This window comes from Myotis nattereri (genome assembly GCF_964212035.1).
Source record: "Myotis nattereri genome assembly, chromosome: 4".
Lineage (NCBI taxonomy): Eukaryota > Metazoa > Chordata > Mammalia > Chiroptera > Vespertilionidae > Myotis > Myotis nattereri.
The window spans coordinates 81,649,230-81,779,806 of NC_138079.1; the positions used below are offsets into that span (position 1 = coordinate 81,649,230).

At 51.6% G+C, this 130,577-nt stretch overlaps 5 protein-coding genes and 1 pseudogene across 11 annotated transcripts; 1 reads left to right on the forward strand and 5 right to left on the reverse strand.

Annotated features, from left to right (window-relative positions):
• Positions 1-15,109: 15,109 nt before the first annotated feature.
• On the reverse strand, positions 15,110-19,672 carry LOC308518667 (uroplakin-3b-like protein 1; the record flags this gene model as incomplete). Its single annotated transcript, XM_081090401.1, has 6 exons — positions 15,110-15,218; positions 16,504-16,624; positions 16,851-16,927; positions 17,454-17,673; positions 17,963-18,115; positions 19,591-19,672. 6 exons carry the CDS (start codon positions 19,670-19,672, stop codon positions 15,110-15,112), a joined length of 762 nt encoding a protein of 253 aa, XP_080946527.1.
• A 4,425-nt stretch (positions 19,673-24,097) lies between these two features.
• Positions 24,098-38,862, reverse strand: UPK3B (uroplakin 3B). Of its 2 annotated transcripts, XM_081090612.1 has the most exons (6): positions 38,692-38,862; positions 38,383-38,532; positions 37,871-38,099; positions 36,487-36,566; positions 35,607-35,736; positions 33,700-35,158 (listed from the first exon to the last, which is right to left on the reverse strand). In XM_081090612.1, exons 1-6 carry the CDS (start codon positions 38,774-38,776, stop codon positions 34,999-35,001), a joined length of 834 nt encoding a protein of 277 aa, XP_080946738.1. In that variant the 5' UTR covers positions 38,777-38,862; the 3' UTR covers positions 33,700-34,998. The 2 variants fall into 2 exon arrangements, with proteins under 2 accessions (XP_080946739.1, XP_080946738.1); XM_081090613.1 differs by lacking the exons at positions 33,700-35,158; positions 35,607-35,736 and adding an exon at positions 24,098-24,610 and having other exon boundaries at positions 38,692-38,811.
• A 2,332-nt stretch (positions 38,863-41,194) lies between these two features.
• On the reverse strand, positions 41,195-79,896 carry DTX2 (deltex E3 ubiquitin ligase 2). Of its 4 annotated transcripts, XM_081090323.1 has the most exons (11): positions 79,763-79,896; positions 78,423-78,587; positions 68,383-68,738; positions 65,406-66,042; positions 56,647-56,747; positions 50,541-50,681; positions 47,737-47,810; positions 46,269-46,427; positions 45,453-45,614; positions 43,919-44,008; positions 41,195-42,801 (listed from the first exon to the last, which is right to left on the reverse strand). In XM_081090323.1, exons 3-11 carry the CDS (start codon positions 68,648-68,650, stop codon positions 42,574-42,576), a joined length of 1,860 nt encoding a protein of 619 aa, XP_080946449.1. In that variant the 5' UTR covers positions 68,651-68,738; positions 78,423-78,587; positions 79,763-79,896; the 3' UTR covers positions 41,195-42,573. The 4 variants fall into 4 exon arrangements, with proteins under 4 accessions (XP_080946449.1, XP_080946450.1, XP_080946452.1 ...); XM_081090324.1 differs by lacking the exon at positions 78,423-78,587 and having other exon boundaries at positions 79,763-79,877; XM_081090326.1 differs by lacking the exons at positions 50,541-50,681; positions 78,423-78,587.
• Positions 79,897-87,659: 7,763 nt separating this feature from the next.
• ZP3 (zona pellucida glycoprotein 3) lies at positions 87,660-96,898 on the reverse strand (the record flags this gene model as incomplete). The annotated part of the gene is made up of 8 exons (XM_081088840.1): positions 87,660-87,859; positions 88,313-88,440; positions 88,581-88,672; positions 91,601-91,718; positions 91,815-91,992; positions 92,073-92,172; positions 94,546-94,668; positions 96,614-96,898. 8 exons carry the CDS (start codon positions 96,896-96,898, stop codon positions 87,660-87,662), a joined length of 1,224 nt encoding a protein of 407 aa, XP_080944966.1.
• A 3,305-nt stretch (positions 96,899-100,203) lies between these two features.
• LOC308518015 (peptidyl-prolyl cis-trans isomerase A-like) lies at positions 100,204-100,690 on the reverse strand (annotated as a pseudogene). Its single transcript has one exon. The product of its transcript is annotated as a peptidyl-prolyl cis-trans isomerase A-like (transcript).
• Positions 100,691-113,855: 13,165 nt separating this feature from the next.
• Positions 113,856-122,388, forward strand: SSC4D (scavenger receptor cysteine rich family member with 4 domains; the record flags this gene model as incomplete). Of its 2 annotated transcripts, XM_081090237.1 has the most annotated exons (11): positions 113,856-114,021; positions 115,440-115,475; positions 115,723-116,028; positions 116,729-116,806; positions 117,598-117,912; positions 119,224-119,301; positions 119,893-119,967; positions 120,083-120,394; positions 121,212-121,289; positions 121,927-122,239; positions 122,301-122,388. In XM_081090237.1, 11 exons carry the CDS (start codon positions 113,856-113,858, stop codon positions 122,386-122,388), a joined length of 1,845 nt encoding a protein of 614 aa, XP_080946363.1. The 2 variants fall into 2 exon arrangements, with proteins under 2 accessions (XP_080946363.1, XP_080946364.1); XM_081090238.1 differs by lacking the exon at positions 122,301-122,388 and having other exon boundaries at positions 113,859-114,021; positions 121,927-122,243.
• Between the last annotated feature and the right edge of the window lie 8,189 nt (positions 122,389-130,577).

Below are 130,577 nucleotides of genomic sequence, written 5' to 3' on the forward strand. Positions count from 1 at the left end.
GGGGGGTCCCTCAGCCCATCTTGCACCCTATTGCAGTCTGGGAGCCCTTGAGGGATGTCCGCCACCACTGCTGCACTCGCCAGCTTCTCGCTGAGCGGCGCTCCCCCTATGGGAATGCACTGACCACCAGGGGGCAGCTCCTGCATTGAGCATCTGCCCCTGGTGGTCAGTGTGTGTTATCAACTGGTCATTCAACCATTCAGTGGATTTGCACATTAGCCTTTTATTATATAGGACTAAAGGCCGATGCATGAAAATTCGTGCACTCGGGGGGTCCCTCAGCCCAGTCTGCACCCTCTAGCAGTCCGGGACCCCTCGGGGGATGTCCACCAGCCAGCTTAGGAGCAGGGAGCAGGCCTAAGCTGCAGTCAGACATCCTTAGTGCTGCCAAGGAGGCTGGAGAGGCTCCTGCCACCGCTGCTGCACTCACAGCCCTCAGCCCGGCTTGTGGTTGAGCGGAACTCCTGCTGTGGAAGCGCACTGACCACCAGGGGACAGCTCCTGCATTGAGTGTCTGCCCCCTGGTGGTCAGTGCATGTCATAGCGACCAGTAGTTCCTCCATTAGGGTCAATTTGCATATTACCCTTTTATTACATAGGGTTACTGTATAGGATAGTAGCTTACTGGTTGCACTTACGGTTTCACTTATTTTATCTTGGAGAGCGGTGCATGTCTATACGTAAAAAGTACCCTCGCCCATCCAGTGCGACTCAGTGATTGAGCATCGACCCATGCACCTAGAGGTCACTGGTTCAATTCCCAGTCAAGGCACATGCCCAGGTTGCGGGCTCAATCCCAAGCAGGGGGTGTGCAGGAGGCAGCTGATTAATGGTGAGGTTTCTCCCTCATCCATGTTTCTATCTTTCTCTCATTCTCCCTTCTCTCTCTAAAAATCAATTAAAAAAAGAAAAACATTTAAAATAATTCCTTCCTGCTCTTTGCCACTTGCCAAGTTTTCCATCATGTGGACATACCATCATCTTTGTTTGTTTTTTTTTTAAAGATTTTTAAATTGATTTTTAGAGAGAGAGGGAGAGAGAGAGAAATATTGATGTGAGAGAGAAACATTGATGTGAGAGCGAAACATGGATCAGCTGCCTCCTGCACACCCCCTACCAGGGATCATGGCAGCCTGGGCATGTGCCCTGACTGGGAATTCAACCAGCAACCTTTCAGTGCACGAGACTACACCCAACCAACTGAGCCACACCAGCCAGAGCGGTACCATCATCTCTTGATGGGTTCCCTGTTAGTGGATGAGTAGGTTGTTGTCATCATTTGCTTCCACCAAACAATACAGCTCACACAACATTTTGCACGTAAGTGAGGGCAGGCGAAGGATAAATTCCAGGAAATGGAATCCCTGGGCCAGAAGATGTGTGGGAGGGACTTCTGTAGAATTTGCCAAATTTCCTGCTGCAGGATTGTACGCAGCCACCGACATACAGGCATGTGCCAGCACCCCCTCCCCCCCATGTCCTCACCAATCTGTGATCATCATCCAAGCAATGGGAAAATAAAGGTTGCTCAGGGTACTTAGGGCGATTTTTTAGTTGTTTTATCAGAGCCATTATCAGTCATTCTGGGTTACTGAGATTTGCCCCTCTGCCTTGTTGTCCTTTAGGTATGTTCTTCTCTCACCTCCTACCTTTGGGTTTGGGCCAGGCCACCAGGGGACTAAGACAGTTTTTAGCTTCTGTAGATTGAGAGCTCACTCCGCCCACTGTGGACTAATAATGAGGCAGGCGGTGGGTAGGGAGGGCCCCTGCGAAAGTCTAGTGTGTTCAGGTGTTGCTGCAGGCTTATCCCTTCACCTGTCCTGGAGACACACTCCCCACGGCCAAGCCAGGGAAGCCCAGACGGGCTTTCTTTTGTCTGCTTCAGGATGCAGTTCTTGCTTATCTCCCGTGCTGGGGAGCTTACCTCCTCCAAAGGCAACTCTGTCTATCTCCTAACTATCCCAGCTGTGACCAAGGCCTGGGCTCCCACATCATTTTGCACATAAGTTCGCTCTCCCACTGAACTTCCAGAGTGGCTCTTGGAGCCTAAACCAAAGGACCATGGCTGCTCTTCCAAAGCCTTCAGCCTACTCAGCTCCAAGCTCCATGTCCCTTCCGCCTGCCTTGCCATGAGTTTAGACCCCACACTGACTGGGTCGTCGTCCCCTAGGGAGCCTCTACTTTGTCATGTTCCCTTCTGGAGTGTAGTAGCTTCCAGAGTGTGGTGGGGGCTGGGCCTCCCTGCTGTGCTCTGCGCTGTACAGAGCAGATATGAACAGATCAAACCCTGTCTTCTTCTGGGCACTAGTCCTTCAATGATACCCACAATCCCCTTAGCTTTGTTGGGTCACACTTCCCTGTTTCCGGTTCTAAAAAAACAGAAACCAGCTCCAACTAATTTAAACAGAAAGAGGTTCATTAGAAGGCTATCGAGATTCTCTGGTCGGGCCAAAGAGCCAGCCCAAAGGCCACACCCGGCCACAAACAATGCCCCAAATCATATGCCTGAAGTGGCTTGGTGCCAGCCCTGGCCACAGACCCCTCACCTCACACCAGCACTGGACACCAGGTGCTGCCTACAACCGCTGGCAGCTGCACGGCCTCATCACGGGAGGCTGGGACAGCCTCGCCAGTTCTGTGGGGGTCTCCCTCGGTGATCAGGTGGAGGAAAGGGAGGAGACCTGGCAGAGGAAAGGGGTTCAGGTGCTGGGCATTCCAGAGGGACCGTCTTCACTGCAGGGTCTTGAATTTCACCACGTTGCACCCCAGTTGACATTTGTTTAGCACCCACTGGCGCCTCCTGGACCCCAGGAGCCCACGTAGTTTTCTCGGTTGGTTCTCATGACAACCTGCGAGGCAGGTGCTGTCACCCCGTTTCCCCGAGAGTCCTGGGATGTGCCCAGCCTCCTGCACCGAACTCCACTTTAGAAGGAAGGGAGGCTGCCGGTGGGTCTCAGGCTGCTGCCCCACCTCATCCCCGTGACACCTGGGGTCCTTACCTCCGCATTGCTCATCCCTGGCCCCGTGGCCTGGAAGCACAGCCTCTAAACACGGGGATTCCTGGGGCAGAACAGAGTCAACACAGAGGATTCAGCCAGGAGGCGAGCCAAGCGTCCAGCACGTTCCCAGAAACCAGCCTCTGGGGAGGGGGTGAGTCAGAGGGCAGGTCTGGAGGGGAGCTCAGCCCTGGCTCCACCATCGGCCTAGAAGACCCTCCATTTGTTGGCGGGCGGGGGGGGTGGGGGGGGAGAGCGTAAACAGAAGGGATCCCTTTGCTCAGCAGACTTTTCTATCTCCTCACTCATTCATTCAGTCATCTGCTTATGTATTCTGCATTCATTGAGTACCTGCTGTGTGCCAGGCACTGGGGATCCAGAGAAAAACTCACTATGGTTCCTGCCCTCAAGGGGTTCGTAGTTGAAGGGAAGAGATGGAGGTAGCAGGGTGTTTAAGTGCCAGAGCAGAGAAATGAGTGAGGAATATAGAGAGAGTGAGGAATGTAAAGGAGAGAGAGAGCCAGTGACATTTGAGCGCGATGGGGCACATGTGCATGAGGTGGCCGAGGTGGGAGCCGCCTGGGCAAAGTGTGCAGGTGTGATGAAGGTGTCTTTGGCCCTCGCCAAGAGGGAGGTGTCAAAAGCTTGTGGACCATGAGACTGTAAAAACAGATAGGAACCCGCAGTGAAGGACCTTGACTGCCAGGAAAGAGCTCGGATGTTTTCCTGCACAGGGTTCGGACAGCGGAGTGACATGGATGGACTCGGGTGCTGGGAATGCAGTGACTTGGCATTTTGAAGCGTTAGCATATGGGTCTCCTTCCCACCCTGAACATCCTGTGCCCCTCACCCATGTGGTCAGGTGAATGGAATATCCCTTTCCGTATAATATTTTTGGGGACCCACAAATATGTTTTCACTTCTTTTAGAATCAGACAGAAAAATGAGTATAATAGTAATGAATGCTGAATTAGTAATGAATTGTAGTTGTAAAATATAAATTTAGTGTCTTGATTCACACTAATCAAAAGTGCCTGGGGCTCATGAAAATCGTGACGCTCCCGGCACAGGACAGGAGCAGGTCTTGAGTTGCAACATGTGCTGAACTTCACAGCAGGTCAGTGACGCAGAAAGAAAGTCGTGTTTGAGTTGCAGAGTCTGGGTCTCAGCATGAGGAGCTTGGGAAGGACCAGTTACCTCCCGCTCCAGCCTCCACTGGGGCGGGGAAGAGCCTCAGACAAGAGGGAGTCCCCTAGGTACTACCCCAGGAAGGGGTCAGATGCCATATTGCCTGGGATGAGAAATGAAGATTCAATCAAGATTACATTGAATGTTCCCACCATGAATCCTGGCCACCATGAATCATGCTGCAATGAACATAGGGGTGCATATGTCTTTGGGAATACATGGTTTCTAGTTTTTCTGGTATATACTCATGAGAGGAATTGCTGGGTCATATGGTAGCTCTATTCTTTTTAAAAATATATATTTTTATTGATTTCAGAGAGAGAGATAGAAACATCAATGATGAGAGAGAATCATTGATTGGCTGCCTCCTGCACGCCCCACCGTGGGGATTGAGCCCTCAACTCGGGCATATGCCCTAACCGGGAATCGAATCGTGACCTCCTGGTTCATAGGTCAACACTGAACCATTGAGCCACTTTGACTGGACCTATGAGTTCTTTATATCTTTTGGAAATTAAACCTTTGTCAGAACAACTGCTTGCAAGTATTATCTCCTATCTGGTTGGCTGTCTCTTTGTTTTGCTGTCAGCTTCTCTTGCTGTGCAGGAAACCATCAAAGTGTCCTGCGATAGAGGACTGGATAGAGGAGATGTGGTACATACACACAGTGGAATGTATGTATTATTAACTATAGTCACCATAAGAAAGGATGAAATAGCCCCATTTGCAACAACATGGATGGACCTTGAGAACATTATGCTAAGTGAAAGAAGTCAGTCCGGAAAAGCTAAGAACCACATGATTTCACTCATGTGGGATGTAAAACTGAAACTCCTGAACACAAACAGCAGTGTGGTGGTTGCCAGAGGGAAGGGGGTGGAGGAAGCAGGGGGCCCTCATATCTGGTGACAGGAGAAGATTTGACTTTGAATGGTGGACACATGGTGCAATATACAGATCTTGTAACATAGGAACCCACACCTGAAATCTATATGTTCATGTTGATCAATGTCACGCCAATAACTTTAAATAAATAAATAAATATTACACTGAATGATAGAAAAATAAAGTTTTACTCTGGGAACTCCTGAACTTGTACACTGTAGGCCTTGCCCATCAGCCTGAGCTCCACTCCACACCCCAATAAACATTTAAAGATGCACCACGGCTGGTGGGGAGAGGGTGAAATGGGTGATGGGGGTCAAAAGTTACAAACTTCCAGCCCGGCCAGCCTGGCTGGCTCAGTGGTTGAGCGTTGACCTATGAACCAGGAGGTCACAGTTTGATTCCCAATCGGGGCATATACCTGGGTTGCAGGCTCAATCCCCAGTGTGGGGCATGCAGGAGGCCAATCAATGATTCTCTGTCATCATTGATGTTTCCCTCTCTCTCTCCCTCTCCCTTCCTCTCTAAAATCAATTAAAAAAAATTTTTTTTAAAAAGGTTTAAAAGTTATAAACTTTCAGCTAAAAGGTAAGTTAAGTCCTGGAGATGTGATGTACATCATGGTGACTATAGTTAATAATACTGTAATGTATATTTGAAAGTTGCTAAGAGAGTAGATCTTAAAAGTTCTCATCATGCCGAAACCGGTTTGGCTCAGTGGATAGAGCGTCGGCCTGCGGACTGAAGGGTCCCAGGTTCGATTCCGGTCAAGGGCATGTACCTGGGTTGCGGGCACATCCCCAGTGGGAGATGTGCAGGAGGCAGCTGATCGATGTTTCTCTCTCATCGATGTTTCTAACTCTCTATCTCTCTCTCCCTTCCTCTCTGTAAAAAATCAATAAAATATATATTTAAAAAAAAAAAAAAGTTCTCATCACAAGAAAAAAAAAGTGACAATATGAGGTCATGGACATTAACTAAACTTGCGGTAATCATTTCACAATATATGCATATACTGAATTATGTTGTGCACCTGAAACTAATGCAACGTTATGTATTAATTATATCTCAATAGAAGTAGAAATAAATAAACATGCACTCATATTAGGTTCCTCAACAGATTAAAAATAGAATTATAAATCCCACTTCTGAGTATATATGCAAAACAGCATCTCAAAGAGATATTTGCATACTCGTGTTCATTGTAGCATTTTTCACAGTTGCCAAGAGGTAGAATGGGTGAAGAACACACATATATATAATAGACTACTACAGCTTTAAAAAAGAAGGAAATCCGGTTCCCGCTACATTAACCTTGAGGACATCATGCTGATGAAATAAGCTGTTCACAAAAAGACAAATGCTGCCCGATACCACTTATATGTGATACCTAGAGTAACAAAACTCAGAGAAATAGGAAGTAGAATGGTGGTTGCCAGGGTTCTAGCCTGAGGGAGGGAGAATGGAGAATTGTTATTTAATGGGCAGAGGGTTTCGGTTTTGCAAGATGAGAAAGTTCTGGAGATCTGTTGCACAAAAGATCTGTATATTGCACCATGTGTCAACTGTACAGTTGAAAATGGTTAAGACGATAAATTTTATATTATGTATTTTTTAATCCCCCCAAATACAAATATATCCCAATTTTATATGGTTGTTTTTTGGTTTTTTTTGGCTGTAAAAATATTTGAAGAGATTTTTATAACGTAGCTTTTGAAGCTGGTTGAGGACAAGCAACTAGTTTGATTTACTGCTGGCCTTGATTTCTCTGCAAACATCACGCATTCTTGGGAACTTGGGGATTCTTACCGAGTGAGAAAATGTGACCTACAAATTGTTTTCATGCCCAGTGACACGCTGTAAAATACTAAATCTCACAGTGGAGGAAGCCGACACGGTGCTACATTTAGGAGATATTTAAGTAAACAGCGACTATTTTTAAACATGTTGTGGTTTTAATATTTTGGATCCAATGCTTCCCTCCTCAGGGATTTTACTGAGCTGGAAGCCCCGTGCCCAGGGGCCCTCCGGGGGGAACCTGTCCCTGCCCAGAGGAAAGGCCTCCTCATGCCATCCTCCCACCCCTCCCTGTCAGACGGTGGCTGCCCGTGCCTGTCCTGCCAGTGCCAAGCCTCGATGGCAGCTCCCACACAAAGGTCAGAGGGGCCCAGCTATGAACCTGCAAATGCTGGGCTCAGAAGCCTGCACTAAACCCAAGGCCACAGGGCGCCCTGCAGGCTCCAGGCTGAGTGACAGCAGTGTGCCAAGAAGTCTGGACTCAGCAATTGTGAGAAGCCTGGAGGGGGCAGGCTGAGAGGCATTCTGTGCTCAGCTGCCCCCCGCCCTGCCAATCCTGACACCCCTACCTGTCCCATTTAGACAGATAGGATTGAATACAGCTTTAAAACCGAGGCCCACAGTGAAGAGATGAAGAGGGCGAGCCCTTGAACCAGCCCCCCGAGTTCAAATCCTGGCTCCTCTATTACAATAGAGCCTGCTGTGTGACTGCAAGCAAGTAACTCAGTCTCTCGGGGCCTCAGCTGCTTCATCTGTAAAGTGGGGCGATGGTGGCTGCATCACCCCCACCCCGAGTGGCTGTGAATGGAGCATGCTGACGTCACCAGACCTCAGAAGGCGCACGCACATGCTGAGCCTCTCCGGCTCGAAGGGGAGAGGATGTACGTGTGCCAGACAGGGGACCGGGCCTGGGGCCAGGGCAGCTGCCGCTGGAACATAAACCTGTCGTGCCTTCTGGCGCCACAGCCTCCCTGCTCCAGCTCCAGGCAGAACCCGGCTGGGGTGACAGGAACCAGAGCCTCGGGGTGAAAGTTGGAGCCACAGGGGGTGGGAGGGGGCACAGGAGGTGGAAGTGGCTCCTGGTCCCCAGCCTCACTCGTGCTCAGACAGCTCCTGTACGCCCTTCACATCCAACAGCCCCCCTGGCAGGGCTCCCACAGCTTCTGGTGCGAAAGATGCCAACCATCCTCCGAGCCTGTGGGGAAATGGTGCTGGTAGACCTGCCTGGCGCAGGGTGGCCAGAAACCTTCAGGTTGTAAACATCGCAGTGTCGCTGAGGTGCAATAAAGCGAGTAGGCCCGTGTGTTCCTCTGTGCCAGGCTTCTCCTCCTCAGCATAAGGGCGGCCAGGACATCCCCACGTGACTGTGACTGTAGGCAGCAACGGTCCAGCCGCCTTCATTGCTGAATGTGTTCTGCAGTGTGGATGCAGTTCCCGCCCCCGTTTGCTGGCCCCTTCATCCTGAGTGGGCATCTGTGCTGTGTCCAGTTTGGGGCTGTTGGGAATCAGGCTGCTGACGTTCTTGAGTGTGAGTCGTCCGGTGGACACTCTCAGGGGAACCATGAGCAGAACTGCTGGGCCCTTGGCTGAGTCCTAAGCAGGTCGATTCTTACCCCCCTCCCCCAGCGTTTCACACCTGCCCCCATCTCACCAGTGGGCCCCCCAGGTCGCCTCCACTTCCCTCCAGGAGCCCAGGAGCGGAAACTCCAGATTCCTCAGCCTCGTTTGGCAGAGCAAGGCGGCCATCCTGACCTCGCGCCTGCGGCTCCTGTGGGCCAGGCCCCCCTCTCCCAGCTGAAGGGCCAACGGGGTTGGAACAAGGAGACGCAGCACTCTCTTCCTGGAGGCTGAGGTCTGCTCTCCTGGCCTTCAGGACTGTCACCTGGGGTATGTCCCGGTGTCCTAGCCCAGTGGTCGGCAAACCGCGGCTCGCGAGCCACATGCGGTTCTTTGGCCCCTTGAGTGTGGCTCTTCCACAAAATACCACGTGCGGGCGCGCACGTACAGTGCGATTGAAACTTCGTGGCCCATGCGCAGATGTCGGTTTTCGGCCTGGGTGAGTCTATTTTGAGGAAGTGGCGTTAGAAGAAGTGGGGGGTGTCGGTCGGTCGGGCAACGGGGGACGCAGCGCAGGGGAGGCGCCAAATATCAACAGTGCTTAAACTATATAGGTAGGTTAATAACAATGTACCTACCTATATGGTTTAAGTTTAAAAAATTTGGCTCTCAAAAGAAATTTCAATCGTTGTACTGTTGATATTTGGCTCTGTTGACTAATGCGTTTGCCGACCACTGTCCTAGCCACCTTCCCTCATGGGACAGGGACAGCTCAAAGCCCAGGAGGACAAGGGCAGACAGGACCCACAGAAAGGGGGAGGGGAATGGCCCATAGACAAAGGCCTCCCTCTGGGGACTGAGCCTGGAGGTGTCTGCTCAAGGAAGTCTCTGAGCACAGGGGCAGCTTTTGACTTCTTAGGGCCTCAGCTTGGGCCTGGTGTCCCTTCAGGGTCCATGTGGGACTCAGAACCTGTACTTCCCCTCACTCTGGCCAACGGAGCCCTACGCTCAAAGCAGGCCACCTGGGGACAACCAAGGCCACCTCGGCCACACCGCCCCAAACAGCCCAGGCTGGAGCGGTCCACAGTGGGAAGGAAAGGGGTCTCCTGCCCTGTCATACAGAGAAGGCCTCCCTCCGCTCAATGTCGGGGGCATCCTCAGACACTTACCTGGGTGGGGGCTGTGGCCCTGGGGCAGTGGGCAGTCAGCTCCGGGACCATCGGGCTCTCGCCCACCACGCCCTTGGCCCTCAGCCCAGACCCAGGTTCCGCTCTTCCCAGAAGTTCATCCCCCTGAATGGGGTTCCGTGCGTTGCCCTCATTAACCTTCTGAACCTTCCCGAAAGGAGTGGAAACGCCCTGCCTCATCCTCCCACAGAGGAAGCTGGGGGTGGGAGTGGGGGATGGTGAGGGGGCCACCCTGGCTTCTGCCCAGATCAGGGACAGGGGTCAGAGAACTGGGCACCCCTGCAGTCCCCTCCCCTCCAGCCCTGCCCCTCCAGCCAAGCTCTGAGGCCCCTCCTTGACCCCCTGCTGGCATGTATCAAGCCTCTATTTTTTCATCTGTAAATGAGGCTAATCATGGGATTGCCCAAGGATTTGGGGGTTCACACATGTGAATTGTCCAGGCCAGGGCCTGGTGTCCAGTAAGCGATGTGCAGGGGTCAGCCCCTCCTCTGAGTCACCATGTCCTTCTGTGTGTGGCCTTCTCTGGGTTGGGTTGAGAGTGACCAGGGAGGCTGACAAGGGGGGTCTGAGTCCCCTGCCTCTGTTTCTGCTGCTCTCCTCCACCTGTCTCTCTCAGTTCCTTCACACACACACCCGCCCCCAGGAGCAGATGGGATAGGAGATAGTCTTGGGGTCCTTGAGACACCCAGGGGACAAGTTGCAGTGCAAGGGGCCACAGGTGGCCACAAGAGGTGACATATGAGCCGGGTGTGAAGGACCAGGAGGATTTGGGCTCCAGAAAAGGGATGGAATGTGGGGCAAAAAGAACACGTGTGAGCCCTTGGGCCATCACCCCAATGACACGGGGCCTGGCTCTGGGCAGCTCAAACCTCCCAGCGAGCAGGAATTCCAGACGCCGTAACACCATGTCCCCAGCATCCTGCAAGTCCCTAGGGGGGCCCAGAAATATCCTGCATGTTGGCCTGAAATGTCCCCCAGGGAGGTGCCTCCCAACGGGGTGGCTCTCTCGGATCAGGCCCCTTGCATCTTTGTGCCCTGAGGTAGCAACATCCCCCAGGGAGCTGATGGGGTCAGACCCAGAAGCAGCCCACCCCCCAGACTCCAGGGCCAGCTGATTCCTTCCTCTCTGGGGCCTCAGAGCCCCTCCTGCCTGCCTGGCTCCCAGCACCACCGGGACCTTCAGGCCCCTCTGTGTGAGCCAGCATTCCCAGGAGAGCCCCAGGGCCCATGCCAAAGAAGGGGTGCAAATACACATGTGTGGGGAGCAGAGCTGCCTAATTTCCTGCAACAGTTCCCTTGGCCACGTAGGCTCCTGCTGTAGGGGGCACAGGGGTGTCTGGGGAAGGGGCCAGGGCATGGAGACAGCACAGCAGGACTGGAGGCTGCAAAGGGCACTGGGGGGCCGGGCCAGCAGGAGAGGGGCCTGGGGTGACCCCCTCTGTATCTACCAGTTTGGGGTGATGGGTTGTGAATGGTCCCGCCCCTGACATACATTCTCTTCCTTTCTTCTTCTTTCTGCTCTATTTTTGCCCCTTTTCCCTACTGAGCCCAAACCTGGAACCAGCCTTCTGATTTCATTTTGTGTTAATTGGAAAACGGCTGTGCCCAGCTCTGGGCCAGCTCAGACGGCTTCCCCCCCGGAAGTGAGTTCTCATGGCCTGTCCGAGTTAAAAATAGAGGCAGGAGACGGTGAGAAACAGGCAAAGAAACGGAAGAGAAGGGGGCACAGCCAGGAAGACAGAGAGGGGCAGAGAGAGGCAGCGGGGGCTGCAGCAGGTCCCCCCCCCCCATGCACGTGTCCATGTATCAGGAGGATATCAGGTGACATGTGCCCACTGGACGTCCCTTCATGACTCAAGACCATTGTCACTGAGCCTGTTTTCCCGGGTGTGCTCCCCTGAGAGCCGGAGGGCTGAGTGGGTTGTTGCAGCCACACCTTGTGGTCAGTGTCACTCACCAGCTCATGCTCCAGGCCCCCAGAAGAGCCCAGAGAAGCAAGCCCAGGCGTGGCTGGAGTCCCCGTGGGAATTCGGGGGTGGGGAGAATCCCACCCATTCCATGCTGGCCTCCCCCAGCCCGAGGTTGGGTTCTGGACTCAACACGGGCAGGTCCCAAGAAAGTGGTTTAAGTCTTTGTGGGCAGGCTGTGTCTATCACATGTCCCCAGTGGGAGCGTGTGGTCAGGGAGACAGGCTCATGGAGGTCTTCTCCAGCACTCAGCCCGGCGGCTGGAGGACCACAGAACCAGGAGGTGCCGGCCGGGGCAGCTCTAGGTTTGGCTGTGGGGAGGATGGTGGCCTGAGGGGTCTCTGGGACATCCGGTCAGAGGCAGCCAGGATCCCTGTCCTCTAACACTCTGGGATCAGCTCCTGCAGAGTCCCCTCCCCGGCCTCGGGCAGCCCTCTGTCCGGGACAGGCCTGTGTGGTCATCTGTCTACCCCTCTCCAGTCTGGAGACCACAAGGGAAGGGTCTGATGCCACAGGACCGGCACAAAGACAGCCCAGGTCCCTGTGATACAATAAGAAACACCATAGTCCCCCCTTATTCACAGTTACCCGCAGTCAACCGTGGCCCAAATGTATGAAATGGAAAATTCCAGAAATAAACAACTTATACGTTTTAAACTGTGCCTCGTTCTGAGTAGCATTATTAAGTCCCTGCTTGGGACATGACTCATCCTTTGTCCAGCGTGTCCTCCCTGCTTCTGCTCCTCACTCCTTCACCACTTCGCCATCTCACTTATCAGAGCGACCGTCCTGTTTGATTATTAGTCATCATTGTTAATCTTTTACTGTGCCTAGTTATAAATTAAATTTTATCATAAGTAAGTATGTATATGGAGCATAGTGTACATAGGATTCGGTACTACCTGAGTTTTCAGGCATCCGGTAGGAGTCTTGGAGCATATCCCCTGTGGATAAGGGGGGGCTACCCATGTATTTGGCCTTTGTCGCTGGGTCCTGGCACAGAGGTCCTAAAGCCCGGGGAGTGCTGAGCCGTAGGGGTGAGAGGAGCACCTCTGTTGTTCATAATGAGCCCTGCCTGAGGTTAATGGGGGGAGCCCTAGGTAGCTGTAGGATGCAGGCTGGTCACCAGAGGAACCAACCATGGGATTAGGGGGTTGGAACTCTCAGCCCCACCCTCACCCCAATAATGTCCAGGGAGGGGAGAGGGGTTGGAGAATGAGTTGTCACCAATGGCCAATGCTTTAATCAATCATGCCTGGTAGTGGAACCTCCATAAGAAAAACAGACAGTGGGGTTCAGCGAGCTTCTAGGCCGGAGAACAGGGAGGTGCTGGGAGGGTGGCACCCTCCAAGAGGGCACGAAGCTCTGCTTACCCCTTCACACCCAGCTGCGTGCATCTCTCCTGTGACGCTATTCCAAGCTGTATCCTCTGTCATAAACGGTAATACTCAGTAAACTGTTTGTCCTGAGTTCTGCGAGCGTTCCAGCAAATTACCAAAACTGAGGAGGTGGCCATGGGAATCCCCAATTTCTAACCAAGTTGGACGGAAGTGTGCGTTCCCCGGGCACGCACTGCTTGCCACTGGTGTCTGAAGAGGGGGCGGTCGTGTGGGGCTGAGCCCTTTAACTGCAGGGTCTGCACTGACTCCAGGCAGTTAGTGTCAGAGTGAGTTTAATTGTAGGACACTCGGTTGGTGTCCGGAGAGTTGGAGAACGGGTTGGTGTGAAAGACCCCACACATTTGGTGCCGCAGTGCCCTCGAAGTTCCTTCTGGCCCTTCTCTGTCCCGCTATGGGCCCAGGAGGCTGGGACATGGGCCATGGGCCACACCGTCCAGACCCCTCTGCCCTCTTGCTTCTGGTCAGGTGCGGTCAGTGGAGGCCCCAGCTTGCCATCAGAAGGCAGGAGAGAGGCAGGGTATTTACTCACCAGCTCCTTCAGTGGCTGCGCCCCTCACCCTACAGCCCCAGCTGCTGCCAGGTGGACCCTGCCCATGGCTCCTAGTCACTGGCTGGGAAACACCACCCCCTCCCCTCACATCAGCCTTCAGGTTCAGGCTTAGGGCCCCATCAGCGCCTTAGGCCACCCTCTCCTGTTGGTTCCCTAACGCTGCCCACACCTTTGTAAACTCTCTCAATTGCCCTGCTAGAGGCATGCCATCTGTTTCCTGCCAGGGCCAACCCACACAAGGCAGGTTTGTGGCATGCAAGGCCTTAGGGTCACCTAGTTCAACCTTCACTTTTAGCAGCAAGGGCCACTGAGGCCCAGAGAGGGTGAGTGATCTGTCCAGGGTCATCAGCCCTGGGAGTGGGGCTCATGGTTGCTCTGGAAAGGCTGTGGAAAGACAGGACAAGCTGGAAGTCGGTTTGCTTCCTCCCCTGCCTGCCTCTCCCAGCCGGGTGCCCCCAGGGCCAAGTGAGCGTTTCCTGCCCAGAGGAGCAGGATGTGTCTGCGCCGGCTAATAAACCAATTAGGGCCATGTGCGCCTCCCAGAGATAGGCCGCTGCCAGCCAGCCAGGGCCCTCCTTCCCGATCCCCTGCCCCAATGGGTGAGGCCCTCCACCTGGCATGGGTGCCTCCTGATGTTCCCCACCCCACCCCACCCTCTAGCTGCCCCCAACCTGCCCACCCGGCAGTCCCCAGCTGCTCCCAGGCCTTGGCACATGTTGTTGCTCTTGGCTGGGCACCCTTCCCGTGCCCACCTGGGACAGTGCTGCCCCTTCCCCAAGGCCACACCTGCTTAGGAAGCCTCCTCTGAGCCTCCGTGCCTGTGCTCCCTCCATCCTTGTGCGCGGCAATAACCCTCTCTCCTGCTTCACAAGGAGGGCAGAACCTTGCTCGAGTCACCTCCAGCCCTCAGGGCCCATCCATGGGGAGCTGATCATGGAAATGCCGGGCGCCTGGATTGGGTTCAGGGCTGGAGTCTGCTGTGGGCTGAGCCCAGGCTTCTCTAGGAGCTGAGTTTCACAGGTAGTTCCTGCCCCCAGGCCCAGAGTCAGCACAGGGCTGGGCGATGCTTAGACGCTGCAGCTCTTGTACAGGAATTGGAGAAAGGGGAGGTGAAGGGCCCTCAGTCCTCCAGCCAGGAGGCGAGGCCAGTGGGAGAGAGGGGCCACAAGAGGATGCTGGGGGCGAGGGCAGCAAGTGTCAAACATGCAGAGCAGGGGCAGCCCATTCACCTCCTTGGTTTGGACTCACCTCGGCCCAGTGGGCAGTGTGATCATCCCCATTTTACAGATCCCTACCGGGACACTGAGGCCAGAAGAGGGGCTTGCTCTGCCCTAGATGGCTTAGCTGGCCTAGGACCCTGGGCCTCAGCCCTGGCACTATATCCTCCTAAGACCCCCAGCACCAAGGATCTGGGGGCGGCGGGTTGGGAAACATCCAGGTATACAATGTCACAGCTGTACAGGGGGGTGCCAGGGACATTTATTTCTGAGGTCTAGAAGCTGCAGGGCTTGCTCCCAGCCCGGGCTCTGCAGCCTGGACCAGGGAGGAGGTTGAGGGATAGATGGGAACCCCCTGGAGCCGCTCAGGAGTCCCCCACAGCTGGACGGCTGAACATGTGGTGGGGGTTATATCTTCTCATGAACGCCAACTCCCCTGGTCCTGAAATGGGGGTGCTCCCACAGGTGTCATAGCTTGGGTGGGGACAGGGAGGAGAGAAGGAGAGAGAATGATGGACACAGGGCCTGAGGTCCCCTGACCATTGCCTGGACTAGAGCTTGGAGTCCTAGGCATAGGAGCCCTGGAGACACCGAGGCTCCACCGGCCAGGCTGGATTAACCAAAGGAAAGCAGGCTCTTCCCCTACACGTCACAGAGCCAGCCCTCCCTCCCTGGCCTTTGTCATCACCCAGCCCCCACGCCCTCCTCTTCCACTCCCCACGCCCCAGGATGCCTGTCTCCCCTAATAAAAACCCACCACTGGCTTCCTCTGGCCTTCAGGACACAGCCATTCCCTTGCCTGGCCCCAGCACTGCCCCCTCTCTCTCCTCCCCAAAGCCTACTCAGGGATAGGTTTCCCCTTTCCTCTAGGGCAGTGGTCGGCAAACTCATTAGTCAACAGAGCCAAATATCAACAGTACTTCTTCAAAATAGACTCGCCCGGGCTGAAAACTGACTTCTGCGCACAGGCCACGAAGTTTCAATCGCACTGTACGTGCGCCCGCACATGGTATTTTGTGGAAGAGCCACACTCAAGGGGCCGAAGAGCCGCATGTGGCTCGCGAGCCAAGGTTTGCCGACCACGGCTCTAGGGCAGTGGTTCTCAACCTCGGCTGCACATTAGAATCACCTGGGAATCTTTTTAAAACCCTGATTTCTGGGCCTCATCCTCCGGAAATTCTGTTTCTTTGTTATGGGGTGGGGCCACAAATTTAGTAACAAAGAAACAATTTCCAGAGGATGAGGCCCAGAAATCAGGATTTTAAAAGGATTCCCAGGTGATTCTAATATGCAGCCGAGGTTGAGAACCACTGCTCTAGGGCCATGTGGACACCCCCTCTCCACCAGGCCCCCATCTGAACTCTGAATGGAAGGCTTGAGGCAAAGATTAGCACGTGGCCTATAAGCAATTCACCTGGGCGGCTCCCAGCTGGAGTCTGCGGCCTGCCCCCATTCCCAATCCTAGTTATTGCCACCAGGGGGCAGTGGTGCCCACTTGGAAATTGTGACCCGCTTGGGCAGGTAGCAGGGAGAGACAAGGGAGGGAGAGGTTAAGGGGTTCTGGAATCTTGGGGATTCCTTGCTCAATGATTGCTACCCATGTTTGGCCTTCAGGGAAAGCCACTCCAGCAAGCCTAGCGAGGGGGACCTGGGCTGCGGGCCTGGGCCAGGGGCTTTTACGGAAGAATCGAGGGAGGGGAAGGGGATGAGGGTGGTCCAGGTCAGGGACCTCACCGCTCCCGGTGCCCTGCCCACTTACCAGGTGTAGATGAGCAGGCCAAGGAGGGCTGTGAGGAGGACCGCCAGCAGCACTGACAGGACGGCAATGATGACCACTGTGCCCGCGCTCCGGAGCCCTGGGGTAGCCTGGAGTGCCTCGGCTGAGGGGCATGAGGGGACCACACAGGCAGGCAGGGAGGGAAGAGATATGATCTGACCTGAGAAGGGGGGCCTGGAACAGCCTCCAGATCAACCACCCACACCCAGGTTGGGGGAGGGCTGCCTGCCGACAGCGTAACAGTAAAGGCGGCTCTGACCGACGGGCTGGCCCACACCCAGTCCTCGGGCGGGATCGCCCTAGTGTGTGAGCTCTCATCTGGCCCATACCTTGCTGCAGACAGGTGTCGCTGGACCAGTCTGTCTCAGCCACGGGTCCTCTGTCACTCATCACCAGGAACTTCACTCTGAACGGAATACCCAGCATCGGGGGTGAGGGTCCCTGGGTCCTGAGCTTTTGGGCCCTTGGTGCCTCTCAGTCTGCCCCCTTGACTCCCAGGGCCTGGTGGGTGGGGGAGGGGGACTAAGGCTTAAACACAGCCTTGGACTCCAGTGCCAGCTGTGACATTTCCCAGCTGTGTGGCCTTGTGTGCCCCCCTCACCCGCTCTGGGCCTCAGTATCCACACTTGGGAAATGTGTGTGGAGTGGACTAGATCCCCCAGCACGGAGCATCCGTGAATCAAGCCCTGAGTGAGGGGAGATGGCTTGAGGGACCAGTCCCTCCCGGGGGCACCCCCTGCCTGGATGGGGAGACTCCACCTGTGGGATCCAAATTGCCAATAGGGGCAGGGGCTCAAGTCAGGGGCCCTCTGCTCAAGAAAGACAGGAGAAGTCACCCAGGCCTCCTCCCATTTGCAGAACTAGGGCAGGGAACCCAGGCACCAGCTGGGAGCTGCCCCGGCTCAGGTTTGGGCACAGGCAGAGCTGCTCACCGGTAGGGCCCTGGGCCTGGCAGGGGGTGGTTGCAGCCCCTTGTGGTTGGGGAGCAGCCAGTGTCATTGCCCACACGGAGGACCTGGAGCTGGTTGCCAGGCTGGCTACCCGGATAGAGTGCCCGGTTGGCCATCAGCGTGAGGTAGTAGCCCTTCTGGGCGAAGTCGGCAGGGACTGGGCTGTCCTCCACCCTCTGTGGGGCGATGAAGTTCTGGGAGGCTGAGGATGGCATTCAGGTCAGACGGTGGGTAATGATGGCTCTGGCGGGAGGGGTTGGCCCACCCCTAGGCCTCAGGAGCCTGCAGGTCCCCAGGCCTCGTGCTTGACCTCATCTGGCTCCATATGGCATGGGGGCCACATGGGCAGGGCTGCAGCACATCCCACCAGGCCAGACAGCCCCTGGCCACATCCCCGGTGGGCACCTTCCACCCCTTCCACCTCTGCTGCTCCTCCAACGCCCCTGTCCATCTCTCAGAGGGAAAACCAGGCCCGCCCCAGCGGCACCCACCATTGCTGTGGGCCACCACCAGCCAGATGGGGTCAAAGTCGGAGATGTTGAGGCGACTGAACTGGCCTCGCGGCTGCTCCAGCGTGAAGGTGGACTGCGTGCGTGTCCCCGCGAGAGTGGCACTTGAGAGCTGGGGCACATAGCTGATGCGCTCTGGGGCCGGTGGGGTCAGAGAAGAGGCTCAGCCAGGAAACCAGGCTCCCACGGCCCAGACTGAGGGGGAGGACAGGAGCCAGGGAGCCCAGATCTGAGGGGAGAGGCACGGCCCCGCCCTGGGGGTCCTAGTCTGAGAGAGACTGAGGGCTTTTCCTGGGAGCTTTGTTCAGGCTTTCGTCTGTGCCCACAAGTCCAGCCCTGGCCCTGCCTGGGAGCCTAGGAGGGACGGGCTCTGGGCGGCCACGGGAGGCCCGTCTGGCCCTGCCCTACCTCGGGTCTCTGTGTGACGGACAGAGTCCAGGGAAGGGGACAGGAGGCCCCTGCTCCCAGCTACAGGAAGTTCTTCTGGGGAAGGGACTGTAGGCTTTGTTAGGGTTACACTGAGATCGGAGGAAGCCTGAACCCTCTGGTGCCCAGTGACCTCGAGTTCCCTCCAGCTCCACCCACATGGTCCAGATTGCTTTGCTTGATGAGAGAAATGAATGGCTGGGGTGCAGGGAGAGGGGGAGGGAACAGTGACAGAGGAAATTCCACGCCAAGACCTCAGGCCTGGATGTGAGCCACCAAGAAGGGGGCTGTGTCCTGGCTCAGAGCCTAGCACACCCTCTCCTCCCCACCCAGTGCTCTGCCACTGCCCACCTCGCCCTCAGGCACCTTCCCTCTGGAACTGGACCCCTCTCGGCCCCTCACAGCCTCATCCCGGAAAAGCAGGGATGGCTGAGAAGGACGAGAAGCCTGGGCTCCATGCCCAGCCCAGCCCTGCTGCTGGGGGAGCTCAGCGCCCCTAACTTCTCCCCGCGCCCCCTGAGAGCAGTGCTCCTCCTCTTCTGCCCCAAATCCCAGAGAGCCGCAGAGAAATGAGTGAGCTTCTGTGCATGTCTCCAGGGCCCTCTCGCCCGCTTTGGGTTCAATTCAGGTCAGTTAAGTTCATTTCCATTCCATTCCAGTTCACTCCCAGGGTTCAGAGCTAGCGCCCTCCTTCCTCTGAGCTCCCAGCTCTGTCTCAGGCCCAGTGCGCAGTGCACACAGCAAGGACCTCATGCTCCCTTTAATGAGGGAACCGGGGACAGAGGCGGCGGGGAGGCTGCGTCTCTAAGCCCCTCTGGCTTAAGAGCTCACAGTGACCAATGCCTGCTGCCCCCATCCGAGAGCTTCCTTGGGGCTGTCCTTGGAGGCCTCTTTTAACTTTGGTCAGGACAGGAAGGGGGGCGAGGGAGGGGAGAAGGGGGACCATTTGGTGAGAATTGGGGTGCAGGCTCAGGGTGCACAGAGGTGAAACCCAGAGAGAGAGGAAGCATGCTCACTCCCCTAGGTTGGTGTGGGGGACAGGGTCTGCCTTGTGACCTCTTTGGTGGGCTGTCTCTCCTGACCCACCCAAGACCCAGTCCCCAGCCGTGAGGCATGGGAGCTGAGGTCTGTGCTGGAGCCCGAGGCACAGTGGGCACCCCTGCCCCACCTCCCCTCTCACTCACCCAGGCCTGTCCCCAGCGGCAGGCAGACCAGCAGCAGCAACGGTGGCATCAGCAGCCCAGACTGTCCCCGCCTGAGCCCCATGGCCCGCCAAGTCCAGCTGTTTGTCAGAGGGTCTGTCTGCAGTGTCCAGAGCTCCGAGCTCCTGGGCTGGGCTTGGGGAGGCTGCTTCTGGCACCTCCTGCTGCCCCTCCCAGGTGCCCCCTCCTCCCAAACAACTGGTTGGACAGGTTTTGGGGCAGAATCTGCTGGCCCCATGGACTTGGCATTGCCAGGGAGGGGTCTGACGAGAACAATCAGCTGCTGCTGCCAAGACAAGCCTGGACACCCTCACCCCAAATCCAGGAGGGCCCGGGAGGGGCGGTGGAGTGAGGAGCAGCCGGGTCCACCAGCCGTGACAGTCCTGCCACACCCTGTGAAGTCTTCTCATCCTAATAGCCCCCAACCGGCAGCGAGAGCTCTCACAGCCTCCTGTGCAGAAAGGGGTCCCCTCATTTTCTACATGAAGCATAGAGAGGGGAAGGAGGTGTGTCCAAGATCACCCAGCCAGCCAGGCAGAGCTCGAACTGGAGGATCACACCCAGATGCAAGCTCACAGGGGGCTCCCTGACATCACCCTCCCTCCCTCCTCATCCCGATGACCTGCCCTCTCTCCAGCTGTGGCCACTGCCCAGGCCGGACAACACAGAAGATTACTGAATAGGGCCCAGGGCGGGTGGGAAGGGCATGGACTGACCCCATCTCACCTGGACAGGAGCAGCCGCCCCACATGGGTTTCCTGCCTCGGGCACCAGCCCCTCTCAGCCGGGTGTCTGCACCTGGCCAGAGGTACCCTCCCCAAACGCAATCTCCTTTTAGGAATAGTAAAATAAATAAATAACCATTATAAATATTTTCTAACTATTATAATGCATTTACACTCTCTTTAACTCTTTTTATTGTTTTCAGAGAGAAAGGGAGAGGGGAAGAGAGGTAAAAACATCAATGATGAGAATCATTGATCAGCTGCCTCCTGCATGTCCCCCACAACCCAGACATGTGCCCTGACTGGGAGTTGAACCGTGACCCCCTGGTTCATTAGGTTGATGCTCAACCACTGAGCCAGGTGGGCTGGGCTGCACTGTCTAACCGTGTACCAGTGTATTGTCACATCAAGCGCACCCCTTTGCACGCCTGTGCCTCCTCCTGCTGAAAGCTCCCTGAAGGCGGAACCTGGCCCTCACTCCGGAGGGCGGAGGGCAGCAGAGTGGGGTGGGCTCCCAGCATCTTACACGCGCCCCCCCCACCCCCCAGAGAGCAGCCGTCTCAGCACAATGGCAGTGACACTGCTGGGTTTCAGATGCAGGTGGTCCTGCAATCAGCGCTTAGAGGGCACGGAGGTGGCACAGGCAGAATTGTAAGCAAACATGTTGGCCTTGGAGAGAGAGCATGACCAGGCTGCTCTGTCCAGACGCAGAAGAGAGGGGGACACGAGTGGGTCCGACTGGGGCCCAGCCAGCAAGTCCCAGTCAGACCCAGCCCTGCGAAGGCTTTCTTTACCCCCCAGCTTTTCACTGTAGAAATGACCACATCTCTGTCGTACAGAAGTACATCGTACAATGAATGCCGGAATAGATAACCTCTACCCAGATCCAACGGGTGTTAACGTTTTGCTATCTTTGCTCTGGACCCCTCCCTCCCAGACAGACAGATTCACTATATATATATATATATATATATATATATATATATATATATATATATATATGCTGTGCTACTCTCTGTACATGTGTGGGAGGCAGTTAGACAGGCGTGAGCAGAGTCGGAACCATAAGCCAGGTTCGGAAGGTCACCAGGGAGAAAGCCCCAGGGGACGTTTCCTCCCCCGGCATTTTGCTGGGCCTGCGGTTGGGACCCTCCCCGGCCTTTCCTCCCTTGGCCTGTCCTAGTCATGGGGTGGAAACGGCCTCCCGGTCCCTTGCGCAGCCAGGCCCGTGAGCATTAAGCCCTCAGGACAAAGAGGTTCTGACCCCCATCTAAAGGTTTTGGAAGCAGAGCCTGGGGTCTGTTGACCACAGAGACAGAGTTTTGGTCAAACCAGAGATAACATTTGGCCTCAGTTGTGTTTCAGCTCCAGGCCCAGAAAAGCAGCAGAACCTGGGCTGACATCAGGACCAGCTGCAACGACTAATGACCCCGCGCACTGGTGCCGGCCAATCAGTGGAAACCACGACCCTGAGGAGACACCTGGAGAGATGACCCTATTCTATCATGATCCTCCCTGAGACCTCCAGATAAGAGCCCTCAAGATGAAGGACTCAGCTGCCCCCCCCCCACCCCCCGCCCACACACACACCTTCTCCTCTCCCCAGGTGTGTTTCTTTGCTTTTCTTTCTCCTAAGTTCCAAGAGCCCTCCTTTTGCCGCTGTAACTTGCATCCGGAGCTCACACAGCCTAGCTCTCACTTCTTTCATGGCTTGCTCCTTCTGCCGGACTTTCTTTTCTTTTCTTAAACATGTTTTTATTGATTTCAGGAAGGCAGAGGGAGAGAGAGATAGAAACATCCATGATGAGAGAGAATCATTGATCAGCTGCCCCCTGCACGCCCTCTACTGGGGATGGAGCACGAACCCTGGGCATGTGCCCTGACCAGGAATCAAACCGGGAGCTCCTGGTTCATGGTTGATGCTCAATCACTGAGCCACACCAGCTTGGGCATACCTCTGTGACTTTCTAAATCAGGGGTCCTCAAACTTTTTAAACAGGGGGCCAGTTCACTGTCCCTCAGACCGTTGGAGGGCCGCACTATAGTTTAAAAAAAAGCTATGAACAAATTCCTATGCACACTGCACACATCTTATCTTGAAGTAAAAAACCAAAACGGGAACAAATATAATATTTGTATTTGCATGTGGCCCGCGGGCCGTAGTTTGAGGACCCCTGTATCTAAATCAATTTTCACTTGTACTTGAGACTTGGCTCTGAATTCTCAAGGACAGAGGCCACACCTGTGTTCAGTGCTAACATCTACCGGTCTGTGTACACACGGGCGTGGATTGTGGATGGAAAGGGGCCACATGCTAACCAGGGGTGGGCAAACTTTTTGACTCGAGGGCCACAATGGGTTCTTAAACTGGACCGGAGGGCCGGAACAAAAGCATGGATGGAGTGTTTGTGTGAACTCATATAAATTCAAAGTAAACATCATTACACAAAAGGGTACGGTCTTTTTTTTTTTTTAGTTTTATTCATTTCAAACGGGCCGGATGCGGCCCGCTGGCCGTAGTTTGCCCACGGCTGTGCTAACCTGACTAACTCAGGGAAGGCCTCCATGGCGGTCTTGCCAACTCAGAGACCTAAAGTAACCACAAAGGATGGTCTGAAATTAAACTTTAACTAAAAGCAGTTGTGGTGGGTAGGCATGTCCTAGGCCAGTATCTTCCCTGACAAAGGTTAATCTTCTTTATTTTTATTTTTTTTAGTTTTAGTTTTGTTTTGGTATATATATTTCAGAGAGGAAAAGAGAGGGAGAAAAAGATAGAAACATCAATAATGAGAGAAAATTATTGATTGGCTGCCTCCTGCATGCCCCCAACTGGGAACTGAGCTGGTAACCTGGGCATGTGCCCTTGACTAGAATCGAACCCAGGACCTTTCCGTCCACAGGCCGACGGTCTATCCACTGAGCAAAACTGGCTAGGGCAAAGGCCAATCTTTACCTTAACTGAGCCTACTGTCTTTTTGCATTTACAATATCAATATTGTTGGTGAAAGGGTGAATCAAGATACAGGGCTCTACTTTAGTAGGGGCTAATAAAAGAAAGCTCATTCTGGCCTAAGCCTTGCACAACATGCTCCCCTTAAGTGGTTATTTTACAGAAATTCCTGAAGACCATAACCCCTGCACAGCCCCCTGAGAAAGGACGTCTGGCGCCAGCAGGACAAAGGGCGACTGAGGTCCTGATACGTGTGTCAGGCCGAAGCCCCGTCTGCAGCCTCCCTGAGCATAAAGAGCCTGCTCCCTCCCCAGTTCGCTGATGGCTCTTTCTGAGTCAGGCCACCTACGCCCAGGTGACAGGATTAATTATCATTTTGATTACACTGAGCCTTGAGTCCGTTCTGTGTGACCCTGGCCCAACCCGGAACCTTTCAGTTGGAATTTCACAGTAATTTTCCTTTTTCCAGACCCCTCAAAGCACAGGCACCGCTCTTCAGAGACCACAGATCCTCTCATTGTTATCGAGTTAATTGTTGACTGTTAACTATCCCGCACCCACCTGAGTAAAAGAAGTCCGTGTCCATCATTTTACTTTTATCCAATCCCGGAGGTTTCTCCACTTTGCTTTCTCCCGCCTCCCTAATCTGTCACCAATGGAGTTCATGTCACCCACTAGCATCTCCTCTTTTGATTGTAATGTATAAAACAAGGTGGAAAACCACCATCCTCCGGAGCATTATCTTAATTTGTTGAGATTCTGCTTCCCGGACATTGTTGACAGTTTGGCTCAAATAAACTCACAAAAATTCTTTACAGGGTTGAATGTTTCTTACGTTAACATTACATGCAGGATGTATGCTTACATAATAGCTTTTTTGTTGTTTTGTTTTAGAAAGAACACAGGATTGTATTGTTCCCATGTCAGAGGCAGGTCTTTGCAGGACGGGGGAGTGCGTTTTGACAGCCGGGAGCAAGCCCCTACTTGCCAGCGGTGAGTGGGTTCCGCAGGACCAGTGGCCGAATCCCCACAGGAACGTCTTGGGATGTAGCGGTCCTTGCTGACTGGCTGGGACTCCTTCTTGCCCTTGCCACGCTTGGGGACCTCGGTCCACGTCCCCGTCACATTCCCCAGCGCCATGCTGCAGTGCCTGCCAAGGCCTTCACCCGGCCGGAGCTGCTTCTTGTTGCACCGGTGCTGTTCTTGACTGCCTGCGTGGGCACGGAGAGTGGGCCCGTGGCAAACTCTTCCTCCTCCTTCTCTGTAGCTCCTCCGGGGTCACCGCACTCTTGGGCTTGTCCTCCGCATTGCGTCGGCCCCTGAAGAGCTACAATAGGTTTTATATATTACTTTTTAAAAAATCCTCAACCTCGGAGTGAGGATATTTTTTCCATTGATTTTTAGAGAGTGGAAGGGAGGGGGGAGCAGAAGAAAGAGAGAGAGAGAGAGAGAGAGAGAGAGAGAGAGAAAGAGAGAGAGGGGAACATCGATGTGATGTGAGAGAGACACATCAATTGGCTGCCAAGGATTGAACCTGCAACCGAGATATGTGCCCTTGACCAGAAATTGAACCCGTGATCCTTTGGTCCGAGGGCTGACGCTCTAACCCAGTGGTTCTCAACCTTCTGGCCCTTTAAGTACAGTTCCTCATGTTGTGACCCAACCATAAAATTATTTTCGTTGCTACTTCATAACTGTAATGTTGCTACTGTTATGAATCGTAATGTAAATATCTGATGTGCAGGATGATCTTAGGCGACCCCTGTGAAAGGGTCGTTCGACCGCCAAAGGGATCGCGACCCACAGGTTGAGAACCGCTGCTTAACCGCTGAGAAAACCAGCCAAAACTATAGTACATATTTGTATGTAATAATATTAATACATATTCCCTGCTGTGCCCCCTCTTCCTGCTCCTGATGTCCCCAGCCCAGTGGGTCCCAGTGTGCCGGGGGTGGGCCCAAGATGCTCAAAGAGGCCAAGGTGGTGGGGAGCATGCGGAGCCCTGGGAATATAGTCTGTTTCTAAGGACCTTCCTTGCTGTGTAACTTAGGGTGACTCATGGGACAGGGTGGGGCTCCCACTCACCCCTCACATAGAGCAGCCAGCAAAAGGCTCCCAAAGCCCAGCCCTGTGTCACCAAACAAGGCCCAGACTCCTGACAGCCGTCACGCCCTGTCCTCAGGAGGCGCCCAGGGAGGTGGAGCAGGGCTCTTCCTCACCCTTCCCCAGCACAGAGAGGCCCCAGACCTGTGGCCTCGGACTTTGGGTAGAGAGGGGAACTGCAGTGACCCAGTCCCTTCCTCCTCCACTAGCTTGGCCTTGGGGCCCCTCCCCAGACCCTGACAGAGACCCATTTGTGCTAATATCAAGGGGGAAAGACCTACAGTTCATCCACTCTGCCCCGGGCCTGACTCTTTCTCCTGCCTGGGGGTCTGGCCCCTTCCCAGTGTGTTTGTACACTCCTCTCGACGGGCAGCTCACCACCTCCCCAGTCTAGTTAAGGTCTCATCCACATGGAATCAGAAACCAGAAAATCTCTTAATAGGTGAAATCTTACAACTTCAGGGCCATGAAACAGGCAACCCTGGCTGGTTCCTGATTCACCGAGCCTGGAGCCAGATCCTTCCTGTTCTGGGCTTGCATCTCCCACTCTGGACACTGGGCAGCTGGAGGTCAGGACACTGAAAGCTTTTCAGCTGTTCCATTTAGTTCAACTGCTCAGCGAGGGTCTGCTGTGCCCCAGGACCGCTGTACACAGCGGGCATGAGCTTCGGCAGGGCAGAAGCTCTAGAGGAGAAGTGGGGGTTGGGAAAAGGGCAGGCACTTTATCCATTTAGTCCTCTAGCACAGCGGTTCTCAACCTGTGGGTCGCGACCCCTTTGGGGGTCGAACGACCCTTTCACAGGGGTTGCCTAAGACCATGGGAAAACACATATATAATTACATATTGTTTTTGTGATGAATCACTATGCTTTAATTATGTTCAATTTGTAACAATGAAAATACATCCTGCATATTAGATATTTACATGACGATTCATAACAGTAGCAAAATTACAGTTATGAAGTAGCAATGAACATAATTTTATGGTTGGGGGTCACCACAACATGAGGAGCTGTATTAAAGGGTCGCGGCATTAGGAAGGTTGAGAACCACTGCTCTAGCACGTCATCATAGAGCCCCTGTTCTGTGCCAGGCTCTGGGGTACCCCCGGGAAAATAAACCAAGTCTGACATCCTGGTGGGGAGGGACAGGCAGTAAATAAACAAATACAGGTATAACAGAAAGTCTGGGAGTGACACGGCTGCAAGGAAACAAAAGCTCGGAGGTTAGAGTTACAGAAGAGGGGCTGTTTTAGGCAGGGAGGTCGTGGGACCCTCACAAGGTGACATATAAACATAACCTGGATGAACCAGAAGAGGGCGAATCATGAGACCCCTTGAGAGAGTACTCTCCTGGCAGAGGGATCATCAGGGGCAAAGGCCTGGGGTCAGTAGTCTGTTGCTGTGTCACAGATGCCTCCAAAGCTCGGAGGATTTAAACAGCAGCCGTATAATCATATAACAATTCTGTAGGAGGGCTGGGCTCAGCCGGGTGGTTCTTCTGCTCTGTGTGGCATCAGCTGGAGTCACTCGTGTGGCGATGGCCAGCTGGGAGCTCAGCTTCATTCACACGTCTTGAGGGACTGGAACAACTGACCACGGGCTGGGCCTCTCCTCTGTCCCCTCCCCTCCCCTTTATCTTCCCTCTCCCGCACCTCTCTCTCCTTTCCTCTTTTTCTCTCCATGAAGTTGCTCATTATTTGGTGATCCAGTCTAACCTTCTTTACATGGCAGCAAGATCCTCAAGAGGGCAAAAGTGGAAACTGACAGGCCTCTCAAGGGCTCGGCCTGAACACTGTACAGCATCAGTGCAGCCCTGTTCTAGGACCGGAGCAAGCCAGAGGCCAGCCCAGGGTCAAAGGGAGGGGAGGGGATGTCACGTGGAGGGAAATGCAACATCCACACAGGGATGGCGGAAATGCCAGTGCCGGGATGGAACAATCCATCATGGGCCTGTGTGGCCACCCTGCAAGAAGCTGGGGGGTGTTCATGGGAGACCCTGTCCCCCAAGGCCCAACTCAGGTCACCTCCCTACTCTGCTCATCTCTCCCTGCCGCTCACTCCAGCGAAGGCCTCCTAAAACCCCGTCTGCCCCACCTCACTGGGACATCTCGGCATTGCTCAACTCCTCCGCTGGTATGCAGGGCCTTCCACGCCTTGCCCCGGGCCATGTCTCCCCGCTTTTGACGTCCCCAGCTCCACACCTCCCTCTTCCCGGCCACCTGAGCCCCTCGACACACCTGTTGTGCTCAGACACCACCTCCTTCAGGAAGTCCCCCGTGTGCCCCCACCCCATATTTGATGCCTCCCCCAACCCTAACCCTAATCCTAATCTTAACCCTAACGCTAAACTTGTCTTGTTGCCCCCATCACAGGTCCCCTCCCCCTGAAGTGTACTTTCTGTGCCCAGTTTTATCTGCACCCCAGCTGTGGCCAGCAGAGGACCCCACATGGAAGAGGCGCCCATAGATGTCTGATGACCTGAGCCCACTCTCAGCTTCCCACCCTTCCTGCCCATCCCCCCACCCTTAGACCCCATGTCCATCCCATCTGCCCTGGGAACTCCCACTGCCCTGGTCCCTTGGAGTCAGGGCTCAGACAGGGACAGGGCTCCATGCACAGGGCTGAGAAAGCAGAGCTGCGCCTGGAGTTCTCATGAATTACTCCTGGGGGCTTTGGGCCTCCTCCACCAGGAGCAGGGAGGGGTGGAGGTGGGAGGGAGAGGCCAGGGTGACTAATGGGACATTCTTCTCGGTCCCTTAGAGGGAGAAGTCAAGGAGAAGAATGGTTGTCAAGGGCAACACATTCTTTCCCGTGGCTGTGGGTAACTCTGGCCTGCGCCACCCACAGGGAGTGGGGTTTCGGGGAGCTGGGGCTGGAGTGTCTGGGCCGAAGGAGCCTTGAGATCTTCCCTCACTTTACAGAGGGAAAGCTGAGGCCGGGAGGTGAGCAGGGCTCACAGCAAATGAGGCATAAAGTGGGAACCCTGGGCTCCTGTCTCAGTCCTGGGGCCATCTCCAGGGGCCAGGGACATCCAGGCTGAGGCCTGCGTGTGAGACAGCAGAGGTGGGCCAGGATGGCTCGCAGTGGCTTCTGGCATCTCTAGCTGCAGGGAAGAGAGAGAGAGCAGCCCAAAAAGCTGGGCCAAGGGTCCAGTGTGAGCAGGGTCAGGGCCAGGGCCAGAGAGCAGGCAGGCTCCAGCCTACACTCGTCCAAGTCCGTTCTGAAGGCCTTAACCTGCCCAGGCCCTTTCTTACCCCTGAGCCTCTGTACAAGCTGTTCCTGCTGCCTGCAAAGCCCGGCCCTCTGCCTGCCTGTGGGCTCTCAAACATCTCACCGCCGACCACCTGCTCTGTGCCTGGCACCCCCATTACCACTCATGCCCATGACACCACAGTGGCGCGTGGATGGCTCTGATTGGGCTGCCATAGCAAAATGCCATCGGCCGGGCGGCTGATACAACAGAAATTTATTTCTCATAGTTCTGGAGGCTGGAGGTCCACGTTCAAGGTGTCGGCAGGGTTGGCTTCTCCTGAGGCCCCTTTCCTTGGCTTGCAGACAGCTATCGTCTGGCCCGCTCTTCACTAGGGGCCTCTGTGCTTGGCCCCTGGTGTCTCTGTGTCCTAATCCCTTCTTGTAAGAGATTGGGTTGTTGTCTTAGGGCCCACCCCAAAGGTCTAAATTTACTTACCTCTCTAAAGGCCCCATCTCAAATAGAGTCACATTCTGAGAGGGGATTATGGCTTCAACGTAGGCATTTTGAAGAACACGATTTGGTCTATAACAGGGGGTGTACCTTCTAGTGAGCGGGACACTTTCTGAGAACAGGGACGGGACCTGACCCTCTGCGTGGCCTGTGGGTCTCTGGGCCAGGTCTTAGGCCTGTTGTCCTGCCCACAGTGGGTGTCCAGCAACTGCCCCCTCCCCCTGACTCCACCCCATTCCTCTCTCTCCCCCGCCTCTGGGCAGGGGTGAGGTGGGCAGGCTGAAGAGTGCGCAGTGAGTTGTAGCTGTGTCCCTTTGCTCCTGTTTCATGCAGGTCCCCCCTGAGAAGGTGGAGCCTGCCCGCCCTCCACCACAGGCCCACCTGGCAGAGATAGGAGGGGCTCCAGGAGCCCAAGGAGGCCGTGGGCTGGGCCAGGAGCTGGATTCGCTCCCTCTGTGCCCAGCTTCCTCCTGTGGGCAGTGGTGAGGGGCTGAGCTCTGCAGAGGGTCCTGGTGTCACCATGCTGGGAGGGACTGGGAAGCTCTGAGGTGGCAGCAACCAATGGTCAAAGTGACAGCTTTTGTCTTCCTCTGAAATAACAAAAAATACCTCAAAGGAAAATATAAAAACATTCACTGAGCATCTACATGTCAGACCTTCCAACTCCCTCCTCTTGCGGCCACTCACAGCAGCCCCGGGTTCCAACAATCATGGCCACCACTGTGCAGACACCACACTGAGGCTCCAGGTGGGGCGTGCACGCCCCAGGGCTGACCCCTAGAGAGGCCCCCCTCTCTCCCTCACTGGGCCCAGTCACAAACCCCAGCAAGGCTCTGAATGCCCAGCATTTAATGACATGCTTTTATTCTAGTGGAACCTGCTGGCCAACGTAAGTTCCCCATGCTCCTAGATGGGGAAGATGGTTGCCATTCTTTCTACTTCCCAGCTCCTGCCACGCCCCCCTTATGTAGGAGACACTTTCCCGCCGCACATGTCCCCAGAGCCAGCACTGGCCATGTGATACCTTTGTGAGAATCACAAAAAGGCGTCCCTTCTCAGAGCAGACTCGGCCCCTCATCCACACCGGCACCCTCCTGCACGGCCCATCTCTCACTGCAGCAGTCAGAGTGCGTGACTTTCCAGCCTCCGATGCAGCCAGGGTGCCCACCAGTCATGCACCCACACCAGACAAGGAAGTGGGTGCCATGGCCAGTGCAGCGGCCACCATGCCCAGCTCCCAGGGGTGACAGAGCTGAACACTCCCAGGGTGGGACCAGGAAACGCAGCTTCGTGTGGTCTCCAGGCCCTGCTCTTGGAGCCTTCAGGAGCTCCCCGATCTCCTCCCGAAAGTTCCTTTCCCACCCAACTCTCCTATTTGCAGCTGAGAATACAAGGGGTGGGGGTGGAGGAGGGGTTTGGGCCCCTGAGGAGACTGAGCCCCTGTGATAGTTGTCCTGTGTCCTGGGTGGAAGAGACCCTACTTTGCCAGAGGCTGGACACTAGGTTGCAGTCCTACCCAGTAATAAGGATTAAGAAACAATTCAGCCAAGTGAGAGGAGCAGCGAGTGACAGAGCCCACGACAGCAACGCCAGGGCTCCTGTTCCTTCTCCCCCCAAATTGTGCTCAGTGACACGAGCCAGTCACAAAGGATCACATGTTATGTGGTTCTATTTCTATGGCATGCCCAGAAAGCAGGTGAGGAGTTACCAGGGACCGGACTAAGGGAGGTTGGAGAGGAGTGGGGAGTGACTGTTTAATGGGTACAGGGTTCCTCTGGGGTGATGAAAATGTTCTAAAGTTGACAGTGGTACAACTCCGAATTGTACACTTTAAGTAGGCATATTGTATAGTGTTTGATATCTCGATGAAGCTGACATTTTAAAAAGAGTGTAAAGTGCCTTTGATAAAACAGTCAGTCAACAGTTATTTGTTAAGCACCTGCTGGGCACTGTGCTGGCTCTGGGCGCACCCTGGTGAGCAGACCAGATCTGGTCGGTCCCTTCCCTCCTGAAGTTCACAGTTTACTGGGGAAGATGGAAAAGCTCACCGTTTTACATGTCTGATTGCAAATGGAAAATGTGCTGCGGAGAAAAGGAACACAGTGTAGGAGAGCTGAGGGATCAGGAAGGGCTTCCCTGAGGGAGGGAATGGGCCAGAGGGAAGGGAGTGAAGTGGAGGAGTGTTCTACATCGAGAGAAAAGCACGTGCAAAGGCCCTGTGGCCTGTGTGGCTGGAATGTAGGGGATAAGGGATGGATCATGGGACCCCACGACTGAACTGTTGAATCCAGATTCTGTGCTTACAGTAGGAAGTCTCTGAGAGCTGTGAGCAATGGGGTGACACCTTCAGGCTTATAATCTGGTCCCTCAGGATGCTGGGAGGAGGATGGGGGTGGGGAGTAGCAACACTGGTGTGGGGAGACCAGCAAAGGGCAGCTACTGACATCCCAGCGAGAGACAAGCTGCCGCGTTTCCACCTGCTGTCATTCTGATCCCTTTGATTTCAGGTCTGATGAGTCACCTGTGAGTCATCACACCCACAATGATTGCTGTGTTTTCCTTTTTAACAATGAACTTGTTTTTAACCACTGAGCCATTATGTTACGGGCCAATGGATTCCCCAAATACAGCCCTGGGGAGAATTTTAAATGCCATTTAACAAAAGAGTCTCCAAAACTCCATTTAATAAAAGATTCTGCACAACCGGCTGTCTGTCGGCTGTCGTGGTGCACGCTGCTTGGGGCCGTCATGAACTGGCCCAGGAAGGGCTGGGTTCGGCTGATGACCCTCTCGAGCGTGACTCTGGGCAGAGGGCCTGGCGCAGCCGCCCAGGGCTCAGCGTGACAGTGACAGTGTGGCCATGTGCAGCCCGCCGCCCCTCGCTGTGTGGATTCTGTGACACCCTGGCATGCTTGCCAGCACAACCCTGGGGCAGAACCCCCACAGTTATGCGGGCTCACAGGGTGGCCTCCTGCTGACCAGGGTAGGCTTCCATTTTTGTAAAATATTAACAATTTGTTGACGTGCTGTGGACTCACCCACCTGCTAAGACGAGATCCCAGGACTCCCTTTGCTGGGGATCTGCTGAGGCAAGTTAGGGTGATACCACCACATACAGACTTCCATTTTGTATTCACACCCATCCTCATGTCAGAAACACAGGCCTAGCCTTCTCCTTCTGCCTCATCTCCCACACCTAAGTCCCCAGTTCCTCCACCACCTCCTGAATATTTCTGAACTCACCTCTTCCTCTCCAACCCCCTTTGTCTGCCCTGGCTCAGGGCCCCAGGACCTGCTGCCCCCCTGCCCCCAGCACTATCTATACCACCAAAGGGCAACATGGTCTCCTTTCTCCTTTCCTGTCTACTTGACTAATTTCCACTTACCTCTCAAGACTCAACTCAAGGGCACATGCCCGGGTTGCGGGCTCGATCCCCAGTGGGGAGCATGCAGGAGCCAGCTGATCAGTGATTCTCTTTCATCATTGATGTTTCTCTCTCTCTCTCTAACCCTCTCCCTTCCCTTTCTGAAATCAATAAAAAATAAAATATAAAATAAGAAAAGAAAGACTCAGCTCAGAAATCACCACCAGGAGCCCCATGACCCTCGGGTGGGGTCAGCTGCCTCCCTGGGCTGTCCAGCTCGTCACCGTCTTCTCCAGTGTGTTGCAATGTCTGTTTGGAGCCTGTCTCTCTGCTCAAGCCCCCGGCAGCCAGATGGGGTGAGAGCGGCTCCTCAGAGGGTGGGGTGGGGGCTGTTCAGGAAGGAGGGGCGTCCTAGGTGTGCTCAGCCTGTCACGGGCTGTGCCTGGGACCAGCGCAGACGCTGGCACTCGGAACAAGCCGCAAGTGACCCCGCGACTTGGAAGAGCCCGGAGCACGTCCTGCGCCTGGCCAATCCCCCTGCCCGAGGGTTTGCTCATGGTTCCACTCAGCAAACACCAGCAGACCCTCTCCCTCCCCACCGCGCCCTCCTGGCGGGCCCCAAGCTGGGCATCCGGGGCCTCAGGAGCCTCCTCATCTGGAGTTGGAACCAGGTCTGGACAGGACAGTGTGAGATAGACTCTGCCAGGGGCAGCTGGTGAGGGGAAGGTGGGGGCATGTTGAACCCTCCTCCAATTCCAGGTCAGGAGGGACCTGGGCTTCAAAGTAGTAGAATTTCCAAGGAGGTTGCGCTAAGGGGCTGGCTCCCAGGAGCAGATGCTACACAGGACACGGGGCTTGAGCTCTTGGCTGCATCTGACTGCTTTGTCTGCGCCTGGAGGGAGTTGTGTGCCTGGAGGGGTGCAGGCAGGATAGGGGTGCAGGCAGGAGAGGGGAAAGACCACCTGGAGCCAGGAGTGCATGGGATTTGAAAGCAAAGCCTCCCCTGAAGTGTCTGCCACAGAAATGGCTTAGCAGCTGGTTCCTGGCCCTGCAACACATGGGTGGGTTTTCCTGGGCCTGTCAGGAGATGGGGGCACCCCAAAGCACAGTTAGGTCTAGCGATCAAGGGGACAGGGTCAGGGCAGCCCTGGGCTGGTGGCAGTGGGGCTGGACAGAGCACGGCCAGGCTGGACCCCAGGCATACATGCTCCTCTTCTGAAATCAGCACAGGCAGCACGCAGCTGGGAAAGCCAGACAGCATTTATTCACCTCGAAAGAGAGGGCACCTGTGCCCGCAGGCCCCCACAGGGCACCGCAGTCAGTCTAGTGTGGCCAGGGTATGTGGAGTCAGGTGGCAGTGGACAGAGCACAACGGGCAAGTCACTGAGCCTCGGTTTCTCCATCTAGGGCTGTGTGGATTGGAAAGCACGCAGTGGGCCCTCAAGCGGGAGCGTGGCTGCTCACCCCTCTGGCTCGGTGGAGATGGGGCCTGGAGCCCTGACCTCCAGAGAGCCTGCTGGGGCTCCAGGCCGGAGCCCTCCGCCTGCGGGGCTGTGCGGCAACAGCTGCGGTGCACTGGCGCCCTCGTGTGGCCATGGCGGGTACCGCCAGGTTTGTGGGCCAATGGACGCGCAGGGAGGACGCGGGGCGGACGCGGGGCGGGGTGGGGGGGGGGGGGGCGAGTAATGAAGCCTGTCCTCCAGCGAGGGCTGGTCATGGAACCCACAGAACCATTGGGGTGATCGTCTGGGGGAGTGTGAGCCCCAGGTACGTGACAATCTGCGGGCGTGACCGCCTCCCAACAGTAACAGGTCACACCTGGACATGAGGGCATCCGAGGTCGGGAGCAATGAGTGAGCTCCCCGAGATTTGCCTGAGGCCCCCAGTCTTGAACACTGTGCATGGCATGCAGCAGGCACGCAGCAATGTTTGTGGCGTGAGAGTGCATGGAGCAGCGTGTGAGCCCTCTGTGTGTGCAAGGGGGTTGGAAGTGCTGGCCCAAATCAGTGGCCAGAGGGTCATACATGCACCCATACCCCGTCTGACCTTCCAGCCACCCCCAGGAAGGGCCTGTGCCCAGGGACAATGAAGGGGCCTCTGGGGACTTCACTGCAGCCCCAGACACTGGCAGGTGGGACAGAGGGACAGGGAGGCTCAGGCCTCACGGCCTCAGTGATGGGCTCAGTTCAGCGCCCTGCACAGGACAGAGCAAGGCCTGCTCCTGGGGCCTGGCAGCTTCCAGTCAGGGGGGCCTTTGCACAGTACCTCAGCTCGCAAGAGGAAGGGATGGAGGTGGGGGGCTGGGTACCCAGCTTGACCATCGCCTTCACCCAAACTCCCCTGCACACAACTTCAGTTGCCTGGAGAGAAGGGGGAGGGCGGGGGGCAGAATGGGACCGCATTCCGGTAGCTAGTGGTGGGATTTCAGGGAGGGGGAGTGTGATGGGTGGGCCATGTGGGTGAAAGGGCTGAGAAGGAGCACTGTACCCTGGTCTCCCCCTCACCCCTGCCCAGTGCCCCAGCCCCAGGCACGTAGGCCAGGCTAGGGACTGAGGCTGGGGAGGGGGTCCAGGCCAGGCGCACAGCCCACAGGCAGGGTGGCCACTTCGCTGGGCGGGATATGGTGGGTCATGTAGCGCTTGCCCATGAAGGAGCCGATCCGAAGCTGCCCAGGGACCTCCTCAGGCCACCACAGGCTGGAGCTGGACGGGGAGAGGAGCAGCGGTGAAACTGCTGCGCGAGGCTGGCTGCCACTTCAGGGCCTCCTCCCCACTCCCACCCCCTCCTCCTGCCGCCTCTGGTCTCCCTGCCCTCCCTTCTGAACAAGCTGGAGGCCTGCCTCCTCCAGGTGGCCACCCTGATTGCCCCAGTGTCAGTTCACCGAGAAACCAAGGCCCAGGAGGACCAGGGCCAAAGCAAAGGACACATTGATGGACAGGGGCGGAGCCAGGTGGCCCCTTCTCTGAACCTGTGGTTAGAAGAGCTGCTGGACCACCTCTCTGACCGCCCAGGGGAGAGACTCAGGTGGGAATTCTCTGCACAGCCCTTCTAGGGAGACTTCCCAGCTCAAAACCACAGGGTCAGGGAGGCTTTCCAGGCTCAGGGGAGGGATTCCAGGTGGGAAGGGGCCCTGGGAGTGTCACCACTCACAAGCGCACAGTGGAGGCAGCCAGGAAGGCCAGGAGCAGGAGGCCGGCCAGAGAAGAGAGGATGGAGGTGATAACGATCATGTCGCCGCTCCGCCGCCCTGGCCACGTGTCGATGGAGCCCGGAGACTTCCCTGCACACACAACGGTGCTCAGGGGCTGCCCTCGGGCCCCAGGGCAGTCGCCCCCACCCATGCTCATACCAAGGCTGGGCTCTCTCCTCCACAGACATCTGTCCGTCTCAGAGGGCATCTGTGCCCGTAGCCTGGACCACCCATCGCTCCAGCCTCCACCCTAGCCTCACCTTCTAGGCTGTTCCCACCAATGTGCCCGCCCCTGGCACACCCAGCAGTGGCAGACCTGAAGACTGACCGCGTGGCTGCCCTGCTCCCTGGAGCCTGGCATACAACAAGCGCCCGCCCCATCCCCAGCTCCTGCAGCCCATCTCCCAGGCATCGCCCACACTGGACATCTGGTCTTCACACAAGCAGTGTCCTCAGCCTGGTGAGTCATGCTGGCTTCCTGGGGCCCTGCTGAGGGACGCCTCCCAGAACCCGTGGCCCTGACGGACTGCCCTCCTCGCTTTGTCCCTTCTTCTCACCCAGCAATGCTGGGCCCGGGCTGGCTCCCATAGGAGGGGAAGGCTGCTGCTGCCCGTGACTGAGCTGGGGCCTGGGCACCCAAGAGTGGCAATCATGTGGGGCTGGACAGAGCTGGTGCCCCACCCCCAGCACCGGTATCTGTGTGGAGGGTTCGCCGGATTTGAACACTGCCACCGGGCACCCAGTCCCCCGGCAGCGGGAGGTGGAGGGGGCAGCTGAGCACGACCATTTCACCGAGTGTAAGGGACAGACTGGAGCCAGGACACCCCCTCCCCAGCGTACCTTGGTGGAGAGTGATGGGGTCGGACCACCTGGTCTCGGCCTGGGGTGAGCCCCCAGCGTCCATCAGGAGGAACTTCACCCTGGGGAGAGGAGGAGGGGTGAGGCTCAGAGCCTCAACTGCCCTAGGCCGGGCGCCCAACACAGCCAGACTCAAGGCAGCTCTTCTGGGCCAGGCTGTGAGCCTTGGCTCTGTGGGGAGTACGGGCTGGGGCTATAGGCCTCCCAGGGGAGAACGGCTGGCCCATGGAGTCTCTGAAGCCATGGAAGCCCCAATAGGGGCAAGCACCCCAGATAAAGGCCTAGAGTGGGAGGGGTGTGTTGAGAGTGCACGCAGAGTCCAGGATCACAGAGAAGGGCAGGTTGGCACTGAGGGCACCAAGGCCGTGCAGAGGAGGCCATGCCTTTGAGGAGCTGGGGAACTCTGGGAGGTTTCTAAGCATCAAGAGGCTTGGGCAGCCCAGCCAGTGTGGCTCAGTGGTTGAGTGTCGGCCTATGAACCAGGAGGTCATGGTTCGATTCCCAGTTAGAGTACATGCCCAGGTTTCAGGCTCGATCCCCAGTAGGGGGTGTGCAGGAGGCACCCTATCAATGATTTTCATCATTGATGTTTCTATCCTTCTCTCCCTCTCCCTTCCTCTCTCTGAAATCAATAAAAACATATTTTCAAAAAGAGACTCAGACAGGCTGGCACTGAGGAAAGCTGGCTCTGGTGGCTGCTAGGGATGGAGGCCAAGCCAGGGAGTGGGCCTGGGTGGGGAAGGTGGGCCTGGCAGGGCTGGGTGAGAGGGCGGAGGGAGGCGGATGGAGATGCTGGCCCAGCCCACAGCGCACCACCTTCCCTGCCCCCCTGCGAACGGTTCTCTCAGTTGGACGTGGCCTCCCTGAGGACACCTGGCCTCATCCTGTGGCCCGGGGAGCCCACGTCTGGACACCTGCTTTGCTACCCCGGCTCTAACCTGACCTCAGCAAGCCCCTGGGCGCTTTGTGCCTCTCTTCCTTTGCTTCCCCACCTCATACCCACTGACTGGGTCTGAACTCGGGCCTGTGCTTACTTTCCCACCAGATCCACCCAGGGGAGAAACAGTGGGCCCATGAGTGCAGCCCTGCCACCCCACCCCACCCCGCCAGCTCTGGTGCCACCTCTTCCCCCTGGGCCCACCCGGAAGCTGGAATTCTGCCTGCCGCCCAGCTGTGATGAGTGCTGCTCTCCCCCAACCCTCCCACCCCAACCCCTGAGGAAGAAGCCAAGGTTTGTGAATGGAAAGGGCCTGCGAGGCCTGCAGCCAGGATGGGGGCCTGGGGAAAGGCTAGGGAGGGCAACCCTGGTCCCTGACACCCCTCCTCTCCCAGGCCCCCATCCCAGGCTCCAGGCAGAGAGACCCACCTGTAAGGTCCGGGGTCAGGGAGGGGGGTGTTGCAGTAGGATGGCTGGTGAAGGTCAGCCAGGCAGTCAGGGTCGTTGCCCACCCGCAGCACGGGGATGTCACCCACGGGATCCTCGCAGGGCAGCTGGTCCAGGGACAGGGGCAGCGTCATGTAGTGGCCATCGGTCAGCAGCTGTGGGAAAGCCGGGATCTCAGCCAGTGCCTTGGGGTTCTGGAAGTCCCTGGAGGCTGTGGAAGGGAGGGCAGACCGATGGGGCTGTAAGAGAGTGAAGCCAGGCCTTCCTCACCACAATCCCCGGCTGGGTCCAAGGCCTGCAGCCCTGGCCCTTCGGCACCCCGAGGGCCCCTGTGACACAAAGCAGGGCTCGTCACCCTCTCCGAGGCCCCTCTCCGTAAAGCCCAGCTCCCAATCCACACCCAGGTGTGGAACGTCACCGTGAGGGGCTCCCAGGCCCGCAGCTTTCCTCAGCCCCACCGCTCGCCCCAGGCCCACGCCTGCACTGGGACGCACCGTTGCTAAAGGCCACCACCAGCCAGACCGTGTCGGCAGCCCCGGCATGACCGTCCAGCACACAGCGCGGCTGCTCCAGGGAGAACGTGGTGGCCGTCACCTTGCCTTCCAGGTCCCCGGGTGTGATCTGCGGCGTGTAGGGGATCAGCTCTGTGGCCATGGAGAGAGGAGTGAGGGTCCTGGGGCCCCCTGCCCTGGGGCTGCCTCTCCCAGTTAGAGGATGTGGGCTCCCAGGGTCCAATCACACCAGCAGGTGCCCCAGCCCCTTGGGTCTGGGCAGGTGCACCCAATCCCTGGACCCCCACTCACCGAGGCTCGTGCAGGGCTGGGGCCAGACCAGCGCCACCAAGAGGCACAGCAGCCGTGAGTGAGGCTGCCTCTGGGGGAGCACCATGACAGCCACCTTCCACCACAGCCACAGCCTGGGGCTGGGCTGGCCGCCTCCGCCCCTCCCCCAACCCCTAGGCCTGGAGAAGCTGGTTAGTCAGGCTGCCAGGCTGGCCAAGGGCTGGAAAGACCTGAAAATATGAATGCACCCAGCCCCTCCCCTCAGCCCAGCCCCCCACAGGGAGGGGCCCGGGCAGGGCACTAGTGTGGGGCAGGCCAGGGCTGAGGGAGGCCACTGGAGCTCAGGGCCCCATGTCTGCATTTAGGCCCCACCCAGCCTCCCAACCCTGGGGAGGAGCCCAGTCTCTGGAGCCTTGGGCTCAGGGCCACATGCCTGAGATTCCTGCACCCCAGGTGCCAGGAGACAACCTCTGGCCTTCCATCCCCACCCAGGAGCAAGCCTGGGGCAGCTCCAGCCTGTCCAGCTCCAACCCCACCACAGCCCGCCTGGCCCTCCTGGGGCCACATCCTCCCTGGTTCTTCAGTTCCCCTGTCCGAGGGAAGAACTCGGAGAAAGGTGTGTAGAGCCCCTGACAGCTGACAAGCCCCCGCTTACATTATTCCCTTTGGTTCTCACTACCTACATGGGTGGGGCAAAAGTAGGTTTACAGTTGTTCGTCAATAGTTAATTCAAGAATAAACTGCTTTGCTCACTCACAACTGTAAATATATAAACCATATATATTTTTTACTAAGATATAATCCATCCTATATAATAAATAGGTAATATGCAAATTGACCCTCTTTCCGCCATGCCATCACAAGATGGCTGCGCCCACAGCGAAGGCAGCATTCTTGTCATGAGCCTTAAGGAGCAATCAGCAGGGACCTGAGGGTGTGCCCCTGGCCCAGTGGGGCTTGAAGGGTGACTTCAGGCCACATCCCCTGCCCGGCGGGGTTTGATGGGGGACCTCAGGCTGTGCCCCCCGACTAGTACCAGGCCAGGGGACCTGAGGGTGCGCCCCCCACCCAGCAGGGCTTGATGGGGGAACCTCAGGCTGCACCCCCTGCCTGGCGCTGGGCCAGGGAACCTGAGCCTGCACCCCCTGCCTGGTGGGGCTTGATGGGGGTGGTGCTGGCTGGGTCTGGGTCTCGCACAATTTCGAGGTGCACGCAGGTGGGCGGGGACTTGACTCTGGGTCCTGTGGCGTGCCCCAGACTCTGACAGAAGGAAGATTTTCATATACATTTTACTAATTTTCTTTCATCTCCGACACTTCTATTATAAAGAAAGGGCAAATAGCAATATTAAAATATTTTCTCTAATTCCCCTTTAATGTGCATGAATTTTGTGTACTGGGCGGCTAGTATATTATAAAATTCACCCTTTTAAAGTGCACAGCTAACTGGTTTTTAGTATATTAACAAGGTTGTGCAATCAACATTAAATTCCAGAAATTTTTCATTTCAAGAACAAACACAGTACCCATGAAGTCACTCCCCCTCCCTCCCCTCGGGGAACCACTCCCACTTTCTGCCTGGATTTGCCTATTCCGGACATTTCACACAGTGAAATCACACAGGATGCGGCCTGTCATGTCTGGCTTTCACTTGGTATCATGTTTTCAGGGTTCATCCATGCTGCCGTAGGTCAGTCCTTCGTTTTTATGGCTAAGGATCATTCCACGGTATGGACAGGCCACATTTGGTTTAGCCATTCATCAGCTGAGCAGTTGGGTTTCCCCACCTTCTGGCTATTATGAATAACGCTGCTAGAACACTGGTGAACAAGCTTTGGTTTGGACATGTTTCCAGGGCTTGGATGTGAACCTAGGAGCGGGACGGCTGAGTCATGGCAACCACTTTCTGAGGAACTGCCCCACCGTTCGCCAAAGCGGGGGCATTTCACACCCACCAGCAGCGAAGGGCTCCGGTTTCTCCACGTCCTCATCAACATTTGCTGTTTTCCCTTTTCTTTGTAATAACCATTCTCATTGGGCACGACATGGTATCTATCACTTTGTGGTTTTGTTTCCCTGATGACACTGAACATTTTTCATGTGCCTGTCAGCCATCTGCATATCTTCTTTAGAGAAAAGTGCTTTGCTTTTTTTTTAAAAAAAGGGTATTTTTCTTCTTGTTGAGTTCCTTATACAGTCTGGGTACTAGGCCCTCATCAGGTAGATGATTTGCAAACATGTTCTCCCCTTCGGATTCTCATTATCCTTCAGTGGTGGGAGTCAAGAGGGCAGCGGCACGCAGGTGACCACCCAGCTCCCCAGCCCTGTGAGCCTGTGGAGTGGGTCTCACTGTGGAACCAAACAGGTTGGGGGGCAGCCAGGCCTCCCTGCCCTCCCTAGGACCAGCTCCCCATTAGGCTCGTGGGCAGTGCCCAGGGCCCACAATACATTCAGGGGTCCAGAAAAACTCCTAGTTTCTTTTAAAATCAGAAGGGAACGAAATAAACTTCTAAATGGAAGAAAATGCCCAAACATATTTTCATCTTTATATCAACACATCATAAAACAGAATTTAACTTTTCCTTTTTTAAACACATTTTTATTGATTTCAGAGAGAAAGGGAGAGGGAGAGAGAGAAACATCAATGATGACAGAGAATCATTGATTGGCTGCCTCCTGCATGCCCTACACTGGGGATCGAGCCCACAATCCAGGCATGTGCCCTGACTGGGAATAGGTTCAAGGTTGATGCTCAACCATTGAGCCACGCCAGTCGAGCACAATTTTTCTTCTTCTTTTAATCCTCACCCAAGGATACGGTTTTATTGATTTTAGAGGGAGAAACCCACAACCTGGGTATGTCCCCTGACCAGGAATCAAACCCACAAGATTTTGGTGTACAGGATGACACTCCACCTGGCCAAGGCTAACATTTTTCTTATAAAGGAAGGATCCACAAAGGCAAAATTGGCCCTGGCCCAAATGCGGCTGTGTGCGCCGCCAGGCTCAGGCCACAAGCACTCCACCCCACCCCACCCCCGGCAGACAGCGAGTCTGAGAGTATGTGATCCTCTTTCTGAGAGGGTTCAGAAGGATAATGACTTTGAGGATGATATCAGACCAATCCTGTCCCGGATTCCAGCTCTGGCTCTACCACTAGCTGGGACCTTGGGCCAGTCACTATATCCTTGAACCTCAGTTTCACCATCTGTAAAATGGAGGCAGCAGCAGCTGCCTCCTATGAGCAGTGCTGCCCAGAACTTGGGGAAGTAATAGGATGGTGGGCTCAGAGTTGCTGGACTCCACAGTGCAAGGACCGGAGTTGGGGATGGGGAAGCAGCAAAGGTCAGTGCATGGGCTCTCTGGCTCACTGCAGCCTGTTCCTTCATTTAGGAAATGGGAGTTGAATGGGCAGCCCATAGGTCCTTTCCAGCAGGACACGTGTGTGCAGGCCTTCATACATCTCGTACGCACATGCACGCGTGTGCACATATACACACACATCCTTTCCACTGACAAATACACTAGGGCCTGCTGACTTTGGCTATTGGACATTTATTGCAAACAGAACATCTGAGGTATGAGAAGCTGACCCAGACCCATGCCTGCCCCTGGCTAGGGGTGGGGCAGTCTCTCCTCAGCCCATGCCAGGCCCCCAGCACTGAGGTAGCTGCATCTTAAGCCCCCACAAGTACAACTCCCCAGGCTTGCGAATTCCCATGCAAATCCAGGCCTGGAGGGGAAGAGGAAGGAGGAAAGGCAAACAGGAGAGGCCCCAGCTTCGGTGGAAAATGCCCAGCCCCCAATAAACATGCCAGCTCCTGCGGAAAGCACCTTCCTGCCGGTCCATCTCAAGAGCAGCCCAGCCAGCAGTGGGGATGGGCGGCTGGCTGCCAGCTGGTGGTCACTGCTGCTCCAGGCAGTCCTCAGTCACGCCCTGGGCAGCCAGCTCAGCCAGCACATTCTGCAGGTAGTTGGGGTCGGGGTAGCCATGGCCTGTCACGTTGCGGTCCATCTCTGTCTTGTGATGAATCTCGTTCCACACTACCGTGTCCGTCTCGCCTGTGGTGCTGGACGTCCCCACCGTGAAGATAAGTCGCCTCTTCCAGGCCACCTTCAGCAGCTCTAGGACCTGCCCCAGGAGGAGGAGGAAGAGAAGGAAGAGGAAGTGAGGGGGAAGGAGGGGTGAATAAGCGCTGGCCTTCACAGGTTTTTCCACCCTGGGGAAGAGTTTGCCAGGAGACAAGGTGGGAGCACCCACTGCCCTCCCCTAATCTGCCCCAGTAATAAGGATGAGGTCAGCAGCACCAGCCACCCACCAGCGTCAGCTGTGGGCTGTGTCGGTGCTGCATGCTAGGACCTTGGTTCCGTCAACATGTGCCATTAACCACCAGCAGGGTCCCTGCGAGCTGGGCCCTTTTTCTCTCCATTCTGTTCTGTTGTCACCTTAAGTGGTGTCACCCACAGTCCCAGATGAAATCCCCTCTGTGGGGGTCCCCAGCTTTTAGCGCTAACTCTGACCCCTCTGGAATGCCAACTGCTGTTCTGACAGTCCAATGGACCTCACACTGAGCACTTCCATGACTCAAGTCTTGGCCCTCCCACCTCAGACAGTGCTGCCGTTTGCTCAGCCCCTGACACCTGATTAGTCCCTACTTCCAAGTACATCCCGGATGAGCTTCCTTCTGTCCCTCCCCATCGAATCCAGGCTCCCTGCTCTCTCCCGTTCCTGCTGCTCTCCACACGCAGCCACCTGGAGTCCATCCTCTCACAGCAGCAGAGACAGCTTTCTCAAACCTAAAATCTGCAGCTTCCACAGCTCTGCGGACACATCCTCACCTCATGGCATCAGGCAGTGCTTAGGCTAAAGCCCCAGTCCCACAGGCCAGCAGCCACCTTCGCTCCTTGTGCACCTCACTCCCCCGCACCCACTTGGTCCTCCTTCAGGCTCCTCACATCTTCCCAGCCTGTTCCCATCTCAAAGCTGTCACACTAGCTGTTCTGTCTCCCACAGGCTAGGAAAGTCCTACCTCGGCTATCAGTGCAGCGGCACAACCTGGCCCACTAGGCTGCGTGAAGACAGTCTCTCCTCCCCACGCCCCAGGAAAGTACGACCCGGTACTCCCGGCACCTTGAGGATGCCCAGCCCACAGCAGGGTTCCCGGGAAGGGAGTGGCCTTGCACTGGACCAGCACTTGGCACAGGCCTGCCAGCAGGCGGCCCTTCCCAAGGGTGGCATGGGGCTTTACCTTGCGGCCCTGGGCATTGTCGGGAAGGTAGCACTGGCGGGGAAACCCTCTGGCAGTAAACGGCTTCCCGGGGTTGGGGTGCTCAGGGCCCTGCAGGAGGAACACAGACAAGGGAGTGGGGGTGCTCCGAGAGGGGCTCACCCACTAGAACTGCACAAAACATGCAAGGCCCAGCCTCGCCCCTTTACCCTCCTGGCTGGGGCTGTTCCTAAGCTCAAGTGGCCAAATAAATGGCCGCCTCTCTCAAATCCTGCCCCTAGAAGACCCAACGTGAACATGGCTGCCCTCCCTGAATGCATGCTACTCCGCCTGGCACCAGACACTCCTAACTTCTTCTATTTCCCTGATGAGAACAGAACCCCTCAGAGGCTGGACGGAGGCTCCTACTTCCTTTGGCAATCCTCCAGGCACGGGGCTCTCTGGACTGCACAGCGCGTCCGCCAGCCTTCAGGACACCCTCACTCCAGCACAGAGGCCCCTCCAGTCTTCACTCTAGAGGTGGCTGGAGCAGGGCCCTGAGACAGTGGCCGTGGTCTGCACAGGAGTGTGGTCTGCACAGCCCTTGCTCCTGTCCTCTGACATACAGTGACGCATCATGTATAGCAACAAGTTTCCCTCTGGCCCTATGGTTCCAACCCTGCCTAGAATGCTTTAAAATTTCACTCTCAGCCGAAACCGGTTTGGCTCAGTGGATAGAGCGTCAGCCTGCGGACTGAAAGGTCCCAGGTTCGATTCCGGTCAAGGGCATGTACCTGGGTTGCGGGCACATCCCCAGTAGGAGATGTGCAGGAGGCAGCTGATCGATGTTTCTCTCTCATCGATGTTTCTAGCTCTCTATCTCTCTCCCTTCCTCTCTGTAAAAAAACAATAAAATATATTTAAAAAAAAAAAAATTTCACTCTCAGCCAAGGAGGAGAAGTAGACGGCAGCCAGGGAAGAGCACATGGTTAAACAAAATAGAGGGATGGGCCCCCTCGGACTCCTGGTCCCCACTGCCCTGCATCTTTCCAAACTGCCCCAGGCTCTGAGATCAACCCTGGCCCACAGAAGGAGGCCTGAGGGGCCAGTGCTCCTATCTGGGTCTCCACTGGGATCCTGCGGCCTTCTGCTAGGATCTTGTCTTGTTTCTGACATCGAGACTCAGCCCTGTCACTCCCAACCCAGCCTCATCTGGCTACTGAGCCGGTCTCTCCATCAGTCTTCACTGCTGGCACCTCCCCGTCCCGTCCTGTGGCCCCAAGAGGGTCCTGCCCCCCAACACAAGTGTTCTTCCTGCTTATACACTTGACCTTCTGCCAAGTACAGATCCAGCTAAGATGTCTCTGCCTCCAGGAAGCCTTCCCTATCTCAGGAAGGAGCTGAGGGCCATCTTTGCTTCCTAAGAGCTTGCTGTACCCCCTGCACTAGTGCCTCCTGGTTCCTGGAGGCCTGAACTTGGCAACCTGGACATCCCCACAGTGACAGGGGACAGACCGCTGGGAGAGGGCTGATTCCAGGCAGATCCCAGGAGGCTCCTCTTTGCCAGGGCCCTTACCTGAATGCCATGAGGAATGTTGTAAACTATGAGTATTGTGCCGCAGTCCTCGTGGCCAGGGAGGGATACCTGGAAGCTGAACACCTCCATCTTCCCCCGAGGCTGGGTCCCAGTTTTCTCTCCGTAGATGGTTTTGCAGGAAGGACACTGTAAACTTGCATCCTGAGACAATACAGAACACCACACACTGAGCTGGAGGCCCCGAGGAAGCACCTAGGCACAGCCACCCACCATCTAGATGGGAAGGGGGCCTGCAGGGGGGCAGGTCGGCCGATACCACACATCGGGTCTGGGCAGGTGGCCCCACTCCCAGGCAGCCTCCTCACACAGAAACTTGATTCCAACAGCTTCCTTAGAAAGACAAGTTTTGTACCAGAAACTCGTTATATAATTTTCATTAAAGGAGACTGGCATCAGGTAGAAAAATCAGGTTTATGAACAAAAGTCCCCACAGTCTATTCACATTTCAAGTCAAGCAAGAAACCTGTGACTGATCAACTGTTGGTGCTGGCACCCTGCTGGTACAGGATACACAGGGATGCTGTGGAGAAAGGCCAAGCCACGCCTGAGGGTCTGCCACATGTCTCAGTTCTCTCCGTCCTCCCAACCTCTGTCCGTTCTGGCTAAACGCCACTGAAGGAAGAGCAGCCAGACATCACCCGCCACCCCCAGCCCCCAACCCCATCCTGTTGCAGGGAAGGGGCTGCCCCTGAGCACACCCCAGGTCCTTCACAAGGCAGCTACAGTCACCTGCTCAGATGCAGGATGACCGGGACAGGTCACCCCTGCCCCCACCCTGGGTCAGCACGTAGGCACCTTATTTCCATTGCAGTACATGGCCAGCAGGCAGAGCAGATGGAAGGCGTGGCTACACTTGGTGAGGCGGCCTACAGCCACTGGTCCAATGGTCCTGCTGTTGGTCACGTCACTGTACCCAGACGCCATGGACAGTTTCTCCATACAGATGATGCAGTCCTGGAGGGGGACCAACACAGGGAAACGTTCGCCAAAAGAGACACTGCGCCCAGAGGCGAGACTTGTAGGAAAAGGCCTTCATCTGCTGACCTGCCAGAGTTACAGTCAAAGTCAATACAACAGGCATTTGTTCCAGAGGCTGGGAACAGATGAGTCACTGGGATCTGTGCCCTCAGGGGCTTACCATAGTAGGATAAAGGACAGGCAGCACAGAGCCAGGGGCCAGTGCAGGAACAGAAGCAAAGGCCAACACAGCAGCAGGAACAGCCAGACAGAGGAGAAGAAAACAGGAGAGGCCCTCCAAGCTGGGTTTACAAGGAAAAGGGGAACTTGTTGGATGGGTAAGAGCGGGAATGGACGTTCCGGCTACAGGGGAGAGAATGATCTGAGGCATAAACCAGCGTATAGTCTGGGAGGGGTGGTAGCACCTATAGGGGGCAGGGTGAACAAGGTGTAGATGAGACAAGACAGGTGAGGATCAGGTCCTAGAAACTTCTGATCATGCTCAGGAGTCGGGGCTTTGTCTTATATATCAGGCCTCGTGGAGGGGTTTTCAGCAGGTTTTCAGCACAAAGGCAAAAAGAAAGAAAAATTAGTGCTGTGAAGTGGGAACAGAGAGGACTGGAGAGAGGGTGGGAGACACAAGGATGCCTTTCAGGCTTCTGTCTAAACCTTTACCGACCGTATGTTTCTCACGTACTCAACTTGCAGGAGAAACAGGCCAGTGAAGAGTCCTCGGTTCTGTACTGGAAGGACTGACATTTAGCCCACCTCCTCCAAATTCTCAGGACTCTCCATCAAATCAGAGACAAGTGGCACTCACGGCCCCTCAATGTGGCTCAGCAGAGAGAGAGGTTTGGGTCCTACTGACGCTTTAACAGGGTCTGGCAGGCCCTGTTAATTACAGGAACCCTGACCTGCTCGCCCACAGCCAAGGGGTAGGACTGCTATCTGAACAAGGCCACTTCCCTTGTACACCAGCGTCAGCCCTCAGGGAGTGGGGCAGGCTTTCCCATTCCTTGTCTCCAAGATTCCCAACCCCCAGGACGGCACAGGACTACACAGAGCCCGGGACAGCAAGCGAGGAGCTTTGCTCAGGATCACACTTGTTTGTGACAAAGCTAAGATTGAAATCTAAGTTTCAAAAGCTACAGCCGCCTCATCTTGGGAGATTAACCCCAAGTGCCCGGAGCATGGTGCAGGCATCGGAGGTGCCCTTCTAGCACAGACCAGGTTGGCGGCCTTCTTGTCTGGAGCTGCCCCTTGTTTCCAAACAAAACTACAAGCAGCCTGCCTCTTGTGTACCTACCTCATCTGGGGCTGTCTTCAGCTCTTCAGTATAGTTTCTTATCACCTGCTCGGGCTCTGGCTTTGGAGTCCCTCCTAGAAGAGAAGAGAGCATCAGCTGTGTCCCAAGGAGTAAGAACTGGAGATGCTGAAACCACAGAGAAAGGAGGACAAGGGAGAAGTCCAAGCTGCCAAGAGGGGTTAGGAGGGCTGAGAGGAACGTCAGCATGCAAGAGGGGAGACCTGGAGCCAGGCGCACAACACCTTGCTTGGCTGAGCCCTGTCCAGGCCCACGCACTGGGAGCCCAGCCCCAGGAGCCCCGGAGGCAGAGGAAGAGGAGCAGAGACAGCAGCTGGTCACAGCCCTCAGGCCCCTGTGCACATCGGTCAGGAAACCAGACCCAGGCTCCTTGGAGGACGTGCGGAAAAGTCAAACAGCAGTTTTTAGAACAAATTATTCTGGAGCGTGTGCTGGCAGTGTTATTTCACGCCAGTTTCATTATTCTTGTAATAAAGTCTCGGTAAGAGAAGTTTTATGAGGCTAGTGTGTAGCGGGTGCCTACCCCGTGTGAGCGTCTGTGTGTACGCTGACTGCAGACGACGGCCACACTGACACTGTCACAATAAGCTGCCACGTCTTCTCGAGTCTGTCCCCAGACTGTGGAATCTTAGTGACACACCTACTCGGTTCCTAAGGCGAGTGATCTGGGAAGCAGCCAAGATATGCAGCAGGAAGGGTGTCCTGGCCGCCTGCTCCTCTCAAAACCTCCCATTCCTCTGTGTACATGTGCAAGAGGCTGGGAGGGGAGCCCTGCACCCACACAACCACTGACCCCGTACCAACAGGCCTCACCCAAGGACAAGAGGGAATCCATACAGCCAGGGGCCTGGTCCAGACAGACAGCGGCAGAACCAGAGAGAACGGTAGCAAAGCCTGTGCGAGAGCAGAGAGGAGGGGCCAGGGAGACCAGGGCAACTTGGGAACACAGTCCTGCAGGGCTCCTCATCCTGCCTCAAGGTCACTGGGGAGCTCCTAGCCTCCAACACCAAAGGGCTGTGGCTTGAGCCCAAGCTCATGGCCATCCGTTTGTGGCTGCAAAGACTTACAAGCCTGAGGCTTCAAACGCTGAGCTCCCTCTAGACCAGAGGCCTAGGGAGCACAACACTCTGCTTGGCTGAGCCCTGTCCAGGCCCACGCACTGGGAGCCTCGCCCCAGGAGCCCCGGAGGCAGAGGAAGAGGAGCAGAGACAGCAGCAGGTGACAGTTGTGAGGGGAGCAGATAGGCTGGGGTCAGGCAATGTCTGGCTCTTGTGCTGGGACCAAATCATGCTACCTGAGTCTCAGCTACCTCGTCTAAACAGTGGAGACCTAATACCGACCAAAGCTGACAACTACAAAGGCATTAGCTGTTATTACCTGAAAGGCAGCTGCAGGCAAAAGAATACCATACTCTACACGCCCCCACACACACATACCAATAAGCCCCCTCTCCTCCCATACATACCCATACATGCACAGACACTCACAAACTTCGAGGACCTGACTCTGGTGAGAAAGCCAGGCCAAAGCACAATGACCACCAACACTGGGTGGCTGTCCTGGAATCGGAGACTATTCAGATTTGTGGGAGGAGCCGCTAAGAAAAACCTGGTGGCTACAGGCCAGTCTCCAGATGAGCTTAGGAGCCCATCCACCAGGACCAGTCACTGGCCCGCTTCTGGTGAGGCGCAGCTCAGCGTCCCATTCCCCACCTACCCGCCCCGGCCCAGGCAGCCTCTCTAACTGAAGGTAGCTTTCCATGAGCCACATTTCTCCAAGGGAGCCAGCCAACCCCACGAAAGGGACATCTGAGCCCAAGAAGGCCAGGTCTGCCAAGAGCCTAAGTGTTCTTTCAGGCAAACCCGAGTGCCTCGGAAAGCTGCTGGCCTGCCTGCCCACAGACCTGTCTGTCTCCACCTCCAAGGAGAGGAAGAACTGGACTGGAGTCAGGACCTGAGCCTACCTGGACTGCTGGGGGTGAGGGGGGGAGTGGGGTGGGGCTGGGTAGGTAAAGCCCTGCCCCCTCCCTGGGCCTTTCATCTGTCCTAGGGGGTGCCGGTTAGACAGGCGGTGGACATGATCAGAGCAGCCATCCCACTATGTGCCAGGTGCTTCCTGTGTATACCGTCTACTCCTCCCACAACCAATCTGCTAAGTAGGAGGCTTCGGCTCATGAATGGAGGAGACACTTGCGTGAGATCACAAAGCTGGTGAGTGCTGGAACCAAGACAAAACCCAGGACTGGCTGAGCCAGGGCCGTGCTCCCTGCTCACATCATCCCGAAGGTCACTGGCTCTCAGCAGTCCATGGTTCCCTGGCCCCATGATGGAGCTGGAACCACAAACGGCTTTAGAAATGACAGGTTTAGAACTTCTCACCCAAATCTTGTTAAAACTCACAGTGGTTCTGAAACCACTTCTTCCCCAGCAGGGTGATGGGCAGGGCAGTGGTCACGGGACCCCTGTGAAGTAGACCCACCCGGGGGGCCAGACAGGTCTGGGGGCCTTTCCTGAGACACACACTGGCCCCAGGGAAGGGACAGAGTTATCCCTCATCCTGGAGCAGGCCTCACCCCACACCTTGCCGTCTGTGCCAGGGAGACAGTTCAGAGTCTCCCTGAACTCGGGGACGGCGGGGAGAAGGGCTCGGGGCCCACGTCCCAGCAGGTGAAGGAAGCGGAGAAGGGCCATGGGAGTCAGAGAAGAGCGACTGATGCGGAAGTCAGAGGCAGCAAGACTTGGAGGCGGCTGAGCAGAGGCCAGAGGGTATTTGTGAGCAGAAACTACCTTTCATGGACATTTTCCTCAATCTCTTAACTGAGCTGTGACTTTTAGAGGCCAGACAGGAGGCGGGAGGACTGGCGGGCTGGGGTGCGCGGCTAAGACACACAGGGAGTCCGATGGCTGACATCAGAATACTCGTCATGCCTACACGGGGTGTGAGATCAGACATGCAGAGGGGAGAAACATTAGGAGGAGTCAATCAGTGCGTGATGTCCACAAACCCCAGCTGAGTCCAGGTAGCACTGTGAACGGCCATCAGGACCCACTGGTCTCCCTGGAGAATCTGGAGGCTCGAGTCTGCCAGGACCTATCCAGGCTGGCAGGGCAAAGCTCCAGGCAAGCCAGTGAGATGCCTGGCTCAATGGAGTCCTGGCCCCAAGTTCCACAGGTATCTATCCAAGCAACTGATCAGCTTGCACCCAGAGCATGCAGGAGGGTGAGGCCGTTTGCTTCAGGAGGACGTAGGGCACAGTGCCACCCTAGGAAGCCTCCTGAGCAGTTCAGGTGGCGTCTCCCCATGCCAGGCACGGAGAAAGAGCAGAAGGGCAACATGGAAAGGTGCAGCCAAGCTACGGAAACATGGAGGGACTCTCAAGCTCACAATCCTCCCCATGTTCTCCCTGCACACCCCCTTAGCTCCCAGTCACTGCCTCCAGGGAGCACTGTATGCTTTCTGTACCCTAACCGGACTGCGGTCAGCGGGCGCCAACCGGTGGTCCGTGGACCACTGGTAGTCTGTGAGGTCCGAAAGGTTGGCAACCGCTGGTCTAAGTGGCTTCAGTGCCATTGCTGGGGTGGGCAAGCAGGAAAGCTGACCCTGAGCCTACTCCTCAACGAAGGTGTCCCCATGGCCCAGGTGACTGCTCCTCTAGAGCAGCACAAGTCCCAAGCCATGGCTTCCTCTTCTGGTAACCTCAGCTGAGGCTTAAATAGCCCTTCGGCCCTGGGTGGGCATGTCCACAGGGGGAGGGAGCTATAGCAGGCGGCCCAGCTGAGATGGATGTCCATTCTTGTCATACTTCCTGGTGCCTGCAGGGGGAGGCCTCACTCCTCAGCCAGGTGCTCCACCTGTCCTACCCGCCTCTTAACTGACCCTCATCCCACACTGCTCCCTGAGCACTCCCTGAGGGCCCAACACTCCCTGGAACACAGCATGGCCTCCTACTGGAGTGGCCATTCCTGCCGCCCTCTCAACCTGTTCTGCCGTCCACAGCAGCACGTCCCCAGTCCCTCCGGTCCTCAGTCTCGCTCAAAGCGCCTCCTCCTGCGGGGAGCTCTGGGTTCTCTTTGAGTACCTCCCTGAGTGTGGCATTTTGGATGCTCAGAATCTGGCTAGGGAGCTGGGCACAGCCTGGGGGAGGAAGTGGAGATCCTGGACCTGCTGAGCCCTACTTCCCCACCTAGCAAGGCCGACAGAGCTGCCCACTCCAGAGGCAATCAGAGGGCCTTAGGATCTATCATGCCAGCCACTGTGGCCTCTACCCCTGGGGCCACCATCACCATCCCCAAGAGGCCACACATGAACAACGCTCTGCCCTCTTCAAGGCAGGACCCATTCTCTTGAATTCAAGGTGCAGACACGGGTCTCCACTTAGAAGCCTGCAGAGGTCTGCCTTCCTGTGGAAGAGTGGGAAAGCAGCATGTGGTGGACAGAATGGTCAGGGGACACCAACACGGACCATCGTATCTTCCCCAACAGCAAGGGCTCAGGACAGCCACCCAAAGTCCTAACATCCCCAAATAACTGTAACAGCTCAGAGAGCCACAGCTTTTCCTCCGCTCATCTGATCTGTCAGAGCCCCCGAGATTGCAGGCCTTTACACAGGCAGATGTGTGAACACCCCTTTCTGGCACCAAAGATCGGCCTTCGTCCAGTGACCAGCTCAGGTCTAAGCTTATCCTCCTCTGGCTCTGGCCTTACCAATCAGGGTTCAGGCCCAGCACCTCTCCTCCCTGGATAACTGGTCCTGGGCAGGTTACAGCAGCATAAAATGTAGATACACCTCCTCCCTCATAGGGTGGGAACCTAGCCTCAGCATCCACCACTCCCCAAAAGCGAGGCCAGCCATGCCACAGCCAGTGAAGCTGTCACCTGAGGCTGTCACTCCTGGCCTGCCTGGAGGTGGCTCCTCTGTGGATCTCCTCCGCCAGTGCAGAGGGGCACAGTCCAACAGTATGGCCACTTGTTTGTAGACCTACCTGCACAACCCTGTGTCTAAGTACTCAGCTCACTGCAGCCGTGCCTGAATCCATACTCCCAAACCCACAAACATAGTCCAGGCTGAGAGAACACTCTCCAGACCCTGCTTCTTGGGGGCTGGCCTGGGATCTCTTGGTCCCCAGTGCCCTAGACAATAATCCAACAGGTATAAGCCAGAGGCTGCATTCAGGGTAGGTGGCGTCTGGCCATGGGCTCCAATCCAGTCTCTACTCTTTTCTAGCGGGGACCAAGTTCCTGAACCTTGGGGTCTGTTTCCCCAATAAGGAAAGTGAAGGTTAAAATACCCGCTTACTTCCAGGACTGCTCTTAGAGTCAAGGAAGGGGGGACAGTGTAGCATTTTTGCCATAAACATTCACTGCATAATTAATTGGACATTAGGCAATTTGACCATAAAAAGCACAAAATCATGACAAAAGAGGGACATCAGAAAGGAATAACATTAGCCCTAACCGGTTTGGCTCAGTGGATAGAGCGTCGGCCTGCGGACTGAAAGGTCCCAGGTTCGCTTCCAGCCAAGGGCATGTACCTTGGTTGCGGGCACATCCCCAGTGGGGGGTGTGCAGGAGGCAGCTGATCAATGTTTCTCTCTCATTGATGTTTCTAACTCTCTATCCCTCTCCCTTCCCCTCTGTAAAAAATCAATAAAATAATTTTTTTAAAAAAAGGAATAACATTAAAAATATGTATTGTGAGATATAAAATATTTGACTACCTTTGTGTGTGTGTGTGTGTGTGTGTGTGTGTGTGTGTGTGTGTTAATCCTAATCTGAGGTCATTCTTTCCATTGCTCTTTCAAAAAGAGTGCGAGGGAGGGAGGGAGGGAGGGAGGGAGGGAGGGAGGGAGGGAGAGAGGGAGGGAGAGAAACATTGATGTGAGAGACATACATCAACTGATTGCCTCCCACATGTGCCCCGTCCAGAGGGCAGGGAGGGAACCTGTAACTCAGGTACATGCCCTTCACCGGGAATCAAACCCGTGACACTGGTGTGTGGGTCAGTGCTTTAACCACTGAGCGCACCAGCCAGGGCCATTTGACTACACCTTTAAAATGTGTGCAGGTTCATCAGGTACAAGCCACAGAATAAAATCAGGCACTGCACCAATACCTGATTTTATTCTGTGGCTTGTACCTGAGCACTTGTCTTTGTCCTATGGGAAATATGGGTTCAACTCTCTTTCTCTACCCAATGTTGTGTGTTCCAAAATAAGAAACCAACTATCTCTCGGGGCAAATCATCATCATCTGGAAGAAATGCTATTTTAACCATCACTATATTTAAGTACTTTGTCAATGGAGAAATAAACCAACTAAACAAAAAAGAAACCAAACCAACCAAAACAAAACATGTCAACCAGTTACTTTACCTTTTTTATGGCAAAACTGCCTTATGGCCAAATAGTTAGGTGGCAAAAATGTCTATAGTAAAGATGCTATGGTTCTCGGCCTCAAGAGTAGAAGAAAGAAAAAAAAAAAAGAGTAGAAGAAAGGGAACTAGAGCTACTCAATACCTAGACCACTTCTGGAGGTTCTTATAACACGTGTGTAAAAACCTTAGTGATTAGAGAGAGGAATGGAGCCATGTAACGTGCAGGCCAAGACTGTTCACCCACAACCTCTCTTCAACAAGACTGCCACCAAACACATGCACTCATGCACATGCACGCACACACATGCACACAGGTGAACACGCACACACACAAGTCTGACTCATCCACGGCAGCTGATGTCACAAGAAGACCTAAACTGGGCAGGAACTTTCTAGTCACCAACTTGCTCACTGTTCTCTGTTCTAGCAGAGGGTTAATGGCTGAACAGCTGAAGCTGGTGCCAGAGGGCCTGCAGGGCAAGGCCTCCCCTCCTGGGGCTTTCCCAGACCCACTCTCCCATCTCCTATTACCTTCCTGATTGATCCTCCCATTTCCTTCAAGGGCTCTTCTTCCCATTGTCCCGCCCATGGTCCCTGTAAGCTCACACACTTCCATGGGGGGAAGAGGCCACCCTGAACTGCTTGTCTGAGCTGCACATCCAAAATCCCACTGCCTTTAGGCCAGTTCCATCTATCTATACCAGCCATTGCCCCCTTCCCCTCCCAAAGTTCCCACCAGACTCAGGAGCAGCACAGTGTAACAGCTGAAAGGCTAGATTCTGAGGACAGAATGCTTGAAGCTGCATCCCGCTCTCCAAGGAGAGGCTGGCTGACCTAGAGAAGTTTTGGAATTCTCTGAGCCTCAGTTTCCTCAAGTGTAAAATCGGAATAAAGTTCCCACCCCACAGAGCTATGATTGGGATGAAGTGAATCAACACACATACAAAGCTCCTAGTGAACCCTCACTAATAATTTCTTACAGCACTGCCATCAGCAGCTGTACACCAGGCCTCGTTCTACCCTTTCTCTCTCACAATCAGGTCCATCACCAAGTCAGAGCTCTTACCTCCATCCCACTGTCACAGCACTACTGGGCCTTGGCTGGCTTACCTGAGGCATGAAGTCAGACTCCACAAGGGTCTCCCTGCCTCCAGGACTGTCTTCCCCATGTTATCACAGCAGCTCACCTAACACATACACTCCGCTGATCTTATTCCCGTTTTGACCTTTACATGACGAAGGTTCACTACATTGAATCTACCTTTCTAGAGCACTTTATATTTCTCATAAGGTAAAAAACAACTTTTAGTGCCTCCATGACATCTATAAAAAGAACTTAAAAAACAGTTCCAAGCCGAAGCCGGTTTGGCTCAGTGGATGGAGCGTCGGCCTGTGGACTGAGGGGTCCCAGGTTCGGTTCCGGTCAAGGGCATGTACCTGGGTTGCGGGCACATCCCCAGTGGGGGGTGTGCGGGAGGCGGCTGATCGATGTTTCTCTCTCATCGATGTTTCTAACTCTCTGTCTCTCTCCCTTCCTCTCTGTAAAAAATCAATAAAATATATTTTTAAAAAAACAAACAAACAAAAAAAAACAGTTCCAAGATGTATGGTTAACAAAAGATCTAGCTAGACACAAAAGCCAGTTATTCATAATGTCACTCCAGCCAAAATAGTTCTGGAACTTTCCCAGAGGTCCCTTTAAGGAAATAACTAATGCATTTCAGGATAGGAACGTGATTCTTGAAACATAATTCAAGATGATGTGAAAACTTAAAAGATGGCACCTGGCCCAGGAGCTTAGTTGGTTAGAGCAGTGTCCTTGGTCAGGGCACATACAAGAATCCTATATAATAAAAGGCTAATATGCAAATCATCCAGTCACTATGACACTCACACTGGCCACCAGGGGGCAGACGCTCAATGCAGGAGCTGTCCCCTGGTGGTCAGTGCACTCCCACAGGGGGAGTGCCACTCAGCCAGAATCCAGGCTCATGGCTGGCAAGCACAGCGGCGTGGTGGGAGCCTCTCTTGCCTCCACAGCAGCGCTAAGGATGTCCGACTGCCAGGCATAAGCCATTGGTTGGACATTCCCTGAGAGGGCGCAGGCCAGGCTGAGGGACCCCCACCCACCGAGTGCATAAATTTCATGCACCAGGCCTCTAGTCAACCAAAAAAAACCAGAAATGGGTGGAGCAACAAACTGATGTTTCTCTCTCTCTCTGTCCCCAACCCCCATAGAAATTAATAAATTAAAAAGAATCTTTTTGAATTTTAAAGATAGGGAAAGGTCCACACCAGGGTACCCATCCCCTAAGAGAGAAAGGAAGGGTGCCCCAGGCTCACTTACCAGGTGTACACCATCACTGACAAGAGGCACTGGCCCCTCAAAGGAGCCCATTTGGGTTTCCATAAGAACACAGAGGGTAACGACCCTCACCCCACAATCTCCTCCCACTGCCCCTAAGTCTTGCCAAACACAGTCTGTTCCAGACCCCAGAGCCCGAGAGCAGCATGCCTACCTGCAAGGGCTTGCTGGACCCTGCTGGGCTTCGGGATCTGCACGGGCACAGTGGTGGGGATGCTCCCAGGGCTGCTCACAGGACCGCTGGGCATGGAGGCACTTGGGGAGAAGAGAGCAAAATTTATTGTGTGGAGCTGACTTAGCAGAAAGGCGAGTCAGAGAAACACCGGGTAGAGACACACTAGTGCTGCTGAGGTCCCTTCACAGTTTCACTTTTCACAGCTGCTTCTGTGTGAGTGAGGGCTTCTGCTTTTTTCTTTTTTTAATTAAAGATCTGATGAAGAGCATCTGAAAAGAGGAGCAAAGAAATCTGAATTTCACCACTCTCAGACCCAAACTAACCTATAGAATCTGAATACTTCAAAATGTTAAGCCCAGAGCCCGGTGCACCACCACTGCCTCTGCAAAATCATCTGACAAGAATCAAACTTCAGGCCAGGCAGGGACTGCTAGGATATGAGGTCTCATCATTTTACAAAGAACCTTTAACTATCAAAAAATGTTTTCTTGGCAAATCCAGAGACTCTGAAGACAAAAAATTTTGAGCTTGCTAGCTTCATAAAAATGAGAGCTCTAGACGGAGAAACTAAGATGGCGGCAAAGGTAAACACCTGAAATTGATGCCTCGCACAACCACTTCAGAAATACAACTAAAAGACAAAACGGACATCATCCAGAACCACAGGAGGCTGGCTGAGTGGAAATTCTATAACTAGAAGGAAAGAGAAAAGCACACTGAGACTCAGAGGAGGTGCAGAAGTAAAGTGCAGAGGTCCGGAGGCGCATGGGGAAAGGGCTGGCAACTGAGGACTTGGTTGTCTTTTTCAATCGGGAGGGAGTCACAAGCCCCCGACTGCTCTGAACTCCAGTTCCGGGTGAGTCTCTGGTGACCCAGACTCATATGGGGAGAAACTGGACTGTCTGGCAGCGGGCGGAACTCGAGGGCGGCTTTCTCTCAGAGGTGCTTGCAGCGATTACAGCGGGACACTGAGACCCTGGACCTCTTAGGGCAGGACTGAGGATCGGCCATAGCTGTTTGCTCCGCCCTGTTGATTCCCTGAGACCCCGCCCCACCCAAGCTGTGTGCAGAGGCTTTTGCATATGAATGACCTGGCCCTTTGCAATCTAAAATTACCTAACAAACTGCAGCTGGGTCAGAGAGACCCAGAATATCCAAAAGAAGGCCCAAGGCCCCACAGCAGCTTGCATTGATTCACAGCTGGGCCTCATCTGGGCACCTCCAAATCCCAAACAAAGAAGAGGAATCTTCAGATCTCTCCATAGCTTCTGCTGGGTAGCCTCAGGCAGAGGTTAAATTAGCACCTCCTTAGAGATCCAAGAGCCAGTGTACCCAGTGGTCAGAGTGGGACCATCCAGATTACAACACCTCAGATCCATAAGGGACACACTCAGGGTACAGACTCAGTGAGCACCAAAGCCCCACTGAAACAAGTCTTGCCCCATAAGGGTGTCTCCAGCACAGAAGTTCTCCCACCGTAGACACAGCTGAGTCTCACAGCCAATTGGCCTGGAGGTCAATTCCTCCCAGTGATACCAACTACAATCATGGCTTAACTACAACAAGACTGTGCACACAGCCCACAAAGGGGTGCACCAAGAGTGTCCACCTCAGGTAATTGGGGAGGCTGAGCCACTGGGCCCTATAGGACACCTAGCACAGAAAGCCACTCTATCAACACAGGAAAGCAGCCAAAATGCGGAGACAAAGAAACAGGTCACAAATGACAGAAATGGAGGAAAGCAAACTACTGGATATAGAGTTCAAAACCATGGTTATAAGGTTTTTCAAGAATTTTCTAGAAACTGCCGATAAATTTAGTAAGACTCTCAGTAAGTCTAGTGAGACCCTCGAGGATATGAAAAAGGACCAACTAGAAATTAAGCATACACTGACTGAAATAAAGAATATTATACAGAGATCCAACAGCAGACTAGAGGATTGCAAGAATCAAGTCAAAGGTTTGAAGTACGAAGAAGTAAAAAACACCCAACTGGAAAAGCAAAAAGAAAAAAGAATCCAAAAACATGAAGACAGTGTAAGGAGCCTCTGGGACAACTTCAAGCATACCAACATCTGAATTATAGGAGTGCCAGAAGAAGAGAGAGAGCAAGATATTGAAAACCTATTTGAAGAAATAATGACAGAAAACTTCCCCTACCTGGTGAAAAAAATAGACTTACAAGTCCAGGAAGGGCAGAGAACCCCAAACAAAAGGAATACAAAGAGGACCACACCAAGACACATCATAATTAAAATGCCAAGAGCAAAAGACAAAGAGAGAATCTTAAAAGCAGCAAGAGAAAAACAGTTAGTTACCTACAAGGGAGTACCCATACGACAGTCAGCTGATTTCTCAACAGAAACTATGCAGGCCAGAGGGAGTGGCAAGAAATATTCAAAGTGATGAATAGCAAGAACCTACAACCAAGATTACTTTACCAAGCAAAGCTATCATTCAGAATTGAAGGTCAGATAAAGAGCTTCACAGATAAGAAAAAGCTAAAGGAGTTCATCACCACCAAACCAGTATTATATGAAATGCTGAAAGGTATTCTTTAAGAAGAGGAGGAGGAAGAAAAAGGTAAAGATAAAAATTATAAACAACAAATACATATCTATCAACAAGTGAATCTAAAAATCAAATGAATAAAATATCTGATGAACAGAATAAACTGGTGAATATAATAGAATCAGGGGCATAGAAAGGAAGTAGACTGACAATTCTCGGGGGGAAAGGGGTGTGGGGGTGCAGGAAGAGACTGGACAAAAATCGTACACCTATGGATGAGGACAGTGGGGGGCGGGGAGGTAAGGGTAGAGGGTGGAGTAGGAACCGGGTGGAGGGGAGCTATGGGGGGAAAAAAGAGGAACAACTATAATAATCTGAACAATAAAGATTAAAAAAAAAAACATGAAAAAAAAATCAAACTATAATAAGCACACACACACACAAAAATGAGAGCTCAATGGTAGCTGTAGAAGAAAAATCCAGCAGAAGCCACTCTAACAAGTGATCAAGACCAACATTGCCATTAATATGATCAATCAGTAACAGGAACCCCAAGAAACAATGCTCCAAGGACACATCACCATTTTTGCAGTTCCTGCCAAGATTGCAAAAACTCAGTCCAAATTATGAGAAAACATCTGACAAACCCAAATTAAGAGACATTTGACAAAGTAATTATGAAAGTGTCAGGGTTATAGGAAGATGAAGAAAGACCAAGGAATAGTCACGATGGTAGAAAGAGGAGAATTGACAACTGGATGCAAAGAATGAGACACAGAATGAGATGAGTGGTTGAAAACTGGTTTAATGAATAGTACTGCACCAATGATAATTCTTTGGTTCTGAAAACTGCACTATGGTTATGAAAGATGTTAACATGAGAAGTCAGGTACGGGAGATATGGAAACTCTCTTTACTCTTTGTAACTTTTCTGTAAATATAAAATTGTTCAAAATTAAGGGATTAAAAAAAAAAGGTCTTGCTTCACACAGTGACTAAGTTCAAGTCACTAATTTGGCTTTAGGCCATTATATCTTTTTAAAAATACACTTTTGAGCCCTGGCTGGTTTGGCTCAGTGGATAGAGCAGGGGTGGGCAAACTTTTTGACTCGAGGGCCACAATGGGTTCTTAAACTGGACCGGAGGGCCGGAACAAAAACATGGATGGAGTGTTTGTGTGAACTAATATAAATTCAAAGTAAACATCATTACATAAAAGGGTACGGTCTTTTTTTTTTTTTTAGTTTTATTCATTTCAGACGGGCCGGATCCGGCCCGCGGGCCATAGTTTGCCCACGGCTGGGATAGAGCATCGGCTTGCGGACTGAAGGGTCCCAGGCTCGATTGCGGTCAAGGACACATGCCCAGGTTGCCGGCTCGATCCCCAGTGGAGGCGGGGGGAGGGGGGGACGGGGGCGGTGGCGTGCAGGAGACAGCTAATCAATGATTCTCTCTCATCATTGATGTTTCTATCTCTCTCTCCCTCTTTCTTTCTCTCTGAAATCAATAAAAATATTTTTAAAAATGCACTTTTGATTTTAGAGAGAGGAAGGGAGACGGAGAGAGAAACATCAATGATGACAGAGAATCATTGATTGGCTGCCTCCTGCACACCCCACATTAGGGATCAAGCCTGCAACCCGGCATGTGCCCTGATTGGGAATCGAACCCTGACATCCTGGTTCATGGGTCGATGCTCAACCACTGAGCCACACAGACCAGGCTAAGCCGTTGTATAAAGCATTTAATTTATTGGTCTTTGGGGGGAATCTGATGCATCACTAGGTGCATTACAACTGAGCAATTAATCTTATAGCTTCATCAACATTCACTGATCTGTTTTCCTCAGTTGAAGAGCCAGCTATTTCTGCAATTCTCAGGTTCTGTAAATGAAGGAATTCAAGAAGATATAGCCCTCCCAGTCATCTTTCAACTCCCAAGCCCTTAACCAGGAAGCCAGAAAGCTGAAGCCTGGCTCTACAATGGCACAAAATTAATGGGCTACTGAGTGGGCTCAGCACGACCGGCCCAGAGGGGCTCCAGGAAGTGGGGTCTTCCTTCACCAGAGGGAGGCATATATCCAAGGGAGAAGACCTAATTTTGTGTTTCATCCCCTCAAAAACTAGAGCAGAAAACAGATATGCAATGAGGCTTCCAGTGGGCAACTCACCCTGGAACAGGGACCAAGAACCAGGAATCATGACTAAGTTTTATTTGCTTAGGGGTCTCCCAATGTGGCCACTTCCCCCATGAATTATCCTAGCTCCTTCCCCCATTTCCCTGCTCTGATCAGAGAGTGTGAAGCAGAAAAAGGATCTAGTGGTTCCCAAGATGGGAAGTCCCAAGAGTGGACAGAACCTTGGTGGTCATCGATCCATTCCATCATCCTCAAAGGGCTCAGACTAACAGCAGGCTCCCTCTGTGGGGCATCGTGTGCAGTGCCCTTCTCTGAGAATTCCCTCAGTCACTGCCTCAAGCCTCCCTCTCTGCCTCTCACCTTCCTGGGTCTACCTACTAAGCATACCTGGCCTTCCTGTCTGAGACCACCTCCTGGAGCTTCCCAATGGAGATGAGAACATGACACATGAGGACAGACAGAATTTGACAGTCCCAGGTAAGGGGCAGCACTAGGAGGCTGAAGAGTAAGGAAATGAAAGGCCTCCTGGCAGCTTCCCAAAGACCAGGAAGCCAGCACCAACCAGCATGTACAGGACAAGGAGCGGCAGATGCGGAATCTGACACCCCACCTCCAGTGCCTACTCCTGCTTAAAGCTATGTGCCCTTAGGCATGTCGAGTCCCCTTCGGAGCTTCCATTTCTCTACCTGTAAGATGAAAATAATTCCAAAAGGCCCCCAGGGCAGTTACGAGGCTTGATCAGCACCCATTGTTTCCAGGTCTCAGAGGAGCAAAGGAGGTACAGGAAAGCCGACGGGCTGCCGAACACCTTTCTGCAGAGCCCTCACTAAACCCTGAAACCAACAGCAATATTAGAGCAAAAGGAAACTTCAGAAACTGGCCAACCCACCTACTTAATTTTAAGAGGTGAAAAGAGAGACCTGGAAAGGGAACAGAGCTGGCCCAGAAACCTGCAGTGAGTCAGGAGGAAAGTCCCACCTGGAACCCAGGATTTCAAATCACACAAACCTAAAGAGCCTGGCCAGCAGCAGGAGGGAGTAGGGCGCCCTTAGAGCAGTGGTTCTCAACCTGTGAGTCGCGACCCCTTTGGCGGTCGAATGACCCTTTCACAGGGGTCGCCTAAGACCATCCTGCATATCAGATATTTACATTACAATTCATAACAGTAGCAACATTACAGTTATGAAGTAGCAACGAAAATAATTTTATAGCTGGGTCACAACATGAGGAACTGTATTTAAAGGGCCAGAAGGTTAAGAACCACTGCCTTAGAGGGAGGGAGACAGGCAGTAAGAACAGAACAAATGAAAGCAAACTGCAAGAGCCATTTTCTAGGGCTGCTTAGTGCAGAGACAAAGTGTGCCGAGGCTTAGTCACACCAGAGCAGCAACAGGCTGCTGGGCATAATCACCACCTCAAGTCATTAAAATGCACAAGCCGGTACACCCTCTATTAAAGAAGACAGAGTATGCATGACACATTTTGGAAAGTTTTCCATCCAACATCATGAAAACGTAAGTTTGGTGCTTAAAGGGATAAACTTCAATGACCAGGAAATTTACATAAATCCAGCAGCTCAGTGACAAATCGTGTACCTTCTCCATGTACTGCTGCCTACTCAGAAAGCCTCTCAGGGCACAAGGAAATCAGTCAGCCAAGGTTTTACCCAGATTGAGCAAGAAGCTATCTGAAACCACATGGGTTCCACACATTTTTATTTTACTCATGTGTTCTTTCCAGTGGCTACCACTAAACACAGCTGGTTCTCAGGCTTCCCCAGTGCATGGCACTGTCTGTCCTGCTGCCTTCTCCTCTCCTCCACAAACATGGTAACTTTCACCTAATGCTGTTGGCATTCATTTGGCTTCAAGAACTATACCACAGACCCTAGGGAGACCAAGTTGCCAAGTGTTTTCAATCCTCCCACCCTCAGTGGGTTAAGAAGTCAGCCATTTATTAAGCCCCCTCTGGCTCTACAACACCCATCAGAGAAGGGTTAACTGAAGAGGGCCCCACTACAAATTAGATACAGGAAAACCTAGTTTCTCTAAGTGAGGATAGGCCCATGCAAGTAAGGATCACCCCTCCCAGTTCCCAAAAAGTTGTAGGAGATAAAGATGAACATCCACCTTAGGAGGCAGGTCCCTTTGAGGCTGTTTCAACTAACAGAGCCAGCTGGCCTGGTTCCCTCCTGGCTTACAATACAGGACAAGCACCAACACGCATGGCCCATCAATAAAGGTAAGACCGTCTGGCCCAGCCACTTTCCCTTCAGTAACTGGCTTGGCCTGTACCAGTTGGGCCCACACCAACAGTCTCTCAGGCCTCAGGCTGGGGAGGTGAAAGCAATGGAAGCCCTGTACTGGGAGAAAGCAACCAAGCTTATAAATTGCCTGGCTCAGTCCCAGAACCCCACCTCTAGAATCATCCAGAAGTTTGCCTTAAAACAATTTGTAAGAACTTAAGAAGCCCAGGAGGCTAGGCAAAGCCGAACGAGTAGAAGCTCTAGCCCTACGGATAATCCTTCTGGGCTGGCAGATATAGCACACTTCTCTCTAAAAGAGACTGACCCACATATTGGAGGGGCCTCAAAAGGGCACTGGGTGGAATTGGGCTCGCACAGAGTCCTACTTGCTAATGTCTGTGTAAAAGTCCACAGAGAAGGCTCAAGTAAAACCTCCCTGTGCTCCCAATTCCCAGAAAAATCTTAGATCCTCATGCCCCACTCTCAGGAGAAAATGCCCAGGAAGATGCCCTGAACACCCAGGACCCATTCCTCTCCTGTCTGTCGGACTCCTCCACACTCATCCCTCCAGATACCGTCTATCTTCCTCTCCTCTGCCTTTAAGAGAGCTTCAGGAACCCCATGTGTCCCACATGGCCCACTCTGGGGCCTCGTTTTAATCCCAGCTCTGCCACTTGCTAGCTGGGCTGCCAACCTCGTCAGCCTCAATGTTCTCACCCGTAAGCTGAGGACACCACTCACCACATGGCTGTTATGAGGATGAATGAAATCACTCACAGAGCCTGCTCAATGGGACTGGCTTAACATGTACTCAGTGAATGGCAGTTGTCACTGTGTCTGCTAGAAGCTGGCAGGGTCCTCTGAAACCCAGCTTTAAAAAATGCTGCCAAGGCCTTGCCACACTAGAAAGCTTCAGCCCTCACTGTGGTCAAGTGGGCAGGGATGGAGCTGGGTGAGTGAGGCAACAACAAGATGCTGACTGGCTCACAGCAGTGCAAATCAACAAGATGCTGACTCCCTGAGAAACAGGGCAGCCATGGGCCCACATGTCCAGTCACTACCTGCCCAGGTCACCCTATCTCAGAAATCAGCCCCCATCCCAACTACCACTCTGAATTCTCAAAATGTTCTCCAAACCCAACACTCTCAGTAATGATCAATGACAAGGCCCTTGTCAGTGACAGGTGTCTGAGCACCCCAGGAGCACAGCCCAACTGGCCACTCCAGGAACTTTTCTCACTTTTAAGTGCCAACTGGTCTGGATGGGGCCTGTTTCTCAGGTGCAGAGAGCTCTGATAGACAGCGGGCTGGAATGCATCAGCACAGAGGGACTGTCCTATGTCATCTGTTGCCACCTCCTAAGTGCTCCTCCCTAACATTTTGCTCTCCCCTCAACCAAAGCTGAGCTCAAAACTTTCTCCTGGGCAAGACTGTGGACTTAGGGAGGGGACTGAACCTTCCATGTCTATGAGGTGAAATGTCAGTGAAATGTTCTCAGGCACATGGTACCAGCTACATGGCACACAGGCACAGTCAAAGGTGGTTAGCTGCTCTACACAGAGAGTGCGATTCTCCTGAGTGAATGGAGGGATTACTGGTCTTAACCTGTGTGGCAATTACCAACACTCAAGTCCCAGAGGTCAAGGCTTTGTGGGATGCAAGGCTGTGGACAGCTGTGGCACCACAAGGCACATGCAAAGGAGATGACATAGCAGGAACAACAACAGAAGCAGGTGTAAGTCTGCAGCTATTTGGGTGAGTCTTCCCAGCTAAGGAAAAGCAAAACTCAAGCCTGCTGACAAGGTACACAGGTGGACAAAACGACCCTCAATAACACAAGATACCTGGCTCCACTGGCAGTGGATGGTCCTGGGGGCTGGCGCTGAGGTCCCAGGTGGGAGAGGCTGGAGCAGTAAAAGGGCTGGTTCCCCAAGGAGGGCAGCACCCCACCCCAGGGGTTGGTGGTGTTCAGCCTGGGTGCAGACCTAGCTCCAGAGAGTGAGGGTTTATTGTATGGGGCAAAGGCCTGGTGGGCCCCATAGATAACAGCAGTCCTCTGGGGGGTCTGAGGAGTAGGGTATGCAGGGAGGCTGGTCATGGAGTGGCGATAGCGACCTGACACAGGGCCAGTTCCGCCACTGTTGAGGCACTGATGGCAAGAGCAGGCGACTCCCATGTGGCCTGGTGGAGCGATGATGGTGGTCACTGGGTAAGGGGGCCCTGCTTGGCGCCGCACGCTACGGCAGTAGTTCGAAACCTTGTTGGTCTGTATGTGGGTGGCATAGTTGACGACGTAGTTGTACCCCAAAGGTGCCAAGTCCACAAGCTGGTTGCCCCTGGCCATCTGCTGCTCCAGATAGTCACAAATGCTGGCTTCATAGGCTGTCCAGGAGCCATCATCGTTCAGCCACTCCCAGACAATGCCCTGGCCCGGGGCTGAGAGCTGGGAAAACAGGTGCCTCCGCACAGCCCGCATGGTGCCTGTTTTGTAAGGAATATTACATATAAATGGTTAATCTGCTAGCACCCCCAAACAAATGGAGTTTTATTTTCTCCTACAACCAAGTTAAATTAATATGATCACAGTATATATAGGGGTCATGGTGCCATCTGACCTAAAGTCTGGCATTGGTTGTTCTTCCCAACTTTTGGGTGAAGGATAGAGAGCCCTCTCTAGATAAAAAACCTGTGGCCCAAAAGGATCAGGTAGCAGCGGGGGATCCATGCTCCTGGGCAGGAGTGGGGGATGCTGAAAGTTTAGGTCAGAGAACTGCTGTGGCTCAGACTCAATGAGGCTTTAAAAACGATTTCTAGTCCTAGCCAGCATTGCTCATGGTTAGAGCATCGGCCCACACACCGAAGGGTCTCGGGTTCGATTCTCAGTCAAGAGCACGTATCTGGGTTGCAGGTTCCATCCCTGGCCTGGTCGGGGTATGTGGGATGCAACCAACTGACGTGAGAACATGGGTGTGTTTTTCTTTCTCTCTCTCTCTCTCCCCCCCCCCCCAATCCTCCCTCCCTTCTACTCTCTCTAAACATCAATGGGGGAGGGGGGGAAGAAATATCCTCTGGTGAGGATTTTAAAAATAAATAAATAAATAAAAATATGTCTAATGATGAAACCTATGCAACTTCACTTAAAAAACTGAAACAAAAAAGTATAAAGAAAATGAAATCATCCATAATCTAACCACCAAAGGAAAGCACATCATTTATACTGCAATGCATTTCTTCCCATCTAGGCACACACATCCAGGTAGCTGAGAATCATACTGAAAAACCTTTCCTGCTATTTTCACATATTATGCCAGAAGTATTTTATGTTTCTCTAAAACGTTGTAAAACTCATTATTGTTACATAATTCTCTTACATGGATGTACCATTTCCTCTGACTTCTTAAGTGGCAAATATTGGGTAACACCCTGTGCTTAGCTTAGCTTATATAAATAAAATCAAACCTGAAGATTACGGAGAAAAAGAAAAAAATAAATTTCGGCCATGCTTCTAAGCACTTGCCAAAAGATGATCACTGCGATTACCTTGCACCTGGTCTCTCGACTGCAGCAGCCCTTACCTCCATCCACAGCAGCCAGAGGGCTGCTCTTTACTCCAAATTAGATTACATCACTCCTCTGCCCCAATCCTTCCTTGGCGCCCTCTTTCAGGATGAAAGCAGTCCTTCTGAGAGACTGCAAAGCACTGCAGAACTTGCCCCTCTCCTGCCCTTCCTTCAGTCTCTCTCTGTCCCTTGCCAATGGCACTGAAGCTCAAACTTCAAGTCAGCCTTTCCCAACCCTCGCTTCCACTCCCTGATTAACATTACTGCGTGCTATCTGACATAAAACACAACGCACATATTATTTATCTGGCGTGCCACCTTTCTCAGTTTCCTGCAAACATCATGAAGGCAGGGACTTTCACGTGCATCCAACTGATGGGAAGCTTTAGTCTCACTAGCCTGAGGATGCTGCTACAGGGACCAGAGCAGGGTTCCTTGAAACAAGTGATACTCTGGGTAATAATTGTTTGTCACGGGGCCAGTCCTGCGCACAATGGGATGTTTAGCAGCATCCCTGCTTTCTACCCAACAGATGCCAAAGTGCCCTGCCCCACAGTCATGACAATCAGAACTGTCTTCAAACATTATCCAATGTCCTGGGGGACAGAATCACCCCCAGCTGAGAACCGCTGGGCTAGAGGAACAAGGAAAACTCTGAGAGGAAGTTGTTGGCCCCATTCTCAGCAATACCGATCAAAACCTATAATAAAACCAAACACACGTGCACAGGAGAGTGAAGTAACCTGCCCAGGTCACACAGCTACGGTGCACTGGAGCCAAAACTAGCACAGCACACGACCTCCATGCTAGCCGCCTGACAGCGAGATCATCAAATCTCTGCAGGTACAAACAGGCATTTTTGGTTTGGGAAAGGGCCTGTGAGGGCCTCTGCACTGTGCTCCCAAGGTGCCCTCTACTACTAACAGGTACAGCAGCGACTCAAATAGCATTATCTCATTAAAATGTTGATGGGATGCCACAGAAACTTAACTCTTGTTTATATCAATTAGCCTGTGATAAAACTGGTTTCGTTATACATCATTTCACTTAAAGTCATAGAACCTATCGATGTTAAGTGAAGACCTACTGTACATCGCACATTGTGTGGTACCTGCTATCACTCACAGTACCCACCTCCCAACTGTATGCATATCAGGGGCAGGACTAAGCTCTGAGAGTCAATTCTGTAACTCCAACATCTAGGTGGCAGCTGACCCAAAGCAGGTGCTTGGATACATACTAGAAGCAGAACATGTCTTACCAGTGTCCTGGCGGAACTGGGTCCAGCTGGGGAGGTCGATGATGTAAGGGGCCAGCGAGGGGTCAGCTTGGCCTAAAGGGATGCTATGGGCCAGGCTCCCCAGCCCAAAGCGCTGGCCCTTCTGCTGGACAAACTGCTGCTCGATGTAGTTACAGACAGTGGCACTGTAGGGGTGCCAGGTGCCCATCTCATCCTGCCACTCCCACACGACCACTGCCACAGGGCTGGTGTACACCTGAGCCAAGGAAGAGCTTGGGGCCATGGCCATCTTCCCCAGGATCTCTCTGCTTTCCCAAATGGCTTCAGACCACTCCGGGCTGGTGTCTCCGGCTCATTGCCCAGTGTTTCCAGCAGACCTGTAAACAGGACAAACAAGCAGTGACCAATGCACACAATGGCTCTGCCAGAGTCAGCCTCGGTGCAGAGAAAAAATCATGCTTTTCCATAGTCACTTTTCCCCCTATCTTAAAGCATCTTGAATCAAGTACCCAACCTTGTCTCTTTGCTCAGGCAGCCAGGAAGAATTTAGTCAATCTAGCAGCCTACCTACTTCTGCAAATGTTCAGGAAGATACAGTGAAGTGAATTTTAGGTGATCATCAGCCCAGCTTCTGTCTTTTTACCAACAACTTCCCTCTGACCCAGTACTAAATGTATCCTTTTATACTGTATGTGTTTTCATGAATCACCCCAAACCCCTAATGGACTGAGGTTATCATGACCCCTTACACCTGTGTGAGGATGCTATGGTTTCCAAAGCAGGTTTTTCTCCCATGCTACAGATGGGAAAAGGAAACTGTCTCAAAAAGGACCAGGGCTCTAGGACACAGGGACTCAATGGCAGGCTGAGACTAGACTCACAGCATGGGTCCTAGCTCCACTGAGTCTCCAGGCTGCCCAAGGAGGCATCGTTAACCATGAAGGATGCCCTTGATAAACACTAAAATCTCCTGCCTGCTGAAGCCTGGTCTCTGCACTCCATTCCCTGTGCCTGGGCCTCACTGACCAGTGGATCAGGTCCAGAGAGTTTACAACCATCTTCCAAGACATTCTTTTCCGAGTCACTCCAGCCCACCTTCTTCCCTTGTACACTCTATTCATCCTTCAGGCCCAGCCTGTCACTCAGGGAGCCTTTCCCAAGCCACCCAGAACATGAATTCCTTCTTCACAGCACCGGCCAGTATTCTATGCCCATATACATGTATGTATATGATGATGTTCTGTGTCTTTCTATCCCCTTTCTCCCCACCAACAGCAACCTGGTGAGTCTGCCCTGTCCACAGCCATATCACCAGCCCCAGCAAAGGCCTTGTCACACAGTGTTATACACATGCTAATTCAAAACACAGCTGAATGGAAGGGGACGATGGTCCTATGCACCTGCAGCTGTTTGAAGGAGAAAAATCTGTGAATGCACTATGTCATGGCGGTTCCCCAGAGTGTGTGAGGAACAGGACCAACATTTAGTGGCAAACACCAAATGTGCTTGTGTCATTTAAGCCTAACAGACCAACAAGGTGCTTTTTCTTCTACTTTATGGACAGGAAACCAAAGCTCAAAGAGGTCAAGGTCTTATTGAGGGTCACACACATACTGCTAAGTGTCAGCACTGAGAGTAATCCCAGATCAATCCAGCTCTGACACCCATTTTCTTAGAGAAGAAAGGTTAGCCTGAACTCTACCTTGGGCTCCACTTATAGAGCCCACCTAGAGACAGGGAATGAGGAACAGAGAGAGGAACCCACACCTCAAGTCTGTTATAGCATGCTCATGCAGGCCTGGTGCCAGCAGGGTTCCCAGTCATACCATCTACTCTGATTCCCATACAAACCACTTAAGTACAGACATTGAAATTTATCCCCCTTTTGCAGATGAGGAGACTGAGGCCCAGTCAGTTGCAGTGACTTGCTTGTAAGGCTGGTAATAAGGCTGGGACCCTAGGCTTTTGCTGACATCCCTAATATTGCACTACACCGTCAGGGTTTCAATAAGAAGGCCCCACAAGGAAGGTAGATCTGGAGCAACACATGAAAAGGAACAGGCATGGGCTCTGGTGTCAACATGCTGCTGACTGACTCTATTCAGGTATCCTGATAAAGGTACCTCAATTCTTGAAGTTTGCTTTATTTTTCTTTCATTTGGAAATGAAGATACCAACATCTATTCTAAGTGCTTTTCATGGGGATTAAAGCATAGATGTGTATAGAGAACCCAGCAAAGCACCAGGGACACAGCAGGTATCAGCAAATATTGGCCTCCCTCCCTTCGCCTGCTCCCCTCAACCCCAGTACCTCCGCACCCCTCAAGTCTGGGTGAGGAGTGGCAGCCTGCGGCAGCACTGAGCCACAAAGCAGGAGAACACAGGCAATGAGTCAGACCTGCAATAACTGAGCACACCTGTGCGTGCCAAGGCTGCCACTGAGCTGCCAACTGCTCCAATAAAAGGACACGTCCTGCACTGGAGGACTGGACCTGGGATGCCCTTGGGATAACAGGCGGGCTTATTAGCGCAGTGCCTGCAATTAGAAGTCTCTGGAACTACATCCGGTACAAATCCCAGGACCAGTTTCAGAGCCAATTACTCCTAAATCCAGACTTCCCTGGCAACTCCTGGCAGGCATCATTCACCTCTCAGGCAGCAGAAGCCTCCCATATATCAGCACACATAGTATGTCCACAGATTCCCAGATGAACCAACTCGTACAACTTTGCCAAACAGCCTGAGAAATACAGTTGAGAACTTCAACTAAATCTTTTCATAAAAGTGTTCAGTCTCCATAGACTGAGACCACCATGGTCCAGGCCCTGTCTGGGTACTGGAGACCCGGAGATGCAACAGTCATGGCACACAGCCTCTCCGTGCTCAGCTGCTGTCCCCACTCATTGCAAGGCCTCCACCTTATGTCTAGTCACATTAAATTCTAGCAAATGCCAGAACATTCAGAGCCATTTCCACCTCCCAGCCATTGATCCTGCTGGTGCATGTCTAGACTCCTGTCCTCTTTCCACCTAAACACTAAGCAAATTTGTCCATCTTTCCAACTCAGCCACAGCACCCTCCTCCTGAGCCCTCTGACCTCCTCCCTCATCAGTGTCTTCACACACATTCCACTTATGCTTGGTCTCAGTGTCTATCTCCCCACTGGAACAGGAGTTCCAAGGGCAGACCTAGGGCTGACCCAAAGCTGCAACTGCAGCTCTTCAATATCTAATATTCCAGAGGGTCTGATACACAAGAGAGCAAAAGAGAGGTGAACCTTCAGCTGCAGGGGCCAGGCGTTTGAGGCACTGACCAGAAATGGTCACGGGCGTTCAACTTGAACACAGCAATTATGCACATATAGCAGCCCTATATTATGCACAATGCACCCATTTTGTACAGCTACCTCAGCCATTGGGGAGCTACTGTTCAAAAACCTAATTTGTTTCAGCTCCTAATGACAGGGCTATTTAGTGTTCTTAATTATTAAAATTATTATTATTATTATTATTGGGCAAGGAAGAAATCCTCAATCTGGAAACAATCTAAACACCTTAAAATAATGAAATTCCTAAATAAGTTATGGTACATCTTAATGATAGACTTTAAATCTTGAAAAATGTTTACAAAAAGCGTATAGACCTAAGATAATGCTCACAACAAACCAAAAATACAGGCTATATAATGGACACATTATGTTCTTAGGCAGCGGGTGTGTCATTTATTAAGCACCTACTATGTGGCACATACTCTGCTTGGTGCTTTTGTCATCCAGTTCTCTCAACCCTCAACCACCCTTGAAAATAGAAATTATTTCCATTTTGCACACAAGGGAACTGAAGCCAAAAGAAATTAAGAATTTTACCCAAGGTCAGGCGGCCAATCTGTGACACCATAAAGCCCATGATCTTTTTACCTTATATAAAATAATTTGCAAAAGGCCAGAAGGAACCACTCTGAAATATTAATAGGAGTGATGGAATTGTAAATTTTTTTACCTGTTTCTACAATTGCAAATGTCCTATGGTGGCCATATTACTTTGTATGATCAAACAAAAAAAATTTTTTTTTTATATCAACAGCTGTGACCACAAAAAAAAAGCCACCATCCTGCTTTCCCTTGTGTTCTCTTGTGGGATTTAGCTGCAAATTCCTGTCCACAGCACTGCAACCAATGAATACATAAATAAATGGAACAACAAATTGATGTCTCTCTCTCTCTCCCCCTTCCTCTCTAGAATCAATCAATCAATAAAACATTTTTAATCCAGATTTCCAGCTTCTTGAGAACGAGAAAAGTTGGCAGCATTTGCAGGCCTGACCTAGATTCATTATTCATCCAGAAACAACTTGCTAGTACACATTCTCCAGGTTACCACAGTTACCATGACTCCCCATGGCAGGAGTTGGCCAACTTTTCCTATAAAAGGTCAGAAACTACTTATTTTATGCTTTTCAGAACAAAGGGTGCCTGTTGCAACTATGCAACTCTGGTACTAAATGCAAAAACAGCCATAGACAATGTGTAAACTAACTGGAGTGGTTGTGTCCCAATAAAATTTTCCCCCCTTTTTATTGAATTTATTGGAGTGACACTGGTTTACAAAATAATACAGGTTTCAGGTATACAATTCCAATACAACTTTATTAACAAAAACAGGCAGTGGGCCAAATTTGACCCATGGGCCATGGTGTGTCGACCTCTCCCCTACCACCTACCCAACATCTATCACTGTGTTCCACTTCTCTGAACCCATTCTTTCTACTAAAATAGGAGAGTGCCTATGTCTAGCCACCTCAAGGACATGCCCTTCCCTCTGCAGACACGTTGGTCTTTGCCCAACATCTGATGATGAAATACAGCATCCAATAACACGGCAGGCAGCATGTTGTCAGCGCCACCACTAGAAACCCCAACTGCTTCCCAGAGCCATACCAGGCATTAACACCTTTCCCTGTGTAAGGAAATCAGGTTCTGCCCTCCCTCTCTACACTTCCTCCGGACCCTCTTATCTGTTATAATGCCACGCACACAGATTACATAAATCTTTTTTTCAGATGAGCCCTCTGTTTCAGCCATCAGGAACTCAAGGAAGGACCCAGAAGAGGCCAGGTTCTTCCATGACCCTCAACCCCACTGAGAGTATGTCTACCCCACCTGTCCACCTACTCCTCTCTTAATTCCCAGCTTGAGACTCTATACTGTGAAATTATTCCTACATCAGCTCCTGCCACACAGGGAGAATTGGTCACTCTTAACAATCAATGTCCAGGTAATATCTGAGTGCAAGTATTGGAGTGACACTGGTTTACAAAATGAAATTCCTAAATAAATTATGGTATATCTTAATGATAGACTTTAAGTCTTGAAAAATGTTTACAAAAAGCTTACAGACCTAAGATAATGCTCACAACAAACCAAAAATACAGGCTATATAAGTGGACACACTATGTTCTTAGGCAGCGGGTGTGTCATTTATTAAGCACCTACTATGTGGCACATACTCTGCTTGTCCTCTCCACTAGGGCATAGGCTTCTCCAAGGCAAGGATATGCTCAGGAAAAGATACCTTAAACAAGACACAGAACACTGACTAACAATGAAAAAATACATTTCACTATATTAACACTAAGAATGGTGTGGCTCCGTGGTTAAGCATCGACCCATGAACCAGGGGGTCACAGTTCGATTCCCAGTCAGGGCACATGCTTGGGTTGTGGGCTCAATCCCCAGTAAGGGGAGTGCAGGAGGCAGCCGATTGATGAATCTCTCATCATTGATGTTCTTATCTGTCTCTTCCTCTCCCTTCCTCTCTGAAATCAATAAAAACATATAAAAGAGATCAACCAATGAACTTATATGCGTATATGCATAACCCACGGACACAGACAATGGAGTGGTGAGGGCCTGGGTGAGGAGGAGCGGGAGAGAGCTGGAAGAGGTTAATGGGGGGAAAACAGGGACCTATGTAAAACTTTCAACAATAAAGTTTAAAAAAACAATTTGAAAATATAAAAACATATACAAATATTTTTTAAAAAGAAAGAATAAAACAATGGTCATTCAACTAAATATGCCTTAAAGAAGGTAGAAAGACAAGTTACGAGCTGGAAAAAATATTTGCCTTATGCATTAAAAATTAAAACAAATATATAAAGAACTCCTACAAATCAATAATAATAATAAAGCACCAAAAAACCCACAGAAAAATTGGCAAGAGACATGAACAAATATTTCACAAGAAACTCATATGCCAATAAACTGATGAAGAGATGGTCAGCCCAGCCAGCATGGCTCAGTGGTTGAGTATCAACCTATGAACCAGGAGGTCATGTTTCAATTCCCAGTCAGGGCACAAGGTCCACCCCCACCCCCACCCCATCCCAGGTTTTAGACTCAAACCCCAGTGCAGGAGGCAGCCTATCAGTGATTCTCTCTCATCATTGATGTTTCTATCCCTCTCTCCCTCCCCCTTCCTCTCTGAAATCAATTAAAAATATTGAAAAAAAGAGATGTTCAATGTCAGGGCTCAGAGACATAGAAATCAAGAATCCAAAGATACCAGTTTATATCCGTTCAATTGGCAAAAAATAAAATAAAATAAAAAGTCTGCCCGCCGAAACCGGTTTGGCTCAGTGGATAGAGTGTCGGCCTGTGGACTGAAAGGTCCCAGGTTCGATTCCGGTCAAGGGCATGTACCTGGGTTGCGGGCACCTCCCCAGTAGGAGATGTGCAGGAGGCAGCCGATCGATGTTTCTCTCTCATCGATGTTTCTAGCTCTCAATCTCTCTCCCTTCCTCTCTGTAAAAAATCAATAAAATATATTAAAAAAAAAAAAAGTCTGCCCTATATCAAGTGCTGGCAAAAATGTGGAGCAATTAGAGGTCCTATACACTGCTGCTGGTAGAATGTAACTGGTACAACCACTTCAGAAAACAGTCAGGCAATAGCAATGAAAGTTGAACGTTTATTTACCTGATGACCCAGCAAACTATCACCCCTAAGTTTATACCACGAAAACCTCTTGCACATGTTCCACAGGAGATGTGTATGGAAATGTTCAGAGCAGTACACCTGCAACAGCTAAAACCTGGAAACAACTAAGTGTCCATCCGTGAAGATCAGGTGACAAACTGTGGTGTACTTACACCATAGAATGTTAGTAGCAAAAACAAATGACATAAAATCATATGGACGACAAATCTTAGCAAAATTAAATTATATATGTTTCCTCTGAAATATATAGGTACAATAAACCTATATTAAAATGAAAGCAAGGGGATAATGATTATCTGAGGATGAAAATGGGAAGATTGCATGCTTAGATGTATACTTTTTTGTTTCAAACCCCAAGCTTTTGTTTTGAGTGGCTGAGATACAGATGCTTACTACATTCATTAAAAATAGCTTAGAAGCCGAAACCGGTTTGGCTCAGTGGATAGAGCGTCGGCCTGCGGACTGAAAGGTCCCAGGTTCGATTCCGGTCAAGGGCATGTACCTGGGTTGCGGGCATATCCCCAGTAGGAGATGTGCAGGAGGCAGCCGATCGATGTTTCTCTCTCATCGATGTTTCTAACTCTCTATCTCTCTCCCTTCCTCTCTGTAAAAAATCAATAAAATATATTTTAAAAAAAATAGCTTAGTAAATAAATATAAGCAAGTCTGAGGTAAAAATTAAACACAGAAAAGAGACCATTTAATTTATTTCTGTACTCCAAGTGCCAGGCACAAGCCCTGGCATACAATTTCTGCAGGCATGTGTAGAATGAATCAGGGACTTTTCTCTCTAGCCCACCATCCCCTTCCTGTTGGCATCTTAGGCACTTACAACATGTCTGAGGCCAAATTCACCTTCCTTCTTCCCAATTCTGTTTCTCCTAGATTCTCTGGCTCCACTCTGACCCAGGCAGTTAGAAGAAAAACCTGGGAGACTTGCTCCCCCTCAAGCTTCTCTCCCACTGCCCCGCAGCTGCCATGGCTTGCTCTCTCCTCCTTCCTCAAGTCCTCAGAGCCCTCTGGTTGGGACCTTTATGCCTCTCACCTTGATAAGTATTCTTTCCCACTGGCTTTCCCCAACTCTTATCGCTCCTTCTAGTCCACCTCAGAGACAGGTGCAAGATTGAGCTTTCTGAAATACAGTTCTGATCCTGTTTCTTCCACATCTCCATGGATTTCTGGAATAAAGTTCAAGCTCCTTGGGTTGACACTGAAGCTCATCACAATCTGGTCCCTCTCTATCAACCCTATTTGCCAGTGCACCTCCCTTCAATTCCCTCTTTCACCTATACCTCCCTCTCCCCAACCCCTCCCAAAGATTGTAAGTGATGCTCTACTACCACATATCCATCCCATTTCCCCACCTCTATGCCTCAGCTCCACACAGAATCCCCTTCACTTGGCCACCCACCCTCACCTGACCCATATTCTCAAGGCCCCATTTAAATAGTACCTCCAGCCCTAGCTGGTTTGGCTCAGTGGATAGATTGTTGGCCTGCAGACTGAAGGGTTCTGGGTTTGATTCCAGTCAAGGGCACATGCCCGGGTTGTGGTCTCGATCCCCAGTAGGGGGCATGCAGGAGGCAGCTGATCAATGATTCTCTCTCATCATTGATGTTTCCATCTCACTCTCCCTTCCTCTCTGAAATCAATAAAAATATTTTTTTTAAAAAAGTATCTCCAGAACTAGCTGGTTTGGCTCAGTGGACAGATCGTCGGCCTGCAGACTGAAGGGTCCTGGGTTTGATTGCAGTCAAATATATTTTAACCCTTTGAGTGCCAACCAATATCCTAGGAACTATGCTAAAACTGCCAAGGCATTTTTGCTGATTTTACAGCAGTTTAGGAAAAAAATTATGAATCGCAAGTAAATGAAGTTACATATTCAATATCTTCCACAAAATCGTCATCTTCACAGCAAGAATTGACATATTTAGCAATATCATCATCACTAATAAAAGCAGACTTAGAACTGGACACTGCAGGAGGAGCGAGATCGCACTCCCCGGCACTCTAGGGGTTAATAAATAAATAAATAGCACCTCCATGATGCCTTGGTGTGCCCAATTGAAAGAAAATACCCTTTTATCAACTTCCACAGCATTCTGTCTGTCCTCCAGAGTTCTCTATGTTCATCATCAAGCTGAGGGCAAAATCTCCCCCTTACCAGAAGCTGGCATGGTGTAAGGAACAGTCACAAAGATAATAATCCAATCAAATCCAACCCACACTTTCCAGCGAGTGTGTAAACTTTAAATGCTCCCCCTCCCCAACTGGAATTCTTCCCCTAAAATCCTTCTGCCCCCCAGAGCCTTGGCATGGCTCACCAAACCCTCCACACTCAGACCTCTGCCCACCTACCCAGCATCCTCTATCCCACACCGACCCTTTGTTGCTCTAGCCACTGAGCTATGTACAGTGGTCCAGACATGCCAGGTAGCTTCACAGCTTTGCCCACTCCTCTGCCAGGCTACTGCCCCTACTTTCTAAATCCTACTCCTTCATAATTCACCTTGCTATCATCTTCCCGAAGCCTTCCTGAGCTTCTCACCCTCCTTCCTACCCCCTTCCTGGAGTGGTGGTAGTTTTGTCCTGTGAGTCCCCCTCCTCAACGCATATCACACTGACAAAACCTGTCACTGTCTATGGCTTGCTGTCTTTTCTACCAAAAAACCAAGTTCCAGAAGACAGGGCTCTTGTTGCTCCTCACAGTACCCCCCGCACTGAGCATGGGGCTTGACACAAAGGAGGCACCCAGTAAAGATTCATGCAACAAAAGAAATGAAAATTTCCCTGTTCAAATGCAGAAATCATGGCTTATGTCCTTCATCCCATAAAGCATGTCTTAAAGTGCAAACCGTGTAGAAAGCACCCTCTAAGACTGGTTAAACAGGAGAAGTCATTGGCAAGAAGCCACTTGAATTTCTTTGAGAGAGCAATAGCAATCTACTCCCAGGGCTCACTTTCATCCTGGAGATCTCAAATTCTACCCTCCCCAGTCCTCACCTTTTCTATTGAAAACCAGATGAAGAAGGCAGCAATGTAAAGTCCCCATGGCTCTCACCTTTTCTCTCTGGAGAGCTGGCACAAACCGTCCCTTCTTGGTGGCGACACCCGATCCTTAGGAGAAATGACTTGTTCGAGTTCCCATCTTGATAGAAAACGCAAACAACAAAACCCAGGCAAATCTGAAAGGCTTGCTGACTCAGCAACACAAATTTCAAGACACCTTTGCCAACAAGGAAGAAGATGATCAGGTTTTACATTGAGAAACAGCAGTTAGTGAAAATGAATGCACAGATGTTGGGTCCGTGTGACTGGGGACTGGAAACCACCAGATTTACTTTCCGAAACCCTAGGCAGAGCGGACAGTGCGGTAGTCTTCCTCTACCCACTCAAATAATCAAGGGAATGGTCAAAAACAATAATAAAAAAATAAATAAATAAATAAATAAAAATAAATAACCTGAGCCCTTTCACAGAAAAGCCCAAAAGGATTTTATAAGCCAGTCTGCTGTGTACGCATCAAGGAAATCAACACACCGGAGAGGGTTCAAGTTTAGCCACAGGCACACAGCAATGAACGAGAGGCCTAGCTATAGTTACTCCAATGGCTTAAGTTAAAGCCTAATGTTGGCCACCAGAGAGCCCCCCTGCTAGAACTCCAGAGGAGCTGGGACGGCATGCAGAAATATTTTGAGTTTCTGAAGGGTCCAAGCGCCTGTGCACACACTATTTCCACTGCGACCGGCACTTAGGGAAGTGGAACTAGTAGCTGGCTGAGAAAGGCGGGATGAAAGGGTAGCTCCAGAAAAAGTCTTCTAAATCCTCTTCAGTATACATTACGAACCCCGCAAAAGTAACCCAGGGTCTCTGGGAACAGGAGATTCCCGGAAGGCGGACCCCGCTCGGGACAGGAAAGCAGAGTTCGGAGGCAGAGTCCTCTCTAAATTACAGCCCCGCTCCAGCGAGTCGATCACTAGGAGGCAGACCCCGACAGAAACCACACCCTACCCCGCAGCCTGGCGGCAGGGTCACCCGGCTTCCTCCAGGTCCTGTGGGACGAGGTTCGCTCCAACCGACCGGCTCAAACTCCCCGGCTCTGCGCCCCTCCACCTGCTAGCCCTTCGGCTTCCACCCCGGCGTTTACCCTCCCACCCAGCACACAGTCGAAGCTCCCAGCGCCTCCCAATGCCCCCCACGCCAACCTCAGAGCCCCCCAGTCTAGAGACCGGTCCTCCCAAACCCCCTCCTGACCTCGTCCCGGGACGCCCCTCCGGCCCGGCCCAGCCCCCCTTCACTTCCACGCCCGCCCCATTCCGGTCCCAGCACAGTTTGGTCTCCCCCGCGCCCTCGGGACCCCAGCCCTGGCGACCAGCAGGTGGCCTGACCGCCCCCTCTCACCGAGGCTGAGGAGGGCGAGGGGGCAGGAGGAGGGCGCCGCTACCCTCGGGCCTGGGCACAACTCCGGCGGAGGCTCCGATTCTCTGGAGACAGCCTGAGTGAAACTCCGCGTCGCAGCTTCCTTGCGCTCCAGTGCGCATGCTCAGGACGCGGGGCCTTCTGGGTTATGTAGTTCAGTGGGATGGGGGCGGGGCGGGGCGGGGGGCGGAGGCGGGGCAGACGTGTTCAGCTGTATCTATCCTTTCTCCTTAGTCTGTTTGCTCATGACTTGCTCCTTCATTAATTTACTGATTATTTTACATCGTTGTTGTTTTTTTAACATAGTTTTTACTGGTAGATACATAGTTCTAGGCCCTGTGCTGGGTACTGGGGATTAACACGTCAATTGGAAACTTGGTTTCTCTCCTGGAAGAACTTCGAACCTACTAGTAGTTGCGGAAATAGACACAAACACACAATTACAATATAGTGGGATAAATATTATGTTAAAGGAGTGGGAGCATAGAAGGATGCCCCTAATTTGGGGGTTGGGTCAGGAAGACATCACGGAGGGGTGATGCTTGGGTTGGATTTCCAAGCCCACATAAGGGTTTGCCTGATGGACTGCAGGGAACCTCGTGCAAAAGAAGAGAGATGTGAAAGTGCCTGATGCACTCAGCAAGCCGTGAAAGTTCGTTGTGGCCAGGGCAGAGGATTCATGAAGTGGCTGAGGACAGAGAAAATAGATTAGGGTGTGACAGGATATGAGTATGGAGAGAAGGCTGGGTAAGATTATAATGGTCTTTAAATGGCATGCAAGGAATTTAGGCAACTGGAGCCAATGGAAGGATTTTTAGCAGGTCAGCATTCACCTTAGGATACCCTGTGTGGTGGGTGGAGGATAGATTGAAGGGAAAGAGAAAGTAGCAGGGAGACCAGTTTGGAGACTGTTGTTCTAGTCCAGGTCCAAGGTGATGAGGCCTAAATAAGGCTGGTGACTAATCTTTTGAGATCACAGACCTGTTTTCCAAAGCCATGCCCAGAAAAATGCTCAGGTGTCAGTTTTCACACACGTATGCCTACACATTACACACACATTTTTCATGTAGTTTCAGGGGTACAGAGTCCTCTGACTCTTAAACTCTAGTTAAGTATTTTTACGTAATCTAATGTCGCTCATACTTTATCAGGGATTTGAAGAAGACTCAGACTGCTGGGGATAGAGGAAGAGACATCCCCAATCATTCAGTTTAAAAACTTCACTTTATAGAACAGGAAGCCGAGGCCTCGAAAGGGGGAGTAACCCACCCGGAATTGGTGAAGGAGGAGGAGTGCCTGTAGCAGGCCAAGTGTCTGGTGCCCGGGACGCTCCCACCTGCCTGGGAGCTGACTTACAGGACACAGGCCTTGAGTCTGGGAGACACCAAAGTCAGGTTCTCCTAATTAATTTCAGAGCCAGAAATCCATTGAGAAATGAAGGGTAGCATTTTGCCTGTGATTTACACCAGATAACTTTATTGGCTACAGTTTAGGATGGGAACATTTCCCTTCCCCACTCAGTCTGTTTTCTCAGCTATAACCACCTACAACAGTTCTAAAGCACCTAGTATGTGCCAAGCACTTGACAGATCACCTCCCCAAATCCTCGCAGTGAGGTAGGTGCTATTGTTATCTCCATTTTAAAGATGAAGGCTTTGAAGTGGTAGTTATTGATAAAAAAACAAAAAACAAAAAACACAAAAACGAAAACCAAAAAAACCCACTACAGCACTGGCTGGTTTTGCTCAATGGTTAAAGTGTTGGCTGTGGACCCTAAGGGTCACAGGTTCGATTCTGGTCAAGGGTATGTATCTCGGTTGTAGGATCCCTCTCACATTGCTGTTTTTCCTCTCTCACTCCCCCTCCTCCTGCCCTTTCATCTCTCTCTAGAAATCAATGGAAAAAATATCCTCGGGTAAGGATTTAATAAATAAACTGTATGCCCATATTATTATTATTTTTTAAATACCCACTGCATACACGCCTAGAGACTCCAATAGAATACTGGTGGGAGGGTGGACTAAAAAGGTTCTGGAACCAAGGCTCTGGAGAGGGGAAGAGGTGGAGGAGGTGGAGCTCTGGGGAGGTTTGCTGAGCCTGCCAAGGTTAGGGATACTGTGGGATCCAGGGGAGGCTGGGGTAGAGAAGCTCCAAGAGGCAGGAAGGACACTGCCTGGAAGACTGGGTTGCATGAAGGAGAGAACCCTAGAAAAGGGGGAAGTCAACAAATTGCGTGTGAATAAGGGGAGAGGGAAGCACCGCAAGGTATGAGGCTCTGGAGAGATCTGGGGTATAGACAGGGATGTGGGAATCTCTAGCAATGACATTTCCAGGTCACCTGGAAAGACCACAGATGGGAAAAAGTGAGTCCAGGGTTGAGGAACACTGGCCTTCAAAGAACAGGTGAGAGGTAGAAGTGCCTGGGAAGAAGGCTGGACTGGGGGACACTGGATGAGCATGGTGGCAGAGAACCCATGAAGGCAGTGCTCAGTGGTAACAGATACTCCTGGGAAGCCTAAGAGGCTAGCCTCCTGAAAGGACAGCCTATCTCTGGGATAGGGGCTCCTGCCTCCCAGTTCTGGGCTCTCATCTTTCAGTCTGCCAGCTGACTTCAAGAAAGGTTCCAAACTTCTGGCCTTACTACACGGAGGCCATTGGTGACCACAGAGTGTTTCCACTGACAGGTAGGAGCTGGAGCAGATATACCCGTGGTCATGAAGGTCAGGAATGCAATCTAGGAGTAGACAGCTCTTTCAAGAACAATCTTTGTGTTCCACATGCTGTGGGGCTGGGTGGAGGGGGCAGCAGAGGATAAACTCACTTGTGTGTAATGATGCCACTTACATAAGGTTGCCCATGGCTCTGTGCGCCTGGAAGGACACCAGCCAACACAGCAACAGCCAAGGGGCAGGATAGCGGGTGAATTTCACTTTCTTTGTACTTTTCCTGTATCATTTGAGTGTGTCCCAATGAATAGTTTCCATTTTTATAACCTGAAAAGAAAGACTATATTTGGGGGGAAATAATGAGTTCTGATCATGAAAAGAAGCAAAATAGGACAGCAGCAAGAGGGAGCATGGGGAGACGGCCCTTCTACTTTTCAGACAGGAGAGAGGGATGTGCTGTGTCCTGTGGCTGCAGCAGGGTGGCCCTCAGGAAGCCGGAAGTGAGGGAAACAGGATTGGCCACCTGCAAACTGAACTGTAAACCAATATACAGAGCAAAGGGGCAGAAACACCTGCACAGCTGAAGGAGGCTGGTTAAGTAACCCTGGAATGCTAGGTAGAAAGACTGAGGAAGACTCACAGGTCTATTGTTAAGTAAAAAGGGTAAGAAAGGTGAAAAAAGGAACTTTCCGAGCAGAGTGTAAAGTAGAGCATGTACCTATTTGTGTGGGGGGTAGGGCTGGGGGAATGTTGTTTTGTTTTGTTTTTAATGCACAAACAGGCTTGTAGGTATAGAAAATTTCTGGGAGGAAACCTAAGATGCTCCAACACAGTAGGGGATGAGCTAAGATTTTTATTTACTATGTACTTATGCTATTTGTTTTCTATTAGAAAAATGTGACAATGCACACACACACACACACACACACACAGTGGATCAGGTTTGCCTTGCACACAGGCAGGAAGCCTGGGGGTAAGTGGGAGCTAAAACCTTTCTGTCTGGGGCTCTTTGTCCTAAATCATCTGCCCAGAGAGGCAGCTTTTTTATTTCTTAATATCTCAAAGGCTGGAGTTTGTGTATCTCTCAGGCCTTCCCAAGCAACTGAGAATGAATGACATGGCCCAAGATGGAATGTGGCTATTAGCCATGGAATGGGGAGTGGTGGCTGCGAGAAACTAAGAGAAACTTAAATTTTTTTAAAAAAAGTTCTTAAACCTTACTCCAGGTGTCAGGGTTTACTGCTTTCAAAGGCTGCAATCCTGGAACCAGCCCCCAGCTCTCCCTGGAGCAAGAACGGATCAAAGTAAACCCAGGCCGCTGTTAATGGGCTTGAGCACTTTCTGATGCTTTGCTTGTGAAGGCAGAATTCTGTTGCTCAGTCAGTGCCTCAGCTAATTGGCCTCCATCCAACACTCAGAAGGGAGTGTCTGATTAGAAGCCACAGCTGCTTTGCTCATTATTTCTATTTAATAACACCTGGCATCTCTGGGTGATGGTGCCCGCTCAGGACCCAGGTGTGACCTACACAGCCAATAAAAGTACAATGGCACCCTAGCCAGTTTGGCTCAGGGGATAGAGCGTCGGCCTGCAGACTCAAGGGTCCCAGGTTCGATTCCCGTCAAGGGCATGTACCTTGGTTGCGGGCACATCCCCAGTGGGGGGACGTGCAAGAGGCAGCTGATCGATGTTTCTCTCTCATTGATGTTTCTAACTCTCTATCCCTCTCCCCTCCTCTCTGTAAAAACATCAATAAAATATATTAAAAAAATAAAAGTACAATGGCTTTGCAGCCCCCTCCCCTAAAGGAATCGTCTTATGTAAGTCCTGCCCCGTGGGACACATTTTGAACTGGCTCATTCTTGCTAGTTCCCTTGAGGCAAATCCCAAATGCACTGCACTCAGGGAATTCACCTAAGGAGTTTGCTTTTACACTAAATAGTCACACTGGACCTGTATTCCCCCGCCCCCCCCCGCCCCCCCACCCCCCATCCCCAGATAGTGTTCTAGTTATAAGTTCTCTGGCACCCTGGTTTGGGATCTAGAGTTGCTCAAGAGAAGGGATTGATTATAGTGTGTGGACAAACCAGAGTTGTTATCCTAAAGCCTGAGGGCGAGAGGCCCCTTGGGAGACACAGTTTTATCTTTCTGGTGGTATCCAACCTTCCCATGACATCTTCCATTCTGCCCACGGGAGAAGCCATTTGTGCATCTATCAGCAAATTCATTTCTGCATTCCTGCTTGCCTTTTAGATAAATCTGTTATTTGCAATTTCCTTTGAAGCAGTGTTTTACATCTTAGTTTCCTCAATTGAATGAGTTAAAACAAAATCTTTGACTCATTTTCATTTTGTATTTGCATGATCATGACTTTACTTTTTTCCTCTCTTGTCCTTTAACATACATCATCTCTTTTTTTCCCTGACTGCAAAGGCAAAGTTTTAAACCTGCACAAAAAGTGTTAGTTCACGAGAATGTCACGGGATAGAACATGAAGCTACCCACACACCAGGGGAAGGGGAGCTGTAAGCCATGAAATCAAGACAACTGTCAGTCCTCTGCCATCTCCCTCCCTTTCCCACTCAGGTGCCATTGTGAGGAGGACGGCAGGACCCTCTGACATTACTGCTGGAGGCTGCCTCCGGGGCCTGCCCAGGGCCCGCTTCATGCTGAGTTGAGGCCATCTGGGGCTAACTTTCAGGTCAATTCCTAGTCACACTTCCTCTGCACACCAGGCACATCTGCTTCCTCTTTCTGCCGAAGACAACAGAAGCTGAATGAGAGATGAGTTCCCAGGGTGTCGCAACATCCAGGAACATGAGGGCAAGTGATGGGTGTTAAGGCAGGGACAGTCCCTAGGGTGTCCTGGGAGTAGTCTTTACTTTTAAAACAGCTTGGGTTGAACACATGCTGGACACCACGCTTCATGTTCATCCTCACAACAACCCTGAAGGGGAGAACTTCCTCGTCTGAAACAGGATGTTGCTAGGCAGCGGTCAACAGGCTCAGTCAGGGGTAGAGCTGGGTGCTTGAGAGACAAGCCATCTGGCCCTGAGCGTCCTGCTGCATGAACCAGGATCCCACATGTGCTCTACTCACCCAGCCTCCAGACATTCCCATCCTACAGCTGAAGGGACCTGCCAAGCCCGCAGTGGCAAGGAGACAGGCTTTCTCTCAGCCTCCAGGCCATGCTCCCTGCTGCTTCAATTGGCTTTCCTAACAGGCAGGGTCCATCCATGGCACTCAGGCCCCTTAATGGCTCCTTTTCACCAGCCCTACTCCCTCTACTCCATCCTCCTCCAGGGCACAGCTTCTCCCTGTTGTCTCCTCCCTCCACACCGCTCCTCCCACTTTGCTTATCTAGCCCCTGATAGTTCTTTGAGCGTTTGCTACAGGATCACTAACTCCAGGAAGCCCACCCCTCCTACACCTAGTCTTTTACTCCCTCACACAGCACACCATGACCTGCTTGGGGGGCATGATTCCTTCTTGATACAAACCCCCTGACCCAGTGCGCTTCAACCCACCTGAATCACTAGGGGATTTTGTTAAGATGCAGATTCTGGGATGGGGCCTAAAACATTACCCTTCCCACAAGTCCCCAGGTGATGCCAATGGTGTTTGCAGATCAGGCTAGGAGGGGCAAGGACCTAGGTCGTGGTCCTTTCTGTACTTCTCAGACCCAGAATCACAAGACCCTGCTCTGAATGTCCTTTAGACACCTGCTTCTATGCCCATGTCAACACATCTGAGCCTCTTGCCTCAGCCAGACCCAAGGCCACGGAAACAGCCATAAGACATGACATTTATTGGCTCCCATCAGTTTATGCTTAACCACCTGGCCAGCAGGTACCAGCCTATTTTGCCTCTGAGGACCTCGGGACTCACAACAAGTAACTAGAAAAGCTGGGATTCTGCAGTGAAGGCAACCTTCATCCAGAGAGAAGGAGTCCCGTCTCAGGTGATGTTGGAGCCAGCTAAGGGCCAGCCCACTCTGAGGGGCTTCACAGCTTTTGCACCCAGCTTTTGTCTTGGCTTCCTTGGAAACAGGACATTATAGTTGTCCCTGGGAAGATGAACCTTCCCCCCAGGAAGGACATGTGGCAGAAAACCAGGGAAATATAGACTTGCCTTCACAAACCAGCCCGGCCTCTCCACTATATAGACAGGCAGACTCACACTAGAGGCACAACAGTACTTAAGACTGTGCTATTTGAACCCATGGTGCTGTTTTACAGTCTGCCCCTCCCCCACACAACACTCCAATTCACCCCCATCCGTAGTCACTGCACTACACCCCAAAGGTTACTTTCTTCTGTGGACGAAAGGGGCCACATGCTGACCTGACAAGCTCAGGGGAGGCCTGCATGATGGTCTTGCAAACTCAGAGACCTAAAGTAACCACAAAGGATGGTCTGAAATTAAACTTTAACTAAAAGCAGTGATGGTGGGCAGTTACATCCTCGGCCGGTATCGTCACTGACAAGGTCGACCTTTACCTTCACTGAGCCTGTCTGTCTTTTTGCATCTATAGAGTGGTTCTCAACCTTGGCTGCACATTGAATCACCTGGGAATCTTTTTAAAATCCTGATTTCTGGGCCTCATCCTCCGGAAATCCTGTTTCTTTGTTACTAATGTTGTGGCCCCAACTCATAACAAAGAAACAGAATTTCCGGAGCCTGAGGCCCAGAAATTAGGATTTTAGGATTCCCAGGTGATTCTAATGTGCAGCCAAGGTTGAGAACCACTGATCTATAGTAACATATCCTTGAAATGTCTGGGTAACTTGTAACTTCCCTTTTTCCAAACCCCTTGGGGCTCAACCTAATGTGCCTGGGCACCAGGACAGATACCACAAATTTCTTCATTGTTATCATGTTAATTGTTCCTGCACCCACCTAAGTATGTGTCTATCATTTTACTTTTTATCCAATCCCAGGGGTACCCTCTCCCGCCCCCCCCCCCCCCCCGCTTTACTTTCTCCTGCCTCTCTAATCTATCACCAGTGAATTTCATGTAACCCACCTACATCCCTTCCTTTGATTGCAATGTATAAAAATAGATGAGAAACCACCATTCTCTGGAGCATTATCCCAATGCGTTGAGATATTGCTTCCTGGCAGTTGTCGACAGTTTGGCTCAAATAAACTCACAAAATTCTTTACAGGTTTGAATGTTTTGTTCACACTTCTTTTATTGGGGAGCATACACAGGTCACTTCCCAGGGTGGAAAGCAGCCCGACGCCACTTGGCAAGACCCAGAACAATGTTGGCCAGAGTCAGGGATGCCACCATTGCTAGGACTAAGCCCAGCATCAAAGAGGTGAGAGAAGAGGTCGACTCCTCCACGTCAGGGTTGCCAGTCTTTCCCAAGAAGATCAGTGGCCCCACCGTGACATCTGCCTCTTCTGTCACTGAAAGATAAGACATCGAAGGGTCACCTTTGTCCCTCACCAGGAATCGGGTTAGGGGTTTTGCTCTGCCTCAGTGGGCTGAACTAGGTTTTGTTTTAATCAAGAAAGCTCAAGCCCTAGCCGGTTAGCTCAGTGGATAGAGCATTGGCCTGCGGACTGAAGAGTTCCAGGTTTGATTCCAGTGGAGGGCACGTGCCCGGTTGCAGACTTGATCCTCAGTAGGGGGCATGCAGAAGGCATGATCAATGATTCTCATCATTGATGTTTCTCTCTCTCTCTCTCCCTTCCGCTTTAATAAAAATATATCTTGTTAAAGAAGAAAGCTCAAAATTGCACCCCTAGGAGTAAACATCTTTAAATGGGGGACGAAGGAGAAGAACGTCACCCTAAAGTGACAGCAGGTACCCTAGACCAAGGGGAGAGCAGTAGCCCTATGGCCACCGTAAGACCTACCGTGCCTGCGCCTGCGGGAAGCAGACTCTTGCCCCTGTCCCACCAGTCTCCTGGAACGAGTTGGAATGCCACAGCTGCCCTTGTTACAGCAGTGACAGATATCAGCAGTGCCTTCTACTGGGGACCAGCTGAGAGGGAAAGACGAGAGGATTAGATGACTGGGTTGCCTGCAAGAAGCAGTTTGCTGATAATATTCATGTTGGGGAACAGACACAAGGGTGGTCAATCAGGTTTTCTACCCCAGCCATGTCCAATCTCATCTCCTCACCTGTTGGAGGACTTGCTGAAGGAACAGGCTTTGTTTAGTTGGTCTGGGACTTGGTCAGCTGAAGTGACCTTCAGATGGCAGGTGATATATAACTGGAAGTAAAAGCAGTTATTACTAGGGGAGCTCTAAGCTGTATCAGTGACTTTAATAAGTCATTTCTTATATAACCCTTAACCCTTGAGGGGAAGGGTGAAGAGCTTCATTTTAGAGAGGGGGCAACAGAAGGTCAGAGATTACCTTGTCTAAAACTTCAGAGCAAGTAGCAAATTGGACTCTAAATTGGAACCCATTATCTTTACTTTCCCAGCCTCTCCCAAACTTGTCTAATCACCAAGCATGCCCAACCGAGGCCCATTAAGTCAGAACCTTGGGGCCAGGGCCAGGGATCAAGCCCAAAGGGGCCATTATACCCCGGCCACCTGGAGTAGGTAAAATTTTGACAAACCCAGGGCTCAGGTCAGCTCTGGTCCTCTTGCTAGGACACCTCAGCCAGAGGTCCTATTTTATACTCTCTGTGGTACATCAACAGCCCCCTGCCAACCCTGCAAGGGCATGGAAATTCTATCGCCTTCTCTCTGAAGCCTCCTGCAGAGCCACAAACCTTGGCCACCACCTAGGGGGCAAGTATACAGGCAGGGAAGCCATCTTGGAAACAAACAAGGCAGGAGGCTCTTCTCTCTGCCCCACCACAGAAGGGTTCTGGGGCCTTGAGAGCCCCTGCTCCAGGAGGGAACTGTTCTTATCCTCAGCACATTTTTCTGATGCTAACTGGGGCCTACGATCCTAGGGTGGTTCCCCATTAGCTCTTGAATAAGCTGTTCCTTCTCCCTTGTGCCAGGGCCACAGTCAGCCAGGCCACACAGCCCACCTTTGAGGGAGACCCCTCCCAGAGCTCGGGCTGCCTCCCACTGATCAGCACTGTCCTCTGGTCTCTAGTTACCTCCCTCTCCCTGGGGATGCAGATACCAGTGCAGGCAACCACCTGTATAAAACCTTGGGCCCGTCCTGCCCACTGGACCACCCCTGAAGTCAACCTCAACTCCCTATCCCCAAAGGATCCTCTAGCCTATGGCCCACAAGGGGGGATCAGGACCCTGTCTCAAAGTCTGTTCTCCTTTATCCCCAGTTCCGTTCAACCCAGGACCTGTCATCAGAAGCTTCGGGACATCGCACTAACAGCTTTAATTCCCGCCCCTCCTGCTATCCACCAGTCTGTATCAAACTATTTCTGCTCTCAGAACAGAACTGCGGGCGAGGTGAGGGAGCAGCAACATACTCTTCTACGAATTCACACTGCTTGCCCCTAATGCCTCCCAGCCTTTGAGCCTCTGGTTCGGTGGTTTGCAAATCTGGCTGCTTGTTAGAGTTATGGGGAACTTAAGTGGCTTTCGATGCATTTTCAAGTAAAACAAGATAGACTAGTGGATGGATGATGCTATAGTAAAACATTAATGATAGAACCTAGGTGGTAGGTACATAGGTGTTTGCTATAAAATTCTTTCAGGGTAATGTTTGAAGATTTTTATAAGATGTTGGAAAAGGCGATGCCAGGCCCCACCCCAATTAAGTGAAACTATATGGGAATAGATGCAAGTATCATAATCACTTTCCAGGGGATTAAGTATAGAGCTGGAGTTGAGAACCCCTGTTTTAATCACTTCTCCCTCCTGACCAGCTATTCCAAACTTTACAACCCCTATTTCTAACTTGCTTAAAAGCTACTTGAGCCCAGCTGGCATGGCTCAGTGGTTGAGCATCAACCTATGAGCCAGAGGGTCATGGTTGGATTCCTGGTCAGGGCACATGCCCGGGTTGCAGGCTCCATCCCCAGTAGGGAGCATGCAGGAGGAAGCCGATCAATGATTCTCTCTCATCATTAATGTTTCTCTCTCCCTCTCCCTTCTTCTCTAAAATCAAAATATATATATATACTTTTAAAAAATATAAGCTACTTGATTTTTATTTGTAAAATTCTACCAGCACTGTCTGACTAGAGGGCAGTCCTTCTACCTGTGCTTCCTGCCCCATCTGTCCATACCTCAGTCACCAGGAGCAGTCTACACTTTAGCTCCCACTCCCGCCATCCCCTTAGTTTCAAGTGGGCTTTCTCACTCAGTGGTTCTGAAGGGGTGGCCCCCAGAGCCACAGCAACAGCCTTTGGGGACTTGTCAGCAATGCAGATTCTAGTCTCCAATCCAGACCTACTGAGCCAGACCCTGGAGGCAGGGCCCAGCAATATAGTTCAATGGGCCCTCTACGATGCTGATGCATTTGGGTTTCACAAAGTCACTGGTCTAGCCCAGTAGTCGGCAAACTCATTAGTCAACAGAGCCAAATATCAACAGTACTATTGAAATTTCTTTTGAGAGCCAAATTTTCTAAACGTAAACTATATAGGTAGGTACATTGTTATTAACTTAATTAGGGTACTCCTAAGGCTTAGGAAGAGCCACACTCAAGGGTCCAAAGAGCTGCATGTGGCTCGCAAGCCGAAGTTTGCCAACCACGGGTCTAGTCTATGATCAACTTTAAGATGCTTCGCTATATGAAAAATTCTCACCTGCTTTCCTTGCCCTTCTAGAAACCCTCCAGAAAGCTGACACCTGCTTTTTTCAACTCCTTTACCCAACCCCTCATTATCTGGGTTCTGGCCCTGCTGACCTTGGCAAGGACAAGATCAGTGACCTGGTCACCAAATACCATGGTTGTTGGTGCTCATCTTATTTGAGCCATCAGCTAAGTCTCCTGGGTTCCTCTTCTACTTTGTTCTATTTCTAGGACCCCCGATTCTGTCTCTATCCTTCATGGGTTTTCCACCTATCCAGGGGGCTGCATCACCCATGCCTTCTCCTTGAAGATCTCTCTAGAGCCCATGGCTTTATCTACTTGGCAAGTTGTGGAGTTACTAGGCTGGGGGCAGAGCTACCAGTTATTACTCGAGACAACCAGTGGGCTAAAGCAGCAGAGTAAGCCTGATCGGCCTGACCCCTAAAGTTCTGGGTATGAAAACGAGGTATTACCATGTTTCTGGAGTCATTAGCGAAGTGGAACACATCCACTGTGAACTGGAGAGTCTCTGGCCCCGGCCTGGGTGCTTTGAAAGCGGATGAAGCGTCGGAGAGGCCATCCACGAGACAACTTTGAAGAGAATGAGTGAAGAAGGAAGTTAAAGGCCGGGGAAGGCGGCATAGGTCATGTTATGCGGTTTCCCCAGAAAGGCAGCCCAGCCCTCACCCATGGAAGTCCACAATGGTGTGGTAAGGGGAGGCGTTCCGGTTTGGCGTCGGTGTAGCCACACAGTGGTCCACGAACAGTCGCAGGGGCACATGGCTGCCAGTGTGAACTTCGGCCTGGAGGTGGGCTGCATCTCCCAGCTGGAAGGTGGGGGACCTCTTCTTAGAGCTCCAGTTCTCTGAGGGACACAGTCGGGAGTGAGCCTCTCCCTGGCAGAGCTCCCCCTGCCACCTCCCCCTGCCAGCCCTCCTTGCTTACCCTCCATCAGGTACAGGGAGAAAACCAGCTTCTCCTCCGAGAACACTGTGGTCCTGAAGGGCACCCAGGTGGGCAGGATGGCATGGCTGCTCACATTGCCCTGCCTGGGAAAAGAACAGGAGCTACCTGTCGTGGGGCTCACCCCTGTGGCTCCACATCAGAGGGGGTCTCACTGCTACCTCATTGCAAAGTCAGACAGCTAGCCCAGGCAGACAGCTAGCCCAGGCAGACAGCTAGCCCAGGCAGACAGCTAGCCCAGGCAGACAGCTAGCCCAGGCAGACAGCTAGCCCAGCCAGACAGCTAGCCCAGCCAGACAGCTAGCCCAGGCAGACAGCTAGCCCAGCCAGACAGCTAGCCCAGCCAGACAGCTAGCCCAGCCAGACAGCTAGCCCAGCCAGACAGCTAGTCCAGGCAGACAGCTAGTCCAGGCAGACAGCTAGTTCAGGCAGCTGAACAGACACGAAGTCTGAGCCTGTCCCTTAACCTCCTGTACTCAACATGTGTGAGTGGTTCCTCCCAGCCACAAGGACATCTGAGCTACAGCATGAAGACAGATATCTCAAGTTCCTTTGGTTTCTAGACCCACATCTGCTCCTTAAGGTTCACCTGGGAGGCTCAGGTGTGGGGTCTGAGGCCACAGCCCCTCTCTGTACCACTCAGGATTCTTGAGGCCAGTCCTAGAGAAGAAGTCCTTCAGAGACAAATGCAGGTAGGCCTCTGAGCCTGAACTGAGACAGGAAGTCCCTGGAAGCAGTCGGGTGTCTCAAGACATCTGCCCTGCTGACCCCAGGGGGTTCTCATGGAAAAGCCTACTTCAAGAACCAGACCTCCACTAACTGGAGCTAGGATGAGGTATCTCAGCCCGAGACGAGCCTCCCCGCGGCCTGCAGACATCAGGCCAGGTGAGCCAACATGCTCAGTTCAGTCCCAAGCAGAGCTCTTTTGAAGTGAGAGATGGCCATGATCCCAGGAAGGCTTCAAGTCTCTCTGGCCAATAGGAGGGCAGGCACAGAGCCCTGCCCTTGGCGACTCCATCTCCCCCACCCAACATCATCAGGCACCCAGCTCCTCCAGCTCTCCTTAGCTCCCTCAAGTCAGCTGCCATGGGTCAGGTCTTATCTCATTCCAGTCTCCAGCTGGTCCCACCAGCTCCCGCATGTCTCTCCCACCAGCTACCGGAGGACCTTCCAGGTGGAAGAATCAGTTCTCACTCATTCTGCTTGGTGCTTGGGGAGGGGCACCTGCTAACTGAGCCTGGACACCTTCACTGCATCTCTCGGCCTTTAGAACCCATCTGTCCCCCTCCATTTATTAAGCCATAGGCACCAGGCCCCCAGGCTGTAGCCCCTATTAGGGACTCACTGCTCTCCCTGGGGGTGGGGGGGTGGCTCTGCCTAGACCTGTGGTTGGCAAACCTCGGCTTGGCAAACCAAGGCTCGCAAGCCACATGCGGCTCTTTGGCCCCTTGAGTGTGGCTCTTCCACAAAATACCACGTGCGGGCATGCACATACAGTGCGATTGAAACTTCGTGGCCCATGTGCAGAAGTCAGTATTTTGTGGAAGAGCCACACTCAAGGGGCCAAAGAGCCTCATGTGGCTCTCGAGCCTTGGTTTGCCAAGCTGCAGTTTGCCGACCACTGGCCTAGACTGTCTCAGCCCCACCTCTCCCAAGGCCCCATCCAGGATCTTGTTCTTGGAACTCCTCCCTTGACCTCTCTCCCGGCGCATGCTCATCCCTGTACCCTCACGGTATCAGCACCATCCTCCCCTACCTTCCCCCAGGGGGGCGGACAGGGATCAAGGCCTACACACTCTGCACTCAGCCCAGCACAGGACCCTGTGTGTGTTATAAGCCACAGCCACCCTCTCCTCACACTGCAGTGCGGAGTTCACGGGCACTGCTTAGTGCTCAGGGCTTGAGGGGCTTCCCCCACCCACACACGTGTACTGGGTTAGACCACGGAAACAGCAGATGTGGGCCCGAGCTTGGAACCTCTCCCTACACCAGTGGTTCTCAACCTTGGCCGCACATTAGAATCACCTGGGAATCTTTTTAAAATCCTGATTTCTGGGCCTCAGCCTCCGGAAATTCTGTTTCTTTGTTATGGGGCTGGGCCACAACATTAGTAACAAAGAAACAGAATTTCTGGAGGATGAAGCCCAGAAATCAGGATTTTAAAAAGGTTCCCAGGTGATTCTAATGTGCAACCAAGGTTGAGAACCACTGCACTACGCTATTGAAAAAGTGTTCTGAACTCCAAGGGGGGCCTGGACAGCTTTCACCCAGAGGCGGCTGTGGCCCTGAGCATTTCAGAGGCTCAGGGGGCCCCTGACTCCACCCAGGGCTGAGGGCTGTGACCACGGCCCAAGCACTTCCACTTTCTCGCAGCCATGCTGCCAGGTGCTGCTGGGAGGCTGACAGGATTGCCAAGGGGCCTTCGCACCAGTGGCAGCGACAGCTCCTCCCACACTGACCTGGGGAAGCGGCATTCTATGGGCACCTCCACGCGGTTCGTCCTCACGATGGACAGATTTCCAACAGGGCGGGGGGTGTGGAGCAGGAAGGTGCTGTACACCAAGGCATCCTCCGTCACCTGAAGGAAAGGGCAGGGTCAGCCCCACCAGCTTCACCCGTCAGAGGTGGGCCCAACCTCTGCAAGGGAGCAGGGAGGGGAGGCCAAAGGAGGCCGGGAGAACACAGGCCCGGACCCAAAGCCTGCTCTGCTGCGACCCATGGGAGAGCCTGGACAGGCACTACCCTCACACCTCAGTTTTTTTGTTCTTGAAATGTTGAGGGCTCCGCAGGGGTCTGGTTCAACTCCCAGAGGTAGAGGTGTTGGGCAGGTTCCTCTGCTCAGGCTGCCACCCCCACCCCAGGACACACCCAGTTTCCTCTTTCAGGGGAGGCCTGCAGCCAAGAAAGCCACCAGGATGAAGCCAGAAAGTTCCAAGTTACAGTGGGGCCTTGACTTACGAGTTCAATTCATTCCCAGACCGAGCTCATTAAGGAGCTCGTTAACTCAAATTACTCTATCAACACAACGCAAAAAATGTACTTTGATTTCTAGACCCACATCTGCTCCTTGTTAAGCTCCCCTTGGAGGCTCAGTCAGCACTTAAGGTGCCCTCCCTCTTCTGACTTATTCTCTCGCCCATTTCACAGAAAGCCAAATTGGTTCCACTGGTTGCCTAAGGCAGGCAGAGTACAGGTGCCACTGGAGCAATTTGCAGCTTCTAATCAGCTTTTCAGGAGATCACCTGGGGCCCAAGTGGTTGCCTGGCCTGCCCAACCCCTCAATCTTCAGGGGAGAGTCCTAGCTTTCCATTAAAGAGTGCCCAGTCAGAGTTGGTCCGACGGTTGTGGGTTATTGTTAAGCTGATTAAGGAGTGCCCAGGCAGACCAGCTGCAGAATTTGCGAGGCCCACTGCGAAATGAAAATGTTCAAAAGTTAAGATTTCCAGGACAGCAGGGCATTAAACCACGTGTGGGCCTGTGCGGGAGTCATTCCCAAGCAGCCCTGCCCCAGGTGATCCTTATCAGGCAAGATTGGGAAACCAATCATGGGAAATGCTGCACTTGGCAGGCTAGTGGAGTCATCTGGGATCTTAAAGATACTGATGTCTGGCTCCCACTTCTGTTCTGGTTTAGTGCAGGATATGGGAACCAGGAGTTCTAAAAGCCCCAGCTTAGTTTTAACAGCTGAATCTAATGCAAGGATTTGAGAGTGACTAAGCTAGAATGATTCCTTAAATACCTACTGCACCTCTCCGGCTTCCCAGCCCTCCCCCCAGGCATACAAGGGCCCAGCAGTCTTCAAGGCAAACCCTGGGAACCACACCTAAAGCTCGAGCTCCAGGGGATGCCTCCAGGGGCTGGGCTTGTCCCGCCCCAGCCAACTACTAAGATTTAAGTCCAGAGCTGGGTGGGCAGAAGTGGGAGCCCCATGATGGAGGGGAGGACAGGTTCTCCAGGAAGCAGAATGAAGTTGGTCCAGGGATTGTAGGCCAGCTGGGGATCTGTGCCCCGCCAGCTCTAACCTGCTGGAAGGCCCCTCCTAGTCTGAGGATAGCAGTTTTGTGATAGCATTGATGAGATGCCCTATTGAGTTCAATTAGCCTGTGGTCAAATTGGTTTCGTTATAGACCATTTTGCTGAAAGGCACAGAACCTATTTATGACACTGAGGACTTACTAACCCCTCACTTTAGCAGAGAGGTCTGGCCTGGACAACTCATTTCTCCTCCTGAACATGCCTCCCACATTAAGCCCTCACTCCCCAGTCTGACCTAAAATGCACTGCCCTCTGGACTCCACCCCACCTACCTAATTTGGCCAACTAAAGGCAGGAGCCACCAACTCCCCCCCCCCCTCCGCCACCCCTACCCCCCCCCCCCAGCTTTAGGCCTCAGTTGCTCCTCTTCCCACCCCACAAGTGAAAGGGAGCTGCCCTCGTCCCAGCCACACTGCCCCTGAATCCACACTGCCCATTGCGGGCCACCTCTCCCATGTCCTCCCACCCATGCCAGGCCCAAGCCTCACCTGCAGGCTGTTGCCACACTCATGTAGCCCAACCTCAAACCTGACCACAGCATCGGTGTCCATAGAGACCAGGGGCTCACAGTCCTCGGGGCCCAGGGTGAGGTCTGCAGGCCTGATGAGCTTCCCGGTGCCAAAAAGGTCTTTGCTGACAGTGACCACGAGCTGGGCCTCCAGACACTTCACCACAACGCGGGGGGTCCCTCTCTGCCATATGGGCTGGGAGTAGCAGAGCTCCGTGCCTCCCCAGAGCAGAAAGCAGAGGAAAAGCCCATAGCTCAGCGCCATGACACCTACAAACACTCCCTCTAGTAACTGCTGGGCAGCCACCCCTGCCCTCTTATACCCTGGATGATGGCCACTCACACCTGGACTCCCACCTGCCCCCCTTCCTCAGCCAATCCAGGCAGCCAGGCCCTTGTGCTCACATTGGCACCCCGTGCGGCAGCGTGGGCATCACCTGCAGCTTGTTAGCAATGCAGGCTCTCAGCCCCACCCCAACCTACAGGGCCAGAATCTGGCTTTACACTCCCTCCCCAGCTGATTTGTATTCATGTTAAAGTTTGAGAAGTGTGGGCTGGCAGCCTGGCCAATCATAATTTCTCATCCCTTTCTACTCCCACCCCACGTGCTGACCTCTCCTCATAGCCCACTGAGGGAGCTAAGAGCTGGCCCAGGTCGATGGGAGAGGCCAAGAGAAAGGTCTTGATTGAAGGGTGGGTGGAATTTTATTGGAGAAGGCAGGTAGCTTATTCCAAGTCAGAGCGGGAAGAGGCATCCTTAGGAGCGGGCAAATTTTGACCTGCTGCCCAACATTATGGAAGATAGGAGGGGAGGTCAGTTGAGGTAGAGGCAGCTAAGTGAGTAGAGGTGTAGAAAGGACACTGTATGGGCTGGGGAGGGGCAATTTCAGCTCAGAGTTGCTGGAGCTTCAGATTGGGGGTGGGAGTGGGGGCAGAGAAGCAAGAGTGGCAGTTTAGAGGGCTGGGGAGGACCGTGAAGGTGCTGGCTGAGAGGTTGGATTTTACTCTGCAGTAGAGAAGCACCGCAGAGGGGCTGAATCAGGTGCGTAATCTGCTAGCTCTGCCTGGAAGCCGTTGACTAGAGGCAAGGGTCAGAGGCTCCTGCGCCAGTCCTGATGGGAGAGGGTAGAGCAGACCGACAGGGTCAGCATTTACAATGGCCTACTCTACCAGACCTGGGTGAAACGCCTTCCGGAGGGGAGGAGAAATACAAAAATTAATGGCACTGATTCCTAGGGGTAGAAGTATGTACTCACTTGTAAATGCATGCCTCTAAACTAATTGAACCATACACACACACACAAAGAAAAGAAATAAATAAAATAAAGTAATTGAGCCATAAGTTTAAATTGCTGAAATACCCCATTGGGGTGTGTGTGTGTGTGTGTGTGTGTGTGTGTGTGTGTGTGTGTGTGTTTAATATTCTAGTTTACTTGTGGGAAGATAAATAACGGAGGGAAGAAATTACCCCGACAACTTCCTCTGAGCTGATCGACATGGGGGTGGGGGGCAGATACAGTCAACAGAGAGGAGCAGGTAGGAACTCAGAGCTCAGGCTCCAAGCTCCCCTCGGTGGTACCCCCGTGGAAGCCCCCTCTCTGGGTTTCCTGCCTTCCATGCCCAGAGGGAGGGAGCCAGCCGTGGCCTGAGGCCCTGGCGGGACAGCTAGCTGAGAGACTGTACCCTACGCAAGGCCTCACAGAGGAAGGAAGGGGCGTCCCATATTGTTACCCACGGCTGTGTGTTCGAGTTGTGCTCACAATAGGGTGGGGTGGGCTGGTGATGAGAAACCAGGGCCTCCCTGAAGCCTCATATCCACCCCCTCTTGCTCTCTGCCTCAGAGCTAACCCCCTGAGAAGACTTCAGAACAAAAGATATGAAGAAAGTGGTGAGGGTCAGATGAGGCATGTACTGGTGGGGGGAGTCTGATAAGGATAGGGGTGTCTTTTTTTTTTAATGTATTTTTATTGATTTCAGAGAGGAAGTGAGGGGGAGAGAGAGATAGAAACATCAATGATGAGATAGAATCATTGATGGCTGTTTCCTGCATGCCCCCCACTGGGGATTGAGCCCGCAACTGGGTCATGTGCCCTTGACAGGAATCGAACCCAGGACCCTTTTCAGTCCTCAGGCCGATGCTCTATCCACTGAGCCAAACCAGCTAGGGCGATAGGGGTGTCTTTATATGCATGGAGTGGTGGTTAGCAAGTGGTATGGGGCTTGTGTTTTTCTCTTTTTTTATTTCTGTTTTTGTGTGAGTGTGAGAGTGTGTGTGTGTGTGTGTGTGTGTGTGTGTGTGTGTGTGTGTGAGAGAGAGAGAGAGAGAGAGAGAGAGAGAGAGAGAGAGAGAGGTTGAGAGAGAGAGAGATTCTCTTTTTTGGAAAGAGAACTAGAGACACCTCCATCAGGAAGCATGACCTGCCCAGCCCAAGCCAGATTCTGGAGCTTTTGCATTTTTTTTTCTGGGAAGTGCTGCCCTCTGGTGGCCAGAATGCACCAAAGGCCCGGCCACCAGCCCAGAGCACAGCATTTTTCTTAACATTCCTTATTGCCCAGATGTTGGTTTCTAAGTACTATTCCTCTGTAAAAGCAGAACCCAGGGGTCCTTGGAGAGTTGGATGATTCAAGGGTAAGGCCAAAAAATACAAGGAGACTCTGGAACATACTGTTAAGCCAAAAAAAAAAAAAAGCTCACAAAATGACGAGGATGTGTCAAAAGGACACAAGAGGCAAACAGAATGGTGGTGGTGACTGGGGGGGGGGGGGGCGGGCAGAGGGAGGTAATCCCACTGGCCCAACTGGGGGCAACTGTGCATCAAATGAATAGGACAATAAAAACTACACACTGAGTAAGAATCCATGAGCATCGTGCTGATGATAAAAACACATAGGTGGGAAAACTTTTTCTGTAAAATTGAAATTTCCTTACACTAGAATGCCGGCTAGTAACCATTTGCAATCATCATAGTAATAGATTCAGGCAAGAATTATCTGTGCATGTTAAAAAATTAGTTGATGGCATGACGGAGATGTTAGCTAAATCTATGGTGATGATATTTAGCAATATCAGTATCAAATCAATGTGCTGTACACCTTAAACTTCTACAATGTTATATGTCACTCATATCTTGATAAAGCTGGAGGAAAAGTTCTGAAGATGGATAGTAGTGATGGTTGCACAACAATGTGAATGTACTCAATTGTGCACTTAAAATTGGTTAAAATGGGAAATTTTATGGTATGTTTGTTTTACCACAATAAACCTAGTTGATGGAAGTTTGAATGCATAGTTTCAAAGTTTCTCTCTAAAGATTCTTTATTAACTACAAAGGATTAAGTGGTGTTTTTGGGTTTTCTTTGGACAGACAACTGTTTAGTTTTTATTTCATAATCATAAACTTAACTCTGTAATCCAGTCAGACTGGGAAGGGGTAAGGAAATTATGGAACCCAATAAACCGGCAAGAACACAAAGATTATAGAACATTCCAAGCAAATCGGGGTGAAGGGGTGCTCCCCTGAGCTACAGAAGGAATGTCTGGTGGTTAAGATACAACACAAGTCAAATTTGTTAGAGTTGTCCACAGTCAGCATGTCTTGCTGGCCTTGCCATTCCTGGACCCAGAGCGCCATGGCTGTCACAATATCCAGGCCTTCCTTCACCTGGCGAAGTCCACATGCTTGCCATCCGACCCCTCAGTCTCGGCAGCGCAGGTGAAACACTGGGAGCCGTTTGTGTTCGGTCCAGCCTTGGCCATGGACAAGATGCCAGGACCTGTATGTTTCAGGACGAAGTTCCCATCCTCAGCTTTCTCCCCATGGATGGACTCGCCGCCTGTGCCATTATGGCGTGTGAAGTCACCACCATGGCACACAAATCCCGGGATAATTCCGTGAAAGCAGGAACCTTTAGAACCAGGTCCTTTCTCCCCAGTGCTCAGAGCACGGAAGTTTTCTGCTGTCTTTGGAACTTTGTCTGCAAACAGCTCGAAGGAGACGCCGCGGCCCAAGGGCTCACCGTTGACGGTGATGTCGAAAAACACGGTGGGGTTCACCATGGCTGGTCACGGGCGGCTTCGGGGCGGCGGCGTCTGCAAAGCTAAGTGCTTTCTTTATAGTGGATAAATCTGGCAGACACCACTTTAGCCATATTGTCAAAGTTAACTAACCATTAGTGGGATAATGGGATAACCTGACCTCAGGTGCCTCCTGATGTGAGGGGATGATGCCGAGTGTTCAGAAAAAAAGCATATACGGATATATGTATGGAGATATATATATATATGGATATGTGTGTGTGTGTGTATATGTGTACATACATATACAGACACATATTTACACAAGTGTAAAGCGATACAAGAGAGAGCATGTGTAGCAAATGGTCACATTTGCTGAATCTGGGTAAAGGGCAAACAGAATTTCAAACCCTCTCTCGCCCTGGCAGGGGAGCTCAGTTGGTTAGAGTGTCATCTCGATAAGCCAAGGTTGCAGGTTTGATCCCTGGTCAGGGCACATACAAGAATCAGCCACTGGATGAGTGGACCAACAATCAATCAATCAATCAATCAATCAACCTCTCTCTCTCTCTCTCGCTCTCAATTAAAAATATTTTAAAAATAAAAAAGTTAAAAATAAACTCTCTCTAAGTCAGATTCAAGTGAAAGAGAAGACAATGGGATCCAATTTCAGAAAAAGGCTATTAACAAGTTTTCAAAAGCAACTGCTGAAACAAAATATGAGGTTACTTGGCATAAAACAAACCAACAAAAGAGCTGTAAGATCTTTTTTTTTTCTTTTTTTTTTAAATATATTTTATTGATTTTTTACAGAGAGGAAGGGAGAGGGATAGAGAGTTAGAAACATCGATGAGAGAGAAACATCGATCAGCTGCCTCCCGCACACTCCCCACTGGGGAAGTGCCCGCAACCAAGGTACATGCCCTTGACCGGAATCGAACCCGGGACCCTTGAGTCCGCAGGCCGACGCTCCATCCACTGAGCCAAACCAGTCAGGGCAGGATCTTTGAAGAAAATTTTGTGAAACTTTATTGAAAATCATCAAAAAATACCTAAATGCAAAGAGAGATAGTCCCTATTCATGGATGGGAAATGCAATATCATAAAAGATATTTTCCCCCAAATTAATCTATCATTTCTATAAAAATTCCAACAGGTGTGTGTGTGTGTGAGAGAGAGAGAGAGAGAGGGAGAGAGAGAGAGAGAGAGAGAAACCTGAGAAACTGATTCTAAAATTTATATGGAAAGGCTAAGGAAGCTAAGACTTTTGAAGAAAAAGAACAGGGAGCATTTGAGATCTGGCTCCTGCCATATATAGTAAGTTTGAATCAAATAAATTCTTATAAAAATTTTCTACAAAGTTGGACATTTCTTACATCAACATTTACTTGATGCAATTGGCAAAATTCTAAAGAAGTATACCCAGGACCACCTGCAGGCCCAGACCCAGTGCCAGGTACAAATAAGGGTCCATTGTGCCCCACTGGCTCTCCATGTAGACAGAGGCATGAAAAGTGGACGGAGAATTACATTCACTGAGGAAGCAGACCAGACCCCAGGAGTGGAGTCAGGAGACGTAGTTCTTTTGCTACAAGAGAAAGAACATGCGGTGTTCCAGAGGGATGGCAACGATTTGCACATGACATACAAGACAGGACTTGTGGAAGCCCTCTGCAGGTTTCAGTTCACACTCAAGCACCGTGATGCATCCGATCGTGGTGAAATACCCACCTGGCAAAGTCATTAACCAGCGTGTGTCCATGTGGCTCGAGGTGAAGGAATGCCACAGTATTGTAATCCCTTCATGAAAAGTGACCTTTACATAAAGATTGATGTGCAGTTTCCTCAAAACAACTGGATCAACCCCGGCCAGCTTTCTGAACTAGAAGACCTTCTGCCATCCAGACCAGAAGTCCAGAACATCATCGAAGACACAGAGGAAGTAGAGCTCCAGGAATTCAACAGCACTCGGGGCTCTAGAGGCAGGCAGAGGCGCAGAGCCTACAGCGACAGCTCCGATGAGGAAAGCAGCAGCCACCCTGGATCAGGAGTGCAGTGTGCCCATCTGTAACCGCCCCCATGTGCCCTGGTTGGTTTTCAGCCATCCCGCTGGAAGGTCTGGTCAATTCAAATGAACAGATGGACATTTCCTGGTCTACGTGTAACTTTTAAAATTGGTACAGTACCACTCGGTCAGTGTGGCTCAGTGGTTGAGCATTGACTTATGAAATAGGAAGTTATGGTTTGATTCCCCATCAGCGCATATGCCAGGGTTGTGGGCTTGATCCCCACTGTGGGGCATGCAGGAGGCAGCTGGTCAATGATTCTCTCTCATCATTGATGTTTCTATCTCTCTCTCCCTCTCCCTTCCTTTCTGAAATCAATAAAAATATCCTATACAATAAAAGCATAGTATGCAAATTGTCCCCTCAACCAGGATTTCATCTGGGAGTTCTACCAGGGGGCGGGGCTAGCCAGGGGAAGGGCAGCCGGCAGCTGCTAGGGACCCTACCAGTGTATGAATTTTGTGCACTGGGCCTCTAGTATTTTTTTATAAATAAAATAAAATTGGTATAGTATCTACAGAGTGTATAATTTAAACTAACTACAAAGCTCTACATCAGGGGTCCTCAAACTTTTTAAACAGGGGGCCAGTTCACTGTCCCTCAGACCGTTGGAGGGCCGGACTATAGTTTTAAAAAAAACTATGAACAAATTCCTATGCACACTGCACATATATTATTTTGAAGTAAAAAAACAAAATGGGAACAAATACAATATTTGTATTTGCATGTGGCCCGCGGGCCGTAGTTTGAGGACCCCTGGTCTACATCTTCATCTGACTGTTCAGTAGCAGAGGAAAGCACTTGAGGAAGCAAGACTTACACTCAAGTTCCAAGGTTCAGTCTTGGACATCTGTGCTCGGTTTCCATCAGTTTCGTGTAGATTCTTTTGTTCCCATATTTGAAATTCAAAGCCCACACTGTAAAGTTTGTGTGCATTCTGTCTTGAAGCTTTGTGTGTTTGGCTGTACCTGCATAATAAGCTGCTACAACTAGAATAAATGATTTCAAAACCTGTATCTCGTTTAGGTGCATGGAAATGGGCTTTGCACACAGTAGGTTTGGAGCTGACTGGGAACAATGGAAAATTACATCAGCTGTGGTTGTCATGTTATTGGTTTGGTGTTTTTTTTTTCTTGTTTTTTTAATCATCTTGTGAAAGATTTCAAAATTCAATAATAAAAAGCAGTTGGTGTAAAAAAATATATAGGACTTTTCCTTTCTGCCTGTTTCCCTGTGAAGACAAAACAACTGGCATGTAATAGAGACAAATTGGGCAGCTGGAATTTGCCAGACATGCCTATGTACATGCCACCATTCGTTAATTCTGTAGTCAGACTTTTGCTGGAGGGACCCTAATGGACTAAGATTTGTTATACTGCTTTGTTCAGTGGGTAAAGTGAAAGGAAATTTAGGGATATAAATGGAAAGGGGCTCTGGAGTATGTGGGAAATATTTCATTATCTCATTGTTAAATGTCAAATAATATATAAAATTTTCAGCCCACTTGACAGACTATGTGACCTTGATTACAGCAAAGGAAGATTGATAATTTTCAAAGTTTTTGTACAATGTTTTGGCTTTTTATTATAGAGCGTTAAAAAATTACCTTAAAAAGTAAGTGCCTATGTCCATTGGTTATGCTTATATGCATGCATACAAGTCCTTCGGTTGATCTCTTACCACCCCCCTCCCGCCCCCCAGCCCTCCTCAGCCTTCCCGCTGTAGTTGACACTGGCGGGTAGGGGAGGCCAGGGAAATGTCAAGCGGGGGGAAAAAGAGGAGACATATGTAATACTCTTTGTAATACTTTAAGCAATAAAACAAAATTTAAAAAAAAAAGTAAGTGCCTAAAGTAAAAAGGAAATCTACTCCCTCCCAGCCCCAACCATTGTTAGCAGTTTGTGGTGAGTCCTTCCCGGCATTTTCTTCTAGGCATATATATATAAGCATTTCAAATACACTAACTAAATGCAATGTGGATTGGACCCTGGTACAGAAAAAGCACACGAGTGGAAAAACAGGTAGTTATTAATATTAACCAAATAAAGTCTGGAGTTTCGTTAACATTAATGTATCAAGGTCAATTTATCAGTTTTCACAAATGTATCATGGTTATGTAAAAAAGTTAACATTAGGGGAAACTAGATAAAGAATATGTAGGAACTCTGTGTAGCTTTTGGGCAACTTTTCTGTACACCTAAAATTACTCCAAAAGAAAAACTTTATTTTAAAAATATACTTTAGAATGAGGATCATATTCTACACTATTATGCAAATTGATTTTCCACATAACAAGATGTGGGGACATCTTTCATGCTGAAAATCACTATTTTTTATGGCAATAGAACATCATTATATGGATGCACCACAGTTTATTCAAGCAGTATCCTCTTGCTGAACATTTAGATGGTTGCAATGTTTCCACTGCTACAAACTTGAACTTCCTTGTACATCTATCTTTCCATGGTTGCATGGATATTTCTGTAAGACCAATTCTTAGAAGTAGATTTGTGGGTCAAAAGTATGTATATTTAAATGTGTATATTGAGTATGTATATTAAACCCATTTTTATTCCTGCCGACCTTATATGAACATGCCTGTCTCTCCCCTTCCCCTTGAACACACCTGGCCTTTATACTCTTTATCCCTGATGTCCACACTAATCCAGCAAGTGGGGGGAGTATCCTTCATGTTATATCCCCTACCAGCCGGTGATTGTGGGGCACATTCCCTGCCAGCTCTGGGTATGACCATGTTGTACACACTGACATCTAGGCCAAAGGCACTTGTGTACCTTTCTCAGGGGTCAAGCTGCACAGACTATGTTTCTTGAACTGGAAGCAAAAGACTATTTGAACACTTTCCAAGACTCTGTGTAAGTGCTTGACTGACTGGTGTTTAGACCCCTGCTCACCTGCTAGTCGGGGGTGTGGTGCTGAAGTTTCAGGACCATCGCTGTTTTTGTTTTTAAACAGAACTGTGAGGATGGAGAATGATGGGGACTGCTAATTTGGAGACGGTGGTTAGGAAAGGACATTCTGAGGGAGTGACATTTGAATGAGGTGAGGGAGTGAGTTGTGCAAATACCTGGGGAAAGACAGCTCCAGGCCAAGGGAACTGCAAGTACAAAGGCCCTGAGGTAGAAGCAGGCTTGTATGTCCAGGAAAATCGAGGAGGCCAGGGTGGCTGAGCAGAATGAATGAGAGGGAGCGGAGGGAGATGAACTCAGGGACAAATTCATGAAAGACCTTGTAGGCCTTTCGATCTCATTCTAATGAGAAGCCACTCAAGGATGAGAGCGGGAGAGTAACAGGCTAGAGCAGGGGTGGGCAAACTTTTTGACTCGAGGGCCACAATGGGTTCTTAAACTGGACCGGAGGGCCGGAACAAAAGCATGGATGGAGTGTTTGTGTGAACTAATATAAGTTCAAAGTAAACATCGTTACATAAAAGGGTATGGTCTTTTTTTTTTTTAGTTTTATTCATTTCAAACGGGCCGGATCCAGCCCGCGGGCCGTAGTTTGCCCACGGCTGGGCTAGAGTGCTGTTGACTATCTTTTCATGTGTTCATTTGCCAACTGGACGTACCCCTTGGTAAAATGTCTCTTTATGGCTTCCCCATTGTCTAACTAGAGTGTTTGGTTCTTTAATGTTGAATTTTGAGGGTTCTTTATATATTCTAGATAGGAATGTATAAATTCTCTTTATCTGAAATGTCCAGAATAAGCAAATCCATAAAGACAGGAAGTAAATTAGTGGTTGCCAAAGGCCTGAGGGAACGGGAAGAGGGATTGACTTCTAAGAGGCACAGGGTTTCTTTTTGGGGTGATGGAAATGTTCTGGAATTAGGTAATGGTGATGGCTGTACAACTCTGTGAATGCACTCAAATCCAAAGGGTCCTACACCTTGAGCTTGTTCGAGGCCTGCTAAAGAGGGAGTGCGGACAGAGGAGAAGGCCGGGATTGAGCCTAGGGCGCCCCTCCACTTGCCTGTCACTCTGTACAATGGGCAAGTAACTGGATAAAGCCAACAAGGCATGGGGGGATAGCTGTTGGGGGTTTGCTGGGAAAGTCTTCCTAGCGTTTAAAACAGGACACAAGGTAGAGATGTTTCCCCTCTTCTGGCTCTGAACATTGTCCTGTTCATGAGATACTCTGAACTGAGACCACCATCTTGAGCCATGAGGAAAGCCACCAAGAAGAGCAGCCAAGCCCTAACCGGTTTGGCTCAGTGGATAGGGCGTCGGCCTGCGGACTGAAGGGTCCCAGGTTTGATTCTGGTCAAGGGCATGTACCTCCGTTGCAGGCACATCCCCAGTAGGGGGTGTGCAGGAGGCAGCTGATCGATGTTTCTCTCTCATCGATGTTTCTCTCTCATCGATGTTTCTCTCTATCCCTCTCCCTTCCTCCCTGTTAAAAAAATCAATAAAATATATTTAGAAAAGAAGAAGAGCAGCCAACTTGCTGATGTTGGCAGAGTAGGCTGATAGGAAGGACCCGGGCCCCTGATGATGTCACTCCACGGAATTAACCAGTCCTGAAATGGGCTCACTCTGACTTCTTGGAAAGTGAGATAAAACCCCTTTTTGAGCAACTTTGATTTGTGCTTTCTGTTACTTGTAGCCAGAAGCACTGTCACTAATAGAGTATCAAATGCTGCTGAGATATCGAGTAATACAAGGACAACACAGAAGCTGTAGTTGTCCGCTGGTATCTGCTTTCTCTTCTTTGCAATAATGGAATTCATAGCTGGGTTGTGACCATGAGGCGAAGTTCTAGCCATGAGGTACAAGCTGAAAGGTGTGGTCATACCCTCTAAGGAAAAAGCTTGAGCATGCCCTCTGGTTCTCTTTTCTTTCCGTTTTCAACTTTCTTTCATGGACTGAATATGTCCTCTAAAATTTATGTTGAATCTCTAAACCCAAATATGACCTTGTATGGGAATAGGGCCTTTAAGGGGTAATTAAGGTTCAATGAGGTCATAAGGATGGGGCCATGGTCCCAGAGGATTAGTGCCCTTATAAGAAGAGACACCAAAGAGTGCTTTTCCCTCCCATGTGAGGGCTCGGTGAGAAGGTGGCTAACTGCAAGCCAGGAAGAGAATCTTCACCAGGAACCAAATCCTACCAGAACCTTGATCTTGGACTTTACAGCCTCCAGAACTGTGAGAAAATAAATTTCTGTTGTTTCTGCTACATAGTCTATGATATTTTGATGGACAGCCCGATCTGACTAATACATTGGCTAAAATAAAAGCTTGATGGCAGAGGCTAGAGCAACACTCTTGGAGCATGAGAAGGAAGCCCTGTATTAAGAATGGCAGAATGTCCCAGCCAGTGGCTCGGTTGGTTAGAGCATCTTCCTGTACACCAAAAACGTTGTAGTTTTGATTCCTGGTCAGGACACATACCTAGGTTGAGGATTCAATCCCTAACTGGGGCATGTACAGGAGGCAACCGATGTTTCTCTCTCTCACATTGATGTTTCTCTCTCGCTTTCTCTCTCTCTCTCTCTCTCTCTCTCTCTCTCTCTCTCGCTCTCTCGCTCTCTCGCTCTCGCTCTCTCAAATCAATAAACATATCCTTGGGTGAGGATTTCAAAAAAAGAAAAGAATGGCAGAGCAATAAAAGAGAAGGAATTGGATCCTTAACAATCATGAGCTCTAGATCTCCAGTTCTAGATCTCCTACCAGGACTTGTAAGTGAAAGAGAAAAATAAATTTGGATATTGTTCAAGCCTGTTATTTTCTGGTAGATTATACTACTTTTCAGCAAATACTGGTATTCATTCTCTCTCCTCTTCCCCTTTATGAGAGGGATATATTCCCCTGCCCCACTGATAGATCATAGGCTTGGCCATGTGATTTGCTTTAGACAACCAAATATGAGCATATGGGATGTGTATCATGCCAAAGCAGACTTTAGATATGCTTGTGTGGCCTGGTTTTGTTTCTGGGTTCCGGCCTCCTTTACAGGAAGAGCATGCCCTAGGAAACTGCTGTTCCTTTCCTGGATCCTGGAATGAGAGGCTAATAAAACAGACCCGAACCCAACCCACAGCCTGAAATAGAACCATCACAGCCAACATGCAGAACCATGGGAGGAAAGCAATTTTTGCTTTAAACCAGCAATTTTTCGACCTTTTTCATCTGATGGCACACATAAACTAATACTAAAATTCTGCAGCACACCAAAAAAATATATTTTTTGCCGATCTGACAAAAAAAAAATATCATTTTGATTCATTCATACCAAACAGCTATTGTTGTGTTGTCTGTTGTCATTTTTTTAAATTTTACAATCTCAAGGAAAAGCGGTCCGAGCCCCTGACTAAATAATCAGCATTTGCCCGTTTTAAAAATTCTTGTGGCACACCGGTTGAAAATCGCTGCTTTAAGCTATTGCAATTTAGGGGTTGTTTGTTTGTTTTATCACAGCAAAAACTGAAGAATACAGGTTCTCTCTGTTATCATACCAGAGCTCATATTCTAACTAAAACAAGGGATGAAAATAGGCCCTTGAATCTCATGACACGAGGGTCATTGGTGACCTTGGGAAAAATTGCCTCAGCGGAGTAGTGAGGCCAGAAGGCAGACTGGAGCAAGCTGAGCAGTGAGAGGTAAGGAAATGAGATGTGTGCAGGCAGCTCTTTAGAGAAGTGTGGCTGTGATGGGAAGGAGAGGGGTGGGCACTGGCTGGAGGAGGGGCTGTGGAGGCCAGTGGCAGCCTTGCAGAAGCGCTGCTCAGACCTGCCCTGGAGAAGGAACTTGCTGATGAGATGCGAGGAATTCAGTCAGCTGACAGCCTCCTGTCTAGCACCTTCCGGAAGCACTGCAGCATTTGAGCCGAGACCAAACTCTTGCCGAGACCACACTCTTGCCGGGCATTTCCCAGCCAGTGACAGAGCATGGCAGGGGTACCAGCACCTGAAGACCCAACCAACACAGGTGGGAAGGGTTTTCTGTTGTTTGCTTTTTTTTTTTTTTTTTCAATTTCAGAGAGGAAGGGAAAGGGAGGGAGAGATAGAAACATCAATGATGAGGGAGAATCATTGATCGACTGCTTCCTGCACACCCTACACTGGGGATTGAGCCTGCAACCTGCCATGTGCCCTGACTGGGAATGGAACTGTGACCTCCTGGTTCATAGATTGATGCTCAACCGCTGAGCCACACCAGCCAGGCTGTTGTTTGCTTTTAATGATAGAGAGCAGAGTGTGCTTAGAAACTCAAAGTGAAGAATCCAGTTGGGAAAGAGCAGATGACTAGGGAAGGGAAAAGACACCCAGATGGAGAGAGGGAGGTCCCTGTGAAGGCAGAAGGAGATGAGGTCTGGGCTGAGGGGGAGTGGTTCCTCCGGCCAGGGAGGAAGGAAAGGCAGGAGAGAAGGAGGAATGAGAGCAGGGTGATGGCAGACCTCCCATCAGAGAGTTTTCTTTTTCTGAAAAGTGGGAAGCAAGATGAGATCTGAGAGTCAGGAAACTAAGTCCTTCCAGGTGCATGGGCTGCGTCTCCATTTTCTGCTCTTTGCCTTGGTCTTCCCACCGGAACATAAACAGCTTTAGCTAAACCCCGGTCCCCAAACACGTTTGAGCCTCAGAGGCTTTTGAGAAATACACTTTAGGGGAACCCATCCCTGAACTGCTTGATCGGAATCTTTGAGACAGAAGTAGTGGGAGCAATAATCTATATACAGGGTGTCCCCAAAAAATGTATAGACACTTTAACAGCTGATAGCTCAATATTGAAAATGAAATGTATTTTAATACATTTATAATTATTCAAAGTATGCATATACATTTTTGGGACACCTTTTATATTTTTAAAAGTGCCCTTCGGCCCTAGCTGGTTTGGCTCAGTGGATAGGGCCATGGCCTGTGGACCTAAAGGTCCTGGGTTCGATTCTGGTCAAGGGCATGTACCTCAGTTGCAGGCTCCTCCCCGCCCCAGGCCCTGGTCAAGGCATGTACAGGAGGCAATCAATTGATGTATTTCTCTCACATCGATGTTTCTGTCTTTCCCTCTCTCTTCCACTCTCCCTAAAAATCAATGGAAAATATCCTCCAGTGAGGATTAACAATAAATAAATAAATAAATAAATAATAAAATGTCCTTTATTAAAAAAATATTTCTCTCTGTCTTTTCCTCTCTTTCACTCTCTCTAAAAAATCAATGGAAAAATATCCTTGGGTGAGGATTTTAAAAAAATAAAATTAAAAATAAATTAAAAACACATGGGAAAAAGAGTGCCCTTGGGCATGATGGGATGCATAGTCAGGTTTGGGAACCGCCCTGCAGGGCCTCCAGCTCTGTGGTTCCAGGGAGAAGGTGCAGCATTTTGCTGAAGGTGTAACCTATAGAATAAGCCACATGCCACACTTCCTGTCACCTATAACTACAAAGGCCCAAAAGGTACCAGAACTCAAGAGGAACCACAGTAAGATAAAATCAGTAGCAAAACCAGAGACCCCACCTATGTGGGAAACTCACCATGCACACTCTGGCCCCTGCGGCCATGTTTCCAAGCCCCCAGGGGGGCTGTGGGGAAGGTCTTGGTGAAAGGAACTCCCCCGGCAATAGGACTAAGGAGCTGAATCAGGGCCATCACAGAGATCAGGGGTGCTTGGCTGCCCTGCAAAGGGGTGGAGACCAACCCAGGCATTTCTGAAACCTGAGACCTGGGGTTGGGGGGAGGGGAAGGAGGGGCTGCCTGGCCCTGAGTGCCCAAGCCAGCCCCCCCCACTTATGGCTCCTCCTCTGCCTGGATGCCCCTTCTCTAGGGCTGCTCCAGACTGTGCAGGACACCTCCACTCTCCCTTTGCCTCCCTCTGCCCCTAAGGTTGGGTGGGGACAGGCTGGGGCCACCAGCAGCTCCATGGACAGAGACGTTGCCTCTGCTCGCCTTCCAGCTTTGGAAAGAAAGGAAGAGAGATCTGTGTTGATTTGCATTTGGGGGATCCTACACCCTCCTAAACTTCTGGGAGCAGAAAAAGTGATTTGACCTCGGATTGATTGTAGAAGAAGGGACAGAAAGAGCCCAGAGCATTCTCCCAGGTATGAATTCTTCACTTTTGGTGGTGGTGGGGGGGGGGGGGGGGGAAGCAGGGGATCGGTGGTAAGTTTTCCACTGTCAGATGTGGAGTTGTTCTTGATGATCTCCCAGACCCCTTCTGACTGCTTCATTCCATGATTCTGCTGCACTAAACTTCATTCAATCATTCAATAAACATTTCCTGTGTACCCATCCTGGGCCAGGTACTGCTATTGAATAAAACCTAGTCAGTCCCTGCCTTCAAGGATTCACAGTCTAGATGGGAAGATTGTGAATAGCTGCCATACTTACAGTGCGTCAGACACTGAGCTACCCCTTTTATAAACGTATTTAACCCAGCAACAACTGTAAGAGGTAAGTGTATTACTAACCCCATTTTACAGATGAGGACAGTGAGTCCTACTTAGCAAGGTGAGGTCACACAGAGGAGGTAGTAGTTGGTGGAGCTGGTGGAGTTGTGTTATGCTGCCTGCCTGCCCTGCACTTAAAGAGACAGTTCAGGGCAAAAGGTGTACTCATGAAGGGTGGGGAGGGAGCGAGAGTGCTTTAGAGCAGCGGTCGCCAACCGGTGGTCCGTGGACCACTGGCGGTCCGTGAGGTCCGAAAGGTTGGCGACCACTGCTTTAGAGAGCCAAGTTCAAACAGGGCAGGGAATGGTTAACCTTCACTTTGACCAAGGTTCCCAGGGAGTGAGGCAGAAGCAGGCTTGGGGCCAAGTTTGGAGCTGGAAGTAGGCAGGCTCCAAGAGCCCACTGGGAGCTCTTGGGTCAGCTGGGACTTGAGGTCAGTGGGGATCAGGATCAAGAGCCCTTCTCCATCACCCCTAGCCTGGGGTGGCAGGGGATACAGTGGGGTGACTTGAGGATTCCCAGCCAGGCTCCCTAGAAACTGGGTGTCCCATATTCATATGGGTGGGGCTGACCTGACCTGGAGGTAAGCGTCCCAGCAGCCTGAAGGTTGTGTGGCCTGAGGCCCAGGAAGTGGGGGGCAAACCCCCATCACTATGGATCTCCTCAGCAAAGATTGGACTGTGGCTCCCCCTACTCACAGCTCTCAACTCCCATCTCCCAGCTGTCTCCAGGCCAGGCAAAGGGAGGACAAAAGCTGATTATTCCACTGGGGGCTGTCCTAGGCCCCATGAATGGGGTATTGAAAACCCCGTGCCCACATCCAGATAGGTTTTCATCCTCTCCCCAACCAGACTCTTTGTATGCCAGGGCCGAGGCACAGCCAGGGAGAGATGGGGGAGGGGGGTGTGCGCTGGGAGGGGCACCCATGGACCTGCACTCTCAATATATTGAAAACAGAACTATCCCCTCAGCCAGCACCCCACCCCTGTTTTGTATGTGAAGAAAGCAGGCCTGGGGGTGTTTCTGGGATGCTGGTTACGTGATGTAAATGTTCACTGAGTTCTACACTTATGGCTTCAGTACTTTTTTATTTGTATACCTCAATCCAAAATTTAACAACAACAAATCATCCTCAAGGGCTTCTCATCCCAAAAAGACAGAGCATCCCAAATGGCATTTATTCTCTCAGCCCTTCACCATCACCATTTTTTTGCATATTTGTGAGTCATAGGAACTACATTTCCTTGATTTTTTAATTGACTCATTTCTTCTGATTTAAACTAACTTTAAAGAGAAACTTTATGTTGTTCCAATAAATGGAAAACCAGGATCCTTTGCCATAAATAGAAGTCATTGTTAAAAAAAAAAAAAAGCAATAAAAATAAAACCATAAATATCCATTTATCTCCCCCTAAATTTATGTGGGTTGCCACCAGTAGCACCAACACCACCCTTTGGGATACATTGCATTTCTGGGTTTGGACCCAGGCAACCTTTCAACTTCATCTCCCACCATTCATTTTCACACACTCCAGCCAGACCTAACTCCTCATTAGCTTCCATCTGTGTTCCCTTCCTTCTCATCTCCCAGCTGTTGCTCCTGCTGCCTCCACGCAGAATGCCAAACCCAAGTGGAAATATCACTTCCTCCTGAAGCTCTCACTGGGACCTTCCAGCTGGAAGAAGTGACTTGGAATTTTTAATTCCAGATGTTCCTGCTGTGACTTCTTCACCAGCTCCATGATGGAACCATTAGAAAGGCCATCGACTGGCTGGACACACAAGGAAGCAGAAATTCCAATTGGTCCCCAACCAGATCAGAGCAGGGGGTGGAGCCCTGGAGACAGGAGTACAGTACCTGCACCTATCCCCCCAGCCCTATCCTTCCTCCTCCTCTTGCCGCTGGGTGAGTGCTGTCCCCTTAACCCCAACCACTTCCCTTCCTCTCAGTTTTCCCAGCTGTAAAGTTATGGTGGGAGGTGGTTTGTAAATGAGGCAGTTTCCAACATTCTTTCCATCTCCGACATCTGTCCAGGGTTGATTAGAGCTAAGGGTCTGACTTGGAGAAGCGGAAGGCTCAGTGCTGGAGGTGAGGGATCAATGTGCACAGAGAATGGGCAGTTAAGGGACATTGGAAATAGGAAAGGAGGGAAAGGGGATGGGCTTACTAATGGCTGTTGGAAAGGCAGCTGGTCGAATAAATGAAATCAAATGACTTAGGGACTATCTTAACTTAAAAAACGAAGAAACCAAGTCTCGGTTTCTACATCTGTAAAATGGGTACCTCAGTACCGGTCTCAGAGCATTGTTGTAAGGATTCTCTGAAGTGATGTATGTGAAAGTGTCTAAACACAGTAATAGCTTGTGCACAAGTGGACTATTATGGAGTTTTCAATTTCCCTTGGTAGGCCAGTTTCCCTGCTTCCTCCCTGCCTCTCAGGCCACGTACTCAGAATTGTAAGGTGAAGGCGAGTGTGGCGATTTCTGTTGGAATCCCAGTTCTACCTTTTGCTGTGTGGCCTTGAGCAAGTTGCCTAACCTCACTAAACCTGAAGTTTCCCCATCTGCAAAGTCCTACCTACTTTATAAGTTGTCTTAATGATGAAGTGGGCCAGGCCACAGAGAGCAGTGAGCACAGTGCCTGGAATGTACATTCACGAGAACTGAAGGAGAAGGACTCATCTAGGTACATCTTTGGGGGGAAATCACAATGAACCCCAAAACCAGTTCACACACGTAAAGCAGAGCTACTGAGCATCTGCGGAATAACAGGCTCCGGGCAGAGGGCTCTGCGGGACCCCAAGCTGAGACAGGCATGGACACATCGCCAGGCAGGAGGCCCAGAAAGGGGAGTGTATGTGGTGCCCAGTGACTCAGAAGGAATGGAGAGCACTTCTAGCTGAAGGCTCCAGGAGGGCTTTCTGGAGGAGGGGGTTCTGAGCCGGGTCTTGAAGGCTCGAGAGGGCTGTAATGAGCAGGATTGACCAGAGGAGACTGCATGGTTCAAATCCTGGAGACAAGATGGATGGGATATTAAGAAGGTGAGGCTGGTCAGAAGATACTAGAAGGCTTTGTAGAGAAAGCTCAGGGGCTGGGACTCCTATAAGAAAAGAGGAGTGTTTGAGAAATTTAGCAGTGGAGTGGGGATAAACAGATCTGCCTTAGGCAGCTCTCTCTGGGTGCTCCATGACCAATGGGAGAGGGTGAAGCAAGGAGGCCAACTGGGACAGTCAGGGAAAGAGGTCAGCCTTGGGGAAAGTAGGAGTAGTGAAGAGGAGGGGCATGATGGAAGAGGGGGCCAATGCTCTCCCCACTCTGTTTCAGCCAGTGCCCTACAGCCCACCCCACTGCCTTTTCCAGGTAGGTGCCCCTGCTCCTTCCTCCCCACCCCCCCTACTCCGACCCCAGGTACTCAGATGCTCAGACAGAAGACCTCTATTGTTTTAGATGCCCCAAAGGGACTGCACCAGTCTCCCCAATATATAGGAAGGGAGAAATGAGATCTAGAAGGGACTGTTCCTAAGGCTCCCATAACTTCATGGCAAGATGGGCATCCTGTAGGTTGGACCCAGGGATCCCCCAGGTGCCAGTTCAACCCTCTCCACAGAACTGAGGTTGGTGGGGGGTCCGAGCCGCTGCCGGGGGCGTCTGGAGGTCCTGCATGGTGGCTCCTGGGGCAGCGTTTGTGACGATGACTGGGACGTGGTGGACGCCAATGTGGTATGTCGTCAGCTGGGCTGCGGCCTGGCGCTCCCTGTGCCGAGGCCCCTTGCCTTTGGGCAGGGCCGAGGCCCCATCCTGCTGGACAACGTGGACTGCCGTGGGCAGGAAGCTGCTCTGAGCGAGTGCGGCAGCCGAGGCTGGGGAGTCCACAACTGCTTTCACTACGAGGATGTGGCTGTCCTGTGTGACGGTGAGCAGAGTCCTGTGACCTAGGAGGGCAGGCTGTGTCAGATAGCAGGGCTGAAGGCTAGATAAATGAAGGGACTTCCCAGCGGTAACACTGTTCCATGTAGAAGACCAAGCCAGTGGCTGCATTGCATGGTGTTGGGGAAGAGCTCCAGGCTGGCCAAGAGCCCTGGACCCCAGTGGTGCTTCTAGCTCAGTGTGTGACTTTGGTCAAAACTCAACATTACTCCTTCCATGTAGGACTTTGACTGTTCCAGCAAAGTCCCCTTCTCATTTTTAAAATCAGATGATTGGGGTCAACACTGCCACAGGTTCACTTGGCATAGAGTTACATTCGAAACCTCTGAGAGGCTTTGACCTTGAGAGCAGTGGTTTTAATTTTCAAGAAAATCCCCTGGAAGGCTCAGACTGTGGCCCCATCTCAGTTTCTCCTTCTGCAGGTGTGGGGTTGAGCCTGAGAATTTCCCTTTCTAACAAGGTCTCAGGTGATGTGATGCTGCTTTAAGAACTAGAAGAACTCCTCTAGAGCTACTGCTTCCTGGACCCAGGGGGCCCTTTCACCTCTCCTATCCCCAGCTTTTATCCTTTGTGTGACCAAAGGCCCTGAGGAGCAGGCACCTTAGGGGTCCATGCCCTGCTACTTATACACCTGTGGGTGTGAGGATGGAGAACAGGTCCATTTATCATCCTCCCTTCCTTTCCAGAGTTCTTGCTCACGCAACCCCCAACAAAGAAAGTGTTAACCAGCAGGGCACCCCCTACAACTACCCAGAATGGAAGAGGTAAGTAAAGGCAATGTGGGGGGCCACCTGGGTCTTAGGAGAGGGATCCAGAGAACAGTCTCTGATATCAACCCTAAGTGAGAAGAGAAGGATTACTGATGGTTGAGTTTGGTCATTCCTCCTCCCCATCCTGCCTCCTGTACCCCCTCAGGCTGCTCACCTTCTGGATAGGGAAAGAGGATTCATTCCTGTAGGATGACTAAAAATAGTCAGCACACGGTTGGAGAAAGTGAGAGGTGAGCGCTAGAGCTTAATCTAATGGGAGAGTCAGGTAGGCACAGAAATGCTGATAATGATGTAGAACAAGAAAATGAAAAGCAATCTAAAAGAGGCACAACAGGTAACAGGCAGGGAAGTCCAGAGGAGGAAGAGCGTCCAGTCCATCAGAGAGCAGGCAGGGCTTCCTGGAGAAGGAGTTGTGGGTGCTGCACCTAGGCAGGCGAGAAGGCTTTCACTGCATCTTACAGGAGGAAGCAGCAGGACCCTAGACGCTCAGGAGAGCATGGACAAAGGCAGGGAGGGTTGCTGTTAGGCAGGGAGTGACACAGTCAAAGCCAGTCTGTCCTCTGATCCCACAAACCACCCCCAATCTGGGCTGTGAGGAGACAGTGCCTAGGGGGTGAATGAGTCCTCCTCCAGGGCTTTCGCTTCCGGGACACCATGCGCTGTGGGTGTGGGGCGGGCCTAGGGCATTGTAGAAGTGCATCGGTCTAGGGAGGTGATGGGAGGCAGCGCCTTGTGGGATTTGCTCCTTGCCCCTTTGCCCCCTCTTCTGCCCCCATCGTCACCAGGCGAGGGCAGTGTGCGCCTGGTGGGGGGCGCAGGCCCCTGCCAGGGCCGAGTGGAGATCCTGCACGGCGGCCTGTGGGGCACCGTGTGCGACGATGACTGGGGGCTGCCAGACGCCACCGTGGTCTGCCGCCAGCTGGGCTGCGGGGAGGCCCTGGCCGCCACCACTAACGCCTTCTTCGGCTATGGCACGGGACACATCCTGCTGGACAACGTTAACTGTGAAGGCGGCGAGCCCCGCCTGGCAGCCTGCCCGAGCCTGGGCTGGGGCGTGCACAACTGCGGCCACCACGAGGACGCGGGAGCGCTCTGCACAGGTGCGGGCTCCGGGGGCGGAGCGTGGCCGGTGGGCGGGACCGGGCCGGGTCCAGCAACCCGAGGAGCCTAAGTGGGGCTTGGGCGGCGAGGGGGGTTGGTGGCTACCTTGATGTCTCCCAGAGTAATCCAGAAAGGCCCCGAAATTACTGTTAATATCTCAGTGCTGCTCTAGAAGTGGCTCAGGAAACGTCAGTGCTCTCTGTGGTGAGCTCCCCAGCTGTGTAATACTGGAGTATTGTTCTACCAACACTCTAGAACAGCGGTTCTCAACCTGTGGGTCGCGACCCCTTTGTGGGGTCCAACGACCCTTTCACAGGGGTCGCCTAAGACCATCGGAAAACACATATATAATTACATATTTTTGTGATTAATCACTATGCTTTAATTATGTTCAATCTGTAACAATGAAATTGGGGGTCACCACAACATGAGGAACTGTATTAAAGGGTCGTGGCATTAGGAAGATTGAGAACCCCTGCTCTAGCAGTACCCCAAGAATGCCCCAGGAATTTCCGAGCATATCCTAAGTACTCTTCATGGAACACTTTGAAATAATAGAACTCTATAATTGCCCAGAAACACTACATTGCAGCCCAAGTATGACCCCAGAATTACCTAGTGCAGCCCTCTTTAATCCTGATGCTCTTATAATGCCCCACCTGGCCCCGCTCCATTTTGAGAAGTTTTTTGAGCAAATCCAAATAATAGGGCCAATAATGGCACTTTACAAATGGACTCCACTCTACAAGCTATAAATGCTTGCCCATGCCTCACAGCAAACCAGGGGCCATAATTTCCACTTTCCAGGTGGGAAAGCTGAGGCCCAGTGAGGCAGAGCCACACCCGTGGTCACACAGTGAGCCCTGGCAAAGTCACGGCTAACTTTGCTGCATGGTCTCAAGCATGACCTTTGCCTTTTCTAGTCTATTTTATTTGTAGGATGGGGATAACGAGTCTTGTTCTGCAAGTCCCTCAGGACTGTGCATGGCCCTCCCCCTGTGGTCAAGACCTTCTCTATCTCTCCGTTTTGGACACACATTGGGTTTCTGAGAACATTGGAAAGAAAGGAAAGCATGTCTGTGAAAGTCCTGTGTAAACTACGATGTGTACGCCTGTACAGCACCAGTGAATTACGGCCACTGTCAAAGTGGGGCAGACCTCCTTGGACCCCAGATGGGGCTAAGCCCCCAGCCCTAGAAGTACCATCTGTGGTCTTCTTCAGAGAAATCCTTCTATCCTCCTGACAGCCAAAGGCTGACCAGGAACTAGAACCTCAGCCTCTGACTCTGCTCCCCTCTTTCCTGCTCTAGTTCTAGGGCCCCCGACGCTCACAGCACTGCCACCCTCAGCCACAAGAGAGGACTGGGCCTGGCACACAGAGCCAGAGGGTAAGGAGCCCAGCTTGAGCCTGCTAGCCCCCAGGCTATAATGGTAGGGGGAAGGTGAGTAGGGCTGGGGATCGAGAAGGCTGTTGAGATCCATAGGAAGGGGCCTGACTAGAAGGCCAGAGCTTTTGACCAGATGGTAGAGGGGGGTCAGAGGACAGAGGAACAGATGGAGAGCAAGGATGAAATCCAGACCTCTGAAAAGTTCAGTAAGGTGGGAAGACGTAGTAAGCGATTTCTTCAAAGCTCTTAAGTAAAATTTGGGTTGGTGGTGAGGGTGGGAACTAAGAGGCCTTGTGAGAGGTTTGAGATAAAGGTTGCATGAAGGATAGAAGTACATTTACGATTAGGGTTGAAACTATCATTGGGATTGAAATTAGGATAACGCCTGGAAATAGGATTTGGTTCATTCCAATCCAGTTTCCAGAGGACCCCACCACACCAATCAAGGTGGTGACTGTAGAGTTGAGGTTGAGTGTGGGTGCCGATGTGGTACAGTTGGGGGACTTCGGCAGGAGCGCCCATGCCCTGCTGTAGGCCAGAAGGCCTCTTTGTCCCTTTCAGATGCTCTATCTAGAGGCCCTGTCTCCGCAGCCACAAGAGTTGGTGCCCTGCCTTCCAGGGAGACGGCCTTGTTCACCACAGCCTCCTGGGTCGCGGGGAAGAAAAGTAAGTGGCAGAGCGGGGATTCCGGGGCGGGTGGGAAAAGGTGGGGCTGGGGCCCTGCCTGGGAGCTGGTGGCTCCAGCGCAGTCCCTCTGGCCCCGGGCCTGTGCGCCCTGCAGGCGGGCGGCTGCGGCTGGTGGGCGGCCCGGGACCGTGCCGTGGCCGCGTGGAGGTTATGTACGCCGGGGGCTGGGGCACCGTGTGCGACGATGATTGGGATTTCGCGGATGCGCGCGTGGCCTGCCGTGAGGCAGGATGCGGGCCGGCCCTGGGCGCCACGGGCCTCGGTCACTTCGGCTACGGCCGCGGCCCCGTTCTGCTGGACAACGTGGGCTGCGCCGGCACGGAGGTCCGCCTGAGCGACTGCTTCCACCTGGGCTGGGGGCAGCACAACTGCGGCCACCACGAGGACGCGGGAGCGCTCTGCTCAGGTGAGCCCGCCGCCGGGTCGCGCACGCAGGCTGGTGCTGTGGAGCGGGTGGGGCGGGGCCGCGCGTGGCGGCTCCCTGCGGCAGTGCCCCGTGGGCGGGGCCGCGTGGCGGCTCCCTGCGGCAGTGCCCCGTGGGAGGTCCCGCGTGGCGGCTCCCTGCGGCAGTGCCCCGTGGGCGGGGCCGGAGAGGACGCGCAATCCGCAGGGAGGCGGAGCCCGCCGTGGGCGCATGGCCGCGGCGCTGCACGGGCGGCGCCGGAAGGAGCCTTCTGCAGTGAGAGGGTGGGGTGGGGCCGGCCCGCGATCTGCCGCAGTGAGGGGCGGGGCGTGAGAGACCCAGACCCGGGATGAATTCAGAAAGCCTGTCAAGGGCGGGGCTGGGGTGTTAGTGCTCTGCTGAGTCAAGGACCCCCAAAGCTCTAATAAACGGAGAGTTGATCAGCTTTTGGAAGCAAGCCCGTGCCGTTTGGAAGGAATCAATAAGATAGGGGTGTTTGCAGGGTCTTACACATTTTAAAACGCTGTTCGTTGCTTGGTTTGGGAATTGATATATTCGCCCTAGTTTGGTAACCCCGGGGCCAAGTGGCCTTGGCCACAAAGGGTAGGCTACAGAGGATTCTGCTTTGGGCCCCAGGGTGAGAAAAGTACAATCACCATTTCTGATGGGGGGAGGGGGGGAGAGGTCCTTCTTCGGGGTCCAGTAAAGTCTGTCGTCCCTAGGTCAGGCTTCCCTTGCGAGGGTAGGAGGTGACTTGTCCTCAAGGAACATGTTCCCCAATGTGACAGCCGCCTCTTTGTCTTTGTCCTTGGTGAGCCAGGCCCAGAGGAGCTAGGACTGCAAGCCCAGCAGGATGGCTCTGAGACCACCCGGGGTCCCACTCCTCGGCCCAGGGACGGTAGGTGCCCACAACCCCTGAGAGGGAAGTAGAGGCATCAGGATAGTAAGGACCAGGATCAGGAGAGGTCACAGCCTGGGGCTAGGTAGCTCAGCAGATTTTACCATGTCCTGGAACCTTTGCCTTTTGGGGCTAGTCTCAAGTCTCATTAATAGAGGCATAGTGTTCAGAAAGAGGGAGATGGGTGTTAAGCTAAAGGAATCTGTAGCTTAAATGAGGGGATAGGGCTCCTTTCCTGAGGCGGGAAATGAAAGAAGTTACTCTTTAGCCTGGGGAGTGCAGGGGGTGAGGGTAGGCAATGATAACCTCAGGAGACACAAGCACGGGCTCCAGAGAGTGGCCCTGTAGCTGAGGTACTGGGATTATGAACAGTGGACTAAGGAGAGAGCAGACATGCAACCCAACATGCCCAGAGTACCCCACAAAGGCTTGTACACGTTCTTCCATCTGGAGGCTGAATATTGACTGACGTCCATCCTATTTTAATCTCATTTGTCTGCCCTTGTCCAGGGGCTCCCAGGGCAGTGCTGTGTCTCATGCCAGCACCCTTTGCCTCCTCTACCCCTTCCCTGTCCTTGCTTGGGAGTGGCGTGGCATGGGCCAGCACCTTCCAGCTCCCGGCCTTGTCCCCTTACAGGGCACCTACGTCTGGCCAATGGAGCCCATCGATGCGAGGGGCGTGTAGAGCTCTTCCTAGGACAGCGGTGGGGCACTGTCTGTGATGATGCTTGGGACCTGAGGGCAGCCGGTGTCCTGTGCCACCAGCTGGGCTGTGGTCAAGCTCTGGCAGCCCCTGGAGAAGCCCACTTTGGCCCAGGCCGAGGTCCTATCCTCCTGGACAATGTCAAGTGCCGTGGGGACGAAAGCACCCTTCTGCTCTGCTCTCATATCCGCTGGGATGCCCACAACTGTGACCACAGCGAGGATGCCAGTGTTCTGTGCCGGCTGTTGTGACCTGCAGACCACCTCTTCTAGGAACCTACTATGGCCTGCCCCTCTTCCTCCAGGAAGCCTTCCTCCTGTGACAACTGCAGTTCACTCAGCCCTTCCCTCCCCTTGCCTGGGAGAAAGCCTGCCCAAATGGTGTGGTCCTGCATAGCACGGCCTGGCTTTATCCCATCAACTGTTGTGGATCCAATTCAACGAGAGCTCCCACTTTCTGCTCAGCCAAAACAGAAAACTGGGGAAAGGGAATGACTTCTAACTCTCTCTCTGGTAGGGCTCCAGGTACAGCACCCCTAATCCTACCTTCCTGGAACCCAATCCAGGTGATTCAGGAGAAAATGGGGTCTCTCCCTTCCCCGACCCATCTTGGGATCCCCAAGAAGAGGGAAGACAGGAGAAGCCTGTAGCCCTTACCTTAGCCTGCCTGGGACTGTAGAAGAACCTGGGTCATTGCCCTGGCTTGTTCCATGAGGGCCCAGACTCAGATGGTGCTTGACTGGATAAGGGGACTGGAGGGGCCAAAGCAGGGACAGTGGCCCTTCCCTGCAGCTAGAACCAGCATCTGTGATTTATGCTGCCCCCACCACAGAGCCTCCACTTTGCAATAGCAAAGAACTGTGGGGGTCTATAACCATCCATTCATAGGTGCCAAGTCAATAAAGCATTGTCCCCCCTGTCTTTTAACCGAGGTCAGTGTTTGGACACAAATGCATTGTTTGTGGCAGCAGGAAAGACTGGTAAAGATTTTTTGGAGGCTTGGGGATGGAGGGTGGTTCAAGAGCATCATCCGAGAGCTCTCTGCAGGCCCATCACATCCTGGAGATGCTGACTCAGTATCAGGCCTGGAAGGCCTCTAGAGGGTCTCCTAGTCCATCCCTGTTTTGCATTTACAAATAGAGAAATCTAGGTCCTGCAAAAGGAAGGGTCTGATCAAGGTCACACAGCAAGGTGGTGGAGTCATTAGAACAAAAAAAAATTGAGAGGGGGCAGGAAGGCAGATAAGGTAGAGCAAAGCAGCATTGGGGCTTTTGCAGAGGCTGCTTTTGGGGCACCTCACCTGCAGTCCTAGGGGCACAGAGAAGTGGCAGATCCTGCCAGAGCCTCTCTTAGCCCAGGGGTCTTGCCAGTAGCAGCTGTCTGGCATCAAGCCTCTGCCCTACAAGTCCAGCCAGCAGGCTCTGCATTCGTTTCCTACAGCTGCTGTACCAAATGGCCAAAACTTAGTGGCTAAAAACAACACAAATCGATTATCTTATAGTTCTTGAGGTCACTAGTCTGAAATGGACTAAGTTCAAGGTGTCTGAAGAGTGGTGTTCTTTCTGGAAGCTCTAGGGGAGAATTCCTTTCCTTACCTTTTCCAGCTTCTAGAGCAGTGGTTCTCAACCCTCCTAATGCCGCGACCCTTTAATACAGTTCCTCATGTTGTGGTGACCCCCAACCATAAAATTATTTTCGTTGCTACTTCATAACTGTAATTTTGCTACTGTGATGAATCGTCATGTAAATAGCTGATATGCAGGATGTATTTTCATTGGTACAAATTGAACATTATTAAAGCATAGTGATTCATCACAAAAACAATATGTAATTATATATGTGTTTTCCGATGGTCTTAGGCAACCCCTGTGAAAGGGTCGTTCGACCCACAAAGGGGTCGCGACCCACAGGTTGAGAACCGTGTTCTAGAGGCTGCCTGCATCCCAGGCTTGCTCATGTGCTCCTTCCAGCCAGCAATTACCTCATCTGACTGCTGCTTCCACCATCACACTCTCTTCTTCTCACTCTTCTGCCTCCCTCTTCCAGTCTAAAGCTTCTTATGAGTGTTAGACCCACCTGGATAATCCAGGATGATCTCCCATCTCAAGGCCCTTAATTTAATCACATCTGCATAATCCCTTTAGCCACGTAAAGTAACAGATTCAGGAGCTCTGGGGATTAGGATGTGAACATCTTGGAGGGGCCATTATTTTGCCTCCCACAGGCTCTAAATCTGGGTCCTGGCTCTCAGCCAAAGAGGGAGGCAGACATGAGCTCCAAGCTCTTGGCAGTAATGGCTTTGTCTCCATTTGTTAGGGAGTTCTCTGAGACCCACTGTGTCATTGGAGAGATGAGGAATGGAGGAATGAAAATGCTTAAGAATTCAGGGAGTTGGACAGGAATGCTCTATCCATCTCACAGCCCCCAGGTCTGAACTCAGCATACTCAGAATCTGCTTAGGCTGTAGTCATAGGCACTCCAGCATACCCACATTTGAGTGTGCCTCTCTGTTGTCCCAGAAATATCACCGCTTCCCACTCCTTAAGTGCCCTTTCCCATCTAAACAAAGTGTTTCCATTGATGACCTCTTGTTTGACCCTCATAGCAGCCCTATGAGGGAATTATTATTGTCCCGTTTTACAGACAGGGGAAACTGAGGCTCAGAGAGGAGAAATGACTTGTCCAAATTTGTACAGTGGACCCAGGACTACAACCTAAGATTCTTGATGCACATTAATACTGGTCACCAACATGTCCTGTTCTTCACCTTCCTGGTACACTTCCCTGCCCTCTTAAAGTGAGGTGTAGCCCTATGACATGCTTTGGCCAATGAAATGTGAGGGGAAGTGCCCCCCAATAGGAAGCCTTCAAGGACTCAAACACAATTGTCAAGTTCCCTTGCTTCAAAGTGACCAGTGATGTTCCAGGAGGTGGAGGCTCCATCAACCTGTGTGGCTCTGAGTGAGAGCCAACTGGAGCAAAGTCTTCATTGACTCAAGATGGACAGACTGAGTGAGAAATAAGTCTTTGCTGCTGAGATTGGGGTTGGGTTTTTTGTGTTTTTTTTAAAATATATTTTATTGATTTTTTACAGAGAGGAAGGGAGAGAGATAGAGAGTTAGAAACATCGATGGGAGAGAAACATCGATCAGTGGCCTCCTGCACACCCCCTACTGGGGATGTGCCTGCAACCAAGGTACATGCCCTTGACCGTGATCAAACCTGGGACCTTTCAGTCCGCAGGCTGATGCTCTATTCACTGAGCCAAACCGGTTTCAGCTGGGGTTGTTTATTAGAGCAGCCTAACATAGCCCATCCTGACTGAGACTTTCCTGTGGGTTTACCTGAAACCTGTTTTCCGGCCAGTTATTAAGGCTAGTTCTGTTCACTGTTTATTCAGCACATTTAGTGTTCTATGTGTGAGGGCATCGTGGGATTGGGACCATACAGATAAATAAGACAGGCTTTTATCCTTGAGAAACTCCTAGAATAATCCAATGATGACCTGAATACCCTGTAGTCTCCTGAAACTCAACCTGTCCCACTGAGAATTTTGTCACCTACACCTATATCTGGGTTTCTCTGTTTAGTAAGTAGCATTACCAATCACTGTTTAAGCTAGAAATCTGGGTATTATCCACAACAACCTCCCCCCCCCCCCAAAAAAAAACAAAAACAAAAACAAAAACAAAAACAAAACCTAATTAATCACTAAACCCTCTTGAGTCTAGCTACCAAATCCTGCTGGAACCTGTGTACTTCTCTCCACCTCCACATTTCTTACCATGGTTTCTTCACTGTCTTCCTGCCTTCCAACCCACTACCCATACACAATAAACTGTCTCATGTTTACAGATCCGAGGTGCCACTCCGCTGCTCACACAAACCCCTTTAATGGCTCCCCAGTGCTCTTCCTCAACTCCTTAGCTCGGGTTATAAGGCCCTGCACAGCCTGGCTCTGCCTGTGTTTTCAGCATCATCCCTCACCACTTGCTGCCAGGATCTAGCCAGGTTGAACTACTTTCAATTTCTCTAATGTCTGGGCTCTCTTCCCACCAAGCCTCTGCACATTCTGTTCTCTCTGCCTGGAATAGGCATCACCTTCTCTCCTCCTTCCCCTCAGTCAGCTCTTACTTAGCCTCATATCTTGGCTTTCCTTTTCTCCAGAGGCCTTCATTGATACAACCCTCCTCCCCAATCTGGACTGGGAGCCACACTGCACCTCATGCCTCTCCAGTGACAGCACTCATCCCCTGTAGCTCAGCGGACTGCTAGCTTGGCTGTACCCTCTACTAGCCCAGAGGGCCCTAGAGGGCTGGGGCTGGGTCTGTGGTGCCCAACTTTGTACACAGGATCTCACACACAGTAGGTGCTCAAATATTTGCTCAGTGAATGTAGGGCATGAGCAAATATTCCTGGAGCACCTGTGTGCTAGGCCAAGTGCCATGCTGGGCTCTAGGGCTGCAGAGCAAGAAGAGATGTAGACCAGGTTCTGGTTTGCATGGCACAGAGATTACCTTCAAGAGAAGATGGATAAGCCATTAAACAAATCAACAGCCAAGGGACTTTGACCTACTGATTAGTGCTATAGAAAACATAAAGCAGAGTATTGTGGGAGGAATTGGGTGGTCAGAGAAAACCTCTGAGGAGGTGAGGTTTGAGCCAGGCCTCAGTAGTGAGAGGGAGCTGGCCGTGAACTTTGGGCCATTCCAGGTCCTTGGGGGGTGGGGGTGGAGGGCTGAGGATGTAGCCTGACCTTCAAAAGGACCAATGAGAAGGGCATTGTGATTGTAGCAAAGAAGGTCATGCTGAGATGAGTCAGAAAAGCTGGGAAGGACCGGACCACTCAGGGTTTTCTAGGCCATGGGAGGAGTTTTATCTAAGGGCGAAGAGACTCCATTGGAAAATGAGTGATATAAGTGCCCCAGATGTCAGCCTCTTGAATATCTCCTACCTCATTCAACTTGCTGAGAGCACCTTGCCTCTTAAGGTTTAATTAAAAGGACCCAGCCAGGTATCTCCTATGAAAGTAGGATTCCCAGCATCCCTACCAAAAACCTCAGGAATTCTTAAGGAGTTTAGATTCTGCTGATCTCTGAATCTCTGAGTTTCGCTGATTTCTGAATCTCCCACCTGCTTTTGCCTCCTCTGTGGCTCTCCTTTTTCCTGGTCACTGACTAAGCTTTCACTCCAAAAGTTCCACCAATTCCATGCCATGCATGTAGTACATCTGGCTGATGATGTGTAGCAAAGGCCCAACAAGCAACTGAAAATTTAAAATTAGATACCCTGGCCTGGCAGGTGTGGCTCAGTGGTTGAGCATCGACCTATGAACCAGGAGGTGGTGGTTCTATTCGTGGTCAAGGCACATGCCCAGGGTTTCAACTCCATCCCCAGTGGAGTTTGGGGGAAGGGGCATGCAGGAGGCAACTGATCAATGATTCTCTCTCATCGTTAATGTTTCTATCTCCCTCTCCCTTCCTCTCTGAAATCAATAAAAGTATATTTTAAAAAACAAGTAAAATAAAATACCTTTTTTAAAAAGCCCTTGTACACACGTGCGCGCGCACACACACACACACACACACACGTGCGCGCGTGCGCACACACTCCCAGATGATTTTCACTGATTTTTACTTTCTTTTTAAAATATATTTTTATTGATTTTCAAGAGGAAGGGAGAGGGAGATAGAAACATCAATGAGAGAGAACCACACATCAGCTGCTTCCTACACAGCCCACACTGGGGATCAAGCCTACACCCTGGGCATGTGCCCTGACCGGGAATCAAATTGTGACCTCCTGTTTCATGGTTGATGCTCAACCACTGAGCCACACCGGCCAGGCTCACTGATTTTTCTTTGCTTTAGCCCTAATGGTCTACCCCAAACACTGGGAGCTGGGACCCTCCCTCTCTCCTGCCACCTCCTTTCTTCTCTTCCCTTGTTTGCAAGACATCTGATTCCCACATTTTTGCTCTTTAAAAAAAAAAAAAATTAACAGCTTTATTGAGATATAATTCACATACTATAAAGTTCACTCTTTTAAAGTATACAATTCAGTAGGGGTTTGTCTATTCGCAGGGTTGTGTGACCACCACCACCATTTTAATTCCAGAACATTTCATCACCCCCACGAAAAATCCCCTCATATCCATTAGCAGTCACTCCCCATTCCTACTCCCCCTAGTCCCTGGCAACCACTAATGTACTTTCTGTCTATGGGGTTTGCCTCTTCTAGACATTTCACAGGCATGGAATTGTAGCACTATGCAACCTTTTGTGTCTGGCTTTTCTTAGCATAATGTTTTCTTTTTTTAAAGTATATTTTTATTGATTTCAGAGAGGAAGGAAGAGGGAGAGAGAGATAGAAACATCCACGATAAGAGAGAATCATGGATCGGCTACCTCCTGCAAGTCCCCCACTGGGGATCGAGCCCACAACCCCGGCATGTGCCCTTGACCGGAATTGAACCCAGGACCCTTCAGTTCACAGGCCGACGCTCCATCCACTGAGCCAAACCGGCTAGGGTTAGCATAATGTTTTCAAGGTTCATTTGGATTGTAGCATGTATCAGTGCTTCATTATTTTTAATGGTGAAATAATATTCCTTTGTATGGACTTCCCAAATTGTGTTTATCCTGTCATCTGTTGATGGACACGGGCTGTTTTCACCTTTTAGCTACTATGAATAATAGTGCTATGGATATTCCTGTACACATATCTGTTTAAGAACCTGTTTTCAATTCTCTTGGATATATACCACCTGAGAGTGGAATTGCTGAGTTATATGGTAATTCTATGTTTAACATTTTGAGGAACTGCCAAACTGTTTACCACAATGGTTGCACCATTTTACAGTCCCACCTGCAAAGCACAAGGGCTCCAATTCTCCACATCCTTGCTAATTCTCATTTCCCCACCTTCACCCCCCCCCCCCTTAAAAAAAAAACCTAGCCATCCTAGTGGCTAAAATTAAAGCGTTACTTACTGGGTTTGGTTTCCCTAATGACTAGTTATGTTGAGTATCTCCCCTTGTCTTTACTGAGTATTTGTATATCTTCTTTGTAGAAATGTCTATTCAAGTCCTTTGCCCATTTTTAAATTGGGTTCTTGCTCATTTCTTACACAGAACTGTCTAGCTCTCTTGTCTGTTACTTAGCCTCCAGGACTAGCTTTCTGAAATTGTCCTTTTTGTTTTGCTAGTCAAAGCTGGCCTTCCTCCTTAGAATTCTGCAGCCACCTATGAAAATCGAGTCGTTTTATGTTCTCTCCCCGTTTGTGGGCACTGTCTTATTGCACTGTTTACGCGTAAGGATTGAAGGAGTGGCCAGGATCACACAGCTAGCAACTAGGGGGCGGGGTTCACACCCTGAACAGACAAACTTCAAAAAGCCCCCCACTTTTCGGAACTAATACTGTCTTGTCTCTTGACCACCTGGGAGGTGCTTGTTCTTAGCTCCGCTGTACAGAAAGGAAACAAGGGTAGAGAAGGGTCGGTTTTTCTGGGGCACACAGAAAGCTCAAGGACCAGGAATGGGAACTCCCACCTCAGCCCACGAATTCTCCCTCCAGCCCCACAAGCTCAGAGGCGCGGACCCGGAGGGGAGGGTGCGGCTCGGCCCTGCGCGGCCAGCTGGGTGGCGCCTTCCCGCTGAGTCACGGCTGTGGCGCGGCGCGGCGCGGCGCGGGGCCGGGCTGGCGGGAAGAGGCGGGCGAGTGGCAGCCCCGCCCGCTGGGAAACCGAAGCCCCGCCTCTGACGCCGCGTCCGCCGCTGGACTGGAAAGCCCGGGAAGGCGAAGGAGCCGCCCTCTCCTCCCCTCGAACCAGCCCCTCCTGGGCGCCCCCCTGGGATCTTCTGGGGGAACCCACGGTGCGGCCTCCTAGGGGACGGCTAGGAAGGCTCAGGAAGGGCTCCCTAAGAGCCTTGGGGGAAGGGAGCCTTTTCTAGTCTGAGCGGCCATTTGCAGCTGAAAAAGAGCGTTTGGCCTCCCCAATTGGGCCGGGCTGGGATCTTTCCTCTTGCTTTCAGAGGTTAACCTAGACCTAGAGAGAGGCCTGTTAAAGTTGAAAGGCCAGTGTTCACGGAAAGTGCAATTAGAAAGGTGCGGACATGCACAGACCTGCGCACTAGCCTGGGAGTGTAACAGCCAGCTGCGGAGAGGTACCTCGGCGGAGGCATGGGGTGCGGGGCCACACTGAGAATGTGGCACCCGTGGTCTCCAGAGTTGGCCCCGGGGGCCTTTGAGATGTACATAAGGCAGGGAGGGTGGTGGTCTCTGGATCTCAGTGGTTTGCTTCTCAAATTCATAGTCAAGATCTGATGCCCTGCCTACGCCCCTCCCACCCCACCTTCCCTCTGGCACTGTCCCTTTCTCACACACACACACCACCCTCCCACCCTTGCTCCTGATGTGTCTTGGTCAGCTGGAGTTTGTTTTGCTCTCAAAGACTACTTTCAGCCCTGCCGGTGTGGCCCCGCGGTTGAGCGGTGACCCAGGAACCAGGAGTTACCGGTTCGATTCCCGGTCAGGGCACATGCCTGGTGTTGCGGGCTCCATCCCCAGTAGGGGCATGCAGGAGGC

Coding starts and splice junctions, on each gene's coding strand:
- UPK3B (XM_081090612.1), bottom strand. CDS start 38,776: ATGGTGCTCCCCCAGAGGCAGCCTCACTCACGGCTGCTGTGCCTCTTG. Junction 38,100..38,382: donor GGTGGTGGCCTTTAGCAACG/GTGCGTCCCAGT, acceptor TCCCTTCCACAG/CCTCCAGGGACTTCCAGAAC. Junction 36,567..37,870: donor CCTGACCCCGGACCTTACAG/GTGGGTCTCTCT, acceptor TCCTCTCCCCAG/GGTGAAGTTCCTCCTGATGG.
- DTX2 (XM_081090323.1), bottom strand. CDS start 68,650: ATGGCCATGGCCCCAAGCTCTTCCTTGGCTCAGGTGTACACCAGCCCT. Junction 66,043..68,382: donor CCAGTTCCGCCAGGACACTG/GTAAGACATGTT, acceptor CTTACAAAACAG/GCACCATGCGGGCTGTGCGG. Junction 56,748..65,405: donor TCCACTGCCAGTGGAGCCAG/GTATCTTGTGTT, acceptor CTTCTCCCCAAG/TGCCTCCATGCCCAGCGGTC.